The sequence below is a fragment of the Narcine bancroftii genome, chromosome 6 (genome assembly GCF_036971445.1).
Source record: "Narcine bancroftii isolate sNarBan1 chromosome 6, sNarBan1.hap1, whole genome shotgun sequence".
NCBI lineage: Eukaryota > Metazoa > Chordata > Chondrichthyes > Torpediniformes > Narcinidae > Narcine > Narcine bancroftii.
In genome coordinates, this window is record NC_091474.1 from 37,336,185 (window position 1) to 37,480,363 (window position 144,179).

At 42.3% G+C, this 144,179-nt stretch overlaps 1 protein-coding gene and 1 long non-coding RNA gene across 4 annotated transcripts in view; both read right to left on the reverse strand.

Annotated features, from left to right (window-relative positions):
• LOC138737494 (uncharacterized) overlaps positions 1–12,970 on the reverse strand; it is a 13,809-nt gene extending 839 nt beyond the window's left edge. Inside the window, exons 1-2 of the long non-coding RNA XR_011340976.1 lie at positions 9,816–12,970; positions 4,479–4,565 (exon numbers count right to left, since the gene is read on the reverse strand). This is a non-coding gene — a long non-coding RNA (uncharacterized lncRNA). The remainder of the gene's footprint in view (positions 1–4,478; positions 4,566–9,815) is intronic.
• A 15,594-nt stretch (positions 12,971–28,564) lies between these two features.
• LOC138735954 (ankyrin repeat domain-containing protein SOWAHA-like) lies at positions 28,565–112,748 on the reverse strand. Of its 3 annotated transcripts, none has more exons than XM_069884649.1 (7): positions 112,516–112,748; positions 89,587–89,648; positions 84,702–85,046; positions 63,157–63,306; positions 52,774–52,836; positions 29,769–29,870; positions 28,565–28,666 (listed from the first exon to the last, which is right to left on the reverse strand). In XM_069884649.1, exons 1-7 carry the CDS (start codon positions 112,646–112,648, stop codon positions 28,616–28,618), a joined length of 906 nt encoding a protein of 301 aa, XP_069740750.1. In that variant the 5' UTR covers positions 112,649–112,748; the 3' UTR covers positions 28,565–28,615. The 3 variants fall into 3 exon arrangements, with proteins under 3 accessions (XP_069740750.1, XP_069740752.1, XP_069740751.1); XM_069884651.1 differs by lacking the exon at positions 112,516–112,748 and adding an exon at positions 112,020–112,406 and having other exon boundaries at positions 28,566–28,666; XM_069884650.1 differs by lacking the exons at positions 28,565–28,666; positions 29,769–29,870 and adding an exon at positions 40,213–40,314.
• Between the last annotated feature and the right edge of the window lie 31,431 nt (positions 112,749–144,179).

Genomic DNA, 144,179 nt, shown 5'->3' on the forward strand with positions numbered 1-144,179 from the left:
GTGCTTTGCACAGTAAAGGACCCCATAAACAGTAAATACTTCAAAAGAAATGGATTTATCTGTGGGTTCACTTTTAAATCATCTACCTTTTAAGCAATGATACATTAACTAACTACATTTTTGATGAGCATATTTGAACAATTGGAAATAACACACAAGTGTTGAAAGCTACCACCTATACACCATTATTATCTGCAATATTGTGGTGGTCTGGTATATCTGTGGAAGATGTGCTAATTCAAGAGTTTGTCCATTATTTTGTTATTCTACAGTGGACTATATTAAAATATAATATTTTGAAATTTTGAAATAAGATTCAGCATTTATCATATAGATTTATTATGGTTTTTAACTCCAATTCTTTTCCTTCACTCAACTACTTTCCCCACCTGCCTAATTGCCCAAGTACAAATTCTTTGCCTTGTCCATTCTCTTACTCCAGCTGCCTGTCATATGCATGGTTAACCAATACCCCAAGGGCTTGTACATTATCCAAGACTATGACATGCTACCCACCCAATGATGACCTCTATAATTAGCTTTGTACATTTGTTAACCTTCTTCCACTTCCATTGCTGCCTTTATGCTCCTGTGTCAAGGCTATACCCAACTGCAAGTGCATAGAGTTGGTTCAGGACTGTGTAGGCCTCAAATAACAACTTTTGTCTGTTTAATGTGTTTGTGCTTCAGAACATGTGGAATTCATTTTTATCATTTACATAAGTGTGTAATTACTGTATGTATAATGCAAATATCATGTCTTGTAATACTATTTTACTGAAATAGGTTAAGTAGGATAGTAATTTGAAATGTATTTTAAATATTAAGAACACCAGTTTTTGCAGTTTTATACAAGACATAAACTAGTTTATGACCTTGTGATAGAGGTTCAGCAATTCCTTCTCATAACATTGAATCTCTCCCCTCACACTAAACTTATTCCCCGTAGTTCTAAAATTGCCCTCCTAGAGAGTAAAAGAATATTCATTCTATCCTTGCCCATGATTTTGCAGACAAATTTTATATCCTTGCTCCTCGTGACTTTTTTCCTTAATAGAGGTATTCGCTCCTAATTTATTGAGCATAAAAGCTATTGTTTGAAGTTGAATAAACTTTTGGCACTTTGTTAAATTTCAATTAACGTATTTAACAGTAAAACCCTCCAGTCTTGCATGGCCAAGATGCCAAAGCCTCCCCGCACACGAGCAACATCTCCTTCTGCACGCAGCACGCCCAGGCTCAGGCCTATTTTCCACCTCTCCCCACACTGTGCAAATGCCAACTGATTGACAGGTACACTGGGACCCATGGGCGCGCAAGGGCAGGAGGGAGAGAAGCCAGTCACCAGAGCATGGGCAGGGCCCAACATTGCAGGTAACAGGCAATCAATTACTCATTTTGAGGGGAATGCTGAGACTCAGTGATCAGGCTCCACGCTGCTCAACAGGCTGCTTGCTCTCTGCAACCTTCCCAACCCCCCCGGCGCCTCATTCAATTTGCTCGAGAGCTGTGCTCGTTGAACGAAGGCTCATCATGGAGCCTGATTCCAGAGGCCTAGCGTTTCTCTCAAAACAGGTGATCATATAGTCAACATGACTGTTAAGCTGCTGATCGGGACCGCCGTTCTCGGCCTTTTCACGGGGGAAGTAAGCGGTGCTCTGGAAAACACAGGCCACCTGAGGGAAGGTAGTCTGCAAAGCTGCGAGCCTGCTTCCTGGATAGCCGCAGCACCTCCACGGGCTTCTTGAAGCTGGGTGAATAGTTTGAGTGCTTTGTATTTCGGTGCCCAAAATTGCGCTACCAAAATGGCACCTTCGCATATAGGATCCAGGGGGATCTTTGAAGCTATTTTGTTGTAAAAGAACAGGGGCCCTATATGCCAGCAAATAAGGTATCTTAATCTTCTCCACACCAAGTTTTCATAGCTCAGCTAATTTGAGCATGTTGAAGTTTTTATTGCGAGTCCTTCAATTTGCATTGCTATTTATTGGATACACAGGAGTACCTCGATGCTGTAATGCAGAAAGACCATACTGGTGCTTAGAATGAGAGAAAGGGATAGGATTACTACACATGCATTTTTTCAAGTGTTTTTTTTGTTCTGATTTCCTTTCTTTAATTTTTTGATGGCTTAAAGATGAACAAAAGCCAGAATTTGTGCCATGCATAATCTAAACAGAGTGTAATTACTGAAATGCTATTTATTCTTCACCTCTTGTCTTTACTTTTTATCCTATGAAGGAGGAATTGCATTAGTGCAGATGTGCCTGTACCAAAGGTGGAGAGAGGACACATAACAGGATGATTTTATTTAAGTATAAACATAATAGTTCCACTTTGGGCTTTTCATTTTCAATTACGTTCTTTAATTGTATTTATTTTTCTTTTACAAGACTTCATTAAAAACTAGTAGAAATGTCCCAGTAGTTCATCCAAATGGCCATCATTAATCTGTGCGTGGTGACAAGGGGTAAAGGCTTACCCAGAAAAATTACTGATAGTACTTCACATTTGAGACATGCACTCACTAGGACAACGAGGAGCATTATCGCCAATAAATTTTCCATATTCTCAAACTATAAGCGCAACAGAAAAGTGCTGAATCAGCTAAAACTAGCTGAAAATGAAACCAGGACATTTCTGGATTGCTCAACTGGAGGCCTTGACCTTTCGCAAGTGGTAGCTGTTCATAATTTAATATATTTTCATTACTGAGTATTTTCTTAATATTTTCAATTACATTTTCTTTCAAAAACAGGTATTCTCTTCATGTTTAACTGCTGTTTTTCAACAAGGCGAAGATGATCAGACTCAATGGCACTTTATTATATGGTTGGGAATAGAGATGAACTGTTAATGAACCAAGATCTTCAATTCTAGATCAGCTTGAGGGACTCAACAGATTAGGCATCATCCAGGATAGAAATGGTCAGTCCATGCTTCAAGTCAGCAGGACCCAACCCGACCTATTTCTACCCATCGATGTTGCTTGCTCAAGAAATTAGCATCTGCAGTTTTAGTATTTCTCCAATTCTTGATTTATTTTTTCAATTATTAAATACAAAATGATGAGAACAATAGCAAGCATGAAAAAGATTTTGAAATGTATTCGTCACATGCTAAATACTGTATATAATGAAAATGTCCCGGTATATGGCACCTCTGGGGAATGGTAGATGGCAGTTAAGTGAATTTTCCGATTGCTTGAGATTGTATGCTGCATTGCAAGATTGGCAAACTAACACCAATTTTAAATGTTCTTATTTTTTAACTCATTTATTTTCTGAGATTTTTTTGCCAGCTGCTTGAGGCTGTTGGTTGCTTGAATTCTGGATAACAGGGGATTTACTGTATCTAAAAATTGCTTTCATTGAAGTCAAGCATTTTGCACATGTGATCAAGCTAAAACTCCAAGCCATAATCTCTTATTCTTGATCTCAAAAATGAATTCTATTAATTTGGAATTTATCCTAGCAGGAGAATGACATCAGTAATAATCCATTCCCACAAATATTAAAGGCCTATATCAATATGTGGTTGGGATTATGCAACATAAAGCATCAATAAAAAACATTTTCTATTGCACTATTCACTCCTGATGCCAAAACTGGGGAATTATGGGTTTCCAACATATGTTTTGGTTTCCTGCCACATACCAACAACTTGCAGATTAGTTGGCAATTATCAGCAAGTTGGAGAAACTGTGGTGAGTTGATGGGAGTGTGGGAAGAATAAGAATAAAATAGGATTTATGTCAATGGATGATCGATGTGCATGGAATCAGTAGGCAGATGGGACGGATTCTGTATTGCACGATTTTATGACTGAATCTTGGCAAATATCAATCAGTGGACCCTAATGAATAAATCTTCATGAACAGGTGATGCTTCCCAAGGTGTGCTGTGAATACAAACAGGCAAGGTGAAATGCCAAGACAATGGCATAAAGGCGCATATTGCTTGAAATTTAGAACTCACAGTGGCATTTGTTATGCAACACAAGAGCAGGTTATTAATGTGGCTTGTGCACTTGTATGCTTTTCAGGAATTTTCCTAGAGTTTGTAAAAAATGTAAGATAAAGAAAAAGAGCAAATTGGATGACTGTGGAAGTCAGCCAATGGTGAGGTAACAATACAAATTAAACACAAACATGAACTACTATTTGAGGGAATCCAAGGGAGATAATCAGCAGAAAATAAAATTTCCCATGTATTTACTGTAAATTTCATGAACACACAACATTAATATCTTGGGCTTTTTTTAAAAAAAAACTTTCAAATACGAGTGCCAGTGAATTACTCTTTCAAGGAAAACAAAATGTCTGCTCATCACTACAATTAGCCATATTGCAAAGATTCATACGGTGCAAACTGCAGTTCCCATGGTTTCATATGCACGTTAATAACAATAGAAACATGCTTTTGTTCCAACCTCCTTCAGTAGCAGAATAATATCGAAAAGGAGAATAAGTAACTCACAGCTCTGAGATTGATATCCACTCCTGCACTTATTAACATTCGTGCCATGTTTTCTTTGCCGTGTTTGGCTGCCCAATGCAAAGCAGTCTAGAGAGAAAAAAAAACCAAGAGCTTGAAAATTTAACAAATATTTTATTTGAAGAGGACCAATATTAAAATATTAGCTAATTCCACAGCAGCTTCTTTGGCTTTTCTTACACAGATATGTTATTACATATAGAAAAATGGATAATAAGTTTTGGGTCATCTGCCAATGGACTCCTTATCTGGCTGCAACACACTTAAAAAAGCACTGTGAAGGAAGTATCTTAGTTCAAGCTCCTAATAGTTCAAGACACTATTTGATGCATTTTTTTATTGTTAGATTTTATTATCATGTATTGTGAAATGCAGAGAGGGGAGTAGCATCAAATGTCTTAATTAACAATATGCAATCAGTGTACCACTTCCAAATTTAAGATTGCATATTGTTAAAAATTCACATTTAGATCAAACCATTTTCAATACATGACTTAAATTCTTCAGTGATGTTAAAACTGAAAACGCTGGAGAAAACTCAGGTTAGGCAGCATTTGTGGAAAGAGAAACATTTAACATCAAGTCCAGGACTATATATCCCAATGGAGAAAGAGAAATGAGTTAGTCCGAGCAGCATAGAAGATAGGGGATGACCAAGAATTTCACTGCTCAGCTGCAATAATGGGGCCAACTTTGGAGAGGTTTCCACTGCAGAGCAAAGAACAGCTTTTCCAGCATTTTCTCTTAATTCCAGAATCTTTATTCAACAATGTTTTTTTTAAATAAAAAGTCTTTTTACATACATTTTAGTTTTAAAAACAATTGTGCATTTCATCTTTAAGGTTTTGTGTTCCCATCATTCAGAAGCATTCAAGCAATAGCATTTTGAAAACAGGACTATTCTGATCAGGTCACCAAATTAAGACTCTAGTTTTGCTGTCAAAGATTTTCTCAGCAGTTTCATAGCTTTGGTTTGTTCGGTCCACCCGTAACACGTTACACCATGAAAGCACTGCTGTCGAGTCCTAGACAGTTTTGGTTTGCAAATTATTCCTTATTAGGTAAATGCAGGACACTCTGCAGATTCCAAATAGACAGCAGGAAGTTGCTGGTTTCAAAATCTGTGTCATTATCTGATCACTATCACTAAGCTTGAATGCCCTTACTGTGCACTTGGCAGTTAGCTGTAAGAGTGGCTGCAAATCATGATGGAACTGATCATCAAAATATAATTTAAATACCAGTATATGCTTTGGTTCCAAACTCAACAACCAATGTGGCTTCTCTAATCCAGATGGTTCAACTGTTTTATCAAATGACCGAGAGAGCGAGAGAGAGAGACTCAAATGGAGTTGTCCAGCAAAGAAATGGGCCCTTTGGCCCAACTTATCTTTGTGAACCAGATGCTTGCCTATACTAATCCATTTGTCCATATCCCCTACTCCTTTCCTATCCAGGCAACTATCCAAATTACCTTTTAAATGTTGGGACTATATCTGCCATCACACTCTCCTATAAATATCTCCCCTCACCTTAAACCTGTGCCTTCCAGTTTTAGACTCTCGCACCCAAGGAAAAAGACGTAACCATCCCTACCCCTTTTATGCTCCTCTATTTTATAACCCACTGTATTTTCACCCTTCAACCCAACCTATTCAATCTCTCATAACTCCAGGCCTTCATTGCAGGGAATATCCTGGTGAATTTCCTCCACACTCCTTCTACCGTTACCACATCTTTACTGTGGAGTGGCAACCCTGTGCAAACTAACCAAAGTTGTTTTTTTTTAAAACAGCTGCAACGACATCCCAATGATTGTACTCAATGAGCTGGGATGTTATACTGGGCAATTATATTCAATATTCAAGGTTCAATTCCTAGTCTGGTCTGTGTCATGCCACTCTGTCTCAGCCTCCCATCATCTCAACCATGATAGGAGAGGGCAATCAGAATTCCAGCTCCTGATTATTATTCCAGGGAGAGGAAGGAACATTGTGAACAAGAGCAGCATTGAGACCAAAGATAATGACAACTCCAATGTGAACAACCTTTTGGCACTTTGCATCATGCTTCAAATATGAGAAATCCCAAGAGATAAGAGAAGTATCAGAGAAAGCCCAGTGCTCATGGAGCTGTACCAGAAGTAGTAAACCATTACTAGGGAAGGTACAAAACCGAGGGAAAAGAACTAGCTTCTGGTCCCCAACATTATTCATTTTTCTTCACCTCAATAGGCAATGCAAATTTTGTTAAGTTATTGCATTAGCAACATTTAATATCAAAATATTCATATTGTATTTGATTGCATTATGGCAGACAAAAAAAGCTATTGGAGGAATTATACTTTGCAGCCAAAATACAAAGGGAAATTGTTATTAAAATACAAGTTTAAAATCATTCTATTTTTATATATTTAAGTATTTTCTTCAGGCCTTCAAATGAAGAAAGTCTCAGAACTGAAGATATATTTTAAGGATATGCAAGGAGTTAAAAACAATTTTGAAATGATATATTTTTCTAGCATGGATCACAGGTCCGTCCTTGACCATTCTCAGCAATGTGTCGGGCTGTTACTACCTGATGATCATCTTCCCTCCTTAGAGGCCCTGTGTTTGTAGTTCACCTTCTGTTTCATGCTGGAAAATTCCCTGAATTTGCCAGCTGCTCACGAGCGTATGTACGACATTTCCTGCCTATTCGGCCAAGCTAATTACAAAACAACAAACCAAGCGTGCCTCAAATGAAGCCAAGGTGTAAGTGCCTGACAGGGCTGATGATTGATGATGTTTGCTGCGACCCATCGGCCATGCTGAACAGGGGCCTAGTTATGCTCTCACCAGCATCCTGCTCAGTGGGAATGTCACTACTGAAGTTTGATATTTATGTTAAAAATAATTTTAGTGAAAAAAATAAAACCAAAGTAATTGCAATGGGCTCATTAGACACCTGGGAGAAGAAACTTCCTCTAGAAGTAGATTTATTTTAATGAGACAGTATTATTACCGTCTCATTAGAGCAGAACAGCTTTACTGATCGTCTCTTGGTAATCTAAACATTCAATTAGACAATACATGCCTAATTTTAAAGTGTAATTTATAGCAGCATGCAGAGCTTTGATGTGTGTGGCAAAGGAATTACCATCTGAGATTTTGCTGACGAATGGATAGATTTAATTTTTACAAACTGTTTTTCAGGATGCACACGTTATATATCAAGTGGATAAAAACAGTCTTCACTTTTAACTGAATTCTTTCAAGGTTTTTGCCTGCCTACTGATGATTACCATGGTTACAACCAAACGTCTCGGTTCAGTTAACAGCAGGGAATGTGGAGAGATGCGGATGAAAGATTAAATTGACCTGGTTATTTGTGAGCCACCAACTGGTCAGATGTTTGTTCGCCTTACTAGAACTTTACATTATCTAATGAGTAATTCTGCAATTGCACATGCATAGGGCACCATGGCTGCAAGAGAATAGGGTGAGTGGCCCAGTAGTAGTTATCAGTAACTTCTAATGCCAGCAAACAAGGTTTCCTTATTCTACAGAAGATCCTGCTTGAGTAACTGGACTGATATCATTCAAATTTTTCACTAGAGGGCATCTTCATGACCAAGTGCTGAAACATTTGAATCCAAGTAGTTTACTTTTTAAAATGGCCTTCTTCAAATTTTTGTCATAATTCTTGCAGTTAACCTGTATTTATACCAACAATTGGAAGGGAGAAAAGGAATAAACTTTGAGCCTTCCTGGATGGAACGAATGAATGGTGTTCCTATAATAGCCCTCTGACCCCAGAGGAAATCCAGCACAGTCCCTTGGAGGTCCACTTCCAGAAGAAGCTGTGAAGCCTTGTTTCTGCACATTGGCCTCAAACAAATGCACGGTTCAAAATCATAGGAACCTGACAAAATCATAGGAACCTGATGATTAATACCAACTGTTGCATATGTCCTTGTTCCCACAAAAGAAGCAAAGTAGATCACTCAGAAAATTGTGGGCTTGATGAAACTTCAACTTTCATTTACAACTATCTGCAACTTGTTTTTGAAATTGAATTACATGGCAGAAAGTTTGTCATGTCACATGGTCCAATTTCTAGATTCAATATTTATGTACTTGAAACCCTTTTGAGTAAAAAGCAAAATTTCATTTACTTGCTACAGCTCTTCTTTGGCAAGCAACACATGCCTAATATGTTCAAAAGGCCCTGCCTTTATATGTACAACTATTAGGAAAATCACAGCTCTGGATTGGCCAAGAGATTGCAGATGCTGTCTTAATTACTAGAAGACATATATTGCATCTCACCAGATGCCAGATATCTCAATTTTGATGGAGACATATTAATTTCCCTTAACAATTAATTCCAAACTCATTAAACTTTAATTCATCCACCATTAGCCTCCAAATTCTCTTCCTCCATTAGGCAATTCAAAATATTCTGATTTTTTTTAAAAAACAAAACTTAAGGCATAACACATTATGGTCTGTCAGTAATCTCCCAACCATCAACCCTTCAGTCTTGTCATTTCATGCACATTATTTTTGAATCACAGCAATTGCTGTTTGACTCTTTATAAATAGGCACAACTAATGATTTGTTGAAGAATTTTCATTGCTTTTACAATGAGAAACAAATGAAGTTTAATATCAAAAAATGTAAAATGGTAGACAGTGGACAAAAATGCTAGATTTTGGGGAATCACATAAAGAAACCCAAATGGATGCAAGAAAAAAAATTGATGGTTATGGGCTGTGAGGGAGGGAAGGGTTACATTGATGTGGAGTGAGTTTATATTGGGCGGCTCAACATCGTGGGTCAAAGAACGCATACTGTGCTGTGCTGCTTTATATTATAAGTAAATTTAAATAAAGGATACTTAAAATGTGAACAATGGTAAACATTTTTATAGGATAGATAATGTAAGGTAAAGAGCAAAAGGCCAAACAAAAATTCTGGAATACTTAGTCAGGTCAGTAGCACATACAGATTATTCCAAAGGCGCTGATGATATTCACACTGCACCAGGAAAGTTCATATATTGAAAAGATACAAATCACCAGTGGAGAACTCAATAGCTTACCCAGAAGGACAAACACAGTATGGATATTTAAATTAGAAGCTTGATTGAAAAAGTACTAAAGACTAGTTTCGGAGCATGTAAAAAAAAAGAGCCTGCAAACAATATTATTTTTCCCTCTGATAATCTTCCTTCATTAAGACAGAACAGGATTAATAGCCAAAATCTAGTATTTACAAAGTTAGCAAAATTAAACCTTGTATATCTACATTACTTATGAAGCAAAAGGAACTTACAAACTACGGAGAAGATCATTTCCGACATTGAAGAGATGATCCGGAATTTCAAGACAAATTATTATGAAAAAATAAAGAAAAATATCAATGAGAAAAACTGAACACAACAGAAATATTTCAATAAATAGTTTCTACATTCCAGACAGTAGAAGGTGGCTTTGTACTGCACAAGAAACGTGCCAAATTAGCAACCTATAATTGGATGCAGACTCCAACTCACAGAGCAATCAAAGGCAAGGTTACTTGTATGCAGTTTCACCTTTGCTAGAGTAATTTTACAACTTTGTGCTCTTACAGTTGTCCTGTAGTTTACGTTGGGAACTCAGGCATTGCTTGATTTCCCAATTTGGTACTCCCAAACAGGCAATGATTCATGCTGTCAGCACAAACTTACAAACATCATCAATTTTCTCTGCTCTGCATTTCATATCTACTTCAATAAACACGTAATAGAAAGAGCTTTTTCCCCCATCCCCCATAAACACACACAAAAACTATGTAAACAAAATTGTATTAATTCTCTTTATACAATTCTAACTCAACCACATTATCTCCTGTGCATCTTGTTTCATTAATATTATTCATCGCATTCAATTTCCTTTGAAATTTTGGTTGCTTCAGACAATTCCTTGTTTCTTTCTGTAAACAATCAAGTTTTATCATTCTATCATTGTTCTTTCTCATTGCAGATTTTACTCTACAGCTCATCTACCCATCCGTGCATGTCAGTCTCAGCTTGTATACGTCCTGCTCTGCCTCCTTCCATGGTTGTGGACTTTATTCTCATCATTCACTATTCCCCACCCCCTTGAGTTTAGGCTGGACCATTTGAATGTGTTTCACTTTATTTCAACTGACATTCAAGAGGTTATGAATGGATTAAGAAATTTTGCATGGTTACCTCTGGATGAATGTTGGGATTTGAATAAAGCTAGCAGCAGATGAATTAGAACAGTGGTTCTCAACTCACATACCACTAACTATTCCCTCTGCCACAGGTGCTCTGCGATTAGTAAGGGATTGCTTAAGGTGGAAAGAAAAACTATGAAAACCACTGTTTTAATCGTGACTAATTGACTCGTTATGTGCACGGTTTCATAACTCCAAAGGAAATGGGCCAATGACAATTTTTCTCAAGCAAAATATTTCAGTAACAATTGTGTCTAGATTAGTGATTCTCTCAACCTTCCCTTCCCACTCACATACAACCTTAAGCAATCCCTTACTAATCACAGAGCATCGATGGCATAGGGAATACTTAAAGTGGCATGTGAGTAGAAAGAAAAAGTTTGAGAACCACTGCATTAGATGTTCCCAAAGGAAAAATGTCACATAATAAAATATCAAGATTTAGTTACGGTGTGAAGCTCTCATCTTAAATGGATCTGATAATTCTGCATTAGAAAACAGATGGATTAGTTAACTTCCTAAGATTTTGAAGGTAGCCAAATGATGTGCAGTATTTGAAAATTTAGTCAAAATAAACCTTCTATAGATGTGCAAAGAAAAAATTTGATCAAGTTACCAAGGATCTCCTACAGACCAATGCATAAATAAATTTATAAATAAGGAAATGGAAGGGAAAATAGAAAACAAAAGAAACAATTCTCGCCATAAACCCATTTTTATTTCTACCTCAAAACCATTTTCCTATATTCCTAGTTCTAATTTTTTTTAAAAACAGGTTACAGGCCCAAATTCACCAATCAACCAACAAACCCTGCACGCTTTAAGGTTGAGAGGAAACCAGAGCTCCCAAGGAAACCCACGCAGAGATGGGGAGAATGTACAAACTCCTTACAAACTACGCTGGATTGAAACCTGACCTGTTGCTGCTGTGACAGCTTTGCGCTAACCACTACGCTAATTACGCTGCCCAATGCTCACTTTTGGATTAAATCAATGATGGAGGTGCCATAGCCCTCTGATATAGGGAATCCTGAAGTTTCACTATTTGAACATGCATCTCATTTTGGTCCTCAATGTCCTCTTATTTTGAGAGCCATTATTCTTTATTCTGGACTCTTCAACCAGCTCAAATGTCTTCTCCACTTTCAACTTATTTGGCAGTCTCAGAGTTTGCACATTTCAAGGAGGTCACCCTGGGTCTCCTCGTATGACAAACTTGGCCAATCCAGGAGTTCAGTGACCCTTTGCCATATTCCCTCGATAGCCACGAGACACTGTTTGCAAAGGACAAAACCTAAGAGTATTCGTTTTAAGAAGCAGAGAAGGTGAGAGGAGGGATGGATAGGACAAGAGGAAAACTGAGTGTGAGGCCACATTTGCCATGGGGACAAATTATAGATGACCTCAGTTGACGCAGTTAAAAGGTGATACGAACAAAAAAATTCAAATCTGTTATAACAGTTGGGCTGTGGGACATGATCAGTGGGTCAGACTGTAAATGGAGAGAAAATAACTGAGCCCTGTGTCATCGATATTGTTGATATAATAGGAAGGTGGTGCGAGATCGGACGCAGTGGCTTCTTCAGGATAGCTGTTATATAGTTATATAATTTTAGTTTATAAAGTCATGACTACCTGTCACTACAGTTTAAAAAACTTAGTTAGAAATGGAGCAACTCACCTTCGGACTGAAGTACACAACCAGGGGCTGCTGCAGGGATTAGGCATAAAGCCTTGGGATCATGGAGAAGAAGGAAGCAGTGTGTGAGGTGGAGAAAGCGCAGTAAGCGAGCAGGGGTCTGTGCTAGGCTGAGAGCAAACCCCTGCTGATCTATCCTGCTCAACAACGTCTGCTCCCTGGTGAATAAAATGGATGAATCAAACTCCAGAGGACTGTGAAGCATGAATACAGGGACTGCTGTGCTCTGGTCTTCACTGAAAAGTGGCTCAGTGATAGGGTCCTGGATGCCCCCATTCAGCTGGACTGGTTCACCTTATTTCAGGCTGACAGAGATGCTGCCTTGTGTGGAAAAGCCCCTGGCAGTGACCTGTGTGTTTCCATCAACACAGAATGGTGTAAAGATTTGGTACGAGTCTCCAGTCACTGCTCAATGCTGGTGGAGGTGGTGACTGTCAGATGCAGACCATTTATCTACCTTGGGAATTCACCACGGTACTCATAGTTGGTATGTACATCTCCCCAGTGTGAATGCTAAGGATGCAATCTGGGAAATGTACGAGGCGATAAATGAACTGCAGACCGCACACCCTGATGGACTGACCATTATCGTTGGGGATTTCAACTAGACGAACCTCAAGTCAGGGCTACCTGTAAGTGGACTTGGCGACGAGAGGGGAAAATAAGTTGGACCTTGTCTACACAAGCATCTCCGACACTTATCGGGCGGAATTCCGACCCCATCTCTGAAACTCAGACTACATCTCTGTAATGTTAATCCCAGCATACTGACCATTCGCTGGATGCTACAGACCAGTCCTGACGCAGGTTAAAACTTGGCCAGCAGGGGCCATTCACACACTTCAAATCTGCTTTGAGCTCACTGACTGGCACATGTTCAAGGAAGCAGCAACCATTGGCAATTGCATAAATCTGGAAGAGTACAAGGCAACAGCAACCAGCGACATTACTAAGTGTGCTGATGACGTCACTGTGCCCAAGTCTATCACTACTCGCTCTAATCAGAAGCCATGGATGACTGCGAAGGTGCGGGTGTTGCTCAGGAACCGAGACAAGGCCTTTCAAGTGGACAATGAGGCATTTGCAAGAGACAAGCTGTCTAAGGTCATCGGGGAGGCAAAGCATGCGCAGGCCCAGCATATTCACAGTCACTTCCTGGACAGCAAGGACACGCGATGCATGTGGAAGGGCATTCAAGAAAAAATTGGAAAGGGATTGGTCCCTTTGAAATGTCAGTGTATCGCGCAGTGGAGCAGATGAAAGTTCAGATTTATTTTCAGAGTACATGCCTCACATCACATACAACCCTGAGATTCTTTTTCCTGTGGGCCAGGAAGAATTTCTGTTTATTGGTAATTGTACATTGTACTTAGGAAAAATATACATACATAGAGAGAAATGTAAACAGAGAGAGAAAAATAAACAAACTATGTGGAATACAGAAAAAATTAATCAGTGATAAAGTGCAATGTAAGAGTCCTTAAATGAATATGATTGAATTTGTTGTTAAAGAATCTGATGGTGGAGAGTAGCAACTGTTCCTGAACCTTGTGGTGCGAGTCTTGTGGCACCTGTACCTCTTTCCTGATGTTAGCAGTGATAACAGAGCACGTGCTGGGTAATGTGGATCCTCAAAGATTGTTGCTTCCTTCCGATGGCAGCGTTCCATGCAGATGTTCTCGATGGTGGGGAGAGTTTTACCTGTGATGTACTAGAGCAGGGGTGTCAAAGTCAAATTCACAGAGGGCCAAAAATTAAAAACTTGGACTAAGTCGAGGGCCGAACTAAATATTTATTGAAAATTTTCAACAACATCTGCATGTTTTCTCTTCTTTCAACATGTGTAATGTTAAACTTTTTCTTATTAAAATAAATGTTTAATAATAGTTTTGGATAAACTCTTTCCAGAAGCATTAACAAATGAGAAATAAAATATTCAATAAATAATATTTCTCTATAGAGGATTTGTCAAATGTTGCTAGTGTGCTGTCGAATAGTAAAATCTGAGGGCTATTGAGAATGTGGGAGAATAACATGATTCCTGAAACAATCAAATGGGTGACTGATTGTGGGCATGAACTCTAGCAGGGTTAGGGTTATTTGCCATGCCCTTTTTCCATTGGTACAGATATCCTTTGATTTACACACTTTTCAAGTTTTATGCCCAATGAGCTTGTATCCAGGTGCAGGACCATTTTTAACCAGGAATATACTGTGACATGAAACTATTGGAAGATCGTTTTATCCTGAGATTAAAGTTCATAATCCTTACTCAGGCCTGTATGCGGGAGGGCGGGGTTTGCGGGCGATCGGGTTGGACAACGACAGTGCGGGGGCATCGGCTCTCGCTGCAGGGCGGCATCTCGGCAGATCAGCGGCCCCGTCACCGTGAGTCGTGGGTCGGCCTGCAGCAGGGAGGGGGAGTGGGCAACGGTCCTGGCGAGGTCAGGCCACCCCTGAGTTTCTGCCGGACCCCCCTTGACCTGCTGAGTTTCTCCTGGACCCCCCTTGACCTGCTGAGTTTCTGCCGCCCCCCCCCCTTGACCTGCTGAGTTTCTCTCGGCCCCCCCTTGACCTGCTGAGTTTCTCCTGGACCCCCCTTGACCTGCTGAGTTTCTCCCGGAACTCTCTTGACCTGCTGAGTTTCTCCCGGACCCCCTCCCCTTGACCTTCTGAGTTTCTCCCGGACCCCTCCCCCTTGACCTGCTGAGTTTCTCTCGGACCCCCCTTTGACCTGCTGAGTTTCTCCCAGACCCCCTTTGACCTGCTGAGTTTCTCCCTTCTGGTGTTTTTACGAGAACCACAGACTTTCGCTCATACATTGATGAGGGGGATCAAGGGTCAAACATTGTCAGGTACCTCTCTGCTGGATAAAGGATACGGTTTAACCCGCTGAGTTTCTCCAGTGTTGGGTTTTCACGAGGTAGAGTCAAAGGGCCGAAGGGCCTGTTTCTGATCTGTAATGTTCTACGGACCCTACTCTTCTTTCCGTGCCGGTGTCCCAGGACCTTTCCAGGGCAGTCTCCGCGCTCAGGACCGCGCTGGGATCCCGTTCAGCGGTGGAGGAGCAGGTGAGCGTGGCTAATCCCGATCCAGCCCACACTACTCCCGAGATTGGCGGGGGGGTTCACCCTACCTGCCCGACCAGCCTCACTCTCCACGTGTACTCCGGGCACCCGCCGCTGGTCCGGTGGGAAGGCGCAGGGCGGCCGGTGCCCCCATCGCCCGGCAGGGAGCCCCAATCTTCCCTCCAGCGTCCCGACTCCATCTGCAGCTCCAAGAAACGCTGTGCCATTGGGGTTCCGGGCGCTGGGAAGCGGCCTTGGCTTCCCCTGACACCGGCCAGGCCGTGCTGCGGTGGGGTGGTGGGGGGACACGACAGCGTGTTTATAAAACCACCCATCACTACTTTCCAAGGACCAGGATTTTTCTCTCTCTCTCTCACCCTGGGACACAGCGGTTACTGTGCATGCGCTATACTGGCGCGGCGGCCAGCGGGCCACCTCTAATACATTTTTGATATGATCTTGTGGGCCAAATATAATTATATCGTGGGCCAAATTTGGCCCGCGGGCCAGAGTTTGACATGTGTGTACTAGAGTGTGCCCACTACTTTTTGCAGGGTTTTCCACTCAGAGATATTGGTGCCTATACCAGGCCGTGATGCGCACTTTCCACCACACACATGAAGAAGTTTGCCATGATTTCAAATGCCATACTGAACCTCCATAAACTCCTGAGAAAGTAGGGGTGTCAATGTGCTTTTTTCCCCACAATGACATTAGTATGTTGCATCCACAAAAGGTCCTCTGAGATAGTGACTCCCAGGAATTTAATTTGCTCACCCTCTCCACCTCTGATCCCTCAATGATCATTGGGTCTTATACCTCTGGCTTTCCCTTCCTAAACTCCACAATCAGCTCCTTAGATTTGGTAACATTGAGTGTGAGGTTGTTGTTAGCACAACATTCAGCCAAGTTTTCAATCTTCTTCCTGTCTGCTGAATCATCACCCCTTTTTAATAGAGCCCATGACCGTGTTACTTCAACAAAGTTGTAAGATGGATGCTATTGTCATACCAAGTTGCAAAATCATAATTTAAAGAAGTAGAGGAGGGGGGCTAAGTACACAGCGCTGTGGCTCTCTGGTGCTGATGGAGATTGTAGAGGAGATGTCTTTGCCAATCTGGACTGACTGGGGTCTTGGGTTGAGGATATCCAGGATCCAATTACAGTACACAGTGGTATATTCCAGCCCAGGTCTTGGTTTGATGATCAGTTTTGAGGGGATGATGGTGTTGAATGCTGAACTGTAGTCAATAAAGAGCACCTTGATGTATGCATCTTTGCCGTCCAGGGTTTGTGAAGAACCAGTGAGGTGGCACCTGCCATAGACCTGTGCTGCGGTAGGCAAATTAGAATTGATCTATGTCTCTGCTCAACACCAGCTTCTCAAACACTTCATCACTATGGAAGTTAGTTCCACTGGTTGGTAGTCATTTAGACAGATTACAACACTCTTCTTGGGCACCAGTATGATTGAGGCCTGTTTAGTGAAAATATCTGTTAATACATTGGCCAGTTGGTCAGCACAGGTTTTCAGTACTTAGCTGGGTACTCCATCTGGATCGGATGCTTTCCTTGGATTCACCCTCCTGAAGGCAGCCCACACATCAGATACTAACAGAGATGATGATCAGGGGACAGTTCAGTGGTTTTGCTGGTCAAATTAGGTGTAAAAGGCATTGAGTTCAGCTGGGAGTGAAGCTTTGCTGTCTTCTACTGCACCGGATTTGGTTTTGTTGTAGTTTATGTCATTTAGGCCCTGCTACATTAGTCAGCCATCCTTCATTGCATCCGTTCTCCTCCAGAATCTCCACGTTGCCTGGGAGATGCCTTTTTGTAGGTTGTACCTGCTCCTTGTGAAGTGTTTGGATCTTCGGACCTAAATGCCTGTGATCTGGCTTGCAGTAGGTTCCAGATTTCATTGTACATTCAGGGCTTTTGGATGGGGAAAACACTGAACAATTTGGTGGGGACACACTCATCCAGAGCTGTTTTTATAGAAGTCTGTAACAGCCCTGATATAATCATTCAGATTCTCAGCTGAGTTCTTGAACACTGCCCAATCCACTGACTTGAAGCAGTCCTGTAACTGTTCTTCAGCCTCTCCCAACCACCTTCTTGCTATCCTGATCTCTGAAGGCTCTCTTTTAGACTGTCTTTATGCAGGTAGAATGAGCACTGCAAGGTGCCCATGAACGCAGAGGTAGACCAGGTGGAAGATATTCCTTTGCCCTATCCATTCTTTTTGCTATAATGTATACAATTTAACACTAATCCTTTTCAATCTGGAGGCACAAGGGATTGCATTGCTGGAATATGGAGAAAAGTGGAGGAATTCAGGAGGGCTCGAGCTGTGTTAGTGGGAGGAAAAATGTCAATATTTTGCTTTGAATTTAAATCAGGAGACCAAGAAAAAGAAATGAAATGATGCATAAGTAAATTTGCAGATGATATGAAGGTTGAGGAGTTGTGGATAGTGCTAAATGTTGTCATAGGTTACAAAAGTATACAGGCAGCAAACAGAGATGGTTAGAAAAGTGCAAATGGAGTTCAATCCGGATAAGTGTGAAATTATGCAGTTTGGAAGGTCAACTGAAGGCTGAACACAGGGTGTGATAATTAACAGTGAAGAAGACAGAGGGACCTTGGGGTCCAAATCCATATATCTCTCAAGGTCGCTGCACAGGTTAATAGGATAGTTAAGGCCTATGGGAGGTTTGGGTTCATTAATAGGGGGATTGAGTTCAAGAAACAAGAGGTTATGTTGCAATTCTACAAATCTCTGGTGAGACCACACTGAGAGTATTGTGTTCAGTTCTAGTCACCTCATTACAGGAAGGATGTGGAAGCTATGGAGACGGTGCAGAGGAGATTTACCAAGAAGTTGCCTGGATTGGAAAATAAGTCAAGACAAGATTAGCAGAGCTGGGACTTTTCTCTTTGGAGTCAAGAAGGATGAGAAAAGACTAAATAGAGGTCTACAAGATTCTGAGAGGCATACAGTATATAAGGTGGACAGCCAACACTTTTTTCCCAGGGCAGGAATAGCAAACACCAGAGGACATCTGTACAAAGTGAAGGGAGGGAAGTTTAGGAGAGACATCAGGGAGTTGTGGGTGCCTGGAATGCCTTGCCAGGGGTGATGGTAGAGGCTGAAACATTTGGAGATTTAAAACGTCTCTTAGACAGGCATATGCATGAAAGAAAAATTAGAGGGCTATGAGGTAGGAATAGTTTTGGTTTTTTTGGTGGGAGTATATAGGTCAGCACATCATCAAGAGCCAAAGGGACTGTACTCTGCTGTAATGTTCTATGTGCAATAAAAGCCAACATACAATCTACCTTCCTAACTGCCCAGAGTAATAGCATCTGCCAAGCTACTTATCACCTATTCAGCTGGCCTATGTCCTACTTTGTACCCTCAACACTACTCACATTATTGTGTCAATTTTTTAAACCAAATGCCCTTTTTTAAAAAAATATTTAATTTTGATTTTCCAAGACTCACACAAATCCAAAACCACAGTACAACCCTCTCAACAATGATATATTACATTACATTCAGAGTCCATTTTCCTTCCCCTCCGCCCAACCCGCTCCTTTCCCTCTTTTGCCTAATACCATATGGAAAAGATTATATAAATTAAACAAACATAAAGAACCAAAAATCTATAGAGTCACAGACCCTTAAAGGAACCAAATATAAACCCAGAATAACAAAGTAAAATGATAAAGATATGAAACAATAGCATGCCATCTGCACTACGACCCACTTTTAGTATGGATTTTAACCTTTCTTCTATTTGGAAGGGGTGTCACTATATCTGTGTACCTATAATGCTGCAGATAAGCCTGCCCTACCCCAATGAATGGGTCATATAGGTCAAGGCTGCCCTACCGCAATGAATGGGTCATATTTCTTCCTCAAATTATTTTCTCCAGGGGAATAGCTCTCTGTGTTTCCTTATTCCATCATGTACTATTTAGTTGGGAGTCAGACTTCCACGTGACCGCTTTACATTCTTGATCACCTATCTACTTGTCCACAAAATGAGCATTTTTTTTTCATTGGAATACACAAAAGTTCTGGAGAAACAGAAGATGCATCATCTATAGGAAGTGAAGGGTAATCAATGTTTTGGGCCTGTGCCCTTCATCAAGGTACCTTTACTTGGTTACCCTTTATTTGCTATGGATTTTGCGTGGCCCGCTGAGTTTCTCCGGCACTTTTGTGCAATCTGCTACAATCTCAATGTCTGTAGACATTGTTTCTGTTTAACTGCATTTATTTTCAATTGTTGTTTAACCTCCAATTAAACTATATTGTCATTATGGCCTGTATTTTAAGAAAATACAACACTATGTTGCAAAACTGATTCATTGGTGTTTAATTGTTGTGGGATGTTTGGAATCTAGGAAAGGCATTACACAAAAATCTGGTCCATTTTCTGATAGTTCATATCAAATACACAACTCAGGATATTTCAGGTCACAGCCCATTAAAATTCATCAATCTAAATCAATCCACAAGTTTTCCTGATAGAATAGCTATTTATTGCCTAAATATTTCCAGGGCTTTTCTCTTCATCACTTTAATCGGAAAGTCAGTTTATTATGTTCATCACATTTTCAAACTGGAAACTCTCAGATCCCCAACATTTCACAACCCGGAGAACTGAAATGCCACACTTAATTATACTCTTTCTTGGCAAAAGTGGATGAATGACACTTATTATGAGATTGTTAAAAGGGTATTTTTGCTGTTAATTATCAGACAACTTTTAGTGGCAAGTTTAATGGCCAATTCATGTGCAAATGCGTCTGCATTAAAAATCACAAGCATATGACATTTCCACAAAGATATTGTATATCACAAATTAATCAACTTGAAGTCATTTCAATTCAAGTGGGATCTCCTTTTTGCAATGTTACAAGGTCATTAGCACAATAATATTGATGGGTATTGTTCATAAGCTTTTAACTTTCCAGCACAATTTGGGCCTTGAGCACAAATATTAATGAACTGATATGGCAGGTTTGAGAGCATCATTTGTACTCTTTAACCAGCTCAGCTCACAAAATCAACATCAAATAAGAAGCCAATGGTGTGAAAAAAGATACAAGAGAAAAAAAAGACTCTCAGCTAGGACAGATAAAAGATTAGGATGCCTGTCCTGAATTGAAGGAAGTAATCAAAGTTTAAACAGGTAAGTTTAAAATTTTTATCCACCTCTGCAGCCGGCCTCGAAGCGGAAGCCCAGCATGAAAACGTGTTTCCAGTGCAGTTTATAAAAAAAGCAGGCAGGGAAAATTGACGACAGGAAAGGTCAGGAGATGACCAGTAGCAAGTATCCAAGCTTTTATTTTATAATGCTTGGAATAAAATTCTGCTCAACAGGAGGGACTCGAGACAGGTGAATCATCCCTGATTAACACAAAGGAGATCAATGAGAATAGCAAGACCAAAGCTGAAAGCTTGTGAAGTGACAAAAGCTAGTGATTGATGAGTTGTCGGGAATTTTTCATGAACCAACAGTGATGTCCCTAGAAGCTGACAAGGAGGAAACTTGATTTCAAGAATATACTGGCAAGTAATTATCAAAACAACTATCAAAAGCTTCTATATTTAAATAAAAAAGTTAAGAAAGTACCCCATAGAGTGAGAGTGAGAAATGAATGAGGAAAACCAGAAACTAGCATGCAACCTAAATCAATAGGTAAATCTGAAGACACTATAATTGTAGTGCAAGGCACAAAAGTGCTGGAGAAACTCAGCAGGTCACACAGTACCTAGAGGAAGTAAAAGGTATCTAACGTTTGAAAGACTCAGGCCTGAAACATTGGTTTTTTAGTTCCTGAAGATGCTGTGTTACTTGCTGAGTTTCACCAGCACTTTGTGAATTGTAATTTAAATCAATACTTTACATTAATCTTCATGGTGGACAACAATGCATACACCCAAAGGATAACAAATGAGCTAGTTTTAAACTGGAGAGTAGAACTCCAGACTCAAAATATTGAAAAAACTAAGGAGACTAACTAGGGTTTTAAAAAAGTGGCTTTCAAGATAGCTGAGCCACCATTTTAAGTTCCTTAAATCTCACCACATTTCAAGAAGGTGCCAATGGATTAGAAAGCATTGCACATGATTGCTTAGTTTAAGAGTTTGAGAGATTAAAGGCTGGAAACCATAGGCCTGTTAGTTTAACAACTGATATTAGGAAGATGCTGGATCCTATACTCAAGGAAGGAATAACTAGTTATACAAGACCATAAGATATAGGAGCAGAAGTAAGCTATTTGGCCAGAGGAGTCTGGTCTGCCTCATTGTGAGCTGATCCATTCTTCCACTCAGCCCCATTCCCCTGCCTTCTCCCCGTAACCTATGATATCCTTTTCTTTTTAAAATATCTTGATTGTTTAATAAAAAAACACACATGTTGATCCAATATATAGATTGAAATACAAGACAGACAATTTGTACTTCTCAAATAATACTGTACTTAAATCTTACATTGTGTGCACTCCTCTCAATGAAACCCCCCTTTTACAAAATATCTCAAAAGAAAAAAACCCAAAAATAAAAAAGTCACCCCCCCCCACATTAATCCAACCCCTCCCTCTAAACAAGGTTTACGTGTGTGTGTGTGTGTGTGTGTGTGTGTGTGTGTGTGTGTGTGTATATATATATATATATATATATATATATATGTTAAAGACTTAGGAAATGAAAGGCGACATTCAGACACCAGACAGCGCTGCTTGGGAGTATCCAAACACCCTAATTCGTTAAATTATGGTAATGCTCCATGAATGGGCCCATGTCTTGTAAAAATTCACTTTTACATTGTATCTAATATTTTTCTAAATGTAGGAAGGCCATTACCCCCTCTAACCATTGAGTATAAGAAGGAGTAGTGCTTTCTTTCCATTTCATCAAAATTGCCCATCTAGCTATCAATGAGGTAAATGCTAAATTTCACTATATTTCCTCTTCTTAAGGGGCATGGTTCTAATTTGACCCTAAAAATAACTGATAATATTTGAAAATCAATTTTTCAAAAATTTTCTAAACGAGGGCAGGTCCAAAATATATTTATCAATGAAGCCTCAAAAAATTTTTTTTTTTTTTTTTTTTAATGGAGTAGTGGTGGGGGTGGGAAAGAGTAAAAAAAAAAAAATCGGGACTAACAATTAAAACTTGGAATTTTTCCTTCAGATAGTCACATATGTCTAATATCACTTGAACTATTTAAAGAGGAGGAAGATCCATTAATGAAAGATCGAGGGCCATGTATTGGCACAAAAGAGAAATTTAGGTTTGGGCAATTCTGACATGATCATATTGAATGATAGGGCAGGCCTGACGTGCTTACTTATGCTCCTTCTTTGACGTATGGCTGACATTTTGAGCAATTTGGACAAGCCTGAAGGCGATTATGTCCCCACACACTGCTGACCACTTCCTTCTTGATAGAAAGGTCACAGGCTTGGAAGTTCTGCTGAAGTAGTGGAGATGAGGAACTCCAGTATTTATTTTAAAGATGGCACTCATTTCAGCCAGAGTGTGTAGATAATAATTAGGCAAAGCAATCATTCCCTGATTGAGTTGTTGCTAACTTTGAAGAAAACAGCCCACAAATATCTATCTCTAGTCTGGATGTTCCATTCCATGTAGGCCTCTATTTCATCAGACACTGGAGATCCCTGAAGTCTACAAACAGTGATTTTTCTTTCAACTATTGAACTACATCCTTTCAAAGAAATCAACTTAAAGTGATAATTGTTTAAAATAAGTTTATAAACTTTAAAAATATTTTGGAGAACAAAATTAAGGTTCAAGCTGAGATTTCACCTTTTTTAAAAAGCATGGCATTTTGAATTATCCAAAGGAACTGGACTTCATAGTCAAGGTTTGAAGGACATGGGGCTATTAACTAAGAATTATAGCTTAGCATGCAGTATAAATTGACCTCATCCATCAAGGCATATCATTTACTTTAAAAAAATACATTACAAATTGTTAAAATGCTCAAAGCACAACCAGTGTCTTTTTTTTAAAATTACACTGTGCACATTTATACAGAAGTAACTTAATAACATTTTCTACATTAGATTGAATTACAATATGCTGTGGACCAAACAGAGGTCTTCTTTGATCAGTAACAAACAAAATGACACAATTTGATACATGTCCAAAATTGTTCCACTTGTGGTCAAGTACTTACCCCCTATCAGATGATTTCAAGTTAGTGGAGTCAATCAGGAATGCCAATTACAAAGGAGGTATATGGGAATAAAAGGAAACATATTTTAGTGAAGTTGAAACTTCTAAAACATGAAAAACATGGATTGAGATGTTTCTGTTGATGGAATACCCTGCAAAATTATACTCGACGATTTTTATTCATACATTTTAAAATTCTGAATATTAAAACAGTTTTACAGGGTATAATTGTTAGTAGAATCAGTATTTGCATTGCTATTATAAAAAAGCAAGAGTTTGCATGACAAATCAGTGGGCCAGTATCTTTCTGAAAATCTTAGTACTCTACAATACGCCTTGATGAGATATATTAATAATTAAATTAATTTATTCCCATATTACAATACAGTAAAATGTCACCAGATTCTTACAAGATCCTAGGATCTTCCAAAATGTTTTTGCAATCAATTATTTTAGAAATGTAATTATTATTGTAATATACAAAACTGCACGAAAACCAACAAGGTCGGGTCAGATACAGCAATGAGCTCTCTGAACCCTTCTCCATTAACAATGGCGTGAAGCAAGGCTGTGTTCTCGCACCAACCCTCTTTTCAATCTTCTTCAGCATGATGCTGAACCAAGCCATGAAAGACCCCAACAATGAAGACGCTGTTTACATCCGGTACCGCACGGATGGCAGTCTCTTAAATCTGAGGCGCCTGCAAGCTCACACCAAGACACAAGAGAAACTTGTCCGTGAACTACTCTTTGCAGACGATGCCGCTTTAGTTGCCCATTCAGAGCCAGCTCTTCAGCGCTTGACGTCCTGCTTTGCGGAAACTGCCAAAATGTTTGGCCTGGAAGTCAGCCTGAAGAAAACTGAGGTCCTCCATCAGCCAGCTCCCCACCATGATTACCAGCCCCCCCACATCTCCATCGGGCACACAAAACTCAAAACGGTCAACCAGTTTACCTATCTCGGCTGCACCATTTCATCAGATGCAAGGATTGACAATGAGATAGACAACAGACTCGCCAAGGCAAATAGCGCCTTTGGAAGACTACACAAAAGAGTCTGGAAAAACAACCAACTGAAAAACCTCACAAAGATAAGTGTATACAGAGCCGTTGTCATACCCACACTCCTGTTCGGCTCCGAATCATGGGTCCTCTACCGGCACCACCTACGGCTCCTAGAACGCTTCCACCAGCGTTGTCTCCGCTCCATCCTCAACATCCATTGGAGCGCTTACATCCCTAACGTCGAAGTACTCGAGATGGCAGAGGTCGACAGCATCGAGTCCACGCTGCTGAAGATCCAGCTGCGCTGGATGGGTCACGTCTCCTGAATGGAGGACCATCGCCTTCCCAAGATCGTGTTATATGGCGAGCTCTCCACTGGCCACCGTGACAGAGGTGCACCAAAGAAAAGGTACAAGGACTGCCTAAAGAAATCTCTTGGTGCCTGCCACATTGACCACCGCCAGTGGGCTGATAACGCCTCAAACCGTGCATCTTGGCGCCTCACAGTTTGGCGGGCAGCAACCTCCTTTGAAGAAGACCGCAGAGCCCACCTCACTGACAAAAGGCAAAGGAGGAAAAACCCAACACCCAACCCCAACCAACCAATTTTCCCCTGCAACCGCTGCAATCGTGTCTGCCTGTCCCGCATCGGACTTGTCAGCCACAAACGAGCCTGCAGCTGACGTGGACTTTTTTACCCCCTCCATAAATCTTCGTCCGCGAAGCCAAGCCAAAGAAGAAGAAAGAAATACAAAACAAAGCAAACAATTTACACAAAAAAAATCCCAGAAATCACAGTGATATAATGGCCAACTAATTATTTTATTAAAATGTTTTTTGGTTTGAACGATAAATATTAACCAGAACATCAGAAATAAATAGATTTTCTTTGTAATTGGCTTTGAAATCATTCAAGAATTCAAATGAGCACACATAGTAGTGCCCTCTATAATGTTTGGGACAAAGGCATATTTTACCTTTATTTGCTCCTGCACTCCAGTTTTAAATTTGTTGTAAAACAATTCACATTTGATTAAAGTACACATTCCATGTTCAAAGGATATTTGTGTACATTTTGGTTTGACCATGCAGAAATGACAGCATTTTGTATGCAAAATCCCCTCATTTCAGGGCACCATAACATTTGGGATATAACAATGGTATACATATTAGTCATGTTTAGTACTTTGTGGCATGGCCCTTGCACTTGAAGTTTGTGATTCATAGACATCACCAGGTGCTGAGTATCTTCTCATGCTCTGCCAGGCCTCTGCTTGTTTCAGGGGCTTGTCCCCTTAAGTTTTTCATTTCAGCATATGGAAGGCATGCAATTGGATTTAAATCAGGGGAATGACCTGAAAATTCAAGAATTTTCCAGTATTTAGCTTTGAAAAACTCCTTTAGCAGTATGTTTGGGATTATTGTCTTGCTGTAGAATGAAGTGCCATTCAGTGAGTTTGGAGGCAGTTGCTTGAACTTGAGCAGATAAGATGTTTCTAAGCACCTCAGAGTTCACTTTACAGCTGCCATCACCACCTCCATCCTCAGTGAAGATAAGTGTGCCAGTACCTGTGCCTGCCATTGTGAAAGAATAAATTTTAATGAACATGCTTAACAAAAGGTTAATAAATTCAGTGATAAAATACAGCAGCTGCCAGTAAAATGGTGGGAATATAATTGCTTTCTAAACACTACCTTCACTGTGCTGTAGTGAAGAATGCAAGCAAAGATAATTAAGAGTAAGGACACCCTGATGTCTTTTCTAGCCGTATGCAGACACCAGAGGGGGACATGTTATCATAAACACAAAATCACAAGATGTGTCAAACTTGTAGGGTCTCCCCTGCCAATGGTGTATAAAAGTACGATGAACACTCTATGCTTTGAGCTGGGGTTCAGTGTAGAGAACGAGTTACTGAACTCTTTCTTTGTACCCCTTCTCTTGCTAGTGTAATCAAGGTTAAATAAAGAAACTGTTGTACACTTAATTGGTTCTGCTGTTTGTTTTATTACAGTACGGGCTGACTTTAACACCATGCCCAGGCCATAATCACCCCCCACCACATTTCACAGATGAGGTGGTATGCTTTGGATCTTGGGCATTACGGCTCCACATTTTGCTCTTGACATCACTCTGACATAAGTTAATATTGGTCTTATCTGCCCACAAAATCTTTTTCCAGAATTCTGCAAGGTCTTTTAAATAGCTCTAGACAAATTGTAATCTGGTCATCCTGTTTCTGTGGCTTGCATCTTGCAGTGTATCCTCTGTATTTCTGTTCATGAAGTCTGCTGCAAACAGTACTCATTGACACATCCACACCTACGTTCTGAAGTGTATTTCTGATCTGTTGGACAGACATTTGGGGATTTTTCTTCTTTATGATGAGAATTCTGTGATCAGCAGCCGAGGCCATCTTTGCCCTACCCGTCCCTTTGCGATTACTGAGCTCACCAGTACAATCTTTCTTCTTAATGACATTCCAAACAGTTGACTTTGGTCATCCTAAGGCTTGGGTGATGTCTCTTAAGGTTTCATTCTTGTTTTTCAGCCTCATACTGGCTTTTTGACTTTCATTGGCACAACTTCGGTCTTGATATATAGAAAAAAATAGCACTGAAAGACTCTAAAGGTGATCAAAAGCAAGTTTAGCTTTCATATACCTGCACCAATGAAGCAATTACACATACCTGAGTACTCACAACAACTGTGAAGCCAAACATTATGGTCCCCTGAATGAGGAAGTTTTGTATAAAAAGTGCTGTAATTGCTACATAATGAAGCCAAAATGTGTACAGTACAAGTAACCTTTAATAAAATCTGGAATGTGCACTTTAATTACATGTGAATTGTTTGATTATAAATTTAAGATTCAAGATTCAATTTATTGTTGTCTTAAAAGCAGTGTCATATTACACAAAATTGGCTTTGTCTGCTGTAAGGCAGACAGATTCATCAATGGCAGAAGTTTCCTGAAGCACCTCTTACAGTTCCCCGAGTTACTGAGTGTTCGTGGATTCACCTCCAGCACTCCCATAGCGCCTGCAGCCACACAGAGTCCAGTCCAAACCATCAGCAATCCAAGCATCAGATCTCAACCTCCAATACGATTAGGAAACCTTCAGCGCCCTCAACCCCCATTTGCATTTTGATACCTGGTACCCCTTCAGCCAGTTTCAAGCCAGTCTCCAGCAGTTTGCAGCCTGGTGCGAGTCCCAGCCTCCAGACGCCCATAGCCTCCAATGGGTTCCTCGCCTTGAGTCACCAACAGCCTGCTGTCTGTGTAGTTCCTTGAGCCACTCACTGGTCCATTACTGTGGTCACCGTTCTGTGGGTTGTCTCCTCTGTTTCTCCTTCTCAAATGGTGGTCTTCTTCCTGTTTTCTGGTCCCCTGCACCAGTCCTCCGCTTCCCTGGAGTCTGCAACCTCTCGTGGATGCTGCCAATCATAGGCGCAGACCTCGCGGTCACGGGATATTAAATAATACTACCGTCGGCTCCTTTAACAGGCCATTCAAAGCATGTACACAGCTGATGGCAGTCAGACTGGGTGGTTGGACCCCAAAGGAGTGTTGTACCTCCGCGGGCCCACACCAGCGGCAGCGCTGCCATTACAGCAGCTCTGACAGCAAAGCCATTTTTAAAACAAAAAAGAAAATTGTCCCAAACATTATGGAGGGCACTGTATGCTCAAGTTGATGTCTCATCAGAAAGACAGTACTCCATGGTGTTTTCGATCATCTCTGGTGATGAACACGAATCCACAACCTTCTGACTGAGCTGAGTGCACTGTAGCCGGCAGCATTATCAAATCATCTTACTTCGTTTGTCAAAATATTGGCGAATACTGACTCACTTGTGGGGATTTGGTCTTATCCATTAAATTAAAACATTTTCAAAGATCCAAATAAAAATCAGAATCACAGATACTTACAGATGTGAAGTCCTTAGCATTTCCATGGAATGGTTCGCATGAAAGAGAGAAAATTATTTTAGAAGTTTTCTTTGAGCTTTTTACAAAAATGACAAATGGAGAAAAGGCCTTTAATAAAATGCAATCATCCTAAATATACCACACAATATATCCAATAAATGTTGAATATGCATGTTTATCCCGATAAGCCAGATTTCCTTTAGAAATTCAATGTTTTATTTCATTTCCACAAAAAACTCTATGACTCATGAAACTGGACCCCTGCGGAAGTGAATCTCCATGAGGCACAGGTGGAAGAAATATATTTTTGAAAGCAATGGCCTAGTTGCTTAATTGATGTCTGATCAGCCACTTCCAGTAAAATTGTTGCACAGTGTTGAAGGACATTTCAACTCTGCACAAGATATTCCAATCACACTTCCTGATTACTTGATGAGAATCGGCATTCATGTTGATTATTGAATTAAGTATTCAGTAAAAAAAGTAGGGTAATGGGTACACCCTTATAGAAAATGAACCCCTATGGTAATTGATACATGTATATTTGCTTGGGTAGTCCAGAAATTTAACTTTGATTATTCAGTATTGCTTGCAATGCAGATGGACAAAACAAGCTGAAGTGTGAATATCTCAGGGAGGGGCAGTATCCATTCCCTCCCAATGGCCAGGAGTTGATAAACTCCTAGCCTCCTACTTAAGTTTTAAGCAATCAAGTCCTTCTGCACACTTGAGTCTAAAATTCCTGATATCAGAACTCTTAGATTATTGCAGCAGTTACAGGAAATTAGATGTTCCATGCGTGGAGCGATAGAAGAAAGTTGGAACACCTAGTTTCTGCATTTAGAAGTTAGATGCAGGCTATTCAATTTTGTTTTGGTCAATAGTGAGTGAAGAAGTTGGCAGCCTATTACTTTAGCAGGCCCATTCCTCATGCAGCAATTTTAACAAACATTATACTTAAAAGAATGTTTGAATGATATGCTGAAGATACCTTTTTAATTGAATGCACTAAGAAAAGATCGCATATTATTTTCAAATTTAAAAAAACATATTGGTTGCAATTACTTCTCCATGCAATCTTTCCATTACAACACATAATTGGGGCAAGGATTACCTTTTTCATTGCCAGAGATGGATCCTGCCTCAGAAGCTCACACAACGCACTTAAATGTCCAATGGCAGCATACTTCAGCCACTCTTTCTCTAAAGGATCCAACTTTAAGAAAAAGATTGAAAAAGCATTTGTTTAATGGACTATTTTCATTCTCACACTGAAGAAAATTGACATTGTTCGTTTCCATGGGAAATTATCAAACGACAGCATCAGATACCAGGATAAAAACATAATCTTATATGTTAGACCTTCTAAAGTCGAAGTAATTCCACGTATTATAAAATGGAATTTTGTAATCAAGACATAGATTTTACAGTAGATAAAATTAAGCACTTCCTAGTTCAGTGGTTCACAAACTTCCCCACCCCTATTCACAAACCACTTTAAGTCATCCCTTACTAACTGAGCACCTATGGCATATGTATGTGAGTAGGAAAAAAAGACTGAGAACCACCATTTTAGTTATTACTTCAATCCTCATAAGGTCACATCTATTGATACTTTGCAATAGATTGTGCATTTTGAAGGGAGTTTTTTTGAAAGGTTGATCTTAGCTAATTAGAAATGTGTACAACAGATTTCATGGACTTTGGTCAATGTAACCACAGGTTCAGTTACTGCACCCATCTACTCTGACTAACAATAGGATGTCATAGGTGGTTCGTGATTAGTAAGAGATGACTTAAGGTGGTATGTGAATGGAATGAAAATGGTCGAGAACCACTGAAATATACAAATAGACCTAATAGTCAAGGTCAAGATGATGATAGAATCCAACTCACACCAAACAGAGGAGTCTGAGCAATGACATTAAATTCCCAATGACAGGAATTCCACATCATAAAACCATTTTATTTACCTTCATAAAGGACTGCTGGGGGGCACTGGGAAGAGGGGTGGATGTATTGCAGACGAAAGCAATTTCTGATGAAAGGTGTTCGCTTTAATTTTGCAAATGTTTTTGATACCTTCATGGTATAAACAGAATCTTGGCAAGCACAAAAAGCTCAAAGGCATCAAAAAGTAAACATACTTCCTGTCCAAAAATCCAGTTTTACGGAAGTTGATGAAACGAAAAATGCACGCTGGAATTGTTCTGAAACATTCGCATGCCTCAGAGAGAACTACATCAGTCATCTGTTGTGAGTCTGCCTTGCTAGGGTCCCAACACTACCATATTTTTATTCATATAATGTGCGCTATATGAACATTTTAACATTTGGAAAGAATGCACACAATTTGTAGCAGGTGTGAGAAAGTCGAACCGGCAATTTATAGCAAGTGTGGGAATATAACAGCGGCATTGAAAGAACATGCACAATTTATAGCAGCCGTGGGGAAAATGTACCGGTAATTTATAGCAAGCGTGGGAATGTTATAGCGAGCATGAGAATATAATAGCGGCAATGAAAGAATGTGCACAATTTATAGCGGGCATGGAAAAGACACAATTTATAGCAAACATGAGAATGTTATAGCGAGCATGAAGTGAAAGAACACGCACAATTTATAGCGGGCATGGGAAATGTTGATCTTGGGAATATCTCTTTGGACTGAATGCCATCATATTCCTATAAATGGGACATTCTGGCTAGGGCACGGCACCTTATCCATTTTAATTGCCCAGGTCCATCCCTGAGGGAGGAGATTAATGTATCAAGTGCCTCTGATTTGAGACAACATTAGAATTAAAATCCTGCTCAACTCTGAAGCCTTTCTTTGATCAATTTAATTGATTCCTCTCCGAATCTTGTTAATGTGTGGCAGCAGGACATTATCTCTATAATGGGCAAATGCCCCTCTGAGGGCAAGTTGAAAAAACACAAATGCTGTCGAAACTCAGCAGGTTTCTCAACAGTGCCTTTATGTAGCAAAGGTGAAGATACATCGCCAACGTTTCGGGCTTGGTGATGCATCTTCACCTTTGCCCTCATAAAGACACTGTTTGACCTGCTGAGTTCGTCCAGTATTAGTCTGTTTTTTCACAAAAACCACAGTGATCCTGAGTTTTACCTCTGGGGGAAAGTTAATTGGGTGATTAAATGTGGCAGATACTGGTATGTGCTTTGTCTCATGTCCCATTTAAATGCAAATTGCTTTTGTCGGTCAGAATTTAGACTACTACACCCAAAAATATACAAAAATATTTTTACATCATTTATGATTTTCTGCGCATTATATGTGTAAAAATATGGTATACTGGAAAAATTACTTCATTACTATTACAACAAGTCAGACCAAGGACATTAGAGATTATATCAAATTCAATCAGAATCAGAGAGCTGAGCACTGGAAGCAAGAAGGAAGATAGTATGTATTTAATAACCCAAAAGTAAAACAATTTGGCATTTTAATTATTTCTTATTTTAAAATCACACTCTTGAAATGGTTCAGAAGACCCAGAGATATTTAGGCACTTGAAATCCTTTGATAGTGGAGTAACTTCAAGCCCAGATCTTTTACATAACATTGATCAGAGGTATTCTGGGGGGGATTGGGCTTCAGCTCAACTCTGCCCAAGACCAAGCTTCCATCAAAACTGGGCATGATGGAAAAACCTTGCTTCTGTCCAGATCAGGTGAATGGACAGAAGCTTCCAACTGCCAAGGCAAGTTTGGTTCAGGCCATTATCACAACTTGTGGCATTTGGTCAAGGACCTAATTTACCCAACCAATTCTAGATTAGCATTCTTGATTCACCATGTGGTGAATCCTGTATTTCAATAACAACCAGAATAACCTGGGTTTGCTAACATCTAAAATAATAAAATAGCAGATGACCTTCTGCCAAAAGCAGGTTTAAGGAGAGCTGGCTGTGCATGGGGTGAAGCAAAAAGTGTAAGCTAGTAGAAAGAATAAAGTAAATGGAGTAGATTATACATTACCTTCCTTACTTGTTCACTTGTCTCATATTACAAGAGGGGGCAGCAGCTGGAGTTTGAGCTGTGAGTCAGAGGAGCAGGAGCTTGGAGAGAGTGACTGGGTTAATTGGTCAAGGTTAATTGGTCAAGGGGCCAGTAAAAGGAGTAAAAGGGGAGGGAGCGGCCAGCGAGGAGCGGCGCACTGAGTGAGTGGGGCACTGAAGGAGTGGGACTTCCAGCCTGGCACTGAAGGAGTGGGACTTCCAGCCTGGCACTGAAGGAGTGGGACTTCCAGCCTTTGGCTCAACAGGCTTAGGCAAAAGCAGGTGAGAAGAAAGGTAAGTGGCATTATTTTAGCTCAGTCATGCCTATGGGGTTAGTGCTTTGTACTGGATGTCAGATGTGGGAACCATGGGTGAGTCCCACCCTCCCAAACAGCCACATCTGCGTCAGGTGCACTGAGATGCAGTTCCTTAAGGACCGAGTTGGGGAACTGGAGCTGCAACTTGAGGACCTACGGCTGGTAAGGGAGAGTGAGGAGTTGATAGATACAACTTTCAGGGACATAGTTACCCCAAGACCAGATGTGTCAGGTAAGTGGGTAACTGTCAGAGGAGGGAAGAAAAATACCAGGAAAATAGAGAGCACACCTGTGAATATCCCTCTCAGTAACAGGTATATTTTGTTGGATGCTCTTGAGGGAGATGACCTGACAGAAGCTGGCAGCAGTGACCAGGTCGCTGGCACTGAGCCTGGCATGGTGGACCAAAAGGTAAAGAGGAATGCAGTGGTCATTGTGGACTCCATTGTCAGAAATACAGACAGGAGATTCTGTGAGCCAGATAGGTATGCCCGCATGGTGTGCTGCCTCCCTGGTGCAAGGGTGCGGGATATCTCAAATCGGGTCCAGGGTATTCTAAAAGGGGAAGGCGAACAGCCTGATGTCTTGGTACATGTGGGTACCAATGACATAGATAAAAAGGAGGAAGGACTGAAAAAGGATTACAGAGAGCTAGGACAGAATCTAAGAAATAGGACAGCCAGGGTGGTGATCTCTGGTTTGCTACCTGTGCCAAGTGCAACTGAGGACAAAAATGGAAGGTTAAGAAAAATGAATGTGTGGCTGAGGGGCTGGTGTAAAGGACAGGATTTTGGCTTCTTGGATCATTGGGATCTCTTTTGGGGAAGGCATGACCTCTACAAGAAGGATGGGTTACACCTAAACCCAAAAGGGGTCAATATAGTGGCAGCTAGGTTTGGTACAGCCGTCGGGTGCGGTTTAAACTAATTTGGCAGGGGGGTGGGAACCTGTATGATAGGGCAAAGGACAGAAAAGATAAAACAGGAAAAGTTAGGTTAGGCAGCAAAAGTAAAAAATCAGAAAGAGCAAGGAGGGTGAAAAAAGCAAATATGAAGGCTTTATATCTTAATGCAAGAAGCATTATAGGGCAAAGGACAGAAAAGATAAAGCAGGAAAAGTTAGGTTAGGCAGCAAAAGTAAAAAATCAGAAAGAGCAAGGAGGGTGAAAAAAGCAAATATGAAGGCTTTATATCTTAATGCAAGAAGCATTATAGGGCAAAGGACAGAAAAGATAAAGCAGGAAAAGTTAGGTTAGGCAGCAAAAGTAAAAAATCAGAAAGAGCAAGGAGGGTGAAAAAAGCAAATATGAAGGCTTTATATCTTAATGCAAGAAGCATTCGGAATAAGGTAGATGAATTAGCTGTGGAAATTGAGATAAACAAATATGATTTGATTGGGATTACAGAAACATGGCTGCAGGGTTGGCAAGCCTGGGAACTTAACCTCCCGGGGTATACGATATTTAGGAGGGATCGGCAAGAAAGAAAAGGGAGTGGGGTAGTACTGATGGTGAGAGAAGGGACCGACACAATTGACAGAAAGGATATCAACTCGGAAGATGCGGAATCTATATGGGAAGAACTGAGGAATAGCAAGGGGCGGAAAACGCTAGTGGGGGTGGTATATAGGCCTCCAAATAGTAGTGTAGAGGTGAGGGAAGGCATTAAAAGAGAAATTAGAAAAGCGTGCAATAAGGGAACAGCTGTCATCATGGGAGACTTTAATTTGCATATAGATTGGACTAGTCAAATTGGTAAAAATACTGAGGAGGAGGAATTCCTTGAATGTTTACGGAACGGTTATCTAGACCAATATGTCAAGGAACCAACTCAGGAGCAGGCCATTTTAGATTGGGTATTATGCAATGATAAGGGGCTAATCAACAATCTTGTTCTACGAGGTCCTTTGGGTAGGAGCGATCACAATATGATCGAATTCTCATTCGACATGGAGAGTGATGAAATTAAAACCGAGACTAAGGTCCTAAATTTAAATAAAGGGAATTATGTTGGTATGAGACAGGAGTTGAGTAAGATTGATTGGGTGGTGTTTATGGGGGAGTTGACTGTGGTTAGACAATGGAAAGCATTCTCAGATCTAATGGAGAAATTGCAAAAATCCTTTATACCGGTTTGGCATAAAAATAAACCAAAAAAGATGACTCAACCGAGGATAACAAGGGAAATTTGAGACAGCATTGGGTCCAAAGAGAGAGCATATCAATTGGCCAAAAAAAGTACCGCAACCGAAGACTGGGAGCAGTTCAAGATGCACCAAAGGAGGACAAAGGGATTAATCAAGAGAGCAAAAATAAATTACGAAAGTAAGCTTGCGGCAAATATAAAAACCGACTGCAAAAGCTTTTATAAATATGTCAAGAGAAAAAGATTGGTGAAATCCAGAGTAGGTCCTTTGCAGTCGGAATCAGGGGAATATATAATGGGGAATAAGGAAATGGCAGACCAATTAAATTCTTACTTTAGTTCTGTTTTTACAAGAGAGGATACAAATAACCTCCCAAGGATGTTGGGAAACATAGAGACTAATGCAAGGGAGGAACTGAAAGAAATCAGTATCTCTAAGGACATGGTCTTGGGGAAATTGATGGGATTGAAGGCAGATAAATCCCAAGGGCCTGATAATCTACATTCTAGGGTACATAAGGAAGTGGCCATTCAGATAGCAGATGCTTTAAGAATTATTTTCCAGAACTCGATAGACTCAGGATCAGTACCCATGGATTGGAGGGTAGCTAATGTTACCCCACTATTTAAAAAGGGGGGTAGAGAAAAAATGGGGAATTATAGGCCAGTGAGTCTTACATCAGTAGTGGGCAAAATGATGGAATCCATTATTAAGGATGTAATAGCGGAGCATACAACTAGCAGAGAAGGGATCGGACGGAGTCAACATGGATTTACAAAAGGTAAATCGTGCTTGACAAATCTATTGGAATTCTTTGAGATGGTGACAGGTAAAATAGATGTGGGAGAGCCAGTGGATGTGGTGTACCTGGACTTCCAAAAGGCCTTCGATAAGGTCCCGCATAAACGACTGGCTTCCAAAATCAAGGCTCATGGGATTGGGGGCAAAGTATTGATGTGGATTGAGAACTGGCTGGCAGGTAGAAGACAGAGAGTTGGGATAAATGGCTCATTTTCTGAGTGGCAGGCGGTGACCAGTCGGATGCCACAGGGATCTGTACTGGGACCCCAGCTGTTCACAATTTACATTAATGATCTGGATGAGGGGATTGGATGTAATATCACCAAATTTGCAGATGACACTAAGCTAGGAGAGGTTGTGTGCACGGAAGAGGGGGTCAGGAAGCTCCAGTGTGATTTGGATAAATTGAGGGTCTGGGCAGATACATGGCAAATGCACTACAATGTGGATAAATGTGAGGATATCCACTTTGGTAATACAAACCGGAGGGCAGATTACTATTTGAATGGCAACAGATTAAGAGATGGGGAAGTGCAGAGAGACCTAGGGGTACTTGTACATCAGTCTCTGAAGGCGAGCATGCAGGTACAGCAGGCGGTTAAAAAGGCAAATAGTATGTTGGCCTTTATATCAAGAGGGTTTGAGTATAGGAACAAGAATACCTTATTGCAGCTGTCCAGAGCCTTGGTGAGACCCCACCTGGAGTATTGTGTGCAGTTTTGGTCACCTTATCTAAGGAAGGATGTTCTTGCAATGGAGGGTGTGCAGAGGTGATTCACCAGGCTGATACCTGGAATGGCAGGAATGACTTATGAGGAAAGATTGCGCACATTGGGATTGTACTCGCTGGAGTTTAGAAGATTGAGAGGGGATCTCATAGAGACATATAAAATTCTGGCATGACAGGACAGAGTGGATGCAGATGAGATGTTTCCAATGATGGGAAAATCCAGAACCCGGGGCCATGGTTTGAAGATAATAGGCAAACCATTTAGGACCGAGATGAGGAGGAATTTCTTTACCCAGAGGGTGGTGAATCTGTGGAATTCATTGCCACAGAGGGCAGTAGAGGCAGGTTCATTAAATATATTTAAGAGGGAATTAGATCTATTTCTTCAGTATAAGGGTATTAAAGGTTATGGAGAGAAGGCGGGGACGGGGTACTGAACTTTAAGATCAGCCATGATCTCGTTGAATGGCGGAGCAGGCTCGAAGGGTCGAATGACCTACTCCTGCTCCTATCTTCTATGTTTCTAAGATACAAACTGAAATCTAGGGATACATAATAGAGAATGATAATAATGGGATAGAGACAATATTTGGAAAGTCTGAATCTGGTACTATTTCCATCACACTGGATAATAATGGCTTTTTGGAACCAAGCATCAGGTCCGAAATTGCAAGAGTTCTAATGGTGAATAAGGATCCTGAAAGTTCTTGGGAATTGATAGCTTCCTAATCGCAATGTGGGTGTTGTGGCCGCTTTTTTTTTTTTACATTGCGTGTAAATGATTTTGATAATGGAATGGATGGCTTTGTGACTAAATTTTCAGATTATACCAAAATATATGTGGTAGGGCTGGTGGTGGTAATGATACCGAAAGGCTGCTGAGAGATTTGGATAGATTAGGATATTGGGCAAGGAGGTGGCAGATAAAATACAATGTTGAAAAGTGTATGGTCATGTACTTTAGTAGAAGAAATAGATGGGTAGACTATTATTTAGCTAGGGAGAAAATGCAAAGGGACTTGGCAGCCCTCTTGCAGGATATCCTAAATGTTAACCTCCAGGCTGAGTCAGTGGTGAAGAATGCGAATTTCTAGAAGGTTAGTAAACAAGAGGAAGGACTAATGTTGAGTGAGATTTTATAAAGCACTGATGAAACCTCACATGGAGTACTGTGTACAGTTTTGGATGCCTTATCAAAAAGATGTGCTGGCATTGGAGAGGGTTCAGAGATTTACTAGAATGATATCAGGAATGAATGGGTTAGCATATGAGGAATGATTGTTGGCCCTTTGATCTATACTCATTGGAGTACAGAAGGATGAGGGGGAGATGTCGTGAAGGCATTTTGAATACTGAAAGGCCTGGACAGAGTAGAGAACCACTGGTGTGCACGTAAACCTCTATCTCACAAGGTCTCTTTTTAGCTTTGGATAGAGTTGAGGGAGATTTCAGTAAGTAACCGAGGAGGAAAGGTGGGTGGGGAGGGAAAAGCAGACCGTGGAGACTAAGAGGTAAAACACTGGATTCTGTGCACCGTGGTTAAGTGAAAAACACACACAAATTCTGGAGTCTAAGAGAGAGACTTATCCCTGCAAAAAGCAGATAGGGTGGAGAAGGGAAGATGCAACTGGTAGTGGGGATCATACTGAAGTTGGCATAAGCTTCTGAGGATTCTGTCAGAATCAGAATCTATTGTCATGAACAAGTTATGAAATTCGGTGTTTTTCGGCAGCATTGGAATGCAAGCATTTAGATTATAATCATCATAAAACATTACTTTAAAAAAAAATCCACATAAAGTAAGGCAGTGTCTTTGCTTTATTGATTATTCAGGAATCTGACGGCAGTAGGGATCTCAGAAACATTTCGAATGCTGAAAAATTGGGCAGAGGAGATGTCAATAGGTGGGTGAATCCAGGTCAAGAGGGCATAGTCTTAGCATTAGAAGGTCCCCATTTAAGAGATAAGGAAATTTTTTTCTTTAGCTAGAGGGTCATGGATTTGTCGAATTCGTTGCCACATACAGCCGTGGAGGCCCAATCATTGGGGGAGTTTAAGGATGGGATTGACAGGTATCTAATTAGTCAGGGTATCAAGGGATATGCGGAAAAGGTCAGAATTTGAAACTAGATGTGAGAACAGTTTAGCTCAAGGTGGAGTTGTGGAGCAGACTCAATGGGCCAAATGGCCTACTTCTGCTCCTTTATCTTGTGATCTTGTGAAGCTGCCCTTGTGCCGTTGAGAGCTCTTCTTTAGATTGCTGTACCTTTTTCCCGATGGAAGCAGAGTGAAGAGGACATGGCCTGGGTGGTGAAGGTCTTTGAAGATAGAGTCTGCTTTTGTAAGGACACCGCCTCATGTAGATGTCCTCGATGGAGTGAAATCTGATACCTGTGATTTTGCAGGCCGAGGTAACAACCCTCTGGAGTTTATTCTTATCCTGAGAGTTGGCACCTCCATACCAGGCAGTGATACAACCAACCAGAATGCTCTCCACAGTACACCTGTAGAAGTTTTCGAGAGTCTTCGGTGACATACCAAATCTCCGCAGGCACTTCAGTAAGTATAGCTGCTGCAAGCCTTCTTTGTGATGCATCCAGGACAGATCCTCGGAGATGCTGAAACCCAGATGTGGATGGTGGGTGTAAAGTGAGGACCAGAGGAACTCTGTTCTTGTTCTGCTTGGGGAGAGTTGGAGTAAGGACAGAGGTACAAGAAATAATGGAGATATGGATACAGGCTTATCAATGACTGTGAGGGAAATCCACATTTATTAAAGAAAGAGGACATTTTGCATGTCCTGATGTGGAAGGTCTCACCCTGTGAACAGATGTGGTGGAGGAATTGTGAGAAAGAGATGGGATCCTTACAAAGGACAGGATGGGAAGTATAATCCCGCTAGCTGTGAGATTCAGTGGGTTTGTAATAGATATCCATGCATAGTTTGTCTTGAGTAGTGAATGTTTGGAATTCTCTAACCAGGGAAGTGGTTGAGGCTGCCTCATTAAACATATTTAAAATTTGGTTAGATAAATTTTTACATGATAGAGGAATTAGGGGATATGGGGAGAAGGCAGGTAGGTGGAGTTAGGTCATAAATTAGATCAGCCATGATCGTATTGAATGGTGGAGCAGGCTCGATGGGCCATTTTTGGCCTACTCCTGTTCCTACTTCCTATGTTCCTAACACAGAGACAGAGAAGTCAAAGAAGAGGAGAGAGGTGTCAGAAACAGTCCAGTTAAATTTGTGGACCATGTGGAAGTTGGCAGTGAACTTAATAAAACTGTGAAGTTCTGCAAAAGTACAGGAAGAGTTGGGGAGTAGTACCAGAGTAGGATTGAAACCTTGAAACAGGAGTCAAGGTTAAAAATCTGATCAACCATGATCTTAATGAATGGTCGAGCAGGCCTAAAAAGCCCTTCTTCCATTCTGTAAGTTCACTTTAGGCATTTTACTACTTGCAACAGAACAAAGGTTGACTCAGAAAAAAATTTGGAAAGAAATATTGTAAATAAAATTATATTTATAGTTTAACAAATCTTTGTACAAAATCAGTTGAACAGTCTTTCAAATCTGTCAGTTATTATCCATCTATATTAATACTTTCAATCGACTGAACTGCAATGCACAATCCATTTTAAAAATATCTGGAAAAGAAAATAAGAGTTACTCAAATATAGATCTTTGGTTGTACCTCAGTCACACCTAGCCTATATCTGTCTGATAGATGATTATATAACATTATTACTGACAGAGTTAAAGTATTAAGGCAAGTTTTTGATGTGCCCAGTAATAAGATCTAATTTGCTGATCATTTTCTGCAATCACAGTTGCTTTAATGTCACCACTTTAGTGTAATTACTTGTTGGAATAATATACTATGCACATCCATAAAACAGCTTAACACATTCCTAGAATAGAATTCACTTTGTATCAAGGGATTACACACTGCATCCCTTTCAATGATGAGTGACCCAAGGCAAATAAAAACAGATCTTGACAGACTATTAAAATGGGCTTATGCTTTCATGATGGATGATCCCTCAACAACTGCATTCATTCAAAACTGACATAATGTTTACTGTTGGAAACACTTCATAATCAATATAATAAATTAATACATTCTAACACTGCCTTAATACAAGTGCCAAAAGCAGTCCATTCTTGATATCAAATTTTGTGATACACTGTATATCTGTGTGCTTATTTTAATAGTTAAGCAAACTGTCTGGATCACAATTTTGCTACTTTTTAGAAACATCACAAGACACCCCATGATGCATTGAAATATCTCCATCAATTCTCTGTTAAGTGTTCTCAGATGTTCAAAATAGTGCATCCATTATCTGCTCGTTCAATACATTTATAAAGGAACTCTGCAGACTGAATGACACGTACACAAATATTTCAGCAGATTTAACAAACAGAATAAAGGGTTATAAATCAATTACGGTGGTAATTTATTCTTTAATGACAGCTCTTCAGCGCTTGACGTCCTGTTTTGCGGAAACTGCCAAAATGTTTGGCCTGGAAGACAGCCTGAAGAAAACTGAGGTCCTCCATCAGCCAGCTCCCCACCATGACTACCAGCCCCCCCACATCTCCATCGGGCACACAAAACTCAAAACGGTCAACCAGTTTACCTATCTCGGCTGCACCATTTAATCAGATGCAAGGATCGACAATGAGAAAGACAATAGACTCGCCAAGGCAAATAGCACCTTTGGAAGACTACACAAAAGAGTCTGGAAAAACAACCAACTGAAAAACTTCACAAAGATAAACGTATACAGAGCCGTTGTCATACCCACACTCCTGTTCGGCTCCGAATCATGGGTCCTCTACCGGCATCACCTACAGCTCCTAGAAAACTTCCACCAGCGTCGTCTCCGCTCCATCCTCAACATTCATTGGAGCGCTTTCATCCCTAACGTCGAAGTACTCGAGATGGCAGAGGTCGACAGCATCGAGTCCACGCTGCTGAAGATCCGGCTGCGCTGGGTGGGTCACGTCTCCAGAATGGAGGGCCATCGCCTTCCCAAGATCATGTTATATGGCGAGCTCTCCACTGGCCACTGTGACAGAGGTGCACCAAAGAAAAGGTACAAGGACTGCCTAAAGAAATCTCTTGGTGCCTGTCACATTGACCACCGCCAGTGGGCTGATATCGCCTCAAACCGTGCATCTTGGCGCCTCACAGTTCGGCAGGCAGCAACCTCGTTTGAAGAAGACCGCAGAGCCCACCTCACTGATAAAAGGCAAAGGAGGAAAAACCCAACACCCAACCCACCAATTTTCCCCTGCAACCGCTGCAACCGTGTCTGCCTGTCCCGCATCGGACTTGTCAGCCACAAACGAGCCTGCAGTTGACCTGGACATTTACCCCCTCCATAAATCTTCGTCCGCGAAGCCAAGCCAAAGACAATGTACATAATACTCAAGGACTGATCATTTCCTTATTGACCAACAATTAATTCCACTTGTTGACTCGTGTAAATATGAGAGTATAATCATTTCAGATCATTCTCCGGTAGTTTTATTTATTAATAGCCCAGACTTACCTAGAACCACAAAGCAATGGCACTTGAATACCATTTTGTTGTCTGATCCTGATTTTTTGGAATTTATGAAAGATTAAATTGCCTTTTATTTGATAAAAATTCCTCCTCCGAGGTCTCTGGTTTGGTAATCTTGGATTCCTTTAAAGCAAGGGTTCCGAAATTCTCTTGGGCTGCTGCCCCCTTGGCTTTGAGGCCACATCCTGGGTTCCCTCCCCCCATATGACACCGCTGGGGAGGGGTTAGTGACGGTGCTCAGCTGGGTGGTGGGGTTAGTGGCAACACTGAGTTGGGGTGGGGGGAGAAAATTAGTGGCAGCACCAAGCTGAGCGGGGGCTCGTGGCAGTGCTGAGCAGAGTGGGGGTGGGGGGGGGAATTGTTGGCACTGAGAGGGGGGTAATGGCTGCAATGAGCGGACAGTATTAGTGGTGGCACTAAGTGGATGGGGCTAGTGGCGGTGGTGTTGAGGGGGCAGTGACACCAGTGCAACATAGCGGCCACTGAGACCAGCTCTCACGACAATACCTTGTCGCCATTTATTTTGCTCACTACATCCCCCAGAAAATCTAACTTTGGTCCTAAATTTATTAATTAGATTAAATTATTATTTAATCTCCTATTGCTTCAATTTTTACCAATTCAATAAAATCCAAACCACTGTGGAACTAGACAAGGCTGCCCTTTAAGCCCATTATTATTAATCTGGCATTAGAACCATTAGCAGTGGCCTTTCAGCAATCCTGATATTTATGGAATTACAAGAGGTGGGAATGCTTATAAAGACTCCCTTTATGCTGATTACCTTCTATTGAATAAATCTGACTCTGATTGTTCGATTTCAGATATTTTATCACTCTTTCATCAATTTGGTCAATTCACAGGTTATGAATTAAATCTCAAGAAAAGTGAGATTTTTGTTTTGAACTCTTCCAGTTCTCTAGAACTTACTGTTCTTTAAAATTGCTAAAAATCAGTTTAATTATTTAGGTGTTATTGTTATCAAGAACTTCAATAATTTGTTTTGGCAAGAGGTAAAAATAAGCAAGTAAAATTCTGGACATGTGACTAATCAGGTATAAAAAAGGCAGATCATAGATTGAATGTAAGGAGTTCTCTACACTGATACAATCTTGATCAAGTTCATTACCACCCGATTGCACAATCAACATGAACTAGTCCTTGGTGCAAAATATGCAGGTACACAACCAGACAACATGCATACAGACAATCAGTATGCAGGACAAATATACTGTACATATAAAAATAAATAAATATTGTTTAAGTCACTATGAGAGTCTCAGATGGTTGGTGTGAGAAGTTTCTTTGGTTGTTCAGCACATTGATTGCCCGTGAGAAGAATCTGTTCCTCAGCCTGTGGTGCTGGCTCTGATCCTCCTGCAGTTCTTTCTCGACAGGAGTAAATGAGAGATGTAGTGTGCAGAGTAGGAGGGGTCTTCTACGATTTTTGCATGTCCTCTTTTGACAACAATCCTGATAGATCACGTCGATGGGGAGGGGAGGCGTGGAGAGGCGAAGGGAGACCCCAGTAATCCTCTTTGCCATGCTCATGGTCCTGTGGATTGACCACCAATCCATTTCCCTGCAGCAACTGTACCACACTGTGATGCAGCCAGCCAGGACACTCTCAATAGAGCTCCTGCAGAAGGTTGACATAATGATGGCCAGTAGCCTTGCCGCTTTGGTCATCTCGAAGTGCAGTAGCTCTTGTGCCTTCTTGATAATTAAGGAGATGTTGTGTGTCCATGAATGGTCACTTGCTAAGTGGACTCCAAGGAACTTGGTGCTCTCTCCTCTCTCCACTACCGAGCTATTGATGTATAGTGGAGAGTGGTAATTTGTGGCCCTCCTGAAGCCCAGGGATCATCCCCTTTGTCTTGTCTATGTTGAGACTCAAGTTGTTATTTGGCATCGTTGTTGCTGATGAAGCTTACTACCGTTGTGTCATTCACAAACTTGATGACTCAGTTGGAGCTTGATCCGGCGATTTGTCGTTGGTTGGCAGCATGGACAGGAGTGGCTGAGCACACAGCCCTGTGGTACACCTGCGCTCAGCATGACTCACTCCATGTTCTGCTACCTACCCAGATAGACTGTGGTCTTTCTCTTAGGAAGCCCAGAATCCAGTTACAGAGAGGGGTGTTGAGTTCCAGCAAGGGACTCCATCCACAGATTAAAGATATTTTGCCCTTCCAAATATTTAATACCTTTGAGATGGTTCGTGCTGAAAATGACTCCACATTTTTAAAATCAGACTTTTAACTCAAATTTGTGTTTTTTTCAAAAAAAGATTTTAGCATTTCAGCATCATTTGTTAACTGTAATTGTGCCTCACACTGAAAAAACATTTCCTTTTATTTACCATTAATTACCTTCTTTAAGTCCATCAAAATTTCTATACAACTTTTCTTGCTCTTATGAAAATAAAATCTACTTTACCATAACCGTTGAAGTCTTTCACACCTGGTACCATTCAGTGGAAAGCTCTGAAGACTGGCATTCTCTCAAAGCCTTATCATTCGTCTGAAAAGTTAGGCTACAATGCTGTAGTTGCTGCAATTTTCTGTTCAAATCCTCACTGTTTGATTTTAATTTTTAGAGATTGTAGCATGGTAACAGTCCTTTCTGGCCCATGAGCCCACACTGCACAAATACACTCAATTAGCCTACAGACCCCATCCATCTTTGGTTCTGGAATTCACCTCAAATCCTCTGGCATTTGAAACCTCCTTTCCCTCATAATTTCACCACCTTTTTTTTAAAACTTTGCTACTGAGTACTCAACAAACTGTAATAATTAACTCAAGGTCCTACTTTTCAACATTCTTCCAACACCATGTAATGCATCCGTTCCTTTTCCTGCTCTTCAAAATGTTTTGTACTTTCTCTAGATTATCCTTTCCAAGAAGGCAACATATCATGTGGAAACCTTTCCAACTGATGCTAGTGAAACCACGTTCCCTTAACTCCCAGCCTTTTTACGTTGCTGTGGCGATGCACTGGCTGGATCTTTAACATAGCAACACATTTACCCAGAATTCTGCAAACACACTTACTGGTGCCAAGTTTCCACAGGATATCCAGAGCTAGGATACCACCATGGCTAGAGCATTGGCTGGTCAGCAGGAAACAGAGTAGGAATAAAGGGATTCTATTCTGGTTGGCTATTGGTTACCAGTGGTGTTCGCAGGAGTCTGTGTTGGGACCACTTCCTTTTACGCTGAATACAAATGATCTGGATTATGGAATAGATGGCTTTGTGTCAAAATTTGCAGGTGATATCAAAATAGATGGTAGGGAAGGTGGTGGTGAGGATATCGAAAGGCTGCAGAGACTTGGATAGATTAAGAGAATGGGCAAAGTGGAGAGAGATGAAATGGAAAGTTGGATAGTGTATGGCCATATACTTTGGCATGGTTGGTGCCGGAGGGAGGGGCGGGGGCATCCGCAGGCATTTCCCCCAAGTGAGGTGCTGTGCCCCATATGCTCATGGCCATCGCTGGCTGTCAGACCCTTCTCTGCCCGCATCAGTAGTGTCTGTCAAGCATCACTAGCACCTAGCTTGACACACACTAGTGACTTTCGGGAAATAAAAGCAGGTCTTTTGGCTGCTACATCAAAGGGACAAAGGAGATTTATGTCCGTTCAGTAGGTAGGCCAACCTCCCCCTCCCTCCTCCACCCCCCCACAGCAGAGCAAGTCTACAACTGTCAGACTGTGCACCCCCTCCCCCAAGTTACCTTAATGCCTCCCCCAAACACTCGTTCTGGTGCCAGCCCTGCACTTTGGCAAAAGAAATAGATGACCAGACTATTGTTTAGATGGGGAGAAAATTCAAAATTCTGAGATCCAAAGAGACTAGGGAGTCATCATGCAGGATATCCTAAGGTTGACCTCCAAGTTGAATCAGTGGTGAAGAAGGCCCAACTGAAAAACCTCACAAAGATGTTGGCCTTCATTTCTAGAGGGATAGCATACATCCCAATGTTGAGACTCTATAAAGCACTGGTGAGATCTCACTTGGAATACAGAATTAAGTTTATCGCTGTATTTGAGAAAAGACGTGCTGGAATTGGAGAGGGTTCAGAGAAGATTTACTAGAATGATACCAGGAATGAAAGTTAATATATGATGAACGAATGTCATCTCTTGGAGTACAGAAGGATGAGGGGGACCTCAAAGGCATTTTGAATGCTGAAAGGCCTGGACAGAGTAGATTAGGCATGGACATTTCCCATAGTAGGGGATTCTAGGACAAGAGGGCATCTTCTTTGGCTTGGCTTCGCGGACGAAGATTTATGGAGGGGGTAAAAAGTCCACGTCAGCTGCAGGCTCGTTTGTGGCTGACAAGTCCGATGCGGGACAGGCAGACACGATTGAAGCGGTTGCAAGGGAAAATTGGTTGGTTGGGGTTGGGTGTTGGGTTTTTCCTCCTTTGCCTTTTGTCAGTGAGGTGGGCTCTGCGGTCTTCTTCAAAGGAGGTTGCTGCCCGCCAAACTGTGAGGCGCCAAGATGCACGGTTTGAGGCGTTATCAGCCCACTGGCGGTGGTCAATGTGGCAGGCACCAAGAGATTTCTTTAGGCAGTCCTTGTACCTTTTCTTTGGTGCACCTCTGTCACGGTGGCCAGTGGAGAGCTCGCCATATAACACGATCTTGGGAAGGCGATGGTCCTCCATTCTGAAGACGTGACCCATCCAGCGCAGCTGGATCTTCAGCAACGTGGACTCGATGCTGTCGACCTCTGCCATCTCGAGTACTTCGATGTTAGGGGTGTAAGCGCTCCAATGGATGTTGAGGATGGAGCGGAGACAACGCTGATGGAAGCGTTCTAGGAGCCGTAGGTGATGCCGGTAGAGGACCCATGATTCGGAGCCGAACAGGAGTGTGGGTATGACAACAGCTCTGTATACGCTTATCTTTGTGAGGTTTTTCAGTTGGTTGTTTTTCCAGACTCTTTTGTGTAGTCTTCCAAAGGCGCTATTTGCCTTGGCGAGTCTGTTGTCTATCTCATTGTCGATCCTTGCATCTGATGAAATGGTGCATAATTTCATGATAAAAGGGTGTCAATTTAAAATAGAGATGTGGAAATATTTTGTTAGTCAGAGTCATGAGTTTGTGGAACTTGTTGCCATAGGCAGTTGTGGAAGTGATGCTGTTGTGTCTACTTCAGGCAAAGATTGACAGGTATTTGATTGGTCAGGGCATCAAGGATTGTGTGGAGAAAGTCGGGGAGTGGGAAGATAGATCAGAACGATTAGATGGCCAATGGGCCTACCTCTGCTCCTTCATCTTGCATGTGATCTTTACAGCCTTCCTCTAGCTACCTAATAGCCTGAATACGCTTCAGATTGTCTGATCTCAGAAGCTAAGCAGGCTCAGGACTGGTCAGTACTTGGAAGGGAGACTTCCTGTTAGGGGTGCTGGATGAAGTGGCGACTCTGTGTGTCTTAGAGTAGACAAAATTTAAAGACTTTCATGTATGTTACATTCTAAATGTAGTATTACGTGACAATTATAGAAGCTTTACTTGGCCAGATGACCATGGAGTTACTTGCTTGAATTCAGTAATTGGGTTGTGTCCACCTTGTACGGGTATTAGGACTTTCTACATGATGGTTATTCAGGGAACTTATAAGCTTCCTAGAGTTCCCACATGAAGCGAGAATTAAAGGAAAATGTTCTTAGTAGCACCTCCAATCGATTTAAATTTATCTCATTATTATGGATATGGTTATGACAAGGCAAAATGAAGTTACATCTGGCATTGGAATTTTCCATTGCAGTTCCAAATTACTAGAAAAATCACAAATGTAAAGCCATTCTTAAAATTCTAAAAAAAAATTTCATTATTTTATGACTTTATGTAGCAGTCGGCCTGAATATGAACTAATGGTCTTTTCACATTCATTTGTTTTCAAAACACTTTCCTGCCAAAAAAATACTCCCTTCACTTGCCAGTTCAAAGCCTTTCTTCTCGCCATGCTTATTCTTTCCACTATAGGTTCATTCCATCTGGACACGGTGCTGATGTGTATGTCTCTGAAATGGAACTCTAATTACAGAGTCTTTCAGCCACAAGATAACCTCCCTTATGTCCATGTGCAGTACAATTTGTACACAGTTTAAGAAATAATTCAGTGATTCTAACCCTTGAATTTCTGTTTAAGTTAGCTCCAGACATCTGGTAGATTCTCTGGCCTGTTATATCCTGTGTTGTTAAATCAATGTGTAACACAGACCTAAATTGTCTGGGATTGTATTGCATAGCACATTGTTGACAGCACTACCTCAGCAAAACAAGTTCTTTTCATTTGCCTTTAAGAAAGGCACAAGTGGGTGATTGTAGGCATGGCAGACCTGCTCAAATGAAGCTGCAGATCAGCTTTGATTTAATGGCAAAACATATCTGAGATGCTGAGGGCTTTTCTCCTGTTGCAATGCTCATGCATTTCCATGAACTTTGTAGAAATGGACTCTGAAAAGCATCAAGAAAGAAAATAGAAGATAAATGGAAGTGATACTGTAGGATCAGAAAAGGCAGACAAAAGATAAAACACTCCTAAACACAGGACAACCATAAATTAATAAAGAATTCAAGAGAAATATTATTACCAAGAGAATACACAAAACGTGGAACTTACTTCCACATGGAGTGACAGAGAAAAATGTGCTTGAGGAGACCAAATAATCAAAAGAGAAAAATAGAATACAGAAACAAGGCAAGATAAAGGTAGGAGATCACATGGAATATAAACATCAATGGAAATACAATTTCTATGCAGCTATTGCCCAATGGTTGACCGTTTTGAGTTTTGTGTGCCCGATGGAGATGTGGGGGGGCTGGTAGTCATGGTGGGGAGCTGGCTGATGGAGGACCTCAGTTTTCTTCAGGCTGACTTCCAGGCCAAACATTTTGGCAGTTTCTGCAAAACAGGATGTCAAGCGCTGAAGAACTGGCTCTGAATGGGCAACTAAAGCGGCATCGTCTGCAAAGAGTAGTTCATGGACAAGTTGCTCTTGTGTCTTGGTGTGAGCTTGCAGGCGCCTCAGATTGAAGAGACTGCCTTCCGTGTGGTACCGGATGTAAACAGCACCTTCATTGTTGAGGTCTTTCATGGCTTGTTTCAGCATCATGCTGAAGAAGATTGAAAAGAGGCTTGGTGCGAGAACGCAGCCTTGCTTCACGCCATTGTTAATGGAGAAGGGTTCAGAGAGCTCATTGCTGTATCTGACCCGACCTTGTTGGTTTTCGTGCAGTTGGATAACCATGTTGAGGAACTCAAAACGGTCAACCAGTTTACCTATCTCGGCTGCACCATTTCATCGGATGTAGGGATCGACAACGATATAGACAACAGACTCGCCAAGGCAAATAGCGCCTTTGGAAGACTACACAAAAGAGTCTGGAAAAACAACCAACTGAAAAACCTCACAAAGATTAGCGTATACAGAGCCGTTGTCATACCCACACTCCTGTTCAGCTCAGAATCATGGGTCCTCTACCGGCATCACCTACGGCTCCTAGAACGCTTCCACCAGCGTTGTCTCCGCTCTATCCTCAACATTCATTGGAGCGACTTCATCTCCAACATTGAAGTACTCGAGATGGCAGAGGCCGACAGCTGCTGAAGATAAAACCGCGCTGGGTAGGTCACGTCTCCAGAATGGAGGACCATCGCCTTCCCAAGATTGTGTTATATGGCGAGCTCTCCACTGGCCACCGAGACAGAGGTGCACCAAAGAAGAGGTACAAGGACTGCCTAAAGAAAGCTCTTGGTGCCTGCCACATTGACCACCGCCAGTGGGCTGATATCGCCTCAAACCGTGCATCTTGGCGCCTCACAGTTCGGCGGGCAGCAACCTCCTTTGAAGAAGACCGAAAAGCCCATCTCACTGACAAAAGACAAAGGAGGAAAAACCCAACACCCAACCCCAACCAACCAATTTTTCCGCTGCAACCGTGTTTGCCTGTCCCGCATTGGACTCGTCAGCCACAAACGAGCCTGCAGCTGACGTGGACATTACCCCTCCATAAATCTTCGTCCGCGAAGCCAAGCCAAAGAAGAAAAGATTGCCCAATAATTACAACCAATTTGCAAAAGACACATTTAACAGTTGAAGATAAAATGAACATAGAAAATGCCAGATTGCACAACTCATTTGAAATAAAGGAGCTTGATACACAAATGAAGAAACTTCTCAATAATAATACTAAATTCTTACAGAAGTGAAATGGTCTTTGAAAATTGCTTTTGTATATTACTTTACAAAACAAACATTCTGACAATGGCATTCATTGAGAAAACAAACTCTGTAATAGTCTACAGTTCTAATCTTGGAAAATACTCAGCACATGAAACAATACCAGGTAAATTACTGTCAATTTGCCAATTGGATTCAATGTTAGAAATTGAACTAAATTTTATAGACTGCTACTTGTTGTTATTTTATATACAATGAAGCTATTTCAGATGAGGAGCCGACAAGAAATATGAATATCCAAAAAACCTGAACGAGTTCTACAACTGTTCGCTTTGTGAAAATGCCACCGATGTCTTTTGCAGCTTTGAGAAATACTGCCTTCAACCAAATAGCTTTCAGAATCAGACTGCACAGAAACAGGCCCATCTTATCTGTGCTGAACTAATGCGACCTCTTGCTTTAGTCTTACTTGCCCACATTTGGCACATACCCTTCCAGTCTCCTTCCCTCTCATCCATGTAGTTAATCAAGTGTTTTTGTTTAAAAGCAAGCTCCCATACCTGCCTCCACTACTTTGTTGGGCAGCTCATTTCACATGCCCACCACCTCTGAGTGGAAAGCTATTCATTCTAAATCACACCCCTCACACCTTATAGCTAGTTATGCCCTCTCATCTGAGATTCTCCCACTCTAGGAAACAGACTGTCACTATTCACCTTTTCAAAGCCCCTAGTGTTTTTATAGACCTCAATATAATCAAGTCTGTACTTCCTACAGTCTAAATAAAACAGGACTACTTTTTCCAGTCTCTCATTATTCAACTTCTCTAATCCTGGTAACAACTTCATAAACCATTCTAACTATGAAATATCCTTCCTTATAGCTAGGCAACCAAAGCTGCACACAACATTCCAAGTCTTGCCTCACCAAAGTCTTTTATAACTTTAACATGGCAACTCATTCAATATCTCAACCAATGAAGGCAAGCATCCCAAATGTTCTTTTCAATATTCTATCTCTACTGCCATCTTTAAAGAACTGTATACCTGCGTCCAGAGGTCGCTCTGCTCCATCGCATTCTGTAGGGCTCTGTCGTTAATAGAGCAAGTCCTGCCCGGGTTCAACTTGCCCAATTGCAGCACCTCGCAATTCTGAGAGTAGTACTGCATCTGTCATTCCTAAATTGTTTTTGCATGATATGCACAAATCAAACATGTCACAAGTATTTAAAGTATGAGGAAAATGGCATGAGGATCAATCTCTCTGGCATTGGAGGCATTAGAGTTTTGGGGTGCAGTGGGATGTTAAAAAGATACAGTATTTCCATTCCTTTCTTTATCAATCTTTTATTTTATCAATTTTTCTCTTGAGCTTTGAAATTTAACTAATTTCCTCTGTTTCAACTTAGTATTCAACCAGTCTGCATTTTATTTCTCAAACCTTTTAGTTGATTGTTTAAAGCAATATCCAATTAGCTCCTTTCCTCAGCAAGGACTCAAACACCATATTTCTTGAACTGTAAAATTACGAGTTCATGTTTACAATAGTTTTGTACGCACAAAAGACTGCAGGAATGAATCAGACTAATAGAAGATCGAATTTGATACAACAATATGTAAACTAATGATTGAACTCCCAGAGCTGCAAGTCCAGATCATGGGAAGCACTTACGTCAACTCACTGCTAAACAATCCAAAAATATTTCAGTTTATACTTCAGTTTAACCTATTTTGGTACTTCAAGGCAACAGTTAAAAATAAAAAATTTCATTGTAAATATTAAATAGCCCTTAAAAAAGGCCCCCAATTTTTTTTTGTGTGTGTGAATGAGCAGAAATTTCAGTTCCAATTCTCCAAGTGGATTATTTTTGCTGCATGAAAATCTCAATTTTATAAAGTGTTACCAATTTGAAATAGTAAAGTTTTATAGCTTATTCATCTTTTTCAATATTTTTATTGGTTTTATCAAATAAATGTTCCATAGGGTACATAACAATAAAATAAAGTATTAACAAATCTTGTATAGCAACACAAATAGTACTGAGACTTAAGTTGCATTAAAAGATAAAGAGAAAAACACTATATTAAATATCTAATTCAATCCCCTCCCTTCCAGAAGCTGCTGGTTAATACGAACAATCCACTACTAATAATAAAAAATAGGAAGGTAAAAATTGGGTTCAAAAACTAGTTAATTCACAAATATTATTCAGTTTACTCTGTTTGGGTTTATGTGATACAAGTTTTTAAAAAAAAAAATGACAAATGAAATTATACAACAGAATTCAAATAGCAAGCTTTACTTTAATGAAAGTATCAATACTTACAGCTACTGAAGGTGATCCCATACTTCCACTTCCATCCTCAAATCTATTTTGTTCCAAGTCATCCTGAAATATAAAATAAGACAGTTTAGGGACAAAAGCAGGTTACACGTATATTTTCTCCTTCTATTTGTGCCCATTACACTCAATGGGCCCAGTTCTAATATTAAATTATCCAGAAAAATCAATTGCACAGCACAATTTTATTCAGTACTCAAATCAAAATGGTCACTTCCTTTGTGGAACTTGATTACAGTCATTTCCAAGACAGGTTGTGTCTCTGCAATACCTTAGTATTCCAAATTGCAAATCACACTAGTGCCAATAATGCTATTTTCTATGTCAGATGGAAACTGACATGACCGAGCTGGCATAGTGAAGCTGCAGTAAATACTAATGCCTCTCAGCCTCACAAATTCTAATTCAATCCTGACCCAAGGTGCTGTGTGAACTTGCACATTCTCTCTATGACTGTGTGGGTTTCCTCTGAGTGCATCATTTTTGTTCATCATCTCAAGGGCATGCTGGGATTGCTCAATGGATTTGTTACTGTGAATAGTTTGGAGATGGGAGAATCAAGGTTTGTTAATGGGAATATTATGGTGCAGCACAATAATTAAGGCAATAAGATCGCTCCAAGAGCCAGCTCAGACTTGACAGCCTCCCATGTTGGAATATGGAAAATTGACAATTTTCTTAATGGTGTTTTTTTCACTTTCAAATTGCATGGTCACAGAACTTAAATTCTTAAAGTCTGTTGATTATTCTCAAATTATAAAATTTACAAAATATTCATTTTAAACTTTTCTATGTGCAAAATTATCAAATATTTTGTTAAATTATCATATTTTAACCAGTTTAATAATATTGGCAACACATAACCCTGAAAGTTAAAATTCAAAAATATTTTCAGTATTGCATTTAACAGATTGATAAATCTTATAACATGGAATGATAGAGAAAATACTTTGAAATTAGGTAGTCAGTGGAAAAATCAACCTGTTAACATTTGGGATTACTAATTTATGCATATTAAGACATAGAAAAAAAACAAACACAAAATGGTTTCCCATGGCTCCCATGTATAATCTTGCCATCAGGAATTGAATTTATTTTTTAATATTTAACCAAAAGGTGTGAAGTATAATGTTGAAATAGCCCAAAAGTTTAGATAGGTGAATATTTATACAAAGAATTTTTTAGGTAGGAACAATACTACCAAAAAAACCATTCTATTCTCTCCTTTCTCCCTCCTTCATTGCTGGAAAACAATTCTATAGTGCAAGCAACCTTTTGGTCTGTTTAAGAGGATATGTTTTATCTGCATGTCTGTAACTTGTTAACTGTATGAAACTGTATTCTTTTCTAATGGCACAATTAAAAAAAAGACTTAAAAGAGCTGCATCTTCAACTGCTATCTGTCCAAAAAAAACATTTACACTACATTAATTCATTGATTTGCAAATGAGAAATAAATGGCAAAGTTTCTTGTTTTGTGAAGGCTAAGTAAATTACTTGTGAAACTTTAATTTTGTTCCATTAATATGCTTTGTTTCCTTGAATAGAAATAGAACAGTTATCAATTTACATTTAACTTGCTTTTAGTAAGGACATTTTGAGACAATCACTCGCCTCAGGGATGCAGATGCCAGCATTTATTTCCCATCCCTAATTACCAGTGAACCATAGGCCAACCACTTGAGAAGATCAGATTGAGAATGATATTTTCACCAAGTTTTCACAACAATATCAGTGATGTCATTTATTTGCTTTGTAAAAAATGATACATTACAGACATGAACCCCTGCTGCCCAATTAACCTACTAACCCCATATATTTTGGAGGGTGGGAGGAAACAGGAGCACCTGGAGAAAACCCATGCAAATCATGGGAACAACATACAAACTCCTTCGAGGGTTGGATTCACACCCAAGTAACTGGCGTTGAAATAGTACTGCTCCAACCGCTATGCTAACCATGTTGCCCAAGCCCAATCCAGATTTTATTTAATACTTAAATTTAAATTTCCCAACCATCATGGTGGAAATTAAACCCCAATCTGGATCATAATCCAGATATCCTGCTGCTAGTCTAGTAACTTTAGCCACCATGCTTCTGCACAAACTGTTAAATTGGAAAATACTAGATTACCAAATACTTTAATTTATTGCAGCATTTTTGTAAACTTGTCAAATTACTATACTCCAACAACCCCATTTTGATGAAAATTAAAACTGGGAAAACATCAAAAATTAAGTGCAACAGCAAACATTTTCTTGGTCAGAATTACAAATCACACAAATCTGTCATCTCTCAAGATTGGTGCGCAGGGTGATAGGATAGTTAAGAAGACTGATGGGATGCTGGACTTCATTAATTGGGGGAATAGAGTTCAGGAGTCATTTTTAAATTTAAATTTTTAAAATTCAGACATACAGCATAGTAACAGGCCTTTCTGGTCCACAAGTCTGTGCCAACCATTTACACCCAATTAATCTACACTCCCCAGTACATATTGAACAGGGGGAGGAAATCAGAGCTCCTGGAGAAAACTCACAGAGACACAGGGAGAACATACAAACTCCTTACAGACAGCATGAGATTCAAACCCCAGTCCTGAATGCTGGCGCTGTACAGGCATTGTACTAACTGCTATTACAACCATGCTGCCTCAATGAGGCATCATTATAAATCTCTGGTGAGATCACACTTAGAATATTTTGTTCATTTCTGATCAGGTAAGATGTGAAAACTATGGATAGGGTGCAGAGGAGGTTACCAGGATGTGGCCTGGATTAGAAAATATGTCTTATGAAGCAAGGTTAACAGAGTTTGAGCTTTTCTCTTTGGAACAAAATAAGAATGAAAGTGACTTAATAATAGAGGTCTACAAGATTATGAGGTGTAGATAAGGTGGGCACCCAGTGCCTTTTTCCCCAAGGTGGGAGTATCAAACATCAGAAAACATCTGTACAAAGCAAAAAGAGGAAAGTACAGGAGATATCAGGGCTTAGTTTTTTTTTAAAAAAAACACAAGAGAGTTGTGGTGCCTGGAATGCATTGCTGGGGTGGGGGAGAGGCTGGAACAATAGGGGCATTTAAGAGTCTCTTTGACAGGTACATGGATGAAAGAAAAATATGGGATAGGAAGGGTTTAGTTTTTGGGATAGGCATATGCAGGCCAACACAATATCGTGGGCTGAAGGGCCTGTACTGTGCTGTAATGTTCAATAAACAACTGATTTATGTTAATTGTGTCAAACAAGCACAAGAAGTTGCTGCTGTTAGGGAAAGGTTTAGTCATTAAGACATTAAATACTTGCATCTGAAAAAAAATATAAATTGGTTAAGATATTATCAGATTGGCTTTGTCATTCTTCATACAGACTAAATGGTGTTAACCAATTTTCCATGTGCAATGTAGATCAATCTTGACACAGGAGTTTTATAGTGAAAGGAAAATAGATATAACATCTGTCACCAAGTGCCACTCAAACTACCTTGTTATTCAAGTACAAAATAAATTTGTCTCTTCATCTTGTACTTCTATTTTGAACTATCAAATGAAAGCTAATTTATGAAAGGTACTTACAGTATATTATTTAAATTCCAGTAAAATTCTACATTATTGGTATCAATGCCAGGTTTGTACATGAGCTCCACAGCCAAAGTACACATACTATAAACTAGTACTTGACAAATTAGGACTCCGCTGGGAATATCACCGAGAGGAAACTTGCACCTACTGTAGGCTTTGAACGTTTTTGAAAACACCATTAACTTTGGAATTAATTTTCACGGACAATGCTGCACATTATGATCAGCATCTTATTTAACTATTATCATGTGTCAGATAATGACAGCAAAGCACCATTTCCTTCTGTGATGATCAACTTCAGTGCAAAAATTCCGATCACCGCAGTAATAATATATCCGTATATCCTGCTTTTCCTCACAATTGAGATGTCACATTTTGTGTGGCGAAACGTTCCTCATTCATCATGAAATCTAACTAACTGTATCCCGAGAAGTCCATCAATCAAGGACCAGTACAATGCACACATTGATGAAGACAGCATATGCACTGCAAAGGTAAAAAATTTAAAATGTGCTCAAGCTGAAAATGAGGAACATTTTAAAAGACTTGCTGCGTTTGGTTAGAATAGATGTTAATGATTATAGGTGAACACTGTCAGAAATGTAGAATTGCAAATATACTGAACTTAGAAAAGAACAAAATGATGAAGAAACATACGACAGAAGGAAGATAGTTAACTTTACTCAGGAAAAATACAGGTCACATGCTTTACAGAGAGAGGAGAAAATAAATTAACTGGTCAAGAGTTGTAGGATAGAAGAAATGGCAAAGGCAGGCCATCTGTTTGCAAGCTTCACACATTTTCAACAAGACACCCCAATTTAAGATCCTTAACTATATTCTTGTAATTTTTCTCTTTCATATTATGAAGGTGATGGATGGCCTGGTAATGAAAATAGAAGCTTGCCATTTTACAGTGGTGAATGAAACCTTTATGCTGAACTATTCTTCCATTTATCAGTTGCTCCTTGGTAATGTTATCCAAAGATATGACATCGTTCTTTTTTCCCCTCCAAAAATATCAACGATTCCAAGCTCAATGACAAATATTTTTCCTATCCTCATTGCCAACACACATTTATGCAAACTGTAGACCTGAATGAAGCATTATTTAAACAATGGGTAAGCAAACAATTGCCTTTGGCTCAGGTAATAAATTTTGCTCATCACCACCAATCCCATTTCCATCCCTGATCCTGGTCTCTGACGGAGGAAGAATATATATAGCCATGCCACATTTGACTGCATGCCAAGCTTCAAATTCCATACACTCTCCACTACAAAGACAACCCACTTCCCAACCTAAGAACTGGAGGGGTACAGATACATTCAAGCACTGCTGTGCTGGAAGAAATCAGTGATGGGGTTGGGTGAGCAATTATAAATCAGGGTAAATCAATTATGTTAACCAGTCTCATAGCAAGTCAGTAAGGATCTTGAGTAAACATCCAAACAATTGGGTTGTGCAATGCAATGGAAAGCGGCATAATATGTGTATACATCGAACATGAAGACCTGTCACCTTCCACTTACCTGGAGAGAGGTATCACATTTACCTATGAAGACAGGCTTTTTGGGCAAAATCCAGGAGGAAAGGAGGTACTTGAAAATCTGTACCTCAGTAAGGGAAGCAGTACCTCAGTAAGGAGTAAGGAAAGGATCTACATGGAATTTACACAATGATTTGAGAATTTGAATGGTGTGGAACAATATTAATTAATAGACTGTGGCGGCTCACCACAAGGCAGGTGAACCGGCCCCGTTTGTAAGCTACTCGGTGGGGAAGCCAGCCAAAATGGCGCAGTTGGGTATTTCCCTTCCTTCCAGTACGGGGCTCAGAAACCCGTGCTGGGGGACCACGTGACGCCCAGGTGACAACAGCGCCCTCCAGCACGGTTCTCAGCCAGATCCGGGCTGGGAGTATAAGTGCAGCCCAGCAGCCTGCAATAAACTAGTCTGCTCACTGAGCTCAACCCGTCTGGTTGTGTGTGTTATTGCAGGAGCAGTGTAGCCGCCGCTACAATTGGTGACCCCGAATGGTTCAAACGTCTTTGAACCCATCATGAGCGAGCCTGGAATCAGCGTTATAGCCGAAAAACTGCCTGAATTCTGGGTTCAGGAGCCGGAGACTTGATTCGTCCACGCGGAGGCCTAGTTTCACCTCCGCCAGATTTCATCTGACACGACCAAATTCTACCATGTGGTCGCTGTCCTGGACCAGGCCACCACCAGACGCGTGCTGCACCTTGTTCAGCACCCACCCACCGAGGACAAGAACGAGACCATCAAGCGAGTGCTTACCAGGTCCCTCAGACTATCCAGACACCAGCGGGCCACTCGGGTGCTGCACCTCAGTGCCCTGGGGGACAGGTCCCCGATGGAACTGATGGACAAGCACACCAATTGCCCACTTTTCGAGTGCACATGCCCGGGGACATCCGCCTGCTGCTGGTCCAGGAGATCTTCACTGACCCGAGGAAGGTCACCCAGAAGGACCAAGAGCTATGGCTCGCACTATTCTCCGAAGGCTCAGCGGTCCAGCAGGTCGTGAGGCATGGGCATGACCACACCAAGCCTGCCCCTAGCGCTGCGGTAGAGCACCCGGCCCCTGCAGGGGCCCCCAAAAGCATAACCAAGGCCACAGCATCCGCTCCAGGCCTCTGCTTCTACCATCAGTGCTGGGGAGCCAAGGCTCGGAAGAGTCATCAGCCCTGTTCGTTCCAGGGAAACGACCAGGCTGGCCGATGTTAATGGCTGCGGCGGCTGGCCAAAGACACAGCCTTCTCTACCTGCGGGACTCAGTCAGCGGTTCCTCGTTGACACTGGAGCCTAGATCAGCATCATCCCGGCCACAGTCATCGAATCCAGGTACCGACCTCGTAGACCTCCCCTCAGTGCGGCCAACACAACGGCAATCCGGATGTATGGAGACAAGACAGTCCACTTCCAGATCGGCCAACAGAATTTTGCGTGGAGGTTCACAGTCTCGTCCCTCCCGACTGCCATCCTGGGTGCAGACTTCCTCCTCGCACATGGGCATCTGGTGGACATTCGAGGTAGGCGCCTTATCATCAACCCGGCCAAGTGGCAGTTCGGGAAAGAGTCCATGCAGTTCCCGGGCCATACCACCACGCCAGCCGCTGTGAAGGTTGCCACCATCAGTGAGTTCCCATGCCCGGACAGCCTCAAGGGGCTGCAGGAGTTCACGGGTATGGTCAACTTTTACAACCACTTCATCCCGGGAGCTGTGCGCATCATGCAACTGCTGTTCACCCTCATCGCAGCCAAGCACAAGATGCTCGCTTGGTACCCAGAAGCCTGCACCGCATTCGAGGCCACCAAGGACACCCTGGCGAAGGCCGCCATGCTTGCCCACCCGCACACCGACCTGCATATGGCACACACTGTCGATGCCTCTGCAACAGCCGTCGGTCCCGTCCTGGAGCAGCAGGTGAATGGACATTGGAAGCCGTTGGCATTCTTCAGCCGCCTGCTTCGTCTGCCGGAACGCGTATAGTGCCTTCGACCGCGTGTTACTGGGCATGTACCTGGCAGTGCGGCATTTCCGCTATTTTTTGGAGGGGAGGACTTTTACCATTTTCACAGACCACAAACCACTCACCCAGGCGCTTGCGATGACCCGCCAGCAGCCTTGGTGTCAGATTTTACCACTGACATTTGGCACAAGGCGGGGAAGGACCATGTGGTTGCCGATGCACTCTCACGACCGGCCATCTGCGTGCTGACGCCCGGGATCTGGTCGTCCAGCTCGACCAAGACCAGGAAGTGGATAAGGAGACGAGGGCCTTCAAGACCGCCATCACCAGCCTGTGGTTTCGAGACCTCTCAACTCCAAGCGGCGAAGGCACCATCCTGTGCGATATCTCCCTGGGCACCCCGCGGCCAGTGGTTCCCCAGCAGTGGCGCAGGCAGGTCTTCCATCACATCCACAACCTTTCGCATCCGTCCATCAGGTCCACGGTCCGGATGGTGGCAGAACGGTTTGTATGGCATGGGCTGCGGAAGCAGATCGCGGGCTGGGCCAGGACATGCACCCATTGCCAGACGTCCAAGGTGCACAGACACACCAGAGCGCCTGTACAGGAGTTAGAGCATGTCCAGGAACGAACGGTTCAGCCACATTCACGTGGACATCGTCGGGCCCTTTCCCATTTCCCGGGGCAACTGTTACCTGTTTACGGTGGTGGACCGCACCACTCGCTGGCCCGAGGTGATCCCAATGCCAGACACCTCCACCGACTCCTGCTCCCGAGCACTGTTGTATGGTTGGGTCACCCGGTTTGGCGTCCCAGCTCACCTAGCCAGCGATCAGGGCGCCCAGTTCACATCTGCGGTCTGGGCACAACTCGCCAACAGGTTGGGGATCCAGCTACACTTCACCACGGCCTACCACCCACAGGCCAATGGACTGGTCGAACGTCTGCACCGCCACCTTAAGTCGGCGCTCATGACCTGCCTCACCGGTCCCAAGTGGACATCCGCTCCACTCCCAAGGAAGATCTGCAGGCGTCATCAGCTGAGCTGGTCTACGGTGCACCTTTGGCACTACCTGGTGAGTTCATCAACGCACCTCACAATCCCCAGCGGTCGCCGCATGAACTACTCCCTCACCTCAGGGCATGCTTAGACTCCTTCGAACCCCCACTGCCGCCCAGGCATGGCACCCACCCGCCTCACGTTCCCGGCGAACTGCTTTCCACAGAATACATTTTAGTTCGGCAGGGCATGACCGCGGCACCTCTGCAACGACCGTACGAGGGTCCGTACAGGGTTGCACAGCGTTCTGGCTCTACGTTCACGCTGGACATGGGCGGCAGGTGGGAGCTGTTTACTATGGACAGGCTGAAGCCAGCGCACTTCGATCCCACCGAGCTTGTGGTCGTTGCCCAGCCCAAGAAGCAAGGCCGCCCGGCAAAAAGGACATTGGCACTGGTTCTGGAGGGGGGGGAATGTGTGGCAGCTCACCACAAGGCAGGCGAACTGGCCCCGCTTGTAAGCTACGTGGCGGGGCAGCCAGCCAAAATGGCGCCTTCGGGTGTTTCCCTTCCTTCCAGCACAGGGCTCAGAAATCCGCGCTGGGGGACCACGTGACGTCAGCGCCCTCCAGCGCGGTTCTCAGCCAGATCCGGGCAGGGAGCATAAGTGCAGCCCAGCAGCCTGCAATAAACTAGTCTGCTCACTGAGCTCAACCCATCTGGTTGTGTGTGTTATGGCAGGAGCAGTGTAGCTGCCGCTACTAGACTATTGATTATGGCAGTAATGGTAGTGTTATGCCCATAACATACTTCGAGAATTAGGAAAACATACTGAAGAAAAACTACCATTGGTAGCTATGAATGAGGATGATAAATTAATATTTTTACTTCAACAGGCCATAACTCAGCATTATCTGCTTTTAATAACCTGGGACCTACTCAAGCAATACATAATAATTCAGGAAATCTAGAGTCTCTCCTCACCCAACCCCCATCATTGTATGTTTTCACAAAGCATAGGGAATCTATGCTAATTACAAAAATGACCAGATGGTAGAGATTGGAACACTTTTATGGTGAGGAATGAATCATTAACATTTATAAATAAAATTAGTTGCCCGATTAGTCTTGCTGACGAGGGAGATAGCTAAGTTGTTCCATACAGTAGTATCTGCATTAGTGTAACAAAGGTAAAACAATCTGATTGCAATTAGCTTTGAAATGATGTTGTAATAAACGGCAATTTCCACGTCAGTTTTATCAGTCAGAATAGACTTTGCTTCAATGTTATAATTCTGACCTGCAGTCAAGCAGAACTTGGCTTTGCAAGAAATGGTGGTCAGATCTGAAATTATTCTGGGCTACATAAACAAACCTCTGCCAAAATGCTAAATCCTGAAGCAATTATCATTCCTTCTAATTCGCTGCAATTTTATACAATTTCATTTAATGTTTGACTATTACAGATTCTATACCAAATTGAAGTCTTTTCCATGATCCAGCATTTGAAATACGTATCCACTGATCCTTACTTAAAAAAAAACCGCATCACCCTACAATTTGTCAATTCTAGACAGATTGTTTTTACCCTCTTAAAAATCTGCTCCAATGTAAAGCTTTGGTTTTGCTGGAACCACTGAAACATTTATAAATTTCAATGACAATAATGAACTTGAGACAGTCTTTAAAGAGTCACTTTTATTGAGCATTTCAAAAGTGACAATTTAAATTTATTTTGCAATAGGACAATCTCCATTTTGGGCATTATTTGCAACTCAGCAAGGAGGCACCTGCTTTCTATCGTGCACCAGCTGCAAAAACAAATAGTGGGGAAATAAAAAAAACATGCAGGATCAACAGAATGTTTCTTTGTCTGCGACACTCTTCAACATTGCAACACTTTTTAAAAAAAATGCTCATCTTTCCACCCCAAAACAGTAACCGTTTCTTGAAATCATGGAAATATTTAGACCAAAATTATACCATAAAAATGAATACATGAAATATGTATACAAAATAAACATTTGGGAATATCCTTAAATTATTTTTTAAATTTACTAATATTTTTAATTGTTAATGATAATTCATATTTTACTTCAGGTCATTTTGGTATAGTTGTTTTCCCTTTAGCACAGCTTTAGCATATTTTTGGCAAGTGAAACTCAAAATTATCAAAAGAATGATTGAATTTTAATTATGTCTTTATGTTCTACTACCAATGTCAGTAAACTCTCGGTTTTTAAAAAAATTGTCCTCATCTCTCTAAAGATTAGAGACAGATTACAAGAGTACCTTGAACACAGAGTCAAATTCTTCCCCCTGAGCTTCTTCCACCTTTATTTCAATATTCACTGAATTTGCTGCATTGCTTTCAGATGCAACATCAAACCTTTCTTCCTGCTTTTCTTCAGATCCTTTACTGTAGCAAAGTCTGGGATTTCCCTGCAATTTAAACAATAAATAGGTCAACTGTCCAGAAGCCAGATTTAATGTTTCATTTGATATGTGCTGGCCATGGTCCAGCAACATTGCCTCAGTAGTACAATGAGCTGGTCAAGGACTAACATGGGCAAAACAAAACATGAAATTTAATACAAAGTCACATAAAACTAATGAAGGGGGAAAGAAAATCAGTAAGTCATGACAGAACTTCAATTTGCTAAAACACCAGGATTTACGAAGGGTCACAAATAGAACTGAAAATAAAACTCATAACATTTAAATTAAAAAAAATTTGGTAGGCATGTTTTAAAAGATACAACTTAAGTTGTTAAGAGCATGAAAATATTAAATTAAATCAAAGTTACTTGCACAGTAATTTATAAAGAAGAGATTGCAAGATACAACAATACAGCTAAAACCAGTTAAGGTAACAGGATGAAGTGGGAATAAAATCAGCATGGTTAATGTAGCAGTCACCACAGCATTACTGCAGCACTAGAAACTCAGGTTCGATTTTTTTTTACATTCTCCCTGTGACTGCGGGAGTTTCCTCTGGGTGCTCCAGTTTCCTCCCACATTCCAAAGATACCCAGGTTGATAGGTTAATTGGACACATAGATAAATTTGGGCATCACGGACTGGAGGGGCCTGTTACGGTGCTTTATCTCCAAATTTCATTTTTTTAAATCACAAAATGAAAATGAACTCAATTCCTGGATAAATGAAGGAATGTGAATGAATTTGATTTCTCTAATCCACTCCTTACCTTATACATTTTTTTTAAATAGAAACCATTTTGGAACACTTAATGTTCCAAAAATAGCAGAGGAAACCTTATCCAAATCTGGAGTCTTGACTTTCCCCAATTTTAATTCCACCACCTTAAATGCTGCCCTTTCAGCTACCACACCACAAATTCTGGAATTAACTTCCTGAAATTCCTCTCCCCTTCTCTTGAGATGCTCCTTAATAATTCTCTTTAACCATTCTATCACTCGTGCTCTAATATCTCTGACATTTTAGGATTACCAGTAGTTATTTCTTCACCCCATCCCCCCAAGCTGTTTTTATGAGGCAACTTTAGTATCTTTTGTTATGTTAAAAGAACAGTGTCAAATCCTTAACTCCTTACAAATGGGGCCCTTTCAATGACAAAAGGCAATAAATAACAAACAAGAATGGACATTGTCAAGCAGAAAACAGTAAAGAGAGTATGGAACAATCACCATGCCCCTGACTCTCTGATTTTAAAATATAGCCACAAAGTGACTTTATAATCACTTTTCCATAATACCCACAAAAGAAAGTTTTAGTAAAATTGGGCTAAACAGAGCCACTGAAGCTCTGTGGATTTATACAGGAAAGTCTTCAAATGCTGCTATGAATGTGCCTGTTCTCCTGCTCCTTCCCACCACCATTTCATTTGAGTATCTGCCTCATACGTTGACAAAGGGCTCTGACCTGAAACATTGGTTACCCTTTGCTTTCTCTAGATCACACATGTCAAATTCTGGCCCGCGATATAATTATATTTGGCCCGCAAGATCATATCAAAAATGTATTAGAGGTGGCCCGCTGGCCGCCGCGCCAGTATCGCGCATGCACAGTAACCGCTGTGTCCCAGGGTGAGAGAGAGAGAGAAAAATCCTGGTCCTTGAAAAGTAGTGATGGGTGGTTTTATAAACACACTGTCATGTCCCCCCGCCCGCCCACCCCCCCACCGCAGCGCGGCCTGGCCAGTGTCAGGGGAAGCCAAGGGTGCTTCCCAGCGCCCGGAACCCCAGTGGCACAGCGTTTCTTGGAGCTGCAGATGGAGTCGGGACGCCGGAGGGAAGATTGGGGCTCCCCGCCTGGCGATGGGGGCGCCGGCCACCGGCCGCCCTGCGCCTTCCCACCGGCGGGTGCCCGAAGTACACGTGGAGAGCGAGGCTGGTCGGGCAGGTAGGGTGGAACCCCCCCGCCAATCTCGGGAGTGGCGTGGGCTGGATCGGGATTAGCCGCGCTCACCTGCTCTTCCACCACTGACCGGGATCCCAGCGCGGTCCTGAGCGCGGAGACTGCCCTGGAAAGGTCCTGGGACACCGGCACGGAAAGAAAATGGGGTCCGGGAGAAACTCAGCAGGTAAAAGGGGGTCCGGGAGAAACTCAGCAGGTCAAGGGGAGGGGGTCCGGGAGAAACTCAGCAGGTCAAGGGGAGGGGGTCCGGGAGAAACTCAGCAGGTCAAGGGGAGGGGGTCCGGGAGAAACTCAGCAGGTCAAGGGGGGTCCGGGAGAAACTCAGCAGGTCAAGGGGGGTCCGGGAGAAACTCAGCAGGTCAAGGGGGGTCCAGGAGAAACTCAGCAGGTCAAGGGGGGTCCGGGAGAAACTCAGCAGGTCAAGGGGGGACCGGGAGAAACTCAGCAGATCAAGGGGGGTCCGGGAGAAACTCAGCAGGTCAAGGGGGGTCCGGCAGAAACTCAGGGGGGGCCTGACCTCGCCAGAACCGTTGCCCACTCCCCCTCCCTGCCGCAGGCCGACCCGCGTCTCACGGTGACGGGGCCGCTGATCCACCGAGATGCCGCCCTGCAGCGAGAGCCGATGCCCCCGCACTGTCGTTGTCCAACCTGATCGCCCGCAAACCCCGCCCTCCCGCACACAGGCCTGAGTAAGTATTATGAACTTTAATCTCAGGATAAAACGATCTTCCAATAGTTTTATGTCACAGTGATAAATATATTTCTGGTTAAAAATGGTCCTGCATAAAAAAAAGTTTTATGCTCATTAGGCATAAAACTTGAAAAGTGTGTAAATCAAAGGATATCTGTACCAATGGAAAAAGGGCATGGCAAATAACCCTGCTAGAGTTCATGCCCACAATCAGTCACCCATTTGATTGTTTCAGGAATCATGTTATTCTCCCACTTTCTCAATAGCCCTCAGATTTTACTATTCGACAACACACTAGCAACATTTGACAAATCCCCTATAGAGAAATATTATTTATTGAATATTTTATTTCTCATTTGTTAATGCTTCTGGAAAGAGTTTATCCAAAACTATTATTAACATTTATTTTAATAAGAAAAAGTTTAACATTACATATGTTGAAAGAAGAGAAAACATGCAGATGTTGTTGAAAATTTTCAATAAATATTTAGTTCGGCCCTCGACTTAGTCCACGTTTTTAATTTTGGCCCTCCGTGAATTTGAGTTTGACACCCCTGCTCTAGATGCTGCTGACCTGCTGAGTTTCACCAGCACTTTTATGCATTGTACTGACGTTTTGGCACTATGTCTTCATATAGACCTTTAAATAACAATTTAAATAAGGTATTTATCACCCCAATAATTTGTCCCTAGCATTAAGAGATTGTACCCCAATCTTTGTGCAAGATTTCAATTTCAGTGTTCAATACAATGTTCATATTAAACTGTTCCTGCACTGAACCACAAGATTCATCAAGCTTTGTTGGTGAAAAACAAATAGTTAAACAAGAGATGAACACCAAGATATCAACCCAAATGATTGGAACAGCTGAAATAATCTGTATAATGCAAAAAGTCAATACCTAAACAGTTAGCATAATAAGGTTTAATGTTCATTTGCAATGCAAAGATAGCAAAGAGTTATAACCTATTTAACCCTGCAGAACAGTATGCAAGTTTTGTTTACCTTCACCATTTATGGAATTAGATGATGCTATTAAAAGAATAGAATTCATAACCATAGTGTCATCAAATTGCAGATGTGGAATAAATGGCATCTCAGTCCTATACTTTGTCGAAGCTTGGAAGAGCCATTAGGCCCTTTAAAACAGTCAAAAGCCCCGAGTGTAAAGGTGGGGATTCTCTGCCCTTACATCAGGAGACTTAACTCCATCAATGCGCTGTGGCCAGCTCCAAGGCACCAACTGCAATCCCTCTCGGGGGTGCGGGCGGGAGGAAGAAATGTCAGCAGCTGGCTAGTGGCGGGCTGATGATGTCGTCAGCCGGAGATGCAGGACCGGGATTTTTTAAATGCCAACAGCAACAACTCAGCGCATATGAATGATATCAACTCAGTGGGCAGTGCAATGGTACCAGTTGCCCCGCATCAATCAGCTCCGGAGGGCGCTACGAGGTATAGCTCAAAATGAATGCAATGCAAGAGCAGCCTTTTAGGGTTGCTCCATGAAAGGCAAGTTTATATTTTTCCCTCCGCACTTACTGCTGGCTTCCAGGTGGAGGCTTGGCATAAAAGGGCCGATTGAGGGCTTTAATGTGTCACTTTGAAAGGGCAAATGGGTGTGAATGTGATAGATGACTGAAAAATGGATTATTTTCTCAATTTTACTTCCTACAAATTTTAGTGAGTAGCATTTGCACATCACGGTCAGTTACACTTAAGTGTTTCAATACAAACAAAAGTGAAAATATACCACATGAGGAAAATAACACACTTAGTTTGGGTACGTGACTACATGTTATTGATAGATCATGAATGGATACAAGAGTAAGATTCAAAGTTTGCCAGAATTAAAATATATTAAGTTAGTCTACTTGGAACAGAGTGGGTATGTGAATCAGCAGATAACATAACTAGATTTTTAAATACTCCAGGTAAGAGGAACTTGTATTCATTAAAAAGAGGTGCATCCACTTGCATTATGACTTTAAATTGCCAACATAAAAAAATATATTTTTTTTTTAAAGTGTTATGCCATTTAACATGCTGATAAATTACAATGTTATACATCTTCTGCTTGTATAGTCAGAAACACATTGAAAAAGTGGCAATTTGAATGTCCCAAATAACAAGTGCACTCAAAGTCTGAGTACTCTCAGCTGGGTTCTTTACACTAGGAACACATTTTGCAATATTACATATATTAATACATCTACGAGTTTATAATCATATATAGTTCACCAAGTTTCTTACTTGTTGCAGCCACACAGGTAAGATACACTAACAATGATCTTATAAGTTAAATTATCATAATATGCTCAAGACAGAAAAAGAGATAATAAAAAGAATAGATAACCAATTATGAACAATTGTAGTTAGTGCAAAAAAAGCAATATTTCAATAACGCCAACAAATCTTTTAGTGGCCCCACAGTAGGTTAGGATGTTAAATTTGCAGGCAGTGGAAAAATCATTCATTGTGTTCACTCTCTGGTTCTCTGGAGGTACAGCCTCACTATATACTGCCACTTCGAGTTGGCCAATGAATTCATTGCCCTTGTCCTATTAAACTGGCCTGGGCTTTCTTGGGATCCATGTCTCCACCGACTAATAATTCAGTATTTAAGAAGGTTTATGTCTAGAAGTTAATGGATGATTTTCCTTTTTTTTAATGGACAGGGAAAGGTTGCACATGTGTGCTTAGTAGGTGGAGTGGGCACTCATTGGGTCTTTGTTAGTTGGGGTATTGGACCCCACCTTAGTTAGGATGTGGGCGCATAATGGGATTGGGTTAGGGGTGCTGGGTTGGTACTTATGAGAAGAGTACCATGGAGAATGGTGTTATAAGACCACAAGACATAAGCGATACAGCCAGAGTCTGCACCACTATTCAATCATGAGCTGATCCATTTTCCCACTCAGCCCCACTACCTGATACTTTCACCATAACCTTAAATGCCCTGGCTAATCAAGAACCATCAATCTCTGTCGGAAAAACACCCAGCGACTTGGCCGCCACCACCTCTTATGGCAACACATTCCACAGATTTGCCACCCTCTGGCTGAAGAAATCTCTGGTCTAAACAGATGATCTTCAACCCTGAAGTTATGCCCTCTTGTCCTAGACTCTCTCAACACGAGAAACAACCTTTCAACATCTACTCTGTCCACACCTTTCAACAATTGAAGGGTTTCAATGAGATTCTTCCCCCCACCCCCATTTGCCTCAATTCCAATGAATACAGGCCAAGAGCTGTCAAACACTTCTCACATAACCTTTTCATTCCCAGAATCATCCTAATGAACCTTCTTTGAACCCTCTCCAATGTCAGCACATCTTTTCTTAAATGAGGAGCCTACAACTGCTCACAATACTCCCAAGCAAGGTCTCACCAGTGCCCCATCAAGTCTCAAAGTCACATCCCTGATGTTTTGGGTCAGGAAACAAACATTCTGCATTGATTTGAGATTTGGTGTGTCTGTTGTGGTGTGGGTTGGGTTGTACAGGGATCTGGACCTGGTTCAAAGGCCAGAGGAAACTAAATGCACGATGCAAATTTGGATAAGACTTTTTAATTAGATTTTTAGTTTCTGTTATATATTGAAAACACCTACATGAAGTGATAAAAAAGCACAGCAATTTGTTCTGCTGCTGCATGGCTCCAAGAACTGTGATTTGATTCTGACGTCGGGTCCCATCAACATGGAGTTTACATGCTTGCCCTGACCAGGTATCCCCCTTCTTCCCAAGCCTAAAATACCTGCTGTTAAGTACAATGGCAACAACAGGTTGCCCATCAGGTAGCAGGGGGAAAAAAAAAGAGAATCAGTGTGGTCTCAACAACACATCCCTGCTCTTGAATCCTATTGCTCAAGATAGGAATGCCAACATTGCAGTCTCTTTCTTCACCACTGCCTCAACCTGGAAGTCAACCTTTAGAGCATCCTGCTCGAGGACTCACAAGTACCTTTGCACCTCTGACTTTGAATTTTCTCCCCATCCAAATAATAGTCTGTTTATCTCCTCAAAAAAATTACAGTAGGTTTATCAGGTAAAATTTTCACTTAAGAAAACCATGCTGACTTTGGCCTATCTTGCCATGCACCTCCAGCCACTCTGTAATCTCATCCTTGATATTCAACTCGAATCACTTACTAACCACTGATATTCGGCTGACTGGTCTACAATTTCCTTTCTGCTGCCTCCCTGCCTTTTTTTAAAAATAATGGAGTGACCTTTTCAATTTTTAAGCCCTCTAAAACCATGCCATAATCTATTGATTCTTGGAAGATCAATTATTATTCCCTCCACCATCTCTACTGCTACTTCTTTCAGACCCAAGGGTGCATTCATTCTGGTCTGGGAGGCTTATCTACCCTTATGCCATACAGCTTCTCAAGCACTTTCTCTCTGGCAATAATGACTGCACTCACCTGGTTTCCCTGATACCCTTGACAGTCAGGTATACTGCCAATGTCTTCCACAGTGAAGACAGATGCAAAATACTCATTCAGTTCCTCTGCTATCTCCTTGTCTTCGCATTATCATTTCTGCAGCGCCATTTTCTATTGGTCCTACACCAACTCTCACTTCTTATTTTTTTATTCTTAATATGCTTAAAAAGCTTTTGGTTTCCTTTTTGATCTTATTTGTTAGCTTCCTTTCAAAGTTCATCTTGTCCTCCCTAATGACCTTTTGAGTTGCCTTCTGTCAGCTTCCCAGTCCTGTCGCTTCCCACTAATTTTTGCTTCCTTTTATGCCCTGTCTTTTGCTTTTACTTTGGTCAGCCAGAGTTGTGCCATTTCTCCATTCAAATATTTATTCTCTTTTGGAATATACCTGTCCTGCATCTTCCTTATTTCTTGCAGACATTTCAGCCATTGCTGCTTTGCCGTCTTCCTTACTACTATGCCTTTCCAATGGACTTTTGCCAATTCCTTTATCATACTTCCGTAGTCCCCCTTTATTCCACTCGTGTCCTGACACCTCTGATTTTAGTTTCTGTTATGGAACACACATGCACGTGATGTCAGATGACAGCTTTGTATTATGGGGCACACTAGAGCCATTTTAGATTAAGTAAAGAACAAAGGATAAACCACGTCTCGTGTGAGTGTGTTCTACAGTGGGAAGAATATACAACAATTTGGCGACGAGCATAAAAATGCCGGAGGGGGAGAATAGAAGATTTTAAACTGAAACTACAATGACTTTGAGCTGCTGAAGCTCATTGACAGTGAAACAAAGTGGCAGAAGGACATTTTGAAGAGTACAAAGAATCAGAAAACTGGGATGAATACGGTGAAAGATTCAATTTGTTCTGTACAGCCCGGGAAATAAGAGATACAGAGGGCAATTTAAGAAAACAGACAACATTCCTAAGTGAGGTGGGAAGCAGGACATAGAGCTTGATAAAGGCCCAGATTCTATGTTGTACACCATTTTATGTGCCATTGTGGGAGGAAAGATACCAGTTTTGGACTAGAAAGCAGAAATTGTGAACCTGAATTGCGTAGGTTATCGAAAAACTAGGAGTTTGAAATGTTCTTAAATTAAGCCTTAAAGAGCATGCTGGTCATCAGTTTGGGCGACCACAACGCTCAACAATGATTACTGAGTAAATGACAATTAGATACGAATATGAAATAGCACTAAGTTTTTAAACAGCTAACTGCAACCAGGGCATTGTACAAAGAGAGCAGCGGGAACATCAAGAAAATGGAATGCCGAGAAGGGTTCCGCTGTGGAAAAAGTAATACAATCCAGAGTACTGTTTCTTCAAAAAAAGCCAAAAGAGGGGCACATTAAGTTCAGATGCTCAAAGAAAAGGAAAAATAACCAAAAAGAGTATCATCCCAAGAAGGGAAATCAGTTATCAAGAAATAAAACATATAAGGTAAGGGACCTCAAGTAAGAAGAGGAAGGTTCCGACTAAAGTCCGAGCAACGACCCAAGTGGCTCTGAAGACGACAAGCTGATGGAAGTAATGCATGTTAATAATATGACAATCTACAATTCGGAAATCTTGATTCCTGTGAACATTAACAACGAACTAGTTTGGATGGAACTCGACACTGGGGCTGCAGTGTCCTTAATGCCAAAGGGCTTAAAAACAAGAGTATTACATAACCTCAAGGTGGGACAATCTGACGTGGTATTGAAAACAGACAGCGGAGAGAAAAATCAAAGAATTGGGAAAATGCAAGGTAAATGTCAAATATAGTAGACAAACATCTAAAAGAGTACCCCTTTACATTGTGGACTCAAAGGGACTGCTTTGTTTGGAAGAGTTTGGATGTTATGAATCCAATTGAATTGGAACGGCATTGGGGAAATTAAAAAATGTACAGATTGAGACAGAACAAAAATCAAAACTTGAGAAATTGCTCCAAAACTATCATATAGTACCATATTTTCACACATATAACACACACATGCATTTAACATGCACATAACATACAGAAAATCAAATTGTTTAAAACTATTTTTGTATAACACACACACACATATAACGTGCAGGTGTTTTCCCAGAGGTGTCAATCGCCTGTTATATAGATGATATCCTGCTGCAACACATTAAGAAGCTTTGGAGAGGAATTAATTAAATAGATCAAAAGACAGGATTCAGAGTTAAGCAGGATTTTAATTCTAATGTTGTCTCAAATCAGAGGAACTTGATATGTTAATCTCATCCTTAAGGGATGGGGCCTGGGCAATCAACATTGATAAGGTGCAGTCCCCTAGCTAGAATGTCCTGTTTAAAGGAATACCATGGCATTCAGTACATAGATATTCTCAAGATCAAAATATCCCATTGCCACTATAAATTGTGCCCATATTTTCAATGCCCCTTATTGTATTCTCACACTTGCTATAAATTGCCGGCGTCTTTCCCATGACCTCTATTAATTGTGCACATTCTTTCATTGTTGCTATTATATTTCCACATTCGCTAATATTGCTGGTTTGACTTCCCACGGCTGCCATTAGTTATGTACATTTTTTCAACATGTAAAAATATTCTGTGATAGTTCGCTCATGCATATAACGCGCAGGGGGGTGTACCTGGTTGTAAGATACACATATAATGTGTGCGTATTATATGTGTAAATATATGGTATTTGAAAAAGACCTGCAAAAATCCAAGGACTGCCCTTGAAACCAGAGGCCAAACCCAAGTTCTTCAAACCAAGGACAGTTCCTTTTGTGATGAAGAAGGGAATCGAGGCAGAACTCAAAAGACTGAAAAACAAAGGAATCATTGAGAAATTGCAATAGAGTGACTGGGCTGCCCCATTAGTTCCCTGTTAGAAAACTCAATGATGGAATTCGAATTTGTGGTGACTATCTGCAAGTACCCCAACACCCAATTCCCAGAACAGAGGACTTGTTTCAAACATTGAATGGTGGTAAGAAGTTCACAAAATTGGATTTATCACAAGCATATCAGCAAATTGATTTGGATTCGGAGTCAACAAAATACGTAGCCATCAATACACACTTAGGATTGTTCATGTATACCAAATGCCGTACAGAATATCAGCAACATCCGCGATATTTCAATCAATAATGGATAAGTTGTTACATGGAATAAATGTGGGCTGTTACCTAGACAACATTATCATTACTGGTTGCGATGATGTGGAGTACTTGGCAAACCTGGAAAAAAATACTAACCTGACTGAAGGAAGCCAAGGTCAAACTAAGTCAAGACAAATGTATATTTATGGTACCCTCAGTAACTTATTTAGGATTTACAATTGACAGTGAAGGAGTCAAGATGAACACAGTAGGTACCAAAGCTGTCCACAGGGAACCTTGCCCAACAAATCGAGCAGAATTAGACATTCTTGGGTTTGGTGAACCATTAACAAAAACACATCCCCAGTATGTCCCATTGTGCAGCCCGCTTAACAAACTACAACCCAGGCAAAGAAGTGACCCTGGCAGTCAATGCGTCACCAATGGGTTTATGAGCAGTATTGTCACAGGTCACAAAAAAAGGAGAACAAACTGTAGTTTACGCTTCTCACTTTTTAATGCCCCGTGACAAAGGCTTTCTGGTACTAGCAGCAACAAGAATTCAAAGATGGGGAATGCAGTTCGCAGCATATGGTTGTGATTTAAAGCATAGTTCAGGGAAGGAAAACTGCCATCCAAATGTTTTGTCATGCCTACTTCTACCAGAGACAGGACAAATAGAAGGATTGATCAACTGGACAGCAGAGGCCACAGCCATTAATCAAGACATTTGCCAATCACAGCAAAAACTATCAGTAAAGAGGTACGAGATGAGGCGACCCTATCAAATATCCTGCACTTTGCGTTAAATGGATGGCCCGAAGACAAGAGGCTTAGGCCCGAATTAAAACCTTATTTTACATGAGATATCAATTGAAGAGCATGGTTTATTGTAGGGGACAAGAATAATCATTCAGAAGAAATGGTAAGCAACCATGTTAGCCGAACTCCCCAATCATCCGGGGATGGTCCGAATGAAGTCCCTAGCACGCATGTATATCTGGAGGCCCTCAATGGACGTGGACAATCAACAGACTGTGAGAGGATGTCGCATTTGCCAAGAAATGCAACGTAAAGCACCTCAAGCCAAAGCGAAACCCTGGAAATGGCCTTTACACTCCTGGCACCGAACTCGTATGGATTTTGCTGGTCCATTCATGGGCAGAAACTTTCTGATTGTGTTGAATGCACACTCCAAATGGCTCATAGTATCCCAAATACAGACAACATCAGCAGAAAAAGCAATGGAGAGACTAAGGATTATTTTTGTGACGCGCGGTTTGCTAATAGAACTGGTTTCCGACAATGAACTACAATTTGCTTTCAACCAATTCCTGCAACAGCAAAAAAAAATACAAGACAACATCTCATCATTACCCTATCATCCGAGTACCAATGGAGAAGCAGAACACTTTATACAGACTTATAAAAGCCATGAAGGCCCAGAAGTCATTGAACATAACATGGCAATGACAGGATTGCAAATTTTCGGTTATCATGGAGGACAACCCTGCACTCTACAACAAGAGACACATTGGCAGAACTGATGTTTGAGTGCAATTTAAGAACTATACTTTCCGCACATGGGGTCTCATATCCACCAATCAACATCTCTTGGTAAACCAACCAAAGCGCTATAAGTTTGACAACAAGAATTGATGAGAGATTACAGAGAAAATAAAGAAACATGGATAAGAGGTGTACTTCTGTAAAAATCAAGCCCATGTTTATATTCTGTACTGAGAGAAATGATATGGGGAAATGACACATCAACCAATTGAGTGCAATAGATACTCCAGGGTCCATTATCTCTTTGACACACTAGATGCAGAATGGGTTTATGCCAATGAAGACATGTTGGATCTGACCCTGTTAATGGTTCCAGAGATACCCTTGTCGTTGGGTACATGGGAGAGTGATGAGTCACCACCAGATGTCTCAATCTCTAAGATCAGCCATTGAGGAAATGGTACTTTCTCCCGCAAAACTAAAAATTTCCATGGAAAGACCAAAAGGTTCTCGTGAAAGTCAAAAAGTCCTCCAAGTCTTCCACTGCCGAGGAAATCTCAAGGCGAGAAGTGTCCTCCATTACATTTAAAGGACTATGTCCCATGATTGATTGAGAAGTAGTTTACTTGTGTAAGGTAAAACATCATGAGATGGGAATGTGTAAGGAGTTACCCTGTGCAGGGCTGTAACAAGATGTGAATGCATCCTTGTACTTACAAGATAAGAGAGACATTGATGGATTGAGAGGCAGGAAGCTAGCAGGGAAAGGATAGCAACAGTTTTAGTCATTGGACAAGTAATGATATGATGATGTTCTAAGCACGTATCCAAGGGTATAAAAAAATCACCATTTTGCTGATAACGGCAGAATGCATTCTCTGACTAACATTGTTAGTTGCAAGTGTTACAATCCGGTAATAAAGAACAATTTGGTGACCCCGACGTGATGGGTGAGTGAACACTGGACGACGGTTTCTGTTTTTTTCTGACAATCATCTCAGCCGGCTGATAAAAAGGTCCAGAGAAGCCTGTTTTAACAAAATTCTTTTTTTTTTATATAAAATCTTTATGATTGTCAGTAAGAACTGGAGATCGGACAAATTAGACGACCACAATTGAAGGTCGCATGCCAGGATTGTAACACGTAAGTGATTACAGACAAGATAAAAGTCCTTAAGGTGTTTGAATGACATTTATTAAGTGCTTCGCAAGAAACTACTAGAGTTTAAAAGTCTTTATTGTGTCGTTGCAAAGTCCAATAGAGTGAGAAGGTGGTCTATAAACAATTGAGGACCTGAGTTTTCTGCCCTAAACTGGTTATTAAGAGGAGAAATCTCCCACGTGAAGGTTGGGCTTTGAAAGAAAACAAAGGTTCAGGCTTATTGGCCTCAATTGTATCTGAGAGACTGACTTATAAATGTCCGGTAGGTATGATAATGTCTGTACACTTGAGAAGTTAAGAATTTATTTCCCCAATTCGCCGTGGTGGAATACCACAGCAGACACTAGAGACCTTGAGACAACAAAAAAAGTACTCAGGGACGCCTGCCTGATGAACAAGAACGACGACAGAAGGCTGCGACAGCTGTGTCCGGATCAGGTAGGAGATATTAATGAAAAAGTTGATAAACTCCTAAGAGACACCCGGTTTATTCGAAATACTTTTGATAAGTTAAATGAGGGTATTCCCAACATCACCAAGGAGATAAAGTTACGTAAATTCATAGATTGGTACAGGGAAACAGGACAAAAGTATAGCCCAAATATTTGGTTTTCTAGTTGTAATTTAACTTTCAGACCCCTTTGGGAAAACAGAGAGTGGAAAACGAGCAATCAGAGTATACAGGACAGTCTGAAGTCAATTGGAGGACAAGACTTAGAGACTGTTCCTTTAAAAGATATTAGTCATCCAGCTTGCAAGGAGACATTTTTAAAAGCAATTTTCGTTGACATAGATCCCCTAAACGGACAAGAACCTAAATTAAAACAGGCATTAGAAAGCGGTCCCGCAGCTATGGCTGTACAGTTGCCTGCTAAGACTTTTGACCAAGTTATTAAGGAAATTAATCAGGAATTAGAGGAGCGAAATACCAGTAATGCGGCATTGGAAAAACAAAAAATGCTCTGAAAATGTGTAGACCGCTGGAGGAAGAGGGGTTGGTTACCTGGAGGCACTGAGATGTTCCTGACAGGTGAGGGAAACAAAATTTTAAATCGTAGAGTCTTAGGCAAGCTGGAAGAAACAAAACGGGACACAGAAAACAAAATCTTTAATCGCGAGTCAGCATAAAAGAGGGTGAGAGACAAGGAGATTCAGTACCGCGATGTCCTAGCTCTATTTGAAGAATTTGGTCTCCCTGGTAACCTACCTGTTACTGCCCCTGTAGAAATAGCTTGTAGACCCCCGCCCTATACATATGTGGAGTCAAAAGGTGCCCCTGGCACCCCAGATGGGATCCTGGAGTCACGTCCCTTATATCCAGATATTGAGACACTGGGGTGTGACAAGAACCTCGGGAATAGGGACACATCAGACGAGGTACAGGCCCCTTTAATAAAAATAGAAGGGGGAGTAATAGATGTGGAGACCCCTCTGGAGTCCAAGAAAATAGAAAAGGAGTTAGAGATACAGAAATGGAACATGAAAAAGGTTCAGGATAACATTAAAAACTTAAACAGAGATATTAATGTGCTGGGGCAGATCAGTGAGGATCAAAAAGAATTAATGGTAGGTGTATTGAAGGAAGTGGAAAAGATAACTACAACACTGTCAGGAGAAATTAAAGCTGAAGGAATGGTAATAGGAGTAAAGGACGAAAAGTGTAGTACAGATGAGGAAACGAGATACGATCCACCATGGGAGGAAAGTAAAAGGAAAAGACTCGGGAGGGAGAAAAATAGACATGCCTACCTGGACATAGTTAGGACAAAAGAGAAAGATGTGAAACAACTAAACTATGGCCGAAAAGATTATCTTAGAGATGAACGTGACCAATATACCTTTGACCCTGAGACATTGGAAGCTGATAGGGACAGTGACAGTGACGAAGAAGAGTCAGAACAAGGTGGGATAAATAAATGCATGCCAAGAGTAAAGAAGGAGCAGAAATCCCCAAAATTGAGATACCAATGCCCATTACTGATCACGGGACGGGGAACTCAAAAATATGTACCCTGGTCACGAATGGACTTAGAGAGTTTAATGAAAAAACTACCTCCGTTGAGTAATGGGGCTAGTCCATGGATTTCTTGTTTTGAGCGAGAAACCTGCCAAGAACAATTAGCACTCGCAGATGTCAGAACTATCATGATAAAATTAAAGGCAGAAGGGGCCCTGAAGCAAATAGAGAGAATTGTAAGAAGCAGTAAATTGGGGGATGAAATAGAATTTAACCCACTTCGAAAGAGGGGGAAGTGAGAAAATTCGACAGTACGAAGATGTCCAGGGGAGAGAAGATAGCAATTGAGACAGGTATTGATGAGTCAAACTCCTGGATAGATCAGATGGGTAAATATGCGGACCAAGCAGGGTATGGGAACTGCTGGGTCTGTGCCCGAGGAAGGCCATTATTACGGATGAGCAGATCAATTTTTGAGGAGACAGATGCTATGGACTGCGCCTTGAACCTAATGTCAGAATCCAACCCACTGAATAGGTGTCTGATATGGGAACAGACGTTTCCCATAGCTCCGACTAATGTAGCTCCCCCTGTCTTTAGATCCACAGGCATAACTAATGTTACTTGTTTTGCCAACAACAACACAGCAGCGCATGTTTTCCATGTGGGTTGGCTGCCCAGCGACTCGTGCAGGACTCATGTTGATCTCTCACATAGCAGTAGTGCAACCCGCTTGACCCAGGCTAGGGCGGATATTTGGTGGTTTTGTGGAGGAAGAGTGCTGTACAACTGGCTCCCCGCTAACTGGGATGGTCGGTGTGCTCTAGTAACCCTTAATGCGCCAGTGCTGATTGTCAAAAGGCAGGAGGGAGACGAGGATTCCCTAGAATTGCGCCACACAGAGAGTTGGCTGTGGAGAAAAAGGAGGAGTGTTGGACTCTTGGGGCCGGGAGGAAGGAACCCTGATGGGGTATGGATTGATGCCATTGGCCAAGCCCGGAATATTCCGGACGAATTTAAATTAGCCGATGAGATTGCAGCTGGGTTTGAAAGTTTTCCTGTTTTTAGTGCAATTTTTCCCATCACTGTAAATAAAAATGTTAATAGGATCAACCTTATTCACTATAATGTCCAGCGCCTTGCAAATTTGACCAGGGACGTTGTTGAGGCAATACCATCAACAACTGTCAGAAACTTCCCTTATGACACTTCAGAATAGGATAGCGATTGATATGGTCCTGGCAGAGAAAGGTGGAGTGTGTGCTATGTTTGGAGATCTATGCTGCACTTCTATCTCTAATAACACAGGGCCAGATGGATCACTCACTAAGGGGTTAACGAAACTTAGGGCATTGGCGAAAGAATTAAAAGCCCAGTCTGGAGTCTCCAATCCTGTTTTACATGTTTGGCGCTCCCCTATAGGTACGATAGTTGCCCCTCGTCAATTACTCCCACTATTATTTGAAGAAGCACATGGGCCGACTCACATTAGCGCCACCAAAACTTATAATACGCTTAAACAACATTGGTGGAATCCCCACTTACGCGAGCACATTGACAACTTTAGAGCTGAATGTACTATCTGCAACGGGCATAACCAAAGGATCACCTTACCCCACCCGCTTTTACGATTTCCAGTACCGACAGCCCCGTGGAAAGAGATCTATATTGACTATACAGATATGGGTACTGACCTTAGGACAAAGGAGGGTTACCGATATCTTTTAGTGGCAGTAGATAGGTTCTCACGATGGGTGGAGGCTATTCCAACAAAGAAAGAAGATGCGGATAGTGTAATAGGCTGGCTAACGCGAGAGTTAATACCCCGCTATGGAGTCCCCAGCAGGATATGCTCTGATAATGGGTCTCATTTTAAGAATGAGCTGATCCGACAGGTTGAAGAATACCTAGGGATCAAACACCGTTTTGGTAGTGTCTATAGGCCTGAGAGCCAGGGGTTAGTAGAAAGGGCAAACAGAACGATAAAATCTAAATTAGGGAAAGTTTTAGGGGGGACCAGGTTGAATTGGGTTGAGGCATTGCCATTAGTACTGATGTCTATGCGACAAGAGAAGGCCAAAGATACCTTCCTGTCACCGCATGAGATTCTAACGGGTCGACCCATGCCCGGTCCAAAGACTGATCCAGCATGGGTTAAGTTGTGGGAAGAAAGGGAAGTGGAACTAGATCATTATATGCAGATGCTGGGTAATATGGTTGCTTTAGTTTCACAACAGGTGGCGAATGCTAGTAAGGAGAACCCGGACACCGAAGGAGTTCCAGTAAAGGAGGGAGACCTGGTGTATATCCGTAAACCAGGTAAAGTAGATTGGACTGAATTTAGGTGGTCTGGACCATACACTGTTACCGCCGTAACAGATAGGTAACAGATAGGACAAACCAGGGGATCATAATTGGCATCATTTTGCCTACTGTTCCAAGGCAAAACAGCACGTAGCCAGCCTTGATAGAATTGATGAGACTCATGCAGACGATACCGGGGGCCCTATGGGCAGTACTACTAATGGGATGCCAGATAAGTCAGCAGAATAGCTCGGATTCCTGCGGGGCCAAAGTTATTCTAAAGGTAGACAAAGACAGGGATAACACCTTCCAGTTCGATCTATGCAGTATAATAGCGTGTGGTAAGAATGAGGCGTCCTGGAGAGGATATGATATTTACATGTGTGCCTTTCAAATAGGATATCCTAAATGGGGTCTACATGTCTGTCCGTCTTGGGGTGAGGTTTGGTGGTGGACAGGACCCGACACTAGATGGATAAGAAAACCCCTTAACAAAGGGTCCAGCAAACCTTATTATAATTTTTTCACTAAAATCTCCCTGATACGTGGTGCTGTGACCTATTCAATGAAAGGAGAGAATCCCCTGATTTTGACAGTAAAGGCGGGGCTGCGCAACCCGTGGAATATGAAGGGATGGAGCTCTAAGACATGCGAGGGGGGCACAGGGAGAGAACATGGTGTCGGAGACCTCTTCTATCTAATGATTGGAGTGTCTATTAATGGAAAAGATCCTTGGGGAGTGGTGAGGTTCGACTTACAAACATACACAAAGGACATAATTAAACCCACTTCGAAAGAGGGGGAAGTGAGAAAATTCGACAGTACGAAGATGTCCAGGGGAGAGAAGATAGCAATTGAGACAGGTATTGATGAGTCAAACTCCTGGATAGATTAAATTAGCCGATGAGATTGCAGCTGGGTTTGAAAGTTTTCCTGTTTTTAGTGCAATTTTTCCCATCACTGTAAATAAAAATGTTAATAGGATCAACCTTATTCACTATAATGTCCAGCGCCTTGCAAATTTGACCAGGGACGTTGTTGAGGCAATACATCAACAACTGTCAGAAACTTCCCTTATGACACTTCAGAATAGGATAGCGATTGATATGGTCCTGGCAGAGAAAGGTGGAGTGTGTGCTATGTTTGGAGATCTATGCTGCACTTCTATCTCTAATAACACAGGGCCAGATGGATCACTCACTAAGGGGTTAACGAAACTTAGGGCATTGGCGAAAGAATTAAAAGCCCAGTCTGGAGTCTCCAATCCTGTTTTATCCTGGTTACAGGGAGTGTTTGGGAGATGGAGCACATTGTTAGGACAACTTTTGCTGGGTTTGTTCATTTCTGTATCAATTTTTATCACTTGTGGCTGTTGTTGTATTCCATGCATTCGAACGCCGGTCACGAGGACCATAGAGAGAGCCTTTGCTGACCGTGATGAACTGCCTCCGAAATATCAAGCTGTGCAGGCTGTGGAGCAAGACTATCTCACATTACAGGAGGCGGAGAAAGTTGCTGAGATCGATCTGGAGTCTGAAGGGGAATGTGATGGGAAGGAGGGATTGTGAATTAGATTGTTACACATATAATTTTAACCTTGCTTGTAACCTAAATATTATAACCTTGATTGTAGAACAAATATTATAACATTGATTGTAACACAAACATTATTAATCAGATTGTAGAACAAGTATTATGAATTAGATTGTAGACCATATGTTAACTTGGGAATTTACTAATGTACGGGGGGTTAGCTAGTTTTTTGCTTGGGGGCAAATGGGATGAAACTTGTAAACGGGCAATGGGATCGGGGTGACGGATGGGGGGTGTACGCAAAGGAGGGTTGGGGGAGCCCTCGCCCACCAGCATTCTGCCGTTATCAGCAAAATGGTGATTTTTTATACCCTTGGATACGTGCTTAGAACATCATCATATCATTACTTGTCCAATGACTAAAACTGTTGCTATCCTTTCCCTGCTAGCTTCCTGCCTCTCAATCCATCAATGTCTCTCTTATCTTGTAAGTACAAGGATGCATTCACATCTTGTTACAGCCCTGCACAGGGTAACTCCTTACACATTCCCATCTCATGATGTTTTACCTTACACTTGTTGTCACTGATTTATATTGTTGGTATTCTTAGTTTAGTTTAGTTTTTTTTGGGGTGGGGAGAAGAATGTTATGGAACACGCATCTGTGTGATGTCAGATAACAGCTTTATATTGTGAGACACAGAACACAAAGGATAAACCACATCACTACTCTACAGTGGGAGGAATGTACAACAGTTTCTCCTTCTCAAACTGCAGGGTGAATTCAATCACATTTTGATCACTGCCTCCTCAGGGTTCCCTCACCTTCAGCTCCCTATCAACTCTGGTTCATGATGCAATACCCAATCCAAAATTGCTACTTCCCTAGTCTGCTCAGCCACAAGCTGTTCAAAGAAATCATCCTGAAGGCATTCAATAAATTCCTTCTTTTGGGATCCAGCCCCAATCTGGTTCTCCCAATCAATCTGCACACTGAACTTCTTACGTTAAATCATTTCTTATGCTTGCATTTTTGCCCTATTGATTGCCCATCCTTCCTCACAATCTCCCTACAGTGTATTTACTTGTCCTATTCACTGCACTCTCATTCTGGTTCTCTTTCCCACCCCCCCCCCTCCCCCCACCAAAGCCTCCCCAACAACTCAAGCAAATCTGCCTGCCAGGATATTAATCCCACTCCCATTCAGGTGCTACCCTTTTTGTATAGGTCATACTTTCCCAAGAGATCCCTTTGATCCATGAATCTAATCCCCTGGCCCAACTCTTTAGCTACACATTCATCTACCATAACTTTCTATTCCTGCCCTCACTGGCACATGGCACACGCAGCAATCCAGAGATTAGAACCCCTGAATTCCTACTTGTTAGCTTCCTTCCTAATTCCATATATTCCCTTTTCAGAATCAGGTCCCTTTTCTTATCTATGTCATTGATACCAACATGGACCACAACAGACTGCTCACCCTCCCACTTCAGAATGCTATGGACTCAATTGGAGACATCCCTGACCCTGGCACCTGGGAAGCAACATACCATCCGGGAGTCTCAATCTTGTTCACAAAACCTCCAGACTGGTCCCCTAACTTCCAAATCCCCAATTACTGTAGCTCTCTTCTTCCCCCCTTCCCTTCTGAGCCAAAAGGCCAGACCTGACCACTACGATTTGTCCTTGGTAGATTGTTCCCCAACAGTACCCAAAACTGTATGCTTATTGTTGAGGGGAACAGCCACAGGGGTGCTTTGCGCTGACTGCCTATCCCCTTTCTCTCTCCTAGTAATCACCCAGTTCCCTGCCTCTTGGACGTGACTGTCTCCTTATAATTTTTACCTTCACCCCCTCTACTTCCCAAATGATGTATAATTCATCTAGCTCCAGTTACCTCACACAGAAGGAGCTGCAACTGGAACCTATTCTTGAATAATCCCAATTTTGAATCAGATTAAAGTCAGAACTGCTAAAAAAAACTCAGAGTAAGGGAATCAGTAACTAGAGGACAGGTTTAAGGTGAGAAGGGGGCGGGAAGAAAAAGATTTAATATGAAAATGAGGGGTCACTTTTTTTTTTAAAAACATTCAGAGTGGTGGATGTATGGAATGAATTGCTGGAGGAAGTGACTGAGGCAGATACCATATCAATGCTTAAGTAAAAAAATTAGAGGGGTTTAGAGGAATATGGGCCAAATGCAGGCAGTTGGGACAAGTGTGGGAGAGATATTACGGTCAGTGTGGGAAAGTTGGGCTGAAAGGGCCGTCCCTATGCTGTATGATTCTATTACTCTTCAGGCTGTGACAGAAACAGAGTGAACATTTACAATAAATTTCCTCTCCCCCTCCTAAAATATACAAAATATTGAAACCTTGTGTATTGGATTGTGCCAATTAAACCTGCATGCTGTTGAATCACAAAATTCAGGAGTTGCCAAATCTGTCTTTGGGCAAGTTACTAGAGGTGGGGGTGCTCCAAGCATTTTCACCTCCAAAGTTATTGAGAGGAAAATCGTGGATGTGTCTCTCAATGTTTGCCATCTACTGGAATTATGCATATGGATTTTGAAAATCCATATGTTGTGGTGCATGACACTACACTCCCTGCTAATGTGGTCCAGATTTGTCAATGAAGATTGGCTCTATCAACACAATTCTCAAGGCTATCTGGAGGTTCACAGAATTCAATCTCAGAATTCCAGAGAGTCTGGTGAGAGAGCAAGAAAGATGGCCAAAACAAAAATAGCACATCCCATACCTGACTATGACCAGTTACTTCTAAAGGTGCTGTAGATGTCTCATTGGATGCTGGTAAATCTTGTACAATCCATTCATTCACATTCACTGGTGAGGAGACTGCAGTACTGGAAAGCCCCCGGACTTCTGATGCTTCATTTTGAGACTTTTGTATGAAATGCTGGGCACGAGAGAGACAACTTGCTTGCTTTTCTTCCCCAAAATATGCAGGTTGGTCTTTTTCTAACATTTGTCCCAACGATGTTTGCCCAGCAGTGTTAAAAATCATTTTCTCCTCTTTGCTGTTGCTCTCCCTTTCTTGCACAAGATGCTGATATTTCTTTTTCAGAACAATGTATTTTTCACCCTGTAATAAAAATTCAAAAAATGATTTTTAAAAACAGGTGGATTACTCATGGTCATTATAAAAAGGGTAGTCAAATATCAATATTTATTATAAAGATTTAAGAGCCTAGAGTGAAACAGAAGGCAGAGCAGTTCAGAACTAGTATTATTTGATGGCTCATTCAGCACAAGACTAGTAATTTGTATAGCCGCTTTGAGGAGCGGCACCAGAACCATGGATAAGAGTGGGCAGTAAGGGATAACAGGTGGTTGGATTACATATACAAGTTGATTGATCCTGGAGCATACATGTGGAAATAAGGGAACTGGTATCATTAAGACATCAACATAATAAGGGGTCAGGGCTATCGGTCTCAGAACCAGATACAAGATAAAGGTTGGACCAAATACTCCAGCTTTCACTAGCAAGAGCTCTAATCATTCATACAATTAACAAAATGATCACCAATAGTTGCCTTTGTTTCTTGTGGTATAAAATTTAGGCATGATCCAAATCTCAAATACACACCAAGTGATGTTTAACAAGCATTAGCATCTGGATACTGTCTTACTCCCAGATGTTATCAGTTAGATATAAGCACTTGCATGTGAACATTATGCAAACATTTTAGAGGGAACTAATGGGAGGAAGAATGTGCAGCGTCACAACTCATGGGAGTAGGAAATGTGGGAATGAATTTATATATTTTTTTTAAACTTTAGCTTTTACCTTTTTTTTCTCCCCTAAATGTCTGATTAACTCAGATTCTAACAGTACAGACTTTAAGAGCCTATGGTGGTTAGCCCCAAAAAAATCTCCGATACAGGCAATGGGCAGATTCTGTATTGTATATTCAATATTCTTTTCCCAAGATCATATTGAACATACAGAGGATTGTGTAGTTTATTGTGGTTCAGTTTCCCCAGGATACTGTTGGGAGTTTTGCCCACAATTAGTCGATTCCTAATAACACCCTAACTATTAGGAGATGGTTTTTACAACCTGAGATGTGAAAGTTCTAGAGATGACATTGAATGGATTTACTAGAATGGTGCTGAGGGATTTCAGAAGTTGGAATGAAGATCGGGAGGAAATTTGAAAGAGATGTACGACATCATGATAGTTAGGCAGGGTACCCAGAGGTTAGAGTTATGCAAAAAATCTACAGGGAGATGAGTGAAAACTATTTTACTTAGGAGCTGATTGTAGATTTTAGGAGAGCAGCAGCAATCATCAAGGATCCACATCAACCAGGACATGCTCTGTTCTTGCTGCTACCACTGGGAAAGAGATACAGGAGGCACAAGACTCATAGCTCCAGGTTCAGGAAAAGTTGCTACCCCTTCACTATCAGACCCCTGAAAAACAAACTCATTCAAGACTCATTACAGGATTCTGACTTTGCTCAATATTTATTACTGATTTTTTTTTTCCTGTATTTATAGCCAGTTTCCATTACTTTCTGATTTTTTTTTCTTCTTAAATCTAGTTTACAGTTTCCAGTGATTAGAAATTCCACCTGGCCCACAAAAAAAAATCCCAGGGCTGTAAGTGATGTCATATACTGTATGTACTCTGACAATAAATTTGAACTTTGACTGATCATGATTTGGAATTCACTGCTTGGAAACATCCACAAGGATGTTTAGACAGGAATTGAATTAACATGAGCAGGTATAATTTTAGCAATGATGAAGAAATGGACCAACTGTTCTCCTGAAAGCTTGGATGGGCCAAACATCCTCCTAGATTGTAAAAGAATTAGAATAGAATTTTAAATTCAGGTACAATAAACTTTTGATGTGGTTATTGTTATAATGTTTAAAATTGCTTACATACAATTATGTTAATGACCAGTTAATCAAGATCATTAGTTATTGAGGTCAACTAAATATTGTTGAGGATACCCGGAACAACTCATCAGATTCAGACAAATCAAATAATAAGAATGTCAATGTTGACATAAGTGGAATAAATTAAATACTCTTTGATTTCTTCACAATAAAGTTAATATTGTTTCTACAAATAGTCCTGGGGGTACACATTCAATGAAAGAGTACTGAGAAAAATACATGATTACAAAGAATCAACAAGGTTTTATAAAATGGTCTGCATTTGACATATTTAGTATGGTTCTTTGAGGATGTAACTAGCAAGGTGGATAGGGAATTGATAGAAATGGGAATTGAATACATTAGTAGGAAAATTACTCAGTGAGCCTCAGTGCACCCTCAATACTAACATAATGTTTCAGTGTTCCTCATGCAAATTCTGAAGATGTGACTGCATATTTGCCAGCTCATGATTTACCTGGTGTGGAAAGATTTTAACAGTACAATGTAAAAAAAAAAAGTTGATGGTGTGACAGATTATGTTATATTTTATACTGTATATAGATATGTGTTAAAGGCAATAAAATGTGGCAGGTTTTTTAGTGCAGGTCATATACAAACAATTCAAAACAGATCTCTTTTAAAATGTCAGAGCTCTGCTCAAGCCAGACAGTCCAGGCTCCGGGTACCTTTGAAAAAATCTTTGAAGAACACCTATAAGGACTTCACAAGTAAGTATTAATTGGACATGTTGTGGAGTAATGGATTATTGTTTTGGAAAGCAACAGATGAACAAACTCAGAAGATTGGGTCCGGTACTGCAGTCTGAGTGCAGTTTGCTGTTTTAAGAGGGTCATGTGGTTTTCTCTATGAGAGAGAGAGAAGGAGAGAGAGAGAGAATGAGAATTCCATTTCAGTTCTACAGTTTAGTAGCAGCAGCTGGGACTGGAACAGGACTAGCTGGAAAGCTTGTGGAAAAAAATACATTTTGAAGATGGGTTGTGAGTTCTTCGGTCAGCCTGGTCAAAGCCCTTGTGGTCCATACAAAAGGAGATGGCTGGCTGTATAATGTTTCACTTGAAATAAGGGAAACAGTAAAGGAATTCTTTGGTGACCTGAAAGAAAGAGGTTATCATTTGGAAAACCCTAATGGGGCAAGTTTCTTCGGCAAGACACTGAAGTGGCTGATCTGAAGGAATCAGTGGTGGGTGTCCAATGAGCAACAAATCTCTCTCTGAAAACCGCCAAGAACCTTCCTGAGTGGTAACCATTTACTCTTCCAACACCAAAGCCTGGTGAACTTCATAAATGTTAAATTCTGCGCAGTCTAAGAATTGCCTACAACCAGTGAACTTGGAGGAGTGAGAACTTTTCAGAACTTGCACACACATTACATACACATGTGCTTAGAATTAGAAGGGGGTTAAGTAAGTTAATAGTAACAAGTTAAAGTTTGATCCTGCTTTGATGTTTTTAGATAATTAAAAGTAATCATTTGTCTTGCTGCTGGGTTTTGGAGTCCTCTGGGTCCATAACATTGGCTTGAGCTTTCAGACAAATAAAAAGCAGCAGTTAAACCAACTAAGTGTCCAATTGCTCTAAAGTTAAGCAAATATTATGACCATTGTCAATTGTGATTATAAAATAAAGCAGAAATTTGAAGAGCAATTAAAACAGCTGATGCTAATTGTAAAAATATCTCACTCTGGTATTTTAGAAATAGCACCTCTAACTTTCCCTTTTGTTGTACTGAAAGAGCTGACTCTTGCTTGTTTGTTTCTAGGAAACCATCGATTAATAACCCTAATTTCAAGGAGACCAGCATGTGACTCTGTCATATGAGGCATCTTAAGATTAGCCTGATTTGGTGAGGATAGTAGGCAAATGAAAGTTGCAGGATATGCACAAGGCATTTTGAAAGGGTTCTGCTTCTATCACACTTAGTCCAGGAACCAGTCTAAATGTTGCATTGCAACAGCAACTTACAAAGCCAATTTCAAGTTACGGACTCAAATTTGGTTTGATAATTCTCCTGTAATAAATAAGAGAATATTTTATGATATTAAAAGGGCATATATTGATGTAAATCTTGCAGCATTTAGAGGTGGAGGTGGCATGCCAAGGAGCTACTTGAAGAAGAAGTAGTCTTACAATTCTTAAACCCAAAGGGATGACGAGTTGAATTCAATAAGAAGCAGTGCTAATTTAGATAGATTTTTTTGGCTCTGCTCACAGAGGTTGCATGGCTGGTCACAGAAGTGCTGGAATAGGTTGGTTGACACATAATCAAAGATACTGTATCTACTACTAAAATGAGCGAACATTGCAGAAGATAAATGAAATCTCGACCATTGGGAACATGCGAGTCACAACACTAATGAGCTTTTAGAATTATGTTGTGAATGCTTGCAAATGTCAAACTTGGTTTTTTGGCTTTATTTTCAAGCCAACTGAAATAAATATATTTGAATAACATTACCAGCGATTAGATGAATTTAGAATAAGAAACAATAAAAATAGTTTCTTGGTTTCTCAGCAACAACCCATCAAAAATTGCAGCAATGTTCCTTTGGAAGCTACTACCACGATTCAAAATAATATATTGGCACATACTCAAGATCTTTTATTGAATTCCCTGTACTGATATTTCATAATCAATCATCTAGGCGTAACAAAAAGAGTTAGTTGCAAATGGGAAAGGAAAGCATAGAAGAGCAGCCAATACTCACATCTTCCTGTTTAACCACTGCAATCTTGTTGATAAGATCTTTGAAAATATCACGATATTTAGCTGCAGAAAAATAAAATTTTAGTACTATTTTTTCATTGTAACCATCATTAGATAAACAACACAGGGCATTTGTGCAATTAATTTTGAACAAAATGAAAATAATGCAATACATCGATTGTGCATTACTGCCATCAATATTTGTATTTGCAGGTCATCCTCAAGCAGTGAAGGCTCAATTTACAGGCATGTGCACTTACAATCAAGCTCCTACAAACAGTAATATACCTGGCATCTGAAATTCAACCAATCGGCAAAAAAAGATAAAATAGGAATAAATAAAAATTTGAATAAAAGTTTAAAATTGTAAAAGTAAATGTTCTCCGAAGCAACACATAACCCTTTGGTGAAGATGGGGGGGGAATATCCCAATCCCTCCCTAGTAAGAATCTTCCTCATTATTAGTAATATTATTAACTATATTAATGCCTTAACTGTAAACAGAGAAGGGTGGTCAATTACGATGGTGGCATGGTTGGCACCATGCTGTTATAGTGCCAATGACCAGAGATCCAATTTTTGTGCATTTTCTGACTTACAGACAAAAACAGCTTATGGATGGCTATAAACAAAACCTATTTGTTATCCAGTTGGAGGAATAACACCACATCTTCCAAATGGGCACCTTCCAAATGACTTCTCTGGCTTTCTTTAAACACCCCCACCCCCCCCCCCCCCCACCCCACTTCCTCTGCTGCCACCTTCCCCAGCTCTGTCTCTCTCCCTTTTCCCTACCTTCTTTCACACAGACATAATAAATTCTCACCTCTTCCCTTATCATACCAAATTAACACTCTTTGTTGGGTCTGGATTCCTCCCCGAGCCAGCATTATCTGTATTCGGAGATTTCCTGCTTTTTGCTCATTCAACATATTCCTTGAAGAAGGGATCAGGCCTGAAATACCTTTGTCTCCTGTGGATGCTGAAAGAGCTATTGAGTTCCTCCAGCATTTCATTACTGCAAATTTTTATGTTTCACTCATTATCCAATTTCGTCCTGTACCCACAGATCAACTGATACTTTGTGACAGCTGATAATTGGAGTGAAAACAATATCTAAAACAGGATTTTTTTTTTTAAATTCAGAGATTTAGAGATGCATAATTCAAGTCCCTTGCTGTTTGGCGTGGGTGATCATGTCTCTCCATCTGCCATGGTCTCTGTTCCTCTGAATTATATTTGTGGTGTCCCCTATTTCTAACCATGATGTTAATCCATCTATCATTTTCATTCTCTGTCTGCCTCTGCTTCTTTTTCCTTCCAGTTTTACAGTTGTAACTAAATGTTCTAATGTATCTCTTCACATGAAGTGTCCAAAGAATTTTGATTGCTGTAATGTAAGTTTTGTTTTCGTTCTTTGTAGAACTTCTTCTTCATTTGTTATCCTGTCTATACATGATAGACATAGTATTCTTCTGAGAAACATCTCTATGCAGCAAAAAAGCCAATATTCTTTGGCTTGGCTTGGCTTTGAGGACGAAGATTTATGGAGCGGTATGTCCATGTCTGCTGCAGGCTCGTTGGTGACTGACAAGTCCGATGCAGGACAGGCAGGCACGGTTGCAGCGGTTGCAAGGGAAAATTGGTGGGTTAGAGTTGGGTGTTTGGTTTTTCCTCCTTTGTATTTTGTCAGTGAGGTGGGCTCTGCAGTCTTCTTCAAAGGAGGTTGCTGCCCGCTGAACTGTGAGGCACCAAGATGCACGGTTGGAGGCAATATAGCCCACTGGCGGTGGTCAATGTGGCAGGCACCAAGAGATTTCTTTAAGCAGTCCTTGTACCTCTTCTTTGGTGCACCTCTGTCTCGGTGGCCAGCGGAGAGCACCTCTGTCTCGGTGGCCAGCGGAGAGCACCTCTGTCTCGGTGGCCAGCGGAGAGCACCTCTGTCTCGGTGGCCAGCGGAGAGCACCTCTGTCTCGGTGGCCAGCGGAGAGCACCTCTGTCTCGGTGGCCAGCGGAGAGCACCTCTGTCTCGGTGGCCAGCGGAGAGCACCTCTGTCTCGGTGGCCAGCGGAGAGCACCTCTGTCTCGGTGGCCAGCGGAGAGCACCTCTGTCTCGGTGGCCAGCGGAGAGCACCTCTGTCTCGGTGGCCAGCGGAGAGCACCTCTGTCTCGGTGGCCAGCGGAGAGCACCTCTGTCTCGGTGGCCAGCGGAGAGCACCTCTGTCTCGGTGGCCAGCGGAGAGCACCTCTGTCTCGGTGGCCAGCGGAGAGCACCTCTGTCTCGGTGGCCAGCGGAGAGCACCTCTGTCTCGGTGGCCAGCGGAGAGCACCTCTGTCTCGGTGGCCAGCGGAGAGCACCTCTGTCTCGGTGGCCAGCGGAGAGCACCTCTGTCTCGGTGGCCAGCGGAGAGCACCTCTGTCTCGGTGGCCAGCGGAGAGCACCTCTGTCTCGGTGGCCAGCGGAGAGCACCTCTGTCTCGGTGGCCAGCGGAGAGCACCTCTGTCTCGGTGGCCAGCGGAGAGCACCTCTGTCTCGGTGGCCAGCGGAGAGCACCTCTGTCTCGGTGGCCAGCGGAGAGCACCTCTGTCTCGGTGGCCAGCGGAGAGCACCTCTGTCTCGGTGGCCAGCGGAGAGCACCTCTGTCTCGGTGGCCAGCGGAGAGCACCTCTGTCTCGGTGGCCAGCGGAGAGCACCTCTGTCTCGGTGGCCAGCGGAGAGCACCTCTGTCTCGGTGGCCAGCGGAGAGCACCTCTGTCTCGGTGGCCAGCGGAGAGCACCTCTGTCTCGGTGGCCAGCGGAGAGCACCTCTGTCTCGGTGGCCAGCGGAGAGCACCTCTGTCTCGGTGGCCAGCGGAGAGCACCTCTGTCTCGGTGGCCAGCGGAGAGCACCTCTGTCTCGGTGGCCAGCGGAGAGCACCTCTGTCTCGGTGGCCAGCGGAGAGCACCTCTGTCTCGGTGGCCAGCGGAGAGCACCTCTGTCTCGGTGGCCAGCGGAGAGCACCTCTGTCTCGGTGGCCAGCGGAGAGCACCTCTGTCTCGGTGGCCAGCGGAGAGCACCTCTGTCTCGGTGGCCAGCGGAGAGCACCTCTGTCTCGGTGGCCAGCGGAGAGCACCTCTGTCTCGGTGGCCAGCGGAGAGCACCTCTGTCTCGGTGGCCAGCGGAGAGCACCTCTGTCTCGGTGGCCAGCGGAGAGCACCTCTGTCTCGGTGGCCAGCGGAGAGCACCTCTGTCTCGGTGGCCAGCGGAGAGCACCTCTGTCTCGGTGGCCAGCGGAGAGCACCTCTGTCTCGGTGGCCAGCGGAGAGCACCTCTGTCTCGGTGGCCAGCGGAGAGCACCTCTGTCTCGGTGGCCAGCGGAGAGCACCTCTGTCTCGGTGGCCAGCGGAGAGCACCTCTGTCTCGGTGGCCAGCGGAGAGCACCTCTGTCTCGGTGGCCAGCGGAGAGCACCTCTGTCTCGGTGGCCAGCGGAGAGCACCTCTGTCTCGGTGGCCAGCGGAGAGCACCTCTGTCTCGGTGGCCAGCGGAGAGCACCTCTGTCTCGGTGGCCAGCGGAGAGCACCTCTGTCTCGGTGGCCAGTGGAGAGCACCTCTGTCTCGGTGGCCAGTGGAGAGCTCGCCATATAACACGATCTTGGGAAGGCGATGGTCCTCCATTCTGGAGACGTGACCTTCCCAGCACAGTTGGGTCTTCAGCAGCATGGATTCGATGCTTGCGGACTCTGCCAGCTCGAATACTTCGATGTTGGTGATGAAGTCATTCCAATGAATGTTGAGGATGGAGTGGAAACACCGCTGATGGAAGCGTTCTAGGAGCCGTAGGTGATGCCGGTAGAGGACCCATGATTCGGAGCCAAACAGGAGCATGGATATGACAATGGCTCTGTACACGCTGATCTTTGTGTGTTTCTTCAGGTGGTTGTTTTTCCAGACTCTTTTGTGTAGTATTCCAAAGGTGCTATTTGCCTTGGCGAGTCTGTTGTCTATCTCTGTCGATCCTTGCATCAGATGAAATGATGCAGCCGAGGTAGGTAAACTGATTGACCGTTTTGAGTTCTGTGTGCCCGATGGAGATGTGGGGGGGCTGGTGGTCATGGTGGGGAGCTGGCTGATGGAGGACCTCATGTTTTCTTCAGGCTGACTTCCAGGCCAAACATTTTGGCAGTTTCTGCAAAACAGGACGTCATGCGCTGGAGAGCTGGCTCTGAATGGGCAACTAAAGCGGCATCGTCTGCAAAGAGTAGTTCACGGACAAGTTGCTCTTGTATCTTGGTGTGAGCTTGCAGACGCCTCAGATTGAAGAGACTGCCATCCGTGCAGTACCGGATGTAAACACCGTCTTCATTGTTGAGGTCTTGGTCAAAAGTTAATGACAATTCAAAGCAAGGACCAGGCACAATAAAGTATGGATCACTGGGGTCACCTGGCACAAAAATCAATTAACTGTATTGTGCATGACAGTCAGTCCACAGATCAAGACCTGTATCCATTTTTGATAATGCATTATATTAAGTACATGAGAATTTAAAGGTAGAAAGAATGAAGTTACAAACCAATAAAAATGCTTCATCAAAAGGAAGAAAATTTGTAGAAGTGAAATGAAAGCAGATACATTCTTGAAAGATCAGGGAGTTAAGAATGATGGGAATCTGGCACAGAGGAAGAATCGAGGCATGGGTTAGAGCAGGCAGAATCATATAGAATGGCACAGCAATTTCAAAGCATCAGGTAGGCTACTCTTGTTCTATGTTCCTGTATTCTAGGGTAACAATTCTAGACAATAAATAATACACAAATGTGAATTCCAACCAACCTCTTCAATGGGTTCTCGGACAAAAAACAAAAAGTCAATGCAGGACAACTTCCAAATAGCAAGAAGAAGCAAGGACATGCAATACCAACAAACACAAAAATTCTCTCCAACAATTTCAATCAACTCTCACACTTCATGAAAATTCAGATGTCCAGTATCTGCATTACATCTTATTTTCCGTCAAGATTTCCACAATGAAACTGCAGCAGGAATTTTTTCCAATTCAAAATGAACTTTCGCGGTATAGACCTAATCTGCAAGAATGACCCTCTCTTTAAAACCAACCATCTCAGTTCAATGGTCAGACCTCACGTTTAAGTCATGCAGTTTAGATTAAAATATTGTTAAAATTAAGACCAATAGCTTTGGAAAGTTCAGAGGAAGCTCCAGCTCAAATAGAATCACACACAATTAGATAACAATTACTCACAGAGAAGTGCTGGTTTATTGGCATCCTTCTTAATTTTCAGTGCGACCACACATTAAACCAATTAAAATATCTTGATTTAAAAGCATTTCCTTTGAGATTGACAATATTTTATAGAAATAATTTTTAAAGCCCTTACAAGTCTACTGCACTCAATAGCACTCTGGGATTTATTTTAATATTTTATTTCTACCACAGTGCATGCACTCTTTTACAAAATACACTTTTGCAGTTGGCATTATTTACTTTCATTCTTTAAAAGCCATCCTGCAGTTTTTTTTTGGCAATACCCCACCTCCAAATTTTATGTTTATTCCAGACCAAATAACCATTCAGCTCTTCATCCAAGATAAAAATCAACTTCCTTTCATGGTTATAATATGTTGGAAAAATATTGTTATTCTCCAGGGCCTCCACAACCTTAGAACCTCAAATTCCAAAGTAAAATTGACTTCTTTATTTATGGAAAATGTTATTCAGCTTCAGAGCATAAATAATGGAATGTGTTTACAAGTATAAAGTGCACCTATTATGGAAAAAGATCATAAATTAATGCAAATTAACTTTAATATATTGCAGCATTTCTATAAGTTGGTGCAATTTTGTAAAAAAAAATCCACAAGATCATAAATACAAGCAGAAATCAGCTATTTAATCATGAGTGGATCCATTTTCCCACACCCCCACTCCTTGGTCTTCTTTCTCCCCATAACCTTTGATGCTCAGGCTAATCAAAAACCTATCAATTTAAACCCAATGACTTGGCTCCACAATCACCTGTATCAACAAATTCCAAAGATTCACAACCTTCTGGCTAAAGAATTTTTTCTGTACTTCTGTTCTAAGTTGCCACCCTTCAATCCTGAAGTTGTGCCCTCTTGTCTTAGACTCTTCAACATGGGAAAACAACATTTCTACATCTACTCTGTCCATGACTTTCAATATTCTAAATATTTCAATGAGATCTCCCCTCGTTCTCCTACATTCCAATGAGAACAGGCTGAGCCATTAAACATTCCACCTATGCTAACCCTGTGCTGTGTTAACATACTAAAAATCATTTTCTGATCACTCTCCGGAAAAGCCATGAAATCAGTTTGAAAGTTTACCCTGAAAGTTATATAAACTACCACATCCTCATCACCAAACTCACTTTTAGTTGGATTTGCTATGTTCTCCTTTCAATGCCATAAAGAACTTAGCAAGAAAGAATAATTAGGCAATTCAGCACCGTCTTTCCCCTCACTGAGGGCCTGTTCAATAGACAATCAGGCAGATAATAGCAAAAGTTATGTTGCAAGCTGAGATTCACTTATTTTGAAACAAACCATCACCTTCTTGTTGTGCACATTCTCTTGAAAACCTTATGAACGTGATAGATTCGAGTTGATCTGAAGGGAACTTCATTGAAGCGCAGCTGTATTTTGTCACGTATGACATTTGAGGATATTCACGAACTCAGTCTTTCCACCGAAGGTGTTGTTTCCCGCATCAAATCCTCAAGGAATTATCAATCTCCTCTAATCCCCAGGTGATCATTTCACCATCCACTTTTTAAACCTAAATGGTAGGTGTGTTTCAATTGCAAACCAGTTTCTATCAAACTCGGACGGCAGGAAACCATTTGATTGTATGTTGGATGAAAGTACCAGTTGAATTTAAAAGGATTTTGGAGTTTTGTTTTAAACAATACCCACAGCTGTGGGTCAGTGGTACGATCAACAGTCCAATTATTCAAATGAGAATTGATTGGGAACCTGAGGGATGCAGGGTGAAATTCATTTGTACAGCTGCAAATAAAAAATACACTAGATACAAACTCAAAATATAACATTAATTTGTTTTTTTTGGCTGAACTCTGAGACTTTGATTGTGCCTTGATATTGTTTGTCAGATGCCTTGACATGTTGGAAAGGACATCAAGGCAGGGTGGGCGGGACTAGGCCACAGTCCCGAAGAGCCAGCGTTCACTGGTAGACAGCTATCTATCAGCTGGCACGTTCAAGTGCCAGAAAGGTGTCCTCTCCACGGCCACCTGAACGTGCCAGCTGCACTCCCCCAGCTGTGACTGCTGGAGCATGATCTTCAGTGGAATGCCTGAAAGTAACTTGATACTCCTCCTTAGCTTTCCACACTACAAGGAGAAAAAAAATCCCAGCCCCTTTATAATTCAAGCCTTTCAGCTCCAACAACATTGTGATTATTTCCTGCACTTATACAGCTTAATATCTTTCCCCACTGCCGAGTAACCAGACAGTACACAATACTTCAAGTGCAGTCTCTCAAAAGTCCCGTATGGCTGTAACATGACATCCCTGCTCTGGTACTCTGCCCTTACCGATAAGGGCATGCTTGCCAAATGCCTTCTTCATCATCATCTACAAGCATGCTACTATGTTTTATCCCCAAGGAGCTTTCGCCTTATCAACTTCCATGCATGTTTTCAGAATGTAATTGAGAGTATATATTTAGGTTTCCTTTAAGAATGAGATAAGCAAGAAAGGCTGCTGATGTGGTTGACTCAATTGAAACCCAACAACCTACCCCAGTAGAAACCTTTCAACTCTGTCTTGCAGGATCCTCAACCTATATGGCCCTTATAACAATAAGAGCAAGGGAATAGGCGGAAAGAATTTTCAGGTGGGCGTAGTTGGGCCCATATGTTGAGTGTGTTCAAGTCTGCACTTAGGCAAGGTGTTCAGAAGGATCTCTCCAGACATGTGACATAATATTTCTTGCTTACACATCACTCTTCTATTTTCTGTATGGAACCTTGTACATGCCAGTAGGGCATTCATGCTGCAAATGTTTGTCAGAAATAAAACTTCTCACACATGAGTCTCTTTAAAACTGATGACACGACAAGCTTTATTTACAAGTCTGCAGAGTTGGACTCAACTGGTTTCTCACCAGTTAAGCCCCGATACATACAGTGCATTGATTTTTATACCTTTATTATTTGCCCTTCCCCTTCTTATTAATACTGTTTTAATTGGTTAGTATTACAAAAACATTCTAAGTATAACTGCATTATTAATTATCACGTTCGTTACGTACGCTGTGAACTCTACATTCACTGAATTCTGTTTCTCACACTTCTTATCAATCCTTTGTCTCCTGCATGTCTCTCACTATGACCATGAAAAGATAGGTTTAAAAAAACATATTCAGCAGCTCCTTCTGTCCTTGACTGCTAGTAAACTCTCTGTCCGTTCTGGCTTCCCTGTTTATGATTAATCATCACATTTTAACTTAAGTCTTTTTAACCTAAATTCTCTATATCACAATGTTGATGCAAGAAAAACTCAGGTCGGGCAGCGTCTATGGAAACAGAAACTTAAGATTTCAGGTCTGAGACGCATGATGAGAACTAAGAAAATATGAAAACGTTAGTTCAGACAGTAAGGACAACAGGCAAGGGTAATGGGTGGAACGTTCTCAGAGGGTAAAATAGTACAGCCATTCATGAGCTCTTAAGCATTGGTGTCTGTGTAATGTGATGCTCATGTTGTAAATTTTGCAGTCTGGGACTTGTCCAGCAGACTAGAATATACAAAGGAATTAAAAGAGAGGGATGGCAAAAATGAGCAGTCCTGATGCAAAAATAAAGAAAAATTCTGAAATTTCCTTTTGTTTTTAAATTCAGTTCTTTGTGGTAAAAGATTAATTAGAATTTAGATAATCAGTTGGCATTATGCATACAATTTCATAAACATTCAAAGACTTCAAAAATATTGAAGTGAGAGTTGTACAGCATGGAAACAGGCCCTTCAGTCCATGCCAACTTTCTTGCCTTCTATACTAAATGCAAAGGGACCTGGGAGTCCTCATGCAGGTTAGCTGGAAGATAAACTTTCACATTGAGTCATTGGTAAAGAAGGCAAATGCAATGCTGTCATTCATTTCTAGAGGAATAGAATAAAGTGCAGGGATGTGATGTTGAGGCTTTACAAGGCACTTGTGAGACCTCACGGAGTATTGTGAGCAGTTTTGGGCTCCTCATTTCAGAAAAAAAATGTACTGACATTGGAGTGGTTTCAAAGAGGTTCATTTGGATGATTCTGGGAATGAAAAGGTTACAATACGAGGAACATTTGACAGCTCTTGACCTGTACTTGTTGGAATTTAGGAGAATGGGGGTGGGGTGTTGGAATCTCATTGAAACATTTTGAATATTATAAAAAGAAAATACAGAGTAGATACAGAAAGGTTGTTTTCCATTTTAGGAATCCAGGACAAGAGCCATAACTTCAAGTTTGAAGGGCACCCACTTAGAAATGAGAGGCAGAGAAATTTCTTTAGCCAGAGGGCTGAGAATCTATGGGATTTGTTGCCACCAGCAGATGCAGAGACCATGTCCTTGCAAGTGTTTAAGGGAGATTTTGATAGGTTCTAGATTACCCAGAGCATAAAAGATTCTGGAGAGAAGGTTGGATAGTGGAGCTGAATGGGAAAATGAATCATCTCAAGATTGAATGGCTGGGCAGACTCAATGGGCTGAATAGTTATTTCTGCTCTGGTGTCTTATGATCTTATATTTGCCTTCTATCCTTGTTCATTCAGATGCCTGCCTAAATTCTCTCACATGTCGTGAGTACACTTAAATACACCATCTCTGGCAGCAAGTTCTAGATGTCAACCAATGTATTTAAAAAAAAATGTATTCATTCAAATGCAATTTGAAATGTCTTCCTTACACCCAAACCTATGCCCTAATTTTGATCCAATGAAGATGGAAAAAAGATTGTGAATGTCTCCCATAATCTTGTATACTTTTATTAGATCACCCTCTGCCTCCTTTGTTTCAAAGGAAATAAAACCCAGTCTGTCTAATCTCTCTCCATTAAAAAAGTCCTCCAATCCAGGAAACACCCTGGTAAACCTCCTCTAAACTTACTCCCGCACAACCACATCCTTTCTCCAGCAAAGTAGCCACAACTGCGCTCGGTACTCCAAGGGCATTGAACCAGTGTTCTGTTAAGTTGCAACACAATGCACCAACTTTTAGATTCTATGCATCAACTCTTGAAAGCACTCATGGGCCTTCTTCACCATCCTATCTACCATTGCATCACTGATGTCAATTGCAAAGTAAAATGGACTTGAATCCCAAGGTCCCTCTTCATCAACATTCTTAACACATGTACAATTTACTGAACATGCCCGATCTCTATTTCCATTCACAAAATGTTAACTCGTACTTGTGCAGATTAAATATGCCAATGCTCTGCCCAACCTCCCATCCAATATGCATCCTGCTGTAGTTTTGGATATTAGTCCATGCACCAATCGCTATAGTACATCATGGATCAAGTTTCAAAGTTCAAATCAAATTTATTGTCAGAGCATATACATGACATCACATACAACCTTCCAAAGGCTTGCAATCAAAAAAAGCTACCTTCGTCAACTACATCATCAGGCAAATTTTAGATCCACTTTGCCTGCTCATCTTGCATTAAGCTTTCAGACTAGGATACCATGCCTGATCTTGTCTAAGCCGTTTCTCATGTGCATATTGACAATAACACCCTGCCCACAATCTTTTTAGATACCCAATTTAGAAACTCAAATTGGTAAAACAGGATTTCCGTCGCAAAAGCAATGCAGAGTCTGCCAATTAGTCCACATCTTTCCAGATGTATACCTATTATCCTCTAGAATTCTATGTAATTTCCATACCAGTGACACAAAGTTCACTGGCCTATAATTACTTGACTTATCCCTGCTGTCCTTCTTAAATAAAGCAACATTTGTTATATATTCTACAGCCTTCTGGTACCTGACTGCAGCGAACAAAGATGTAAAATCTGTCAGGTCCCCAGCAATCTCCTCCCTTGTTTCCCAAAGCAACTTGGAATTTATCTAATCTCACCCTAAAAATTGATCAACTCTTACATGTTCCATGACATCTAACACCTCCTCCTTAATATTGACATGACACAATATGGCCTGAAATTGCCACTTTCCACTTGCCTTTCCTTGGCAATAGAGTTGGGAAGCATTTAAGACCACACTGACATCACCTGGTTCCTCATATAGATCAGCCATTTGGTACCCATTGGGAACCTCATTTTATCACTTATATCTGATATGCTCATATCATATATGTGTCTTGGATTCCCCTTACCAATGACATGTCATTGTTCCTCTTTTTTCCTTCAATTTATTTCTTCTCTTATATTCATGAGTCTTGGTCAATTCTATTTGTACATGCCTATTAAATAATTTCCTTTTTCCTAATCAAACCTTCAATATCCTTTGCCATCCAATACCCCATAATCATAACAACTTTGACTTAATTCTTTCAGAACACACTGGCCCAAAACTCCTCCTAATGTTCTTTTAAAAGATCCTCACCTATCAGATGCTGTTATTTTAAGTCCTCTCTCGCACGATCAAAATCAGCCTTCTCCCAGTTTAGGGTTTAAACTTGAGGACGAGTCTTACCCCATCATTACTAACTTGAAACTTGCCTCAAAGTATCCCCCACCAACAGTTCCACATTTGGTCTGTTTCATTTTCTATAACTCGTCAAAGTCCTACTCAGTGTTTGGTAGGATTTCAGTAAGTTGGTTGTTGCAGATGGACCTTTATATTGGCTCAAATTTTCCTATTTTCACTTTTTCTAATAGTCCAATGAAAAATTGGCAGATTGTCTTGTCTTTATAAAACTAAGCCAGATATTACTGAAAATGTTACAATTACACACTGTTGGCAACATTAACTTCAACATCTGCAAGTAATGTAAGGCAACACATTGCCACAGGCCAAAATACACAAAGTAATTCCACCCTCGATCAAGTGAATGGCAGATGAAAACAAAATGACCTGTACTTTAAAAACAAGTCATCCAATTTTTGGGATACTACAAAAACTTCTCCATAACATGATGAATTTAACAAAGGGGCACAGATAACTTCTGCCCCTTCCTTGGAATGGGCACTTCTTGCATGGATCTGCCATTCCCTGTATAGAGCATGACCCATGAGATATGTGGATCAGTGTTACAATTTACTGCATCATTGCTGGCACAGGATTCTGGAATTTCACATCCAATCTTAACCAAAACAAAACAAAGATCACATGTTTAAAGTTCAATGTTGAACATCCTCCAAGTTTTGTGCATTTTTTTTACTTTCTAAAAAAATTCAACTGAATTCTGGGCCAAAATGTAGTAAACAATTTCAGGCACATTGTCTGCTCTCTCATTACGGTAGTCAGAGGTTCTCACCTGCTTCAAAAGGGCATCAATCATCCCGGTACCAAAGAAGAGTAGTGTGAGCTGTCTCAATGACGACCGCCCGGTAGCACAAACTTCTACTAGAATAAAATGCTTTGAGAGGCTGGTTGTGGACAGAATTAACACATACCTACGCAAAGATCTAGACCCATCACTTACCGTCACAATTGCTGCACAGCAGATGCAATATCGCTGGCTCTCCACTCAGCTCTGGATCACCTCGAAAACAGCAATTCATACATACGGCTGCTCTTCATTGACTACAGCTCGGCTTTCAGTACCATTATTCCCTCAGTGCTGGTCAAGAAGCTACAAACTCTGGGCCTCTGAACAACAACAACAATCTTGTGCTCAACGTTAGTAAAACCAAGGAGATGATTGTAGACTTCAGGAGAAAGTCAAGGGAATACAACCCAGTCCTCATAGAGGGCTCAGTAGTGGAGAGGGTCAAATTCCAGGGTGTCAACATCTCCGAGGACCTGTCCTAGAGCCCCCATGTTGATGCAATCACAAAGAAGGCTTGTCAGAGGCTATACTTTGTGAGGTGTCTGAGGAGATTCGGTATGTCACTGAAGACTCTAAAAAACTTCTACAGGTGATTCATGGAGAGCATTCTGGCTTGTTGCATTACTGCTTGGAATGGAGGTGCCAATTCTCAGGACAAGAATAAACTCCAGAGGGTTGTTAACTTGGCCTGCGACATCAGAGGCACCAGACTTCACTCCATTGGGAACATCTGCATGAGACGCTGTCTTTAAAAAAAAACAGCTTCTATCCTCAAAGATCCCACCACCCAGGCCTTGCCCTCTTCACTCTGCTACCATTTGGAAAAAGGTACAGGAGCCTAAAGACGAGCACTCAACAGCACAAGGACAGCTTCTTCCCCACTGCCATCAGATTCCTGAATAATCAATGAACCAGATACTGTCTTATTTTTTGTGCACTTTTTAAAAAAAATAGTAATGTCGAAGCACACACATTCGTATTAAAACCATCTAAGTTTTGCAGCAAAACACAATAAATACTGATTCTGCTTTCTAAGTTCATCTCAGCTAAACCATAAAGCACCTCAAAATCCAAGTGTGCCCATTTTCTTTTGTTTCATGACTCCTGGACCCTTTCTCGTGTCGACTAACTTATATGTTGTAAAAATAAATGTTCAGAAATAACCATAACCAAGAATAGAAACGGTTTCCAATTTTTCAAGAATGTGAAATGCTGCATGTTGACAAGTTTTACTAATTCCTCAGGAACCAATAAATCGTGAATCAAATAATACGCGATTACAATGGATGAACATTGTTTCAAGAATGTCACATATGGTAGTTACAATGCTACACTTTTTTTTAATCCGAAGAGACAAGGTGTAGACACTAACACCAGGAGGAACCCTTTCTTGCATTTTCTCTACATACTTCTGGTCTCACCCCACACTCCCTCAAAACAGAACATGGAAAGGGTTCCTGACCTTTCGCCCTGTTAGCTTCCACATCCATTGACATTTCTACCAAACACAATTTGATTCCACCATGAGCCTCATCTACTCTCTCCACCCCTTCTTGGCTTCCTCAGGGGCCACTCCCCTCCCATTTTTCCCCTCTGCCCCCATAACTCCATTCCTCATTCCCCTCCAGGACCCTGGCACTTTCCTCTTCAATGCAATAGGTTGTAACACTTGTTAGGCCTCTCCTCTCACCACTATCCAGGGACCCAAACAACCCTTTCAGGTCAAGCAAAATTTCATATACACCTCTGATAACCTCATCTACTGCATTCATGGTTCCAATGTGGCCAAGCTAGGCAAGTAACTTGAAGATCATCTGCACTCCAACCATCAGGGCCTGAGCTCCTGGTTACATGTGATTTCAACTCCCCTTCCCATTCACACTCTCATCAGTCTTTCCTTGGCCAACTCAACTGTCAGAGTATTAGGCAACACAAATTAGAGGAACGCCAACTACATTAGCAGGGGTAGTTTACAACCCAATGGTGTGAACATTAGATTTTATTTCTCTCCTCCTTCTGCTCCCCACACACTCCCCGCCCCTCCCCTCACTCTCCTCCTTACTCCCTCCCCTCACTCTCCTCCTTACTCCCTCTCCCCTCACTCTCCTCCTTACTCCCTCTCCCCTCACTCTCCTCCTTACTCCCTCTCCCCTCACTCTCCTCCTTACTCCCTCTCCCCTCACTCTCCTCCTTACTCCCTCTCCCCTCACTCTCCTCCTTACTCCCTCTCCCCTCACTCTCCTCCTTACTCCCTCTCCCCTCACTCTCCTCCTTACTCCCTCTCCCCTCACTCTCCTCCTTACTCCCTCTCCCCTCACTCTCCTCCTTACTCCCTCTCCCCTCACTCTCCTCCTTACTCCCTCTCCCCTCACTCTCCTCCTTACTCCCTCTCCCCTCACTCTCCTCCTTACTCCCTCTCCCCTCACTCTCCTCCTTACTCCCTCTCCCCTCACTCTCCTCCTTACTCCCTCTCCCCTCACTCTCCTCCTTACTCCCTCTCCCCTCACTCTCCTCCTTACTCCCTCTCCCCTCACTCTCCTCCTTACTCCCTCTCCCCTCACTCTCCTCCTTACTCCCTCTCCCCTCACTCTCCTCCTTACTCCCTCTCCCCTCACTCTCCTCCTTACTCCCTCTCCCCTCACTCTCCTCCTTACTCCCTCTCCCCTCACTCTCCTCCTTACTCCCTCTCCCCTCACTCTCCTCCTTACTCCCTCTCCCCTCACTCTCCTCCTTACTCCCTCTCCCCTCACTCTCCTCCTTACTCCCTCTCCCCTCACTCTCCTCCTTACTCCCTCTCCCCTCACTCTCCTCCTTACTCCCTCTCCCCTCACTCTCCTCCTTACTCCCTCTCCCCTCACTCTCCTCCTTACTCCCTCTCCCCTCACTCTCCTCCTTACTCCCTCTCCCCTCACTCTCCTCCTTACTCCCTCTCCCCTCACTCTCCTCCTTACTCCCTCTCCCCTCACTCTCCTCCTTACTCCCTCTCCCCTCACTCTCCTCCTTACTCCCTCTCCCCTCACTCTCCTCCTTACTCCCTCTCCCCTCACTCTCCTCCTTACTCCCTCTCCCCTCACTCTCCTCCTTACTCCCTCTCCCCTCACTCTCCTCCTTACTCCCTCTCCCCTCACTCTCCTCCTTACTCCCTCTCCCCTCACTCTCCTCCTTACTCCCTCTCCCCTCACTCTCCTCCTTACTCCCTCTCCCCTCACTCTCCTCCTTACTCCCTCTCCCCTCACTCTCCTCCTTACTCCCTCTCCCCTCACTCTCCTCCTTACTCCCTCTCCCCTCACTCTCCTCCTTACTCCCTCTCCCCTCACTCTCCTCCTTACTCCCTCTCCCCTCACTCTCCTCCTTACTCCCTCTCCCCTCACTCTCCTCCTTACTCCCTCTCCCCTCACTCTCCTCCTTACTCCCTCTCCCCTCACTCTCCTCCTTACTCCCTCTCCCCTCACTCTCCTCCTTACTCCCTCTCCCCTCACTCTCCTCCTTACTCCCTCTCCCCTCACTCTCCTCCTTACTCCCTCTCCCCTCACTCTCCTCCTTACTCCCTCTCCCCTCACTCTCCTCCTTACTCCCTCTCCCCTCACTCTCCTCCTTACTCCCTCTCCCCTCACTCTCCTCCTTACTCCCTCTCCCCTCACTCTCCTCCTTACTCCCTCTCCCCTCACTCTCCTCCTTACTCCCTCTCCCCTCACTCTCCTCCTTACTCCCTCTCCCCTCACTCTCCTCCTTACTCCCTCTCCCCTCACTCTCCTCCTTACTCCCTCTCCCCTCACTCTCCTCCTTACTCCCTCTCCCCTCACTCTCCTCCTTACTCCCTCTCCCCTCACTCTCCTCCTTACTCCCTCTCCCCTCACTCTCCTCCTTACTCCCTCTCCCCTCACTCTCCTCCTTACTCCCTCTCCCCTCACTCTCCTCCTTACTCCCTCTCCCCTCACTCTCCTCCTTACTCCCTCTCCCCTCACTCTCCTCCTTACTCCCTCTCCCCTCACTCTCCTCCTTACTCCCTCTCCCCTCACTCTCCTCCTTACTCCCTCTCCCCTCACTCTCCTCCTTACTCCCTCTCCCCTCACTCTCCTCCTTACTCCCTCTCCCCTCACTCTCCTCCTTACTCCCTCTCCCCTCACTCTCCTCCTTACTCCCTCTCCCCTCACTCTCCTCCTTACTCCCTCTCCCCTCACTCTCCTCCTTACTCCCTCTCCCCTCACTCTCCTCCTTACTCCCTCTCCCCTCACTCTCCTCCTTACTCCCTCTCCCCTCACTCTCCTCCTTACTCCCTCTCCCCTCACTCTCCTCCTTACTCCCTCTCCCCTCCACCCCTTACTCCCTCTCCCCTCCACCCCTTACTCCCTCTCCCCTCCACCCCTTACTCCCTCTCCCCTCCACCCCTTACTCCCTCTCCCCTCCACCCCTTACTCCCTCTCCCCTCCACCCCTTACTCCCTCTCCCCTCCACCCCTTACTCCCTCTCCCCTCCACCCCTTACTCCCTCTCCCCTCCACCCCTTACTCCCTCTCCCCTCCACCCCTTACTCCCTCTCCCCTCCACCCCTTACTCCCTCTCCCCTCCACCCCTTACTCCCTCTCCCCTCCACCCCTTACTCCCTCTCCCCTCCACCCCTTACTCCCTCTCCCCTCCACCCCTTACTCCCTCTCCCCTCCACCCCTTACTCCCTCTCCCCTCCACCCCTTACTCCCTCTCCCCTCCACCCCTTACTCCCTCTCCCCTCCACCCCTTACTCCCTCTCCCCTCCACCCCTTACTCCCTCTCCCCTCCACCCCTTACTCCCTCTCCCCTCCACCCCTTACTCCCTCTCCCCTCCACCCCTTACTCCCTCTCCCCTCCACCCCTTACTCCCTCTCCCCTCCACCCCTTACTCCCTCTCCCCTCCACCCCTTACTCCCTCTCCCCTCCACCCCTTACTCCCTCTCCCCTCCACCCCTTACTCCCTCTCCCCTCCACCCCTTACTCCCTCTCCCCTCCACCCCTTACTCCCTCTCCCCTCCACCCCTTACTCCCTCTCCCCTCCACCCCTTACTCCCTCTCCCCTCCACCCCTTACTCCCTCTCCCCTCCACCCCTTACTCCCTCTCCCCTCCACCCCTTACTCCCTCTCCCCTCCACCCCTTACTCCCTCTCCCCTCCACCCCTTACTCCCTCTCCCCTCCACCCCTTACTCCCTCTCCCCTCCACCCCTTACTCCCTCTCCCCTCCACCCCTTACTCCCTCTCCCCTCCACCCCTTACTCCCTCTCCCCTCCACCCCTTACTCCCTCTCCCCTCCACCCCTTACTCCCTCTCCCCTCCACCCCTTACTCCCTCTCCCCTCCACCCCTTACTCCCTCTCCCCTCCACCCCTTACTCCCTCTCCCCTCCACCCCTTACTCCCTCTCCCCTCCACCCCTTACTCCCTCTCCCCTCCACCCCTTACTCCCTCTCCCCTCCACCCCTTACTCCCTCTCCCCTCCACCCCTTACTCCCTCTCCCCTCCACCCCTTACTCCCTCTCCCCTCCACCCCTTACTCCCTCTCCCCTCCACCCCTTACTCCCTCTCCCCTCCACCCCTTACTCCCTCTCCCCTCCACCCCTTACTCCCTCTCCCCTCCACCCCTTACTCCCTCTCCCCTCCACCCCTTACTCCCTCTCCCCTCCACCCCTTACTCCCTCTCCCCTCCACCCCTTACTCCCTCTCCCCTCCACCCCTTACTCCCTCTCCCCTCCACCCCTTACTCCCTCTCCCCTCCACCCCTTACTCCCTCTCCCCTCCACCCCTTACTCCCTCTCCCCTCCACCCCTTACTCCCTCTCCCCTCCACCCCTTACTCCCTCTCCCCTCCACCCCTTACTCCCTCTCCCCTCCACCCCTTACTCCCTCTCCCCTCCACCCCTTACTCCCTCTCCCCTCCACCCCTTACTCCCTCTCCCCTCCACCCCTTACTCCCTCTCCCCTCCACCCCTTACTCCCTCTCCCCTCCACCCCTTACTCCCTCTCCCCTCCACCCCTTACTCCCTCTCCCCTCCACCCCTTACTCCCTCTCCCCTCCACCCCTTACTCCCTCTCCCCTCCACCCCTTACTCCCTCTCCCCTCCACCCCTTACTCCCTCTCCCCTCCACCCCTTACTCCCTCTCCCCTCCACCCTTACTCCCTCTCCCCTCCACCCCTTACTCCCTCTCCCCTCCACCCCTTACTCCCTCTCCCCTCCACCCCTTACTCCCTCTCCCCTCCACCCCTTACTCCCTCTCCCCTCCACCCCTTACTCCCTCTCCCCTCCACCCCTTACTCCCTCTCCCCTCCACCCTTATACTCCCTCTCCCCTCCACCCCTTACTCCCTCTCCCCTCCACCCCTTACTCCCTCTCCCCTCCACCCCTTACTCCCTCTCCCCTCCACCCCTTACTCCCTCTCCCCTCCACCCCTTACTCCCTCTCCCCTCCACCCCTTACTCCCTCTCCCCTCCACCCCTTACTCCCTCTCCCCTCCACCCCTTACTCCCTCTCCCCTCCACCCCTTACTCCCTCTCCCCTCCACCCCTTACTCCCTCTCCCCTCCACCCCTTACTCCCTCTCCCCTCCACCCCTTACTCCCTCTCCCCTCCACCCCTTACTCTCTCTCCCCTCCTCCCCTTACTCTCTCTCCAATGCACCTCCATTCCTCCCAATGCTTTTCCATTCCCATATCCCCCAAGACCCAGTTCCCTCCTCTTCCCCGTTCTGGTTGCATCGATCTATAAACCATACTTTCACCCACCAGATTCCTCCTCCATCTGGCTCCATTTGCCCTTCTTTTCTCCCTTAACGGTTCCCATTATCAGTTACCCCACTTATCAGAATGCGTATCCTTTAGTCTTTGCATCATTGCTTATCGTCTTCACCATCCCCCTAATCCTACCTGCTTTATTTACTTTTCTGCTTCCAGCTGTTACAAATCTGTTTCAGTGTCCTAACTCCACACCTCCTCCTCCATTGCCAGTCCCATTGCAGGGTCTCCAACTGAAACACTGACAATTCTTTTTGTCCCATTGATGCTGCTTGACCAGAGTTCTCCAGCTGTTTGTTTTGTGCTGCACTTTAAAAAAAGGTGACAGTTTGGAACTTGTAAATAATTGACTTTTGCTGATCAAATTTTTTATCCACAGCATCATATATATATATATATATATAATATATATATATAAATAACATATATTTTATATATATATATATAAATAATATATTATATATATATATATAAATATATATATAAATAATATATGTTTTATATATATATAATATATATGTGATATATAAATATATATATAATATGTAAATATATATATCTATATATATATATATATATAGATATATATATATATCTATATATATATATATATAGATATATATATATATCTATATATATATATATATATTTAGGCCTAGGACTGCTGGGATTAACTTTTCTCTCTTTCCAAAATTTTTAACCACTTCTTTTCTTTCCCTCAAATATCAGAGTGCAATTCTGGAACCAATAGTCATAATCCATGTCCTCAACTTTCAATATGCATGAGAAGTAATTTCCATCCAATTTGCTGAGAGCCATTCAGTCTCAACCACAAACGACCAGAGGTCCCAGCACACTCAATCACTGCTACACCAAGATAAAGAAGGCCTACCGTTCTTTCCCGAGATCACATTTTGGCAAGTCAGATCAGCTGGCTGTGTTCCTTCTGCCTTCATACAGACAGAGCCCAAAAAAGAGAGGCTCCAGAGATCAGTACAGCTAGAAGGTGGTCACGGGAGGCTGAAGAATGGTTATAGGACTTCCTCGAGTCAGCGGATTAGGCAGCGTTCAAGGACTCTGCTGAGAATCTGAACGATTACACCAGGGTTGTCACAGTCTTTCAAAACGGCAGTGGATGAATGGGTCCTTACCAAATCGTTCAGGGTTTTCCCCAACCTAAAGCCCTGGATGAACAACGAAATCCAGAACCTGCTGAAAGCCAGACCACAGGCATTTAAATCCAGGGATCCAGATTAATACAGAAAGAGCAGGTATGACCTGTGAAAACCTATCTCCTGGGCGAAGTGGAGATTCTGGATGAAAACTGAAACAAGGGACAGCCGACACCTATGACAGGGTCTGAATGGCATAACCTGCTACAAAGCCAAAGCTTCGATCCCAGAGGAACTCAATGCCTTCTACCCCTGAATTGATAACAGTAACAGTGAAGAACCACCCCTCAGAACCCCAATGTCCCCTGATGATCCCATCCTGTCTGGATCTGATGACATGCATGCAGCCTTCAGGAGAGTGAATCCGAGGAAAGCATCCAGCCTGGACGGAGTACCTGGTCAAGTCTGCAGACCATGCCATATCAATTTCACTTACATTCTGTGCTTATCAATCAACATTGTGTAATAAACAGGAGAATCCATTTTTAAATTTTCAGACTCATTCAACTTTAAAAAAAAATTCTCTTAACCAAAACTTCTGATCATCTGCTATAATGTTTCTATCCAAGTCAATTGCAAAACGTTTGATGCAAATGCAACTTGTTGAATGTCAGACTATTAAACTGCAATGGCCATCCGCGCAAGCCTGAATTAGGAATACAATGAACTCATAAGTATCAACTACAAAACATTGGACTTTATCTTACTATAGTGAAGCCAAACATATGAAAAAAAATCCAAACTAAATTGATTATTATGACCTCGATATATATTCACCCTTGGCAGTATTTACTCATCGAGGGCCAGCCTCTCTTTCTTCCCGATTAGAAAATATTACAGGTAAACACTAGAGGACGTGCATTGGATTTGAGAGGGAGGAAGTGGAAGCGAGATGTGCATAGCACATTTTTCATGCTGCAGAGTTCTCCATTGTTCTACTGGCAGCTTGTGGAACAATGTTCATCCTGACCCAGCTGGTAAACTAGCCTCATAGGCCAGGCTACTGACTTTAGCTCAACATTAAAAAAATTATTCCCTAGAGGTCAATGTCGAAGCTGTCCTCATTGGTACTCAACTCCCTTCTCTGTTATTGTATTCTAGCCTTCCTAACATAAAGACCACAGTCTGTATGGATTGGCAACAGAATGTAATGCTGAGCACTGTCGCACCTCAGGGCTGTATACTCAGCCCGCTCCTGTTCAAGCTACTAACCCACGACTGAAATGTCAGATCCAGCTCAACAGAGCCATCAGGTTTTCAGATGACACAACAGTAGTTGGCCTCATCAGCAACAACAATGCGTCACATTACAGGGAAGCAGTGGAAAATCTTGTGAAATGGTGCGAGAATAACAATCTGAGTCTCAGTGAAGACAAGACAAAAGATATGATTGTGGATTTCGAGGATGAGGGACAACCACCCTCCACTATAGCAACAAGTTCCTCAGACTGCACTCAAGAACCGACCCATTTCTCACTTGTCAGAAAGGCATAACCGCGACTACACTTCCTTAGAAGGCTGAGGCAGGCAAGGCTACCAGCCATCAATCTGTCAACTTTCTACAGGAGCGTATTGAGAACATTCTGCACAGCTGCACGTCAGTGTGGTAAGGTTGATACATTGCATTGGATCAGAAGTCAATCCACAGGTCTGTAAAAGCAGCAGAGAGCATTACTGGTGTCTACTTCCCAACATCCTCTCCCCACCCGCCCCCCCACCCGAGGATCGTTGTCGAAAGAGAACTCGCAAAATTAGTGAGGACTTCTACCAATGCACACACAGCATGGGTCAGCTACTTCTGTTGGGAAGGAGATACAGTATTTGACCCAAAACCACCAGGCTGAGACTGTGAGATTGCTGAATGACTATTGAACTGCCAAAACTCCCCATGACCCTACTATTTATTATCAGTTCTGTGTACATGCATCATTTGTCAATACAAGTGTTTGCACCATGGACCAGAGAACACTGCTTCATCAGGTTGCACTGGTTCAATCAGATGATAGTATTCTTCAACTACCTTGAGTCATAGTTGCAGCAGATACAATAGCAGTAGTTAAGAGGCTCCGAGATGGACAAGATTATGAAAGGGATGAAGGAATATGGATCAAGTACAAGACATTATTTGATTTGGTCATCATGATGGTCAGAGACACGTGGCCCTGTTCCTGTACTACCCTGCTCGTGTACAAGGTTGCAGGGTCTTGGCCATTCCCATCGATCAATTTCAGAAACCCGTTAAGTCGATCAACATGGCATTTCGCAGAGAAGTTCTGTGATCATATTTACCCCTATAGGCCAGCCCTTTCACACCTCTCTTCAACCATTTCGTCACAGACCGACCCCAGAGTCAACCAACGACCCTCGCCCAACGTGATAGGCCAGTCGGGGACGTTCCGCCCTTGATTGACACACCGACTGACCATTCATTGTTCCAGTCGCCATGACGTGCAACGACGTCTACCAACCAGGTGCGAGGAGCAGCGCGATCCCCGCCCCAGAGGCTTTCCGCTTACCTTTCAGCTGCGGATCAGGGGCGTTGATCAACGTTTTAAACCTCTCAATCAACTCCTTGTTCTTTACACGCCCGCCATTCCTTGCCAAGAAATCGGCCACAGCATCTTCTCGCAGCTCATCGCAACCCGCCATAACTCTTGGTGCGGCAAGTACCCAACGCCCAGCACGAATGTAACGGACTCGATGGGAATCTTGGGTGTGCACCGCCCGCGTCGGGCTTCAAATCGCAGCTGGCTGACTCACCGCGCAGGCGCAAATCGGCAGGCACGCCTCCCCAATGCGGCTGCGCAAGACCAGATGTTCTCAGCATCTCGCTCCTCCTGTTGTATGTCAAGAAGTTGAAGATACCCTTTGGTCAAATCAGGGTGATCATCACGAAGTAAAAGTTTGCAATAGATACAGAGCAAAGAAAAGGGTGGTGAATCTGTGGAATTCATTGCCACAGAGGGCAGTAGAGGCAGGTTCATTAAATATATTTAAGAGGGAATTAGATCTATTTCTTCAGTATAAGGGTATTAAAGGTTACAGAGAGAAGGCAGGGACGGGGTACTGAACTTTAAGATCAGCCATGATCTCGTTGAATGGCGGAGCAGGCTCGAAGGGTCGAATGACCTACTCCAACTCTTAAAGTTCAGTACCCCGTCCCCACCTTCTCTCCATAACCTTTAATACCCTTATACTGAAGAAATAGATCTAATTCCCTCTTAAATATATTTAATGAACCTGCCTCTACTGCCCTCTGTGGCAATGAATTCCACAGATTCACCACCCTCTGGGTAAAGAAATTCCTCCTCATCTCGGTCCTAAATGGTTTGCCTATTATCCTCAAACCATGGCCCCGGGTTCTGGATTTTCCCATCATTACAAACATCTCATCTGCATCCATTCTGTCCAGTCCTGCCAGAATTTTATATGTCTCTATGAGATCCCCTCTTAATCTTCTAAACTCCAGCAAGTACAATCCCAATTTGCGCAATCTTTCCTCATAAGTCATTCCTGCCATTCCAGGTATCAGCCTGGTGAATCGCCTCTGCACTCCCTTCATTGCAAGAACATCCTTCCTTAGATAAGGTGACCAAAACTGCACACAATACTCCAGGTGGGGCCTCACCAAGGCCCTGTACAGCTGCAGTAAGGTATGCTTGTTCGTATACTCAAACCCTCTTGATATGAAGGCCAACATACCATTTGCCTTTTTAACCGCCTGCTGTATCTGCATGCTTGCCTTCAGAGACTGATGTACAAGTACCCCTAGGTCTCTCTGCACTTCACCATCTCTTAATCTATTGCCATTCAAATAGTAATCTGCCCTCCAGTTTGTATTACCAAAGTGGATAACCTCACATTTATCCACATTGTAGTGCATTTGCCATGTATCTGCCCAGTCCTTCAATTTATCCAAATCACACTGGAGCTTCCTGACCCCCTCTTCCATGTACACAACCCCTCCTAGCTTAGTGTCATCTGCAAATTTGGACATATTACATCCAATCCCCTCGTCCAGATCATTAATGTAAATTGTGAACAGCTGGGGTCCCAGTACAGATCCCTGTGGTACCCCACTGGTCACCACCTGCTACTCAGAAAATGAGCCATTTATCCCAACTCTCTGTCTTCTACCTGCCAGCCAGTTCTCAATCCACATCAATACTTTGCCCCCAATCCCATGATCCTTGATTTTGGAAGCCAGTCGTTTATGAGGGTCCTTATCGAAAGCCTTTTGGAAGTCCAGGTACACCACATCGACTGGCTCTCCCCCATCTATTTTACCTGTCATCATCTCAAAGAATTCGAATAGATTTGTCAAGCACGATTTACCTTTTGTAAATCCATGTTGACTCCGTCCGATCCCTTCTCTGCTAGTCATATGCTCCGCTATTACATCCCATTCAGAGCCAGCTCTTCAGCGCTTGACGTCCTGCTTTGCGGAAACTGCCAAAATGTTTGGCCTGGAAGTCAGCCTGAAGAAAACTGAGGTCCTCCATCAGCCAGCTCCCCACCATGACTACCAGCCCCCCCACATCTCCATCGGGCACACAAAACTCAAAACGGTCAACCAGTTTACCTATCTCGGCTGCACCATTTCATCAGATGCAAGGATCGACAATGAGATAGACAACAGACTCGCCAAGGCAAATAGCGCCTTTGGAAGACTACACAAAAGAGTCTGGAAAAACAACCAACTGAAAAACCTCACAAAGATAAGCGTATACAGAGCCGTTGTCATACCCACACTCCTGTTCGGCTCCGAATCCTGGGTCCTCTACCGGCACCATCTACGGCTCCTAGAACGCTTCCACCAGCGTTGTCTCCGCTCCATCCTCAACATCCATTGGAGCGCTTACACCCCTAACGTCGAAGTACTCGAGATGGCAGAGGTCGACAGCATCGAGTCCACGCTGCTGAAGATCCAGCTGCGCTGGATGGGTCACGTCTCCAGAATGGAGGACCATCGCCTTCCCAAGATCGTGTTATATGGCGAGCTCTCCACTGGCCACCGTGACAGAGGTGCACCAAAGAAAAGGTACAAGGACTGCCTAAAGAAATCTCTTGGTGCCTGCCACATTGACCACCGCCAGTGGGCTGATAACGCCTCAAACCGTGCATCTTGGCGCCTCACAGTTTGGCGGGCAGCAACCTCCTTTGAAGAAGACCGCAGAGCCCACCTCACTGACAAAAGGCAAAGGAGGAAAAACCCAACACCCAACCCCAACCAACCAATTTTCCCCTGCAACCGCTGCAATCGTGTCTGCCTGTCCCGCATCGGACTTGCCAGCCACAAACGAGCCTGCAGCTGACGTGGACTTTTTACCCCCTCCATAAATCTTCGTCCGCGAAGCCAAGCCAAAGACATCCTTAATAATGGATTCCATCATTTTGCCCACTACTGATGTAAGGCTCACCGGCCTATAATTCCCTGCTTTTTCTCTACCCCCCTTTTTAAATAGTAGGGTAACATTAGCTACCCTCCAATCCATGGGTACTGATCTTGAGTCTATCGAGTTCTGGAAAATAATTCTTAAAGCATCTGCTATCTGAATGGTCACTTCCTTAAGTACCCTAGGATGTAGATTATCAGGCCCTTGGGATTTATCTGCCTTCAATCCCATCAATTTCCCCAAGACCATGTCCTTAGAGATATTGATTTCTTTCAGTTCCTCCCTTGCATTAGTCTCTATGTTTCCCAACATCCTTGGGAGGTTATTTGTATCCTCTCTTGTAAAAACAGAACTAAAGTAAGAATTTAATTGGTCTGCCATTTCCTTATTCCCCATTATATATTCCCCTGATTCCGACTGCAAAGGACCTACTCTAGATTTCACCAATCTTCTCCTCTTGACATATGTGTAAAAGCTTTTGCAGTCGGTTTTTATATTTGCCGCAAGCTTACTTTCGTAATTTATTTTTGCTCTCTTGATTAATCCCTTTGTCCTCCTTTGGTGCATCTTGAACTGCTCCCAGTCTTCGGTTGCGGTACTTTTTTTGGCCAATTGATATGCTCTCTCTTTGGACCCAATGCTGTCTCTAATTTCCCTTGTTATCCACGGTTGAGTCACCTTTTTTGGTTTATTTTTATGCCAAACCGGTATAAACGATTTTTGCAATTTCTCCATTAGATGTGTGAATGCTTTCCATTGTCTATCCACAGTCAACTCCCCCATAAACACCACCCAATCAATCTTACTCAACTCCCATCTCATACCATCATAATTCCCTTTATTTAAATTCAGGACCTTAGTCTCGGTTTTAATTTCATCACTCTCCATGTCGAGTGAGAATTTGATCATATTGTGATCACTCCTACCCAAAGGGCCTCGCACAACAAGATTGCTGATTAGCCCCTTATCATTGCATAATACCCAATCTAAAATGGCCTGCTCCCGAGATGGTTCCTCGACATATTGGTCTAGATAACCGTCCTGTAAACATTCAAGGAATTCCTCCTCCTCTGTATTTTTACCAATTTGACTAGTCCAATCTATATGCAAATTAAAGTCTCCCATGATGACAGCTGTTCCCTTATTGCACGCTTTTCTAATTTCTCTTTTAATGCCTTCCCTCACCTCTACACTACTATTTGGAGGCCTATATACTACCCCCAGTAACGTTTTCCGCCCCTTCCTATTCCTCAGTTTTACCCATATAGATTCCGCATCTTCTGAGTTAATATCCTTCCTGTCAATCGTGTCGGTCCCTTCTCTCACCATCAATACTACCCCACCCCCTTTTCTTTCTTGCCGATCCCTCCTAAATATCGTATACCCCGGGATGTTAAGTTCCCAGGGTTGCCCACCCTGCAGCCATGTTTCTGTAATCCAAATCAAAATCATATTTGTCTGTCTCAATTTTCACAGCTAATTCAGCTACCTTGTTCCGAATGCTTCTTGCATTAAGATATAAAGCCTTCATATTTGTTTTTTTCACCCTCCTTGCTCTTTCTGATTTTTTTACTTTCGCTGCCTAACCTAACTTTTCCTGTTTTATCTTTTCTGTCCTTTGCCCTATCATACAGGTTCCCACCCCCCTGCCAAATTAGTTTAAACCGCATCCGACGGCTGTACCAAACCTAGCTGCCAATATATTGACCCTTTTTGGGTTTAGGTGTAACCCATCCTTCTTGTAGAGGTCATGCCTTCCCCAAAAGAGATCCCAATGATCCAAGAAGCCAAATATGTTGTATAAATTCATTCTATTTAAGGACTCTGCCCATAAATAGGAAAAGCAACAAAAAAAAATTGCAGAGGCCACAAACAAAACAAAAACAGCAAATATTCAGCAAGTCAGGTTACATCTGTGGAAAGAGGAATAGGGAACTTCAGTTTGAGATAACATTTTTCAAAATTCTGTAGAATTTACAACCTCTGCTCACTGCTCCCTTCGGGTAGAAGATACAGAAAACGGACACCTAAATTCAAGTACAGTTTCTTTCCATCAGCTATCAGATTCTTGATCCTCCCCTTGTTACACTAATCATGGACTGCTCCAACCACACATAAGGAGTGATGGTACTGTTGAAAGTCACCATTTTTTCATTTTGATTGTGTATTTGTCTTTTTTTAATTAAATTGTTTGCTAAACAAATACAAATGAAAATTTTAATGCATATGTACAATGTAAAAGACAACAAACATTAATATTTGGTTCTGTATTTGGATCTGTGAGTCTTTCCTTTGGGAGTGCACTGAAGACTTGTGTAAGCCATGGAACAAACCCACTGTTTGCAAACTCCCCATCAAACTCATCTGAGGAGAAGGCTGGTGATCCCATATTGGCCTAATCAGCCACTGAACAATGAACAAATCAGAGTGAAAATAAGTCACTCACTTATGAATAGCGCAATCGCTAATGCATCTCTTTGGTTTGTTTTGGATTTTGAATTTACTTTGTCCAACCTACAGTATATGTGACTCCAGGCCACAGCCATATCATATAATGTCATGTGAAGTGGAGTTTTAGGCCATTTAGGGGTATTAAAAAATCAATCATGCACATTACCACTCTATTTTCAACTAAGATATAAAAGTTTGACATGAGAAAGATGCAGTCAGCCCACTTAATCTTGCAGGATACTCCTCAACATTTGTGCATGTATGCCAGGAGGCTTCCATGGCCTTCATACCTCTTTATCCAGTTTTCCACACTTGCTCGATCTATATCATCATTTGAAATATTGTGTGCCATTGCCTGCATAGTGCTACATGGGCAGAGGGACTAGTCTTAGGAGCCAAATCCTTTGAAATCTCATGGCCACCTCAAGCATTAAGAAGAAAATCTTCTGCTGTTTACCACCTGAACCTGGCCTACATAAAACTTTCCTAAAGAGGTGTACCACATCTCACTACAGAGAAGAAGAAAAAAATGTGAGGAGAAATGGAATAGAATGTGGTCATTGAGAAGTGTTAGTGCAATAACTTTGGAGTAGTTTGCTCCTCTAACTACCAAGTTGTCTGAATGGTCACCAGACTGAACATTGAGTTGATGTCAAAAGAACAGCCATATGAGAAATAACTATGGACTTTAACCTCTCTTATCTACCTACTGAAGATACACATGGCAGTATAGACTCCAAATATTTCAGTTTGGAAATAAAATCCTGTTTTCACTGAGGGCAAATTTCACTATGTAATGTTGGGCTATCATTAGGCTTTAGTGGGATAGATTCGGGGGCTAAACCTTGGGTATTTATAAGGCAGGGTGAGTCATTTAGCAACTGGAACTGTATTTCAACATCAACTGAAATCTTATTGCTCAGGGTATCATTCATTCTATTATTAACATCAAACTAGAATTCTTTGGCTTGGCTTCGCGGACGAAGATTTATGGAGGGGGTAAATGTCCAGGTCAGCTGCAGGCTCGTTGGTGGCTGACGTCCGATGCGGGACAGGCAGACACAGTTACAGCGGTTGCAGGGGAAAATTGGTTGGTTGGGGTTGGGTGTTGGGTTTTTCCTCCTTTGCCTTTTGTCAGTGAGGTGGGCTCTGCGGTCTTCAAAGGAGGTTGCTGCCCGCCAAACTGAGGCGCCAAGATGCACGGTTTGAGGCGTTATCAGCCCACTGGCGGTGGTCAATGTGGAGATTTCTTTAGGCAGTCTTTGTACCTTTTCTTTGGTGCACCTCTGTCACGGTGGCCAGTGGAGAGCTCGCCATATAACACGATCTTGGGAAGGCGATGGTCCTCCATTCTGGAGACATGACCCACCCAGCGCAGCTGGATCTTCAGCAGCGTGGACTCGATGCTGTCGACCTCTGCCATCTTGAGTACTTCGACGTTAGGGATGAAAGCGCTCCAATGAATGTTGAGGATGGAGCGGAGACAACGCTGGTGGAAGCGTTCTAGGAGCCGTAGGTGATGCCGGTAGAGGACCCATGATTCGGAGCCGAACAGGAGTGTGGGTATGATAACGGCTCTGTATACGCCTATCTAGAATACTGCAAAATAAATTGCATGCCTTCAGTAAATGCATTTCATTCTGAACCAATATCTGTAAGATTAAAAAGTGATGACTAACTCTTTTTTTCAGTTATAAGGTATATTAACCACATAATGCTTTTCATTTTGATATGATGTAGAACCTACATACGGAATCTATGTATTCCGTCAGCTTTTTTGGGAGCAGTGTCATTTTTTTTCTGTAAATTACTCAATTTATGTTTAAATGATCAGCTTTCCAGATTTTTCTATCTGTGTATATAATTAGAATTCTTGTGAAAGGCACATCTTTTTTTGAACTGTATAGGTGTTGGCAAAGCACTGCTGGGTTCTCCTTAATTTATTTTTCGGCTTATATCAATAGTCCTGATAGTATCACAAATTAGTTAAATTAGTTTTAAAACCTTACTTTCTCTGCACTATTCTACTGTAAAGGGGTAAACTGGATACATGAATTAATCATTCTAAAACAGCTTGCAAAGCGACATGTGAGAACTGAGATAACATATACACAAACAGCCTCCTAGCCACGTGCAAAACTAGTGAAATGCAACTCTTTGTATCAGGATGCACAATGTAATCAAAACAAGATGTCCAAGATGTTGAAACTTGTGATTATGACTAACTCGCAAAATGTGCTGATACGTTGTCAGCAAGTATTTACTCCATTGTTTAACGAACATATATGAGTGTATGATAGAACCTTTGTACTTTGAGAAAGCAGCTCCAGAGCTGTCAACTGCTTGCAGTTCCTCTGGTCTCTCCATCTTAAGGTAAAGCTAATAAATGAAGTGATTTGGATCACTAAACCTTATCGTGCAAGTTTTCAGGTGTAACATTGGCTCAATGAATGAACAATAAATCAAAACCCAAGTTCTGGAACATATATAAAGATGAGCTTTCGCAAGAATCAATTGTAAACATATGCTACAAACTATTACACAATTCTATGACAAAACTGCCGATATGAAAGATTTTATTGTGATCCATAGAAGTATCAATTATAATTTAAATAAAATATGTCAGAATAAAATGAATATGCAAATAGAACCATTTACCATTCAGTATTCTTTAAAGAATTTCAAACTGATTTGTCTGATTTTAAGAATCTATAGTCAATAATATTTCTTCATGATTGTCATGCGTGAAAATACTATTCATGGTCCCTGCCAGGCTGAGTACAACACCCAGCTATCAGCATTCCTAAGTACCACATTACTGTAGTTCAATCTTAATAAAAAGAAAACATCAGGAGCAGAAGAGATCCTAAAATCTTCTCAACACACAGAAATGAGTCTTAGATATTAGTTTCAATCACTATCATAACCCATAGACTCTGCAAATATTGTTATACCTTGGTGAATCTCTGCAACTGTTAAAAAAAAAATTCCTGGGTCTCCCCACAAATATTGACATACTAGGAATTTCTTGCAGGTCTCCGAAGTTTGTGTCAAAATTCCATGCCAGTCTCACCTCATTTCTGTGGAAAACAGGCAAAAATTGACATACACATTGATAATCTAAATTTGGTAAAAGTATACCAGTTATTCAACAAAACATTATAGGGAATATTTTAAGTGAAATATTAGTGTTGCAGATTGCATTCTTTTTTAATTGAGAATGCAGAACTTTAAGTATACTGTGATAAAGGAAAATAATTACACTGAACAACAAGCTTTTTCAAAATGTTTGCTTCTTGAAAAAAATAGCATGTTTAATTGCATAATGATTCTGACACATTGCGTTAGTTCAACTTACCAAAAAATGTTTTGTCGCTATTTTGGTTTCTTTTCAGTATCTTGTGTCAGTGCCCAACAATAGTTGGCCAGCATTGATGGGCTCCAGATGCACCTGATGCTACTTTTCCATGGTTGCAGTGTCCTGTTGAAATCTTTCACCATGTTCATCATTGACTGCACCAGGATCAACAGGGAAGAAGTTCAAGTCCGAATGCAGAAAATGAATTTTCAATGACGTGTTACACTTCATGGTGTTGTATGCTTGAAGTAGACTTAAAATATAACAGAAAAATCACAAAAATAGGTTATCTCTAAAAAACGTAAGAGATTGGAAAATGTTGGTGATTTTCATGATAAGCAGCCCAAAATCCATAAAATACACCCAAAACTCTTCAGAAAGAAAAATCTTTGTTGTCCAGTGTTATCTGACTCCAATTACTTAAAATTCTAATGACTATGTTGATCCTTGGGTCTCTTACAGAGGCTCTTGTATCCAATAAGCCTAATTTGGAACCTATTGAATGATTGTAGAATCAGACTGCATGACTCAGCTCTTGCTTTTTTTAAAAAAAGAGTCCATCTCTTCCACAGAGTGAATTTTTTCTCTTTTAAATATTTATCCATTCACATTTGTTATTATTCAATCTGCTTCTCCTCTTATTTCAATGAATCCCAAATTATGACCATCTCAAACATTGGCAAACATTCCATTTTTAAAATTAATTATGGATTGTCTCCAAAATAGCTTCTCCATTCGTTAGTTAAACTTATCCTTGAATTGAACATGAAATATTCGACTAGTTTTGGGGTTTTTTTGCTGACTTTTGCATTAATTCTAATATCCTTAAATGTTACCTCATTGATTAAACTTTTCGTCACTCTTCCTCCTTTTGTTTCTATAATATGCTTCTGCACATTGCCTTAGATTGTTTCCCTCTGTCAGTGCCCCCAAAAAATTGATGTTTCAATAATTATAAATGATTTCAAATGGATAATAGAATGTTTTTATATGTTGATAAATTCTGGAGTGGGAATCATTGACTTATGGTTAAGTTTTTAGCTGTAAATATCACAAACTGATTGAGTTCAACGACTTTTTGACCCCCACAGTCAGCAAGGCACATTGATGCCGTTACTTTCTGAGAAGCCTGAAGAAATTCAGCATGTTCCCTATAATCTCTTAACAATTTTTATAGAAGCACCTTTGATTCATCACAGCTTGGTGCAGGAACAGCTCTGCTCAAGACACCAACAAATTGCAACAATTTGTGAATGTACTTCAGGCCACCATGCAAGCCAACCTCCCACACTTCCACCACATCTGGAAAGCAGCCAACAGAGTAAAAGACACATCACACTCTTGTCAAACTCTTCTTACCTTTGTTCATAGCAAGAGGGTTTGAGTACAGGAGTACAGAGATCCTGCTGCAGGATCTCCTTAATGAGACCACATCTGGAGTTCTGCGTGCAGTTTTGGTCTCCTGATCTGAAGAAAGGTATCCTTGACATGGAGGGGGTGCAGAGAAGGTTCACTAGACTGATACCAGGGATTGAAAGACTTGCATATGAAGAAAGGTTGGATAGACTGGGCTTGTATTCTCTGGAATTCAGAAGATTGAGGGGGGATCTTACAAAAACATATAAAATTCTTAAGGGTTTAGACAGACTAGACGCAGGAAGGTTGTTTCCACTGCTGGGAAAAATTAGACCCAGGGGTCATAGTTTAAGGATAAGGGGGAAGTTTTTTAGGACTGAGATGAAAAATTTCTTCTCTCAGAGTGGGGTGGATCTGTGGAATTCTTTGCTACAGGAAGTAGTTGAGGCCAGTTCCTTATCAATATTTAAGAGTAGGTTAGATTTCCCCTGTGGCTAAGGGGATCAGGGGGTGTGGGGAGAAGGCAGGAACCGGGTACTGATCAGCCATGATCATATTGAATGGCAGTGTAAGTTTGAAGGGCCAAATGGCCCACTCCTGCACCTATTTTCTCTGTTTCTATATTTCCATAAGTCATTAAACAAGAGTTCCATTCCCTTGTCTATTGTCCCAGGATAAAAATGTAATCTCTAGAACAAAGAGAAGAATGAATTGCTTCTTTCCTGGCCTTTGAACACCCCAAAGTATTTTATGGACAAATGTGTTTTGAAATGTAGGGATCTTCTTTTAACTTTATACTTTACTATTCCCCCATTCTCCAGCTACTTCTTCATTCCTCCTAAAACTACCCAGTTTATTCACCTTCCTTGTTTATATTCAAAAATTGTAAAGCTCGGGCAGAGGAGATCGAAGAGAAGCAATAACAATGGCATGGGCCTACTGTACTGAATGATCAGCAGTACCGTAAAATATGTGTAACACTCCCATGTAAGTCATTCTTAAGGCGATCGTTTTATAAACAGTAAAGCATTTGTTAACTAAAATGTGTCAAATCTGAAGAATAAAGTGTTTTTCTATTTTTATTTCCGTTGTGAAAATCCTGAAACGGGACAATTTTTGAATTACCTTTACCAGAAGAACAAAAGTTGACCGGAAATGGATCAGATCAGAAGGGTTGTCAAGTGTTTGGGATATCGAATTTTCAAGGGTCATGCAGTTTGTTTTGCTGCAAGAACAAAGATAATTTGAAAGTAAAATGAGAGTTGAAGCTATGTTGAAATGGAAATATTTTAAATTCCCAAGCTAACACCTCATCTTTTTTGACAGATAGGCACATAAACCTATACCAGGCAACAAACAAAAAAATAGCAATTCAGCATTGCATGCTGCTGCCTTGGCTGCTTTCACTGGTGTCATTGTGAGGCTCAAGAAAACACTTTTTCAGGTTGTTAATCTAGTGCCAAACAATGCAGGAAGCAGAATGTCAGTATTACATTGGATGGTTTTGTAACAGAGGACTGCATGGAAATATTAGCACAGTTGTTTGCCAATGTTTATAAAAGTTTTCAAACAGACCATGGTCCGAACACTGTACACAATGCCAAAGTCTTGCTTTCAGGAATGAAGCTGGGAACTTGGCTCATGCTCAAGAGTTTTTTGATACAATTAAACCTTTTAAAGGGCCACTGTCGTTAGAGCTTCTTGCTTGTAATATACCCCTTTTTAGTTTTGCCAACCTAATTGAAAGAATCAGTGATTTGAAAAGCATCAGAAAATGGAACATTGGCAGCTAGGCTTACAAATCTTCAGGGATTGTCCTGGAATCTCTAAGAATTAAATATTAATCTGTTGAGAACTGCTGTGATCAACACAGGAGAAATAAATTTCCATAGGAACGGGCTTGTAAATTAAATGTGCTCTAGCCCAGGCCTGCAGGATCTAATGGTGTTTGAATGAAGAATACATGCGCAAACTTCATTTCCATGATTGCTCTGATTACTGTATACGTGCTACTCAATGTCTAATGTGGCTAGCAACAACTAGGTCTGGATGAATCTCATGCTCCATGGCTAGAAGATGCATTACAACTGTAAATGGTATATTTGGAAAATGTACAGCAGGATAATGGAAAGAACTCACTGTGACAGAGTATATAGATACGCTTTTGGGAGATAGGTTTGTTAGAGTAAGTTACATACAAACACTTTAAAACAGATCTTTTTTTAAATGCTGGAGCTCTGCCTCATGCAAGACATAGCGGGGCCTCAGCTTTTGCAAGATCTTTGAAGAGTGCTCAAGAAACTTCACTAATGGATTGTTGCTTACAAAAGGCAACAGATGAAAGATCTTGTTGGAGCTGTAGATTGTCTGGTAAAGAACTTGTTGTTTTAGGAGGGTCATGTGGTTTTGCAAGCAGAGATAATCAAACAGGCTTTTATCTCAGTCTCAGAGTGAGAGAGAGAGAGAGAGAGAGAGAGAGACAGAGATCACTTGTACAGTGTTACAGCCAGCAGAAGTAGCTGGGACTGGAACAGGATAAGTATAAAACTTGTGGGAATTCTTTTTGGAAGACAGCCTGGTTAAAGCCCTGTGGTTCATGCAAGAGGAGAGGACTGGCTGCCTAATGTTTCACTGGAATAAGAGAAACAAAAAGGAACTCTGTGGTGACCTGAAAGAAAAAGGTTATCATCTGGAGAACCCTGAAGGGGTAAGTTTCGTCAGCAAGACACTGGAGTGGCTGATGGAAGTACATCAGTTGTGGGATTTCCTGGAACAACAAATCTCTCTCTGAAAACCGACAAGAACCTTACTGAGTGGTAACCATTTTCCTTTCAAGCACCAAGGTCTGGTTAACTTTATAAATGTTAAATTCTGTGCACAGTATAGGAATTGCCTGCAATCAGTGAACTTGGAGGAATGAGAAGTGAGATTGGACTGTGAACCAAAGAACTTTTCTGAACTTACACACACATTACATACACATGTGCGTAGAATTAGAAGGGGGTTAAGTAAGTCAATTGGGGATGCATCGGGGACTACGTGGATGCATCCCCGATCCAAACACTGGCACCTCCTGGACTACGTTCTGGTGTGAGGAAGAGACAAACGAGATGTGCTCCACACCAGGGTCATGCCCAGCGCGGAATGCAACACTGACCACCGGCTTGTTTGCTGCAAGCTCAACCTTCACTTCAAGCCAAAGTTCAAGAACAGTGGAGCCCCCAGAAAGAGGTTCAATGTTGGAAACTTGCAGTCAGACGTAGTGAGAGGGAACTTCCAGGCAAACCTCCAAGCAAAGCTCGAGGATGCAAACTGCCTCACGGACACGTCTCCTGAAACCCCCTGGGATCAGCTGAAAATGGCCATACTGCAATCCACTGAAGAGGTACTGGGCTTCTCCTCCAGGAAAAACAAGGACTGGTTTGATGAAAACAACCAGGAAATCCAGGAGCTGCTGGCAAAGAAGCGATCTGCCCACCAGGCTCACCTTGCAAAGCCTTCCTGGCCAGAGAAAAAATGAGCCTTCCGTCTCGCATGCAGCCATCTTCAGCACAAACTCCGGGAGATCCAACATGAGTGGTGGACTAGCCTCGCCAAACGAACCCAACTTAGCGCTGACATTGGTGACTTCAGGGGTTTTTATGAGACACTAAAGGCGGTGAATGGCCCCTCACCCCAAGTCCAAAGTCCTCTGCGCAGCTCAGACGGCGAAGTCCTCCTCAGCGACAAGATCTCCATCCTCAATCGATGGTCAGAACACTTCCAATCTCTTTTCAGTGCCAACCACTCAGTCCAAGAATCCGCCCTGCTCCAGCGATCTCAACAATCCTTGAGTCTAGAGCTGGATGAGGTCCTTACCCGGGAAGAGACATATAAGGCAATTGAACAACTGAAAAGTGGCAAAGCAGCAGGTTTGGATGGAATCCTCTTAGAGGTCTGGAAGGCTGGTGGCAAAGCTCTGCATACCAAACTGCATGAGTTTTTCATGCTCTGCTGGGACCAAGGAAAGCTGCCTCAGGACCTTCGTGATGCCATCATCGTCACCCTGTACAAAAAAAGGCGAGAAATCAGTCTGCTCAAACTACAGGGGAATCATGCTGCTCTCCATTGCAGGCAAAATCTTCGCTAGGATCCTCCTTAATAGACTAATATCTCGTGTCGCTGAAAATGTCCTCCCAGAATCACAGTGTGGCTTTCGCGCAAACAGAGGAACTACTGACATGGTCTTTGCCCTCAGACAGCTCCAAGAAAAGTGCAGAGAACAAAACAAAGGACTCTACATCACCTTTGTTGACCTCACCAAAGCCTTTGCACCGTGAGCAGAAAAGGGCTTTGGCAAATACTAGAGCATCTCGGATGCCCCCCCAAGTTCCTCAACATGGTTATCCAACTGCACAAAAACCAACAAGGTCGGGTCAGATACAGAAATGAGCTCTCCGAACCTTTCTCCATTGACAACAGCGTGAAGCAAGGCTGCGTCCTCGCACCAACCTTCTTTACTATCTTCTTCAGCATGATGCTGAAACAAGCCATGAAAGACCTCAACAATGAAGACGCTGTTTACATCCAGTACCGCGCGGATGGCATTCTCTTCAGTCTGAGGCGCCTGCAAGCTCACACCAAGACACAAGAGCAACTTGTCCGTGAACTACTCTTTGCAGACGATGCCGCTTTAGTTGCCCATTCAGAGCCAGCTCTCCAGCACATGTCATCCTGTTTTGTGGAAATTGCCAAAATGTTTGGCCTGGAAGACAGCCTGAAGAAAACTGAGGTCCTCCATCAGCCAGCTCCCCACCATGACTACCAGCCCCCCCACATCTCCATCGGGCACACAGAACTAAAAACAGTCAACCAGTTTACCTACCTCAGCTGCACCATTTCATCTGATGCAAGGATCGACAAAGAGATAGACAACAGACTCGCCAAGGCAAATAGCGCCTTTGGAAGACTACACAAAAGAGTCTGGAAAAACAACCACCTGAAGAAACACACAAAGATCAGCGTGTACAGAGCCGTTGTCATACCCATGCTCCTGTTCGGCTCTGAATCATGGGTTCTCTACCGGCATCACCTACGGCTCCTAGAACGCTTCCATCAGCGCTGTCTCCGCTCCATCCTCAACATTCATTGGAATGACTTCATTACCAACATCGAAGTACTCGAGCTGGCAGAATCCGCAAGCATCGAATCCACACTGCTGAAGATCCAACTGTGCTGGGTGGGTCACGTCTCCAAAATGGTGGACCATCGCCTTCCCAAGATCGTATTATATGGCGAGCTCTCCACTGGCCACCGAGACAGAGGTGCACCAAAGAAGAGGTACAAGGACTGCTTAAAAAAAATCTCTTGGTGCCTGCCACATGGACCACTGCCAATGGGCTGATATCGCCTCCAACCGTGCATCTTGGCGCCTCACAGTTCGGCAGGCTGCAACCTCCTTTGAAGAAGACCGCAGAGCCCACCTCACTGACAAAAGACAAAGGAGGAAAAACCCAACACCCAATCCCAACCAACCAATTTTCCCTTGCAACCGCTGCAACCGTGCCTGCCTATCCCGCATCGGACTTGTCAGTCACCAACGAACCTGCAGCAGACGTGGACATGGACATACCCCTCCATAAATCTTCGTCTGCGAAGCCAAGCCAAAGAAAGAAAAGAAAGAAGTAAGTCAATAGAGATAAGTTCAATTTGATTCTATTTTCATGTTTAAAGATAATTAAAAGCAACATTTGTTTAAGTAACCATTTGTCTTGGTGAATATCTATTGCTGCTGGGTTTTGGGGTCGTCTGGGCTCATAACATCACACTCCCTTATTTCTCAGGCTCTACCCATGGAGGATGGGAGCAGGGACACTCTACCACAAGATGGGAAGAAGCCATTAAAGGAAACTGGTAAGGATCAATGGGATAAGGGGACACAGAGAGTCAACGTCTGGAGTTTAAAATTATAGTTCTGGCAATGAAGGAACGGAAAATAATCATGCACGGGTTAAGGTAATTGAATATCCTCCCCATCACCAACCAAACTACTGCTCTTGTACAGACCACTCCTTACAAACAGCCCAAACTTGCCTAACAACAACAACCTATAAAGCAGGTTTGAAAAAAATAGCATTATTAACAGTACTTCAACATTATAACCACATCTTGTAACTTTCCTCAAATGATCAGATTTTCAATTGTGGCAGATATCATTCGTAGTATTCCTTTTCTCCTTCTTACAGAAGAAGATTGCGCACAATCGCAAGTAATGTTAGCGTTTAGGGCTGGACAAGGACAGCAGTATGAGTCTTAGATGTCTTCAGAAAACAAAGTTGGATATTAGATGAGAAGAATGATCTGCATGCAGCAGATGAATATTCGCAATTGAGCTGGAGGAAAGAGCAACTCTGGTGTCAGGCCCAAGATTGCATGAAGTTCTGCTGTAGGATGTTGAAATAAGGATTTTGATGAGAGTGCCCACAGAAAAGGTGGATGTGGTATAATTTGCCTAATTTTAATTATTTACTTTCAAGCGTAGATGGTGTGGGATCCCAGATGCCTGATTCGGCTTTAATCAGAGTGGAGTAATTGATCAAGGTTAGAAATCCTGAATCATTTCCTCCTTTCTCATCCCATAGAATTGGAAACAATTATCATACTGTAGTGGGGCTTGGCGGCACAACAATTCTCAGAAGGCATCAAACTGATGTGACATCAGTGGGTGATGACATCAGCACGTGTCGGGCATGTGACTCAGGCTTTTAAAAGGCTGGGCAGGTTATGAAGAGTAAACCCATGTGGTTATTGTGTGGTCATTTTATTGTGTCCACTGTGATTCCAGTGGCCACAATTGGTGACTCCGACAAGTCCAGAAATGTATTTTTGGACATACATGGACTCTGTAGCTGTTGCTGTGAAGCTACCACCTTTCTGGACAGCTGAGTCTGAACTGAGGTTCTGGCAGGCTGAAGCGCAATTTCATCTTCGCAAAATTGAGTTGGACACCACTCGTTATTACCATCTCATTAGTGCCCTGTACCAGGCTGTCGCTAAGATGGTCAGCGACTTCCTATGGGATCCACCATGTGTGACTCTTTAAAGGGACCACTGTAGTCCTTCCCAGCAGTTACTTGACATTTTGCTCATGTCCACATGGACATTATTGGCCTGCTTCCCGTTTCAAGAGGATACCATTATCTTTTTACAGTAATAGGATACCATGATGGCCCAAGGCTGTGCCTACGGTAGATGCTACTGCAGACACTTGTGCTCAGGTGTTCCTCAGTTCCTGGGTGTCTTGTTTTGGTTTATCGGCACATGTTACTTCAGTTAGAGGACCACAATTTACTTTCTTGCTGTGGGCAGCCTTGTCTCGCTTGCTCAGTGCAACAAATCATCATACGAATGCCTATCATCCCCAGGCTAATGGAATGATGGAACTTTTTCATCGATATCTCAAGTCAGCCTTGATGGCTCAGTTAGACAGCCCAAAGTGAGCTGATGAGCTGCCCTGGGTATTACTGGGCATTAGAACAACTCCAAAGGAGGACCTCCAAACTTCATCTGTGGAGCTTGAGTATGGCACAGGGGAGTTTGTCCCCTACCATTCCAACTCCAACAATGATCCTAAGGAACTGTTAACCAGGCTATGGGAGACCATAGGAAAATTGACCCTGATACCACCATCTTTGCATGGAGAACATTCTTCCTTTGTGCCCGAAGATCTCAAAAACTGTGAATATGTCTTCAGCTGTAGGGGAACCTTTGCAGATGCCTTATGAAGGACCTTGTAGGGTACTCAGACAAACTAGGTTAACTTGTATTTTGGACATTGCAGGGAAGCCACAGTCTTTTACTATTGACAGGCTTAAACCAGCTTATGTGCATGTCTTTCCCACTGCAGCAGCCAACAATCCATTGCAGTGGTCGACCACCTAAAAGACAGACAAACCTTTCTGCTAGTTCTGGGTGGGGTGCCATGTAGTGATGCTATGGCAGCACCACAACTCCCAGAAGGCATCGAACCAGCCATGTGACATCAGTGTGTGATGACATCAGCATGTGTCAGATGTGTGACTTGGGCTTCTAAAAGGTTGCGTGGTTTATGAAGAGTAAATCCGTTTGATTCACTCTAAAAACGCATTGTGTGGTTATTTCGTCGTGTCCAGTGGCCACAATACCATAAAAATGAAAGAAACAGAAGCAAGACTGCAATTTGAGTTTGTGCTCTCTCTCTCCCTTTGAATAAGAACATAGCTGACTATTTACCTAACTTTCCTCACTATCTACATATCCAAAAATCTATTGTTGTCTTGAATTTACTCAATGACTGAGAATCCACAACTCGATCAGTAATGAATTCAACAGATTCACTACCCTTGGTGAAGGAATTTCTTCTTTCAGCCCGAAATGAGCAAATCCTTCACCTGAGTCGTTGACCCAACTCTCCCCTGTTCTAGACACCCTAACCAGGGGAAACATCATACCCACATCTACTCTGACAATCCTGTCAGGATTTTAAATGCTTATGTTTCAAGGTCAATTGTCACAACTAAAATAATTAACTATCAACACAGATCAGGAATCAAACATGGAATTGTCCTGGTTTGTGTGATTCAGCAGGTTTCATCACTGATGCATGAGCAGTAATGACAAAAAAAATGGAACATAGTTGGAAACTGAATACTTACTGTTCTTTTAGCTCTTCAGTTCTAACAGCAGATTCCACTTTAATCTAGCTAAGGCTTTTTAACACCATTTCTATTTACAAGCATAACAGCTGTTCTACTGATTATTTTAAATTTAGCACATCACATCATTGCTTAAAAAATCACACTGTATCATCTTCTGTTTCCCTCGTCCTCACGATGCAGCATGTACCATCCTACTTTTTGCTTGTGTAATCTGTCTTTTATTACGTGCTATAAGACCATCTTTGTTGTTGGGGTCTTTCATGGCCTTTCATGGCCCCAACAATGAAGACGCTGTTTACATCCGGTACCGCACGGATGGCAGTCTCTTCAATCTGAGGCGCCTGCAAGCTCACACCAAGACACAAGAGAAACTTGTCCGTGAACTACTCTTTGCAGACGATGCCGCTTTAGTTGCCCATTCAGAGCCAGCTCTTCAGCGCTTGACGTCCTGCTTTGCGGAAACTGCCAAAATGTTTGGCCTGGAAGTCAGCCTGAAGAAAACTGAGGTCCTCCATCAGCCAGCTCCCCACCATGACTACCAGCCCCCCCCACATCTCCATCGGGCACACAAAACTCAAAACGGTCAACCAGTTTACCTATCTCGGCTGCACCATTTCATCGGATGCAAGGATCGACAATGAGATAGACAACAGACTCGCCAAGGCAAATAGCGCCTTTGGAAGACTACACAAAAGAGTCTGGAAAAACAACCAACTGAAAAACCTCACAAAGATAAGCGTATACAGAGCCGTTGTCATACCCACACTCCTGTTCGGCTCCGAATCCTGGGTCCTCTACCGGCACCACCTACGGCTCCTAGAACGCTTCCACCAGCGTTGTCTCCGCTCCATCCTCAACATCCATTGGAGCGCTTACACCCCTAACGTCGAAGTACTCGAGATGGCAGAGGTCGACAGCATCGAGTCCACGCTGCTGAAGATCCAGCTGCGCTGGATGGGTCACGTCTCCAGAATGGAGGACCATCGCCTTCCCAAGATTGTGTTATATGGCGAGCTCTCCACTGGCCACCGTGACAGAGGTGCACCAAAGAAAAGGTACAAGGACTGCCTAAAGAAATCTCTTGGTGCCTGCCACATTGACCACCGCCAGTGGGCTGATAACGCCTCAAACCGTGCATCTTGGCGCCTCACAGTTTGGCGGGCAGCAACCTCCTTTGAAGAAGACCGCAGAGCCCACCTCACTGACAAAAGGCAAAGGAGGAAAAACCCAACACCCAACCCCAACCAACAAATTTTCCCTTGCAACCGCTGCAATCGTGTCTGCCTGTCCCGCATCGGACTTGTCAGCCACAAACGAGCCTGCAGCTGACGTGGACTTTTTACCCCCTCCATAAATCTTCGTCCGCGAAGCCAAGCCAAAGAGGATTAGACCATCTTTACACATCTGTCACCAAATCTTTGAATGTCACGTCCATTCTAAGATGATGTGGTCAAAATTAAAGCCAACTCCAATCTAACGATTGAGCTGGAAGGTCATGAGTTCACTAACTACTACAGAGCCTTAGACACAGAACTTCAACTCAAAGCTTGTTAAAAATTCTTCCTTTTGGGTGATGTGTGAACATTCAGATTTCATTACATTCTTTTAAGGAAGAGAAGTGTAGTTTCTTGCAGTGTCATGTCTGATATATATCCCTCAATCATGGAATTAAAACAGATTATCTACTCAATTCTGTTTGCAGTGCCATGCCATGTGAAAATTTGTTGCAATATTTGTCTACATTAAATACTTTCAATATATTTTATTGACCGTTAAATAGTTTGAGAGAGTCTTTATAAATACAGGTCTTCAATTCAGACAAAAGATGCTCAAACATTTTGGCAAGGAGAGACATTTTCAAGATGGAAAAGAAGACCATATACTGAAGTTGCTCTTGGCATCGCCTCATATATGATCCACCAGTGCACAAAAGTTGGTGAGCATCCAAACTGCCATCAAGGGGCACACAATATTCATTTCCTTGCACAACTGGATCTCATGAACATATGTGTAGAAATCTTAGCCTGAGGGCAGAAGGAAAAATAGTTCCTAAAAAGAGTCCTAGGCATCAATTTTCCACCAGGTTGAGTTTCATCAAAAACAGTGGTTCTCAACCTTTTTCTTTCCACTTACATACCACCTTAAGTAATCTCTATGCCATTGGTGCTCTGTGATTAGTAAGGGATTGCTTAACGTAGTATGTGAGTGGAAAGAAAAAGGTTTGAAAACACAGTTTTAATCGTATCTAATTGACTTGTTATATGCACGATTTCATAACACCAAAGGAAAGGGGCCAATGACAATTTTTCTCAAGCCAAATATTTCAGTAACAATTGGGACTAGAGCAGTGGTTCTCAACCTTCCCTTCCCACTCACATGCCACCTTAAGTAATCCTTTACTAATCACAGAGCACCAATGGCATAGGGATTAGTTAAAGTGGTACGCGAGTGGAAAGAAAAAGGTTGAGAACCACTGATCTAAAAGACTGCCCTCACCTAGACCACTGATGTCCTTAATGCCCCTTCCAGATCAACTGTCTAGGCCACGACCAACCACAAGGTGGATCATTCTCTCAATATATATCTTTTACTCCAGTCCTTTAGGATTGAGGGTAACTTGCTTCCACTTTGGATTTGTTGGTTCTGAGGTGGCTAAAGATGTTGGTGAGGGAACTTCAGACTCTTCCACAGATGGGGCAGGAGATGGCTGATGAGGTAGTTTGTGAAGTGGTGTGCACCATCCACTATTTATGCAGGGTTTTGGTGTGGTCTCATTGCATGGCCTCTAGGTTCTCACTACCATCCCAAATGATCTTTCTCCATTGTGAGCAATCATTGACTGAGATTCCCAGGAGTCAGTGGGGATGTTGCACTTACTCAAGGAAGTTTGGTGTACATCCTCGAATCTTCTTCCTTCTCCCCTTTATATTCTCCTCCCAACTCAGAACTTGGGATAGTGTGTTCATTTTTGAGTCTGGTATAGGACATGTAAAAGAAGTGGCCAGCCAAATGTAGCCCATTTATCTAGGGGCCTCACTGCTGGGAATGTTGATCTGGCTGAAAACACTATCATTGATCCTCTTGCTCTTCTAGTGAACTTAGAAGATTTGTGGACACAGCATTGTGGACTATGCCTTGCTGTTGAACCTGATTTCTCGTAAGTGTTTAGAAATTCAACAATCACCACTGTCCAGTAAACCTTGAGATTTGTCCCCAGCCTTGATTTTCACATCCCCTTTCCCTATCCAAAAAAAATGCTGGCATTTTGAGGCTGATGATCAATTTCATCATCAATGTTATCTTTGCTTTAGTTTCTCTAACTGAAGAATGAATTCTGTCATAAGGTTCCCTTACCTTCAGCTCCCTTATCAACTCTGCAGCTTTGAACAATGCCAAAATTCCTATTTCCCTGTTTGGCAGCCACAAACAGTTCTAAACAGCCATTCTGAAAGCATTCTATCAATTCCTTTCTTTGAGATCCAGCATCAAGTTGGATTTCTCAAACAATCTGCATGTTGAAATTCCTCATGATGATCACATGCATTTTCTACCTCCCACTGTAATTTGCATGCCACAATTTTATTTTCAAATATTAAATATAGAAACATTCAAGAGGGCACTGATTATTGCTGGGGTACAGTGGCACTGACAATAGTGGGTTCCCTTAATACTACCTTTTTAGGTTTGCAAAGCTGCTATTCAACTGTGGCCGCAGCACACTAGCGCCTTGATCTGATTACATCTATCACAACCTGTGGTGGTGGGGGAAGGGGTGGGTATGGGATGTGGAAATATATCTTTGGTGATTTGAGCTAGACATTTAGTTTGATAATGGCTGCAACTGAATCTGCTCTGAGAAATTATTGCTCAGGTACTGATGAAAGTTTACTTCACTTTGTTTTAAACCAAACACATCATTAATTTAGTAAAAATGTCAACTAGTTAACAGTCTTAAAGTACAAAAGATATGAAATCAGTATCTGTTTAATAAGAAAATACTTGGTATCCCAATGTCTTTTTTATGCGACATGTACTGTATAGGAATGGGGATCTGTGTTCCGAAACATCTAGTAGAAGTCATGTGCAACTGCAGACACCTCATATGACAGGTGGCTTCACAAGAAGAAACTCGAAGCTCGGTGCCACTTAAATATAACAAAATGAATTCCTTATATCAGATTTATGTGACATACTTTAAAAAAATTCCATATGTTAGAGCAATCTTGCGCAGTCTGTAAGGACTTTGTACACTCTTCCCGCATCTGGGTGGCAACTGGAGCACACGGAAGAAATCCACGCAGATGCGGGAAGAGTGTACAAAGTCCTTACAGACTGCGCAAGATCTGCGTGGATTTCTTCTGTGTGCTCCAGTTTCCACCCATCCTTCAAAACATACCATTTGAGTGTAATTGAGCAGCATGGGATTGTGGGCCAAGAGGGCCTGTTACCATGCTGTACGTCTAAATTTAAATTTAAAATGTATCGATTGAAGAGAGCACTTGTACACCAAACAACTTTAAGAATATTTTATGGGCTCGTGGCTGACTCGGGCATATTCTGCCTATCTCTTGTGGCACTGAAAGTGGGAATATCATAGATTACCTTCCTGAACCATTTTAGTCATCAACCACAATTGCTTAAGTGAAATATGGGCCATACTAATTAGGATTGGTATAAATAGGTGTTTGATAGCACAGACTAAGTGGACTGGAGACCCTTTGTCCATGGTGTATGATTCTCTGTGTGTCAGAAAAATCTCAGGTATAATATAATTTTCTGAAACCATTTTTTTACAACAATCCAACCTCAACACAGTCAGTTTCTACGAGACTCAAGGTGGGATAAAGGAGCCTAAAGAGATAACTTTTCTTTATTTTCTAACATGGCACATGGGGATCTGCATTTCCTGCATTGCACGGAGATCTGGAAACAAATGAGCCTGCTGTTTCAGAACTATAGCATCATTTTCATTGGGTAGGAAAATCGAAAGGATTTACAGAAATTAAAAAGAAAGATCCATTGTTTAACTTTTTGAAAAACTCTGTTGGCATTCTGCCTGCACCAGGGGGTAGCCTTTCTCAGACTCATGTTAAAAGCTGACCTTCAAACAACAAAACTCGATTTGTACTGTTTACCATCAGAACATTAGATTTAAAATTCCAAAGTAAATTTAAGCAAGGAAGCCAACAATTTGGGGGAAAATTTCCAAATGAGGATTAGTCTTTTCAAATTGTATCATGGAATTCATCAGCCCAGTTGGCAAAGCGCACTGCTACCCAGCACAAAAGAAAACTCAAAATGACACCACTTTAATCGGGGAATAACTTAAGTGCATAAGTGTTGCTGCTATCTTCATGTTCAATTTGGAAGTGCCAGAAAACTTGCTGTGCAGATCTGACTTGATTCCAGTCCCACAATTTTGTGGTTGACATCTGAAGTGGCTGAGCCATCCACAAGAAGATTCACCACCATTTTCTCAGGATAACAAAGATGGGCAGCAAAAAAAGACCTACAAAGACAATGGATCCTTGGATCTACATGTTTAAGTCTGTGGCTGTGTTAATTTGTCGAGGTTTCATGTTGCTAATACTGTAGTAGCTGTGGTGGCCTGTTTCAAAGTTTATCTCTCAGTCACCAATTCATGGGTTGTGGTTTCCATTCCTTTCATCAGTGGTTGAGGTTACGAGACAGGTAAAGGCGAATAATTTATGTGAGATCTTATTTAATAAGACACAGAAGAAGATGCAACAAATTTTGTGATTATTTATCTGTTTATGTGTATATTTTTATGGCATTGTTATAAAACTAGTATTCAGAGAGTTAACAGACCCAGAATATATAATTGTTATTTAATTTGGAAGATAAAGTGATTTAAATATTAATTCTCCAAATTTTGGTCATGTAATAACACATGTAAAGCCTCTTGCCAATTCTTTTTGAGAGTGATTGAGCAGACACTGGTTTAAAATACTACTTTCAGTGATGTCATGTCTAGACAGTGATGAATTACAGCTATTAATATGTCATTTTCTCAAATGTTATTTTTGATCAAACAAATTGAATCAGGGTTATATGTACCAGGCTGTTTAGTTACCATAGTAAAAATACTTCAGATGTGTTTGTATTTTAACCATGTCGTTGATTTCATTTTATTTTAAGCAACGTTAAATTAGGATTGATTTAAGGTCTTTGAACTAATTTAGTGTTAGTATTATTGCACAAAAATTCAATGTGGAATAAAGTTCTGTCATGGACGGCTGCCCTGTTGACACATGCCACCCCCAAGTTAGATTCCTGCTCTCTGTGGCATGAGTTGATCCCAATTGCACCATGTGGAAGGGAGGTACAATTGGTCCTGTGTAGCTGGGACAGAAAAGACTCAGCAGGGCTTTACTCTTCACGACTATATCGTGACTTTATCGACTGATATCCACTGGTACTGCAGTCTCTAACCACTGATTGCCATACCATCAGCAGTGAAATATTCTTCTAATCACCCCTGTCCAAGTCAGAAAGAACACTCAATTTTGATGGTGACTTAAAAATTGAACACCAACAAGGAAAATTAGAAGGGGAAAGAAATCTTTAATGAAGTAAATAAATCCACCCCTACTCCCCTTCCTTGCTTGTATCCCCTCTCTCCCTTATCCACCTATTGCCTCCTGCCTGTAGGACTGTGTTCTTCCCCTTCCCCTCCCCCCACCAATTTATTTGGGCACCTGCCTACATTTTTCCATACTTTGATGAAGGGCTCATTCGAAACTTTGGTTGTGAATCTTTATCTTTGCTATATAAAGTACACTGTTTGACCTGCTGAGTTTCTCCAGCATTGTGTTTTTACTAAATTCATTCCATCACCATATTTATTCAATTGAAGGGGAAGCGGATATCACAGAGGGCAGTGGCGTAGTTGGGGGGGTGGGTGCAGGGGGAGTGAACATGATGCCTCCACCCCAGGTCTGCCATCGCAGACACCCCACCCCACTCCAGTCCGACGCCGACACCACCCCCCCCTCCACCACCCCCCCATTCCAGTCTGACGCCACCACCGCTCCCACCATTCAACCACTAACTCACCAACTGGTATGTATCATGGCGCTTTTTTTTATGTTCTCACTTACCCTAACTTTAAAACCTGGCTATGCCCTTGATAAAGCGGTATTGTAAAACAAAGTCTTTGGTTAATGGAACTGGCTGTACGGAGGATTATTGGCATTCTTAGGGGTTCAATTCTGATCAGGTATGTCAGTATAGTTTGCGTGTCCTCTCAGTGATTGCATAGGTTTCCTTCCAGTACTGTGCCTTTTTCTTACATCATAAGGATGTGCTGGTAACTGAATTGACTGCTGTAAATTACCCCAAATGGGGAGTTGATGAGCATGGAGTACAGAGAAATAAGGAGGGAAGATGGACTAATGGGTTTACTCTGTTGAAAGTCAACATTCACGTAATAGTCTGTGTTGCACAGTCAAAATATGTGTATTAACCAATGGATTTGGATATGCACAAACAGGTGAGAATTAGAATTTAGGCTTTTAAAAAAAGACTAATAAATGTATGTCTTTATCTAAAGGGAATTGGATTCAAAAGTAAATAAGTGGTGTTTCAGTAGACGGTTTGACCTGACCACATATAGATTACTGCATTCAAGTTTGGAAACATATAATCACCTTGTTCTGTGTATGTTCGGAGAAGTAATGCTAGGATTGTAGGGCTGTGTTATGGGAACATGTTACAAAAACTTGAGTTCCATTTCTTTGAGACTTAGGTCATTGAGAGGTAATTTTACTGAGGTACTGGAAATAAGTAGAGTTAATAAATACCATGAAATTATTATGGAAAGGTAAAGAGAATCAAGAATAAAAGTGTGTTACTTTAAAATTAAAATGAGGGGATATCAGACTGAAATTAGGCAACGCCTTTTACACAGAGTGATGGAAATCTGGAAGTTGTTTGCCAAAAGATTACTTGACATTTTCAAGGTCATGACTGATGGATTTTCTTTAGTTAAAGGCAGCTAGGGATATAGGATCTTGAGAGATAAATCGGTTTGAGGAAGAGATGAGCCATGATCTAATGGTTTTGTGGGAGGAACTCTGGAGCCTTATCTCATCTGGCAAATATGCGACTCCAAAGGCTGAGTCTTAACTTTCCTCTGAAGTGATCTAACAAATCATTAAAGTGCACCAAATTACAACATGAATCAAATAAGAATAAAACTTGACAGTCTTGACAACAATGACCTAACCACCAGATTCCTACATGAGTCAGTTATCTTCCTGAGTAGCTGAAGACTTGTTCCACAGATGTACAGAATCACACTATTGAACCCATGCCCAGGACGCTAACACCAGGATCCTTAAGTACCATTGTCAGGACAGGTCCATCAGGGATGGCGACATTGTGTTTTTTTAATTAAAAAAAATTTAGACATACAGGAGAGTAACAGGCCATTTCAGCCCTTGAGTCCGTGCTGCCCAATTTACACCCAATTAACCTACACCCCCAGTCTGATCCAAATGATGGGAGGAATCGAACACTTGGGGAAAACCCACACAGATATGGGGAGAAAGTACAAATTCCTTAAAGACAGCGTGGGATTCAATCACCAGTTCCAATCACTGGAGCTGTAAAGGCGTGGTGCTAACCACTCACCAACCATGCCACCCCAATAGTGAGTTATATAGTAAAAATAGCATGGACCTATGAAGTCCTCACTATTGACTCCAGACATGATTCAGGTCAAACATGGGAAAGAAAACCTTAATTTTCTCTTAGCTGATGAAACAGAACTCCTCCACATTGAACACCACTGGAGATATGGTTATGTAAAATGATTGCACGCAATATACATTGGATGGAGTGGGGCTTCAGTGATCATTGCTAAGAGTGGTTTCGTAGCACCAAACAAGTGGCCAACTGCTGAAGGACATAGATGAGAAGTGGTAAGAGAATCCACATGAGAAATAAACCTATTTGACCTCATTTTCATCAGTACGTCTGTTGCATTTTAATCTATCCTTTAAAACATCGGTTGGAATGGCCACTTCACAGTACTTGTGAAAACATTCCTATCTTCGCATTGAGGACATTACTTCACATATTGCCTGACACATCGTTGTGCTAAATGGGATCAATTCAGAACTGATCTAAGTTGGAAATTTGGGGGCTTTGGATGTGCGGAGCATCAACACAATGTTATTTTATTATGATATATAAATCCATATCCATGCTCATTCTAACACTACTATCAAGCCACAAGAGCTCCTCATTATTTCCATTTCACTTTTTCTAATCCTTCATTGTTTTTGATGGAAACCCATCTGTTGGATGTCCCCTTCCCTTTGCTCTTGTTGAAGTGAAATTTTAGGTTAACGGTGTTTCTTTTCACATTTGCTGATGATGTTAATGTTGTTCCTTTATTTGAGAAGGGCAATGGGGGTAAGCCAGGTAAATACAGGCCAACGAGCCCTTCATCAATAGAAGAAAATTATTGGAAAACATCCTTTCACATAGGAGTTAGGTATATTTGGAAAGGCAGAGGCTGGTTGGGAATACGTACTCAGCTTGGCTTTGGGGTTTGGGGGCGGGTGAAATCCTGTTGTACTGAACTTACAAGGAGGTAACTGAGAAGATTGGCAAAGTTGAGACGTTGTCTATACTGGAAATGTATAAGATTAAGAGAGGCATAGATAAGTTAGATGATCAGAATCTTTCTTCCATCCTAGGGAGAGAAAAAAACATGCCGTAGGTTGATGGTAAGAGGAAGGAGTTTTAAATATGATATAAGGGGAAAGATAGTTTCCAGAATGGTTAATATCCAGAACAAATTGCCAGAGGAGGGGATAGAATCAGTTACAATCATTATGTTAAACAGACATTAAAATAGATGTTAAGATATGCAAATCTTAAAAGGATTGGTCTAATTTGGTAAAATGGGATTCGTGCATATGAACAAAGAGGTTAGTGTGGATGTTGTGGGCTGAAGTTCTATGTCTCAGTAGGTCCTTTCATGCCAGGCCTCCACCTCGATGTCTCAGTAGGCCCTTTCATACCAGGCCTCCACCTCGATGTCTCAGTAGGCCCTTTCATGCCAGGTCTCCACCTCGATGTCTCAGTAGGCCCTTTCATGCCAGGCCTCCACCTCGATGTCTCAGTAGGCCCTTTCATGCCAGGCCTCCACCTGGAGGCCAGCTATAAATGTGGAAGGAAAATGAACTTACCTTCCACGGAGCAGCCCTATAAGGCTTCTGCATCGCATTTGTGTTGAGCGGTGCCTCATAGTGCCCTACGGAGCTGATGGAGGCAGGGCGACTGGTGCCATAGTGCCTCCCGCCAATAACTGATGTAGAGCAGGCAAGACAGATGTTTATGATGTTTTCAGCTGGTCTTCGTATTCAGGCAGAGATCCAGCGCACCCTCAGTAAGGCCATTAATGGCCTTCTCTGGCATCTCAGGCTGACGACATCACTGTGACATCATCAGCCTGCCTCGAACCAGCCACAACAGCAGCATTACATTCGGCACTGCGCTCTGCTGATTACCCTTCTCCAAGAGGGATTACAGTTGGCATCTTGGAGCTGGCCTTGGTGCATTCAAGAAGGTAAGTCTCCCAACGTAAGGGCAGTGAATCTCTGCCTTTACATTCAGGCTTTTTCATTGCATGGAAGGGCCTAGTGAATCTGTTTGTTTATGACTCTTAATGGTATATATTGACCACTGTGTGTATTAAGTATTTTAGTATTGTAAACTTTTTAATTAACAATTCAGTCGAGTTTTCTTTCTCATTTCATCATCTGTTTATTTGTTTTATTTTCATGCTGTTATTTGAATCTACCGTTCATGGAACTTCATTTTTCTCAAACCTTATATAAAATCCAAAAATATGGTGAAGATGATTTGCAGGAGGCTCACTTTTCATTTCATATAGCTTGATTACCAGTCCCGAGACCTAATTCCTGCCTCATTTCTTTTCTGAATTAACCAATTTTAGTCCTAGCGTTTCATCGGAATTGAATCAATAGGGGATTGTCGTCAGCTGCTTTGACAACAAATAACAATCTAAGGGAGGGTGAAAAATAAGACCTGTAATCTGCAGACTTCAACAAAACATCTAGCATAAGTTTCGAGAACAGCATGGCTTTGGTTCTCATGTCTTGAAGCTGCGCTACTAAAAGAAAACCGTTTCTTTAACAGTCTCCATTATTTTCCCATTAAAAATATTCTTTTTAAGCCTTTTCCTGCTGCTGAAATGTATAGAAAGGAAAGAAGCAAATAAAGCAAATGTACAATCTATGCAACAACCTATCAAGTGCAGATGACGTGATTTGTATCTGTAATTGACACCAAAATTGGTGATAATAGTGTGCAGTGAAGTAGGTTCTAAATCATCTGGTGTTATGGGCAAGAGAATGTTAGAAGGAATTTCTCTAGGCAAGTGTGAAGTGATGGTAAGTTTAACCTGGTCAAGTTGTATATAGTGAATGATAAGGCCCTGGAGAGTTTAGAGAACAAGAAGTCCTTGGAGTAGAAATACATACAATAGCTCACTGAAAGTGGAGATACAATTAGAGGGACAGGTAGTGGATGGTATGCTTACCATCCAGTTACAGAGTGGAGGAGTTGCCAAGTCATGTTACAGTCAGACGAGTCATTGGTTCTGCTGCAATTGGAGCATTGTGTGCAGTTCTGGTCTAGGAAGGATTGATAAACGTAAAGAGGACAGAGAAAAGATTCACAGGATTGTTGCCTGGACTGGTGCAGGCAGGTACAATTTAAAAAATTCAAAGGCATTTGGTACATGAATAAAAATATTTACAGGGATATGGGCCAAACAGAGTCAAATGGGATTTATGTATATTTTTGGTTGGAATGGACATGTTCGGCTGAAGGGCCTGTTAATTAATTCTAGAAGATTCGTTCTGCAACAACTGTCTGCCTCCACTTCTCCATTTGTGCTTTGGGTAATTCCGGGCATCCCTGGCCCAGATGACAAGCCTTTTGCACTACTTCCACCCGGATGTTCAGAGCACAGTCTGTGAATTGGGGGCATTTCAACCCCTATACAATGCTTCCTCCGCACTGACTTGACACCTGACAAAATGACCAAAGGAGTACACTCACTCACACAAGTACCATGGCTCGGTGAAGGTCCTCTTTAAGGGCTAGAGCCCAGACCTTAGTAAGTACAGGACTGTGCCAGTAGGTGCACTACTCTGAAGTCGTTATTGTTGGGAACAGAGCAGATGGGCACTCCAAACACTCTTGCACATTAGCACAAAGTTTGCAATCGAAACTCGTATCCAGGGCACACTGGAGTTATTGCACAGCGCAGGATTGTCTCCCTGAATTAGCAAATTTCTAAACATTTGTTTCCCACTGTAGCCTATAGCATATAACTACATCAGCAGTATATGGATGAAAAACAGAACTTGAACTCATTTTTTTCTTTTGAAACAATCAAGACCTATATTTGCAATGAACAGACACCTTTCAACATTATTAAGAAGTCAACTCCTTTCAAAGAGGTGTTATTTGCTAACACAGAGCAAACTATTCTTGTTCATATCCATGAAGCTCCTCCCATTCCATTATCATGATCTATTTTAATAGTAAGTGGGCCTCTTAATGTTTCAAGAATAATGAAGGAACATGCTGTTAGTAGTTTCAAAGAAAATTGACAATCTAGGGGTGAATTCATTGTCCAGATTATTTACATCTCTTTTGTTAAGAAGCCCTTGGGTTTGCTCATCAATTTTCCCAGAGAGTTCATATTAGTCCTTCTCTGTGATTAGAGTAGATCATTGTGTAGTAAAGTGAAGTGGGACTCTTAAATTGTGACCACAAAATTTGTTCGAGTTGAATCCTGCTAAAGGCTGAATATTAAAATGAAATATCTTAATGTTTCGAACCATCTTGGCAATAAAAAAAATAACAATGGCCAC

Bases quoted from the DNA above. Each gene is read 5' to 3' on its own strand.
- LOC138735954 (XM_069884649.1), bottom strand. From the start codon at position 112,648: ATGGCGGGTTGCGATGAGCTGCGAGAAGATGCTGTGGCCGATTTCTTG. The intron at 29,871-52,773 runs GTAAGTATTGAT...TTTTTCTTAAAG, and splicing joins TGGGATCACCTTCAGTAGCT to TTGGATCCTTTAGAGAAAGA. The intron at 28,667-29,768 runs GTAATCCTTGCC...GGAAATGCTAAG, and splicing joins CATCTCTGGCAATGAAAAAG to GACTTCACATCTGTAAGTAT.